This window comes from Amblyomma maculatum, chromosome 11, assembly GCF_055883805.1.
Source record: "Amblyomma maculatum isolate TAMU_Amacu chromosome 11, ASM5588380v1, whole genome shotgun sequence".
Lineage (NCBI taxonomy): Eukaryota > Metazoa > Arthropoda > Arachnida > Ixodida > Ixodidae > Amblyomma > Amblyomma maculatum.
In genome coordinates, this window is record NC_139354.1 from 70066705 (window position 1) to 70210883 (window position 144179).

Consider the following 144179-nt stretch of genomic DNA (forward strand, 5'->3'; position numbering starts at 1 on the left):
TGTAAATAATTTTCTTTAGCCCAAACGCCAGAAAGTACTGCGCAGCTTCCTCGATATAGCGTCGTACTTCCGACGTTTCATCCGAAACGTTGCTTCTATTTCGACACTTTACAAAACATCCTGAAGTCTGACGCGCTTTTCTTATGGCCCAATGAATGTGAATAGACCTTCTAATCCCTCAAGCAAGCACTCACTTCAACTCCTGTGCTTCGACAGTTTGATGAGACAGCTCCTATCATTCTTCATATTGACGCCAGTGGACAAGGCATCGGAGCCGTTCTTTTGCAACACAATGCTGCGTCCGAAGAGCTTGTTGTGGCATACGCTAGCCGTTCTCTCATAGCAGCTGTAGTGTAACTACAGCAATACGGAACAAGAATACCTTGCCCTTGTTTAGTCTGCCCAAAAATGTCGAGGAGAGGGCTTTGTCGGGCTGGTTCATTAAAAAACTTCGACCCTATTTGTATGGCCGCCACTTCACAATCGTAACCGACCATCATGCGCTGTTTTAGTTGTGGTCGCTAAAGAACTTATCAGGTCAGCTCGGCCGCTAGGTGCTACGTTTACAAGAGTATAACTTTACCATCACTTACAAATACGGCAGAAAACACCTCGATGCTGACGCCCTCTCTTGTTGCCCGCTGTCTTCTAGTCCAAACAACTCCCATGGGGCCACTACACTCTGCCCCTCACGTCAGCCTTCCGGTGATCGTCTAGATGTTGCACCCATCGAGGCCTCTTCGCTGGACCTAAGCAGTAACTTCCAGGCATTGCAGCTGGCTGATCCTTCCTGCAGCACAATTATCGCTCGCCTTCGTGGTCAATCACCAGCACCCAACAATCGCCTGCGTCGTCAGTTTCGCCTTTTCCGGAGCTTCGCCTTTACCGCTTTGTATACCACATGACTGGCCACTAGTGAGTTCCCGTTGTTTCTCGCTCTCTCCATCATCGAGTGTTGGAAGCTTACCATGACGATGCCACTGCCTGTCATTTAGGACACCACAAGACGTACGATTGTGTAAAAAACCGCTACTTTTGAACCGGACTTTCTACCAGCGTCGCCAAATACATATCATCATGTGCGCCTTGACAACACTGTAAGCGGTCAACATCCCTTCCTGCCAGCCCACTGCAACCTCTTCCTTGCCCATCCGTGCTTTTCAATACTGTCGCCATTGACTTATTCGGCCCCCCACCTCTCACCGCTGCCGGTCATCGATGGGTTGTTACCGCCATTGACCATCTGATGCGCTACTCTGAAACAGTCCCTCTTTGCTTCAGTGCCGCTTCTGAAGTAGCCGAGGTTTACCTGCGAGCGATCGTCTTGCGTCATGGTGCTCCCCTTATCTTAATTAGAGACCATGGGAAGACATTTCTTTCCCAAGTCTTGGCGGAATTCCTCCATGCTGCCAACACCGTCACAAAATATCTTCTGGTTATCATCCTCAGACAAATGCCCTCATCGAACGCTTTCACCGTACCTTGTCCGACATGATACTCGTGTACGTCAGTCCTGACCATAAGAACTGAGACACCATTTTGCCTTTTGTTACCTATGCCTATAATTCCGCCATTCAACGCACAACTCTCTACAGCCCATTCCATTCTTCTTAGTTTAAGGTCCTAAACCAACAACTCTATTGAGCACCACCTTCTTCTCTACTCCTGCCTCCCCCTCTGCATAGTTTGGCGACTAGTTTTCTACACGTATGGTCCATTACCGGCAAATTGCTCGCCGCAACACTGAAAACGCCTAGGAAGAACGGAAGCACCGCTATGACCAGCACCACCGCACTGCCTCTTCTCAACCGGTGATGAAGTGCTACTCTGGACGCCGACCCGCACGCCTGGATTCTGCGAGAAATTCCTCCATCACTATATCGGTCCTTACAACGTGCTACAGCAAACATCTCCCGTAAACTACCGCGTTGGGACATCGCATGCCGTAGCCGATAGGCTTCGGCGCTCAGTTTTTCATGTTGCGCGCATGAAGCTGTACACTCGCCGACCCGCTTCCATCTAAGCAGCGACCAGGATGGTCGCTTCCTTGCCGGGTGCGATGGGTGAGTGCGATGCCAGACCTTTCACCGCTTTCACCTGTACATACGCATATATATATATATATATATATATATATATATATATATATATATATATATATATATATATATATATATATATATATATATATATATATATATATATATATATATATATATATATATATAAGCTTCGGCCCCTCCTGAGTGAGCCAGTGAGTCGTTCAAGTGAGCCGGCTTACTTTAGTGAACGGAGCCGCTCCGAGCCGCTCACTAAAAAAGTGAGCCGCGTTGCCCATCTCTAGTACAACTGTCATCTATACAATCTTCCTTGGTGTTTTAACTTCCCGCTCCGCTTGGAAATGGCACAAGCCCTATGTCTTGAAGTCTGTCTAACTACTTTATGTCTACTCAGAAATTACGCTAAGCAACCATTACATCGCTGTCAGCTCAATGTAATATAGAAACATTACACTCCATTATTTTCCAGGTCACATCACCTCATTGGCTTGATGTGTCTGCTGTTATCCGAAATGCTACAAACGTTGACTACGTATCATATAAAGACTTTAAACCACAGAGTTAGAACACTGATTCGACAACGGCAAGAAGAATGGGACCATACATAGGAAAATAATTTTGAAAAGGAAGTAAAAATAATTACTAGTTATTTGCTAAATTAGGAGAAAAGTAATTTAATTACGTTACTCATTCCTGCTCCAAAAGTAATCAAATTACAATACAATTACTTTTACTAAGTAATTGAATTGCTTTCTAGTTTTCATTCATGCAAACACTAAATAAACCTAATAAACAAGCCATTAACGTGTTCTCGCAGACGCGAAGCTCACACGTTCTTTCGTGTTCCGCGAATTACGTCCCAGAGAGCCACTCGACACTTCCCTCTTTCCTACAGCGATTGTCATTACAAAAATAAAACAACCGCAAAAAACAACAAAAGCAGAAACATGGTTGAAGAGTCTTGAAATAGGCGCTTAACACATCGTCTTATTGGCCCGGAGCTGTCTCCGCTTTTTGAAGGTCCCGAAGAAGCTAGGTTATTTATTGCTTCCGCAGTCCCAAGAGTCGACGTCGGCGCCTTGCAGTCAGCAACACTCAATCCAGGGCCCTTTCGCCTGTCTTCCCCCGCGCCAACCCTCCATAGTCCCTCAGTGACAAGGGTCACCAGGCACCACTGTGCCCTAGCCGGCGGAACTGGGAGTGCCACAGCACCGCGCTACCAACTAGTTTTAAAACTCCGGCCTTCTTGCACCATCTGTCCCTTCGGAATTCCCTTGACGCCTGCTGCTTGGAGAATGTTTATACTATAAAATGCTTCACAATTTTCCTTATAACTGTCTTATTCAGCCTGCTTATCGTTCTTCAGCCCGAAAAAGCCACCGTAAGACCGTTTACTCTCCACCTGCTTGCACCGCCACCATCTTCACTCCTTTCTTCGAACAGCTCTTGACTAGAACAATCTTCCCACAAGTACCATCCTTCATACAAGCCCGGAACATTTCAAGAAAGCCATAGAGACATTATTTTATTAACACCAGGTTGTTTGCCCACGTCTCATGTAAAGCACTCACCCAAGGGCCTTTGAAATATCTGAAATACATAAATAAATAAATGGTTGCCATGGTATAGCCGCACTAAGAGACCCTTCTACACAGGAGGTCTCAGACGCACAGTGCTGCTCAGTTCTGTCTTCTTTTTACGATCTGTTACGCAGGCTTTAGATTGCCGCACATTGTTCCTTCATTCGTGGCACACTACTTTGTTGTTTATTGAAGGAGTAGTGGCGCACTTTAGTAAAAGTAATTTCGAAATGAATTTTTTACTTTTGCTGGGAAAAAACTACCAAAAAGTAATTCATTACATCACTAAATTACCAAGCCAACAATGTAGTTCATTCATTACAAATTACAAGGAAAAGTAATTACAATAAGGTATTTTCACTGCTGTAATTTAATTACTGCTGTGACTGAATGGGACAGAGCAATCAAAAATAGTTTATATAAAATAAAGCCAAAAATAGGTGGGTACACTACAAACGAATTAGATTTGAAGAACTAGCTCTATGCGCGCGGATCATAGGTCAAACATTTTCACCACATTCATATCTTTTAACAAGTTTTACAGCACCACACTGCTCGAGATGCGGTGACCGAATTACGATGATTTATGTTTTAATTACATACCCGAGGATTTCACAGGAAATCAGGCGTCATTTTCCATACTACCAAAATAAACACATCAATCCATCTTTCTACGTGGCAAACCTATGTTCTTCTTAGTAAGAGGTTTTAAATTTTGTATTCAAAGTAGATATTTTGTACGCAATTTCGTATTAAGCCTTTTCAAACATGTAAATGTCTTTTACTTTTTGCAGCCTACTGTACATTATTTTATGCCCTATATACCACTGTCCTGTACTGCAGCCCGTTGCTCTTTCCTAGTGGCTGAGCTTTCTTTGATTGCAGCATCAGGTGCCCGGCTTTTGCTTGAAAAGAAATGTTATTGAGATTTCTCAGCTTGTTGAAGCTTGTAAATTCACCATTTTAATTTTGGCAGCCTAATATATATAGCGAGTAAATGTTTATGTCATATGAACCAGAGTGTGTAGATATTATACACCGCCATTGAACATTTGGACCTTATACACAATTGTGTTAATCACATCAAACATCACATAGAGCACATTTTTGAACCTGTGCTTACCTTTTGCCTTATGTTTGGCGCTCGTCGGCCCCAACATGCCCTTACTCCAATAAAATCAATTCATCATCATGCAGCACTAAAAAATGAATCTTGTTATAAACCATTAGATTGGAACTATTTTAGTTTTACCATCATTTTGGTCCGCAGGACTGTAGTGGCAGGGTTTATTTTCGAGCAAGATTTCATTAGTTGACTCAGTAATGTACATATGTAATGAGATGGGCACTTTAAAATGGCATATAATTTTTGTGCAGAGGATAACTCTAAGGACATGAATTGTATTGTATTGTATTGGGGTTTTATGGCGCATAAGCAACTGAGGCTATCATGCGCCAAGAGCAAGGTTAAAATCTGTTCTTATTTGAAAAGGGGAAGAAGGTTCGTTTAAGTTTACAGTTTATTCAGAACGTCTGCTTCTTTTAAAAAACTAAGAACACATGTTAAGTTTATTATTGCTCTTTCTCCTAAAAGTAATTTGGGATGGAAAGGGATGGCATGATCATAAAAAATAGTGAAATGCTTTCTCCGTAGTGTCTCTAGTTTTGGGCATGCAATCAGGATGTGGTTGACTGTGAGTACTTCTCCGCATTCTCCACACGTAGGCTTATCTTGTTTCATTAGTAGAAAATTATGTGTGAGATGTGTGTGCCCGATACGCAGACGGCATACTGTAACCTCCATGAAGCGTTCCTGATGAGTGCTTGTTTCCCATTCTTCTATTATAGGCTTTACGAGGTGCAATTTATTACTTTCCTGGTTATTCCATATAGACTGCCATATATCCTTTTGTTTTCGTTTAATTAACTTTATGCAATCCTTATAAGGTATGTTTACTTTCTCTATTTCTTTCCCGCCTGCTTGAGCAGCACACGCGTCCGCTCTCTCATTTCCTTCAATGCCCATGTGGCTTGGAACCCAACAGAATATTATGTTATGTCCTTGGGCTGATATCTTTATTACACCGTGTATTATGTTACCGAGTAATGGCATGACTGCATTTCTGGAGTTTAGAGCTGTGAGCACACTCAGTGAATCTGTATAGATAACACTGTTCTCAGTACCCTCGTACACAATTTTTGCTACAGCTACCCGGACAGCATAACACTCGGCTGCAAATACTGATGCACATTGAGGAAGTCGAATAATTTTTTCGGAGTTCCGATCCACTACAGCGCAGCCCCCATAGAAGGCAGTTTTTGATCCGTCTGTGTAAAACTCTGTGCATTTGCTGTATTTCTCTTTTAGTGCGTGATATTCTTGTAATATATGTTCTGTAGGAGTTTCGCTCTTTTTGAACTGTGTAAGAGTGAGGTCACAGACTGTTGGAAAGTTGTACCATGGGGCCAGGGGCCTATTTTCTTGAGCGACATCAGGCAAGGTGTCCAGAATATGGAGCTCACGGCAAATGTCTTCAAATCGCATTATCAATGGTCTTGTTGTCTGAGGCTTATTTGAGAATATTGTTCGGGAGGGGCAAGTTGTGACAATCGGGTAACAGATGTGTTTTTTCCGTGTCCTTATTTTGAGGACATATGCGCATGTAAGTAAAGCTCGTCTATCTTTCAGAGAAGGCTCGTTAGTTTCAACATAGAGGCTATGCACAGGAGACGTTCTGTATGCACCACAAGCAAGGCGGAGGCCTAAGTTATGCACTGGGTCTAATTTCTTTAAATATGATTGCCTAGCTGATCCATAAACTATGCTTCCATAGTCCAAGGAGGAGCGCACAACGGAGCGATATATATGCAAAAGGCATGCCCTATCAGATCCCCAATGTTTGCGTGAAAGGACTTTTAGGATGTTTAGGGATTTGGAGGCTTTCTTCTTTAGTGCTTGTATGTGAGGGAGAAAAGTGAGTTTTTTGTCAAAAGTAATGCCCAAGAATTTATGGTTATTGTTTATGGGCAATTTGATTTCATTTAGGTGTAAGGTAGGATTGGGCTGTATGCCTCGTTTGAGCGAGAACATAACTGCCAATGTTTTCTGCGGAGAAAATTTAAACCCATTTTCACTGGCCCATTTTGTTAGCTTATTTATTGTTAATTGGATCTGTCTCTCACATGTGGACATGTTGCATGACGTGTAGGCTATTTGAAGGTCGTCCACATAGAGTGAATACATTATGGAATTTGGTATTACTTTACTAGTCGAATTCATTTTTACTACGAAAAGTGTGGTGCTTAAAATGCACCCTTGGGGCACACCATTCTCCTGCAGGAAGGTTCTTGATAAAGTGGTCCCAAGACGTACTTGAAACGACCGATTTGACAAAAAGTCACTTAAAACCTTTAGCATTCTGCCACATATGCCTAGATCTGCTAGGTCGCGCAATATCCCATACCTCCAAGCCGTATCATATGCTTTCTCAGGGTCAAAGAAAACGGCAAGGCAATGCTGTCGGTGTATAAAAGCCTCTCTGATAGTGTTTTCAAGACGTACGAGATGGTCAGTTGTTGAGCATCCTTTTTTAAAACCGCACTGATGAATGTTTAAAAGTTGATGAGATTCTAAAACAAAAGTTAGTCTGATGTTTAAAACACTTTCAAATGATTTTGCTAAACAGCTGGTGAGAGCAATGGGCCTATAACTACCAGGAGATGTCGGCTCCTTTCCGGGTTTTAAAAATGGTATGACAAACGCTTTTTTCCACGCCTCTGGCAATTTTCCTAGGACCCATATTTTGTTAAAAAAGTTTAATAGTGCCTCTATGGCAGGTTCGGATAAGTGGGCGAGCATTTTGTAGTGAATTTGGTCAGGACCAGGTGCAGTTTTTTTACCGGCAGCTAGGACATTTTTTATTTCTTGTAGTGTAATTAAGCTATTATAGGGTTCTTTTGTACCACTACTTGTAGGGAGTTTTTGTTTCTCTGCTGTGTTTTTGTGTTTTAGGAATGTTTGAGTGTAGTGTGATGAACTGGAAACTTCAGAAAAGTATTCACCTAAAATGTCGGCCTGTTCTGTTCTTGTCTGTACTCCGGGGGCTGTTAGAAGGGGAATGGTAAATGGAGAGTAGCTGCCATTTAGCTTTCTAACCTGTTCCCACATTTGTTTTGTTGTTGTTGAGCTATTTATAGAAGTTACATAGTTTTGCCAGGAGGCTTTTTCGGCGTGGCGGCGGATGTAGCGGGCTTTTGCTCTTGCTTTTTTAAACTTGACGAAATTGTCCTGTGTTGGGTATCTGCGAAAAATTCCCCATGCTTTGTTTTGTTCTTTTTTTGCTTGTTTACATTCTTTTGAATACCAGGTTTTGTGATTTTGTTTCACCACTCCTGAGGACTGAGGAATTGCTATATGTGCTGCAGTAAGGATACAATTTGTGTAAGCATCGTTTAGTTCATCTATATTATATTTATCTAGAGTAATTTTTTCTAGGCTGGCCTTCTCTCGGAACAGTGCCCAATCGGCTAAATGCAGCTTCCAGCGTCGCGGCTTGGATGGGATGATTTGTGGTGAAGATGTTAAGCTGATTAGTATAGGTAAGTGATCACTTCCGTGTGGATTATCTAAAACGTCCCATTTAAAATCTGTAAAAATTGATGGTGAGCTGAGGGATAAATCAATACAGCTCATTTTGCCTGAACTAGATGAACAGTAGGTTGGTTTTCCGGTGTTAAGAAGACAGATATTATTACATAGTATACAATCCTCGATGATTTCGCCTCTCGTATCTGTTTTTCTACTGCCCCAAAGGATGGAATGTGCATTAAAATCTCCTACTATTAAAAATGGCTCTGGAAGCTGCTTTAAAAGGTCTTCTAATTCATAACTACTAAATTTAAGGTGCGGCTCTAAGTATATGCAGCACACAGTTATAGTTTTAAAAGCCTGTAAGGTTACCGCTATAGCTTCAAACTTAGTTTTTAGTTTGTATTCTCGAACTGCTATTCCATTTTTTACTACTATGGCAACGCCACCTGAGAGCCTGAGAGCTTGCTCTCGGTCGCGACGGAAGACTGTATAGTTTTTGAGTATGTTCTTATGTTTGGGACCTAAATTTGTCTCTTGCAAACACAAGGCTAGTGGTGAGTGAGTGGCCAATAAGTGTTTTATGTCATTTATATTAGTTAAAAGTCCTCTGCAGTTCCATTGTAAGAAAGCCATTTTGTATTAAATGAGTAGAGCAAGTTAAGTTTTGTTTTCAGGCCCTCTGATTCGGGGCTTTTCTCGTTTTTGTCTATCCAAGGAGCTGTGCCGTCCGTCTGACGTCGACGGCACAGGACTGCCTTGGCTTGTGTCCATCGCGTCTTCTGACACGCTGGACGCCCGTGCGGACCGCACAGGTGCGTTTGTATTTCCCCTCACCGCATGGTGGGAGGCCTTGAGTCTAAGGACATGAATGATTTATTCTGACGAGATATATTTGCTGAGAAGCGTTGAGTACCAAGTTGTATATCGAAAGATTATTGGTCCCATTCCACAATTTTCGGAAGGCGTGCCCCGCAAATGGGGTAGTAGATTTCGTCAATATCTCGCGGGCAATTCTGTGCATACACTTGACTGCATCCTTCAGGAACTGGTAGATTCACTGTTCTACTTGTCTGGAGTAGCCGGCAAGCTATGACGGAAAGAAAAAAAAAATCAACATTTTGGATGACTGCATACAAGGTGTGCATACATTCAAATATTTTGGTCATGTTCAATGTCTGCGCAAATATTTTATCAACCAGGAACCTCCATCATGCGATAAATGTCCGTACTGTGCCGGAATGAGTTTTCATTATTATCTTATATTGCATTTGACATTCCTAAGCGCCACATATGATATAGGCCATTAATAACAAAAAGCTTTTGCTCAATGTCGACCACATTGGGTTCATGCACATGGTTATTTCTGTCGGAGGCCATACCAACTTATCAGTGCAAATGATGTCCCGACAGAAATCATATTTGTAAGTCATACTGACTTATAAATTCTGATGGCCGTATTCACTGCCGCTCTCAAGATGCAGGCGGTTGTGTTTGCTAAACCTCTATAAGGTTAGCAGTGAACTTAACATACACTCAACCAACATATGTGCACTTCTCCCCCGCCGGGGTGGCGCAGTGGTTACGGCACTCGACTACTGTTCCCAAGGACGCGGGATCGAATCCCGGCCTCGGCGGCCGCTTTTCGATGGAGGCGAAAAGCAAGGTGCCCGTGTGTTGTGCGATGTCAGTGCACGTTAAAGAACCCCCGGTGGTCTGAATTTCCGGAGTCCTCCACTACGGCGTCTCTCATAGCCTGAGTCGCTTTAAACCCCACAAACCAAACCAAACCATATGTGCACTTCTCATTACCCATTTTCTTATAATATTTATTGTTATATCATTATTATATATTTTATAATGAAGCGTATTAAGCAATTCGCAGTACAAGTTTTACTGACGCGTTGCTGCTGCCAAAGCAGGCATTTATATGAGCGGGAGAGCTTCTTCGTCTTCGCCACTTTGTCGTCTTCATCTTAGCGTTTTCCTCTTTTCGCAAATACAACTGTCCGTCCTACAATACCTCGCGTGAAAAGACGCCATCCTGCCGGCTTAAGGCGAAGACACGATCGCGGGGTCGTAGTAGCTTTTAAGGAGATCGATGAGGACGAGTTCACGTCCTCTTCGACGGAGATCCGTGGGAGGCGTGAGAGGCTCGACAAGATAATCAACGGGTGAAGTTTGAAGTACACGATAAGGGCCCTGATATCTACTAAGAAGATTGTTCGACTGGCATGAGCTTCAAGAGGAAACCCATAGTCGCACCAAGGAGTCTTGATGATAAGCAGGCGGTAGACATGCAGAAGCGGAGCGGTTGTCTTTCTGGTGGTGCTGGTGGCGAACTGTGAGCTAATGGGCGATCTGACGGCACTCTTCGCATAGGCAGCGGCGTCAGAAATGGGGATCATTTCAGAGGCGTTGGGGCGGTAGGGGAGGATAGTGTTCATCGTACAAGAAGGTTCTCGGCGGTAAAGAAGGAAATAAAGGGAGATCCGGAAGTCGTTGGCGTGGCAGAAATATAAGCATAGGTGATAAATGGAAGTACACTGTCCCAGTTCGAGTGGCTTGAAGATACATACATTGTCATTATGTCCCCAAAGGTGTGGTTAAAGCGCTCAACCATTCCGTTTGTGCATGGTAGGACAACCTTGTGCTGTGAGCCATAACATTTGTGAAGAAAGGCTTCAACGACGTCTGATAAAAACACGCGACCACGATCACGGAGCAATTCCTGGGGGAACCGTGACGTACGTAGTATGATAATCTGATGTATGAAACCAGCAACGTCATGAGCGGTCGCAACTGTTAAACCAGCAGTTTCTACATATCGGGAAGATGGTCGATGTCAACAATAATCCACCGATTTCCTTCTGAAGAGCAGGAACGAGGCCCGTAAAGGTAAATTACAACAGGTCTGAAAGGTCGTTCTGGGCACAGTAGAGACTGCAGAGGAGCTGAAGTGTGTGGTGTTTTCTTGCGGCGCTAACAGTCGATGCAAGAGCGTACGTACTGGTAAACAAAACCAAGCGTGCCTTGCCAATAGTAGCGATGGTGCGGACGAGTAAACGTTTCCAGAAATCCAGCGTAGCCGCACTGTGGATCGCCGTAATATCTGGCGCAAATGACGGAGCAGAGATGCCAGGGATTACGAGTGAACATTTGACGTCGGGAAGATAGTTTCGGCGATAGAGAATGTTTTCGCGCAAAACAAAGGGATGTGGTTGACGTCGGAGTGCTTGAGAGAGAGGGCACAGTAACTGGTTGGCCTGAATGTCCACTATGGAATTAATGCAGGGATCCTTGCTATGCTCATGTGCCATCTTTATGGTTTTAAAGGAAAAGGGAGTGAGGCCGGTGACAGAGGGTGGTTCATGATCAGAGGACACAGGGGAGCGGGAGAAAGGATCTGTGTTGGAATGCATGCGATCAGAGCGATAATACACCCGAATATCGTGACCTGTAAACGGAAAGCCCAGCGAGCGAGGCAACTTTAAGGATCTTTCAGAGACGACCGTTAGCAGACAGCATAGTGATCAGTGATGACATCGAATGGCTGTTCGTATAAGTAAGGGCGAAATTTAGTGTTGTCCCAAGTAATCGCCAAAAAGTTCTTTTCGGTGACTGAATTGTTAGTTTCTGCTTTTGTCAGTGCTCGACTCGCGTAAGCAGCATCTTACTTGGGGAAACCAGGTTTTTGTTGAGCGAAAACGGCACCGTTTCCGATGCCGCCTGCGTCTATGTACAATTCAGTTGGAGTGCAAGGGTGAAAATCACACAGTAATGAAGGGGACGTGAGGGGACGGCGGAGCGTGCTAAAAGCTTCATTGCATGCAGGTACCTAGGCAGACAAGTTCGGGCTCCCAGTAAGGAACTGGGTCACAGGGACAAAAATATCGGCAAAGTTTCGGACAAAGCGGTGGAAGTAGGAACAAAGTCGTATGAAGCTCTGCAGTTTTTTTCATTCAGCGAGGTCTGAGAAATTCCGTCACTACACGAAGCTTAGCAGGGTTGGCCAAAACACCGTCTTTGGACACAACGTGGCCTAGTAATGTTATTTGTCGAGCACTAAACCGACAGTTTTTAAATTGAGCGGCAGACCTGCATTGGACAGACCTCGAAGAACACTCTTGAGGCAAAGAAGAGGGGATGGAAAGTTCTTCGAGAAGATGACGACGTCGTCTACGTAGCAGAGAATTATCTGCCATTTTAGCCCCGTAGGACGTTGTCCATCATGCTCTCCAAAGTGGCTGAAGCGTTGCACAAACCGAATGACATGATACTGAACTCATGCGTGTCGACGAGCTCGCTACCACAGCACATGAACGACTCATAGCGACGAGCAATTCGCTTTGAAGGAGGTGCGTGCGGTAATCGACGACCATCTCCGGATGCAGCATCCCGACCAACGCATCGCAACAGGTGAGCGCATGCACACTGTCAGGGGCCGCTCGCTGACCCGGCTGCAAAACGTAATGATCCTCTGTGAACGCATTGGATGTGTGTGGCCTGGGAAACGACGGATGCGCCACGGACTTGCCACCAGTGACTCGTGTGACGGCTGTGGTGCGGTAGAACCTCTCGAACATCTTCTACTGCACTGCGCCACGTCAGCCGAACCGCGACGTGAGTTGCTTGCGGCTTACAGTGCGAAGGAGGTAATTCCAGACTGCGTAGCTGTGCTCCTGGGGTCACCGGTAGTGCGCGCGTCCGCGAGCGAGCACACAGGAGCCTGTGTGAATATATCGAACAGGCGGCCTTGACTACCCGCCTCTTTCACCTCTCCAGATAGTGCGCGCTTTGGCCGAACGCTCCTAAAATTGACTAACTTTGAAATTTGCGGCCGCCTTCCTTTAATATTAACAATGCGTCATATTAGAGGATGTCTCCTTACAAAAATACCCGAAGCATTATTAACTGAGTAAAACATAGCCTTTAAAAGTGCAAGTTCTTTTCATACTTGCTTTTTATTGGCATAATTACCTTCTTTATTGGTGTATTTAACGTATCTTTTCTGCATTTGAGGCGAAAGGAAGGCTACGAGCAGGCGTTTCCCATTTTCAATTCCCTCACATTGGTTCCATTTTAAATTTCCTAGGAGTAAAATTTGTTTTCCGTATTCGTTACTCAAACACTGTGTCTGCGCTTAAATTTAATTCAATATTAGCGCATTTTCCTTTAAGTATTCATCGCGCCAAACTACTATTCTAGTACTTGCTTACCTCTTCCCCTTCTTCCACGACGAGAAACTAAAATGAAGCAGCCGTGTCGTTTGTCAGCGTACATCAACTTGAATGCTGCAACTTGACCCCCTGAGAAAAGCAAATTCAGAAAAAAAAATTGTTCTTGAGAAATTGTTCTACTAACAATTGTGGCACTTTAGGTCTGCCGCCAGATTGAAGGAATATAATAGGCTAGAATTTAAATGTCGCCTATGGAAATATTGTACGCCAAATAACATCTTTTATGGTTACAAGGAAGTGCATAAGAGCAGGGAAAACATTTAAATTCTTGCCTCCCCTGTTAAGTTTAGAGCAGAGACCTGTTTGAAGCAAGGAGAATTTACCTAAAGCGAAGTAAACCGTTCTATGTTTTATCACATATTGGCTTGCTCTAGAAATTTATTTAAAAGAAAATACTGCTCTAATGTGCTATTTACAGATTATTCAACTGCAAGAAGGCATGCGTGCTTACAAATGTGTTGTCACTGACAATGGCAATCACGTTCCCGGCGATAGCTTTCTTGGCAATCGGCAGCACTACTTGTGGAAGGTTGCACTGAATACGACGCTGTTGTGTGAGGATATAGTTTCTTAGCAACACTCCTGACAGTTGGTGAGTAAAATATCCAAAACATAAAAAGGCCTTTAGGCGCGAGCGCCGGGTTAGCTTAGAATAGACAGAAAAGAATTTCTCCCAGACGGTCTACAAGCGCTCATTGGTCGTAAAAACCAGGTGTTTGGCGGTGCTGATGTCTTGGCGAATGCCTTTGTAACGGGTGGACACCCGGTTGCTGTCCCAGCTGCAAAACAACAATAGCAGGAAAGACGCAACATAGGAAGTACACTAAAAAAGCCATCCATCCATGCACGTACAGACACGCACACATGGCTGAGCTTTAATCACAACAGGCAAACTGCACTCCACCACGCGGCGAGCCTCCTCTTTATCGGCTCCGAAACTGTAACCACTATTATAGGGCTTAGGCACTATATTGTAAGGCAAATACTAACAAGACACTTTTGTTTAGCGATCTCAGTGTATGTTAATGAAGCTAATGTCGAAATTTTCGGTGCCCTCCACTATGTCGTCTCTCACTGCCTGATTCGCTACTCCATCTTAAACCCCACAATAGCACAATGAAACCAATATGTCGTCCGCCATTCAAGCGGCGTGACATTCGTTGCAGACGTGGTTGGAGAGGAACCACATTGTAGGAGACACCAAAAACATGTGGGAGCGTAGCGCCCTCCGTGATCGGTGTCTAGAGTACAGGTCAGAGCAATACGATGTTGACAACTGGCGTTATCTGGCGAGGCCACTCCAATTTTTGGCGGCAGCACACGCACTAGAATCTCTACAAGATGAACAATTTTCTGGCTTTGTAATAGTGCTATTGCAGGTACTAAATAAAGAAATCAGTCGCAGTAAGCAGTGCTTCCTTTCACAATATTTTGAAGTAATATGTATAACAGCACAATATTTTTCTAATGTCTTCTGGCAGTCGTTAGCGCACCTATGGACGCTCTGTAGACTTCCTCATGGAACCTTGACCGATATTTACGGTTGAAAAGGTAGCAGTTAAACGTATTCCAAGAAGTAGCGCAAACACGACGAGAGACAGAGAGAGGACACACACAGCGCTCGTTCTCAGTCGCTGGCCTTGTGTGCGCTACGGTTTGAAAGTATGAACAAACAAGCCAAAATTTCCACATCATTAAACGTATTCCTTCAAGCTGACAAGTGAACCCCCGACATTGCCTACGGCGTCCTCGTAGGTTGTGTTTATTGTTCAGCGCCACATCCTTATCGTGATTGATTGGGCTTTGGGCTCGTCATGCAGCGACCGTCGCCAGGCTAGACCCTTCAAATGCAGTGTTTCATCTTTACCGTGACGAAAGCATTTCCGCGGACACCCGCAGTTATATGTAACGAGGTTGTCGGAGTCGGTGTACCTGCCATACCTGAATCATCTAGTCTGTCGTGGCCGCCGTGTCCCCTTGTCGCAGGAGACCAGAAAGGTTGCGAAAGGCGTTCTGCGTTTCGGCCGCAAGGAGGTTCTACTGTAGCAGAGGAGCACACACCTTGTCTCTCATCTGCTTATGTGCCCTAATGACGGGACTCCCACGGCGCTCTCCTCATATAAGATCCGCTCAGGCTCAGAGGCGGCCTTCTAGTCCAGGGACTACAACCGAAACAGGACGCGGCTGGTGAATTTCAAAAGGACGCGTTCACACCCATCTTCCTCGATGATGATTAACACTCAAGTACTGAAGGAGCACGCATGTGTTCCAGGTGGGGTGTCGGGGCCAAATTCGGCGCTACGTGTCGAGCGCTGGATTATGGAAATGTATTTCGATTTAGTCGCTGGACTAGTTTGCTTATTGTATGCACGCCAAGCACGCGCGGGTTCAGCAACGAGTTATTCCTTCTTATCGCCCTGCATTTTATTTGACAACTTGCCTCATCTTTTACTCGTGATGTTTGATTATGTTTGACACACAGCGCGACAGCAGGGCGCTGGGAAGGGGACTTAAAATTGCCCGCCTTACGAGCTTGGTAAGGTCGGTCCTTATGGAGTTGACTTCGTAGCAAAGCCATTGCAGGGCGAAAGCGCGAACCGTTAACTCTCCCTCTGCTTTGGCACAAGCCTTTCTACAGTGTAGGTTACTGTCATTTCCATCCGACGTTAAAATTAGTGATAACTTGTCAGAGGTACTTACGCTACGAAGAACACGTTGCCTGGCCGGGCAAACAGCCAGATTGATTCCCCTGTGCCAGTAATGCGGAATGCTTCACCTGTACACGCTAATGGTTGTCCTCATCTGTGGCTAGTGTTAATGGCATAACTCTCTTCCTGAGGTGCGCCAAAAGAACCTGGAGTGACATTCTTGTGCGTGCGGGGAAGACGTGCCAATTCTGCTTTAAGGCCGCGCTGAACGATGTTCCGCGTCGCATGCATATTTATAGGATGAAGGTTTAGTTGCGGTCGCGTCATTACCATTTTGTCGAGGACAACTCGTACAGTTCATTATGGGCGAGAGCATCATTTGCTTCTTGAACATGCCGGTAATCTAGGCCACGATCGGGCTATGACCCAGCAAAGTGACAGGCGACAATGCGTGGAGAGAGTCGTGGTAGCGGGCTGAACCTTGTTTTTAGCTCCCGCTGACAATGAGAGATTTCGAGTCAGCATTTCGTAAATCTCTCTTCGCAGAATCTCAAGCCAGAGTAGGGCTTTCAGGAAGCTGTCAGGTCGTTATTCAAGGTCATTCCACAGCACCCCGAAGACGCATGCGCTGCATTCATGGGGCCAAAAACTTAAAACAATGTGCATGTTGCTGCCGGCGCCACTGAACCATCCAATCGCAGAGATCCAGAAGGCCCAGACGCCGACTTTTATTACATCCTTTTTTTTTAATGCTTTATCCTCTGCTGTTTGGGATATTAATTGTTTCCTCGAAAGCTGAGCCAAACCATCCCTGCTCAGTGTGAGGTCATCGTTCTTAATTCCGAAGCAGGGCATAGCACTGTCAAGACTCTCGTCGTGGTGACCGGTCACCTAGCTTAACACCAGTTACAAACTCTTCGCCGCATTACTGGCCAGGAGGTAGCGAGGCTATCTGCAAGAGTGCGTTCGTCGATACGAGTTCTCTGCTATGCGCGGATGGTCGGTGTTCGCTACACTGACACTGAACAGGGAAGTGTTAGAGTACGCATGCACCAAACCGTTCACCAGAGCTTTGTTGCCTCAGACCAGGAGAAGGCTTTCAAAAGCGTCGAGAATGGCTTTTGCTATGCTCCACTGTTTGTTTGCCAGTAACATGATTTTTGAGCTCCTGAACACCATGGCTTACAACATGGCTTAGTACCAAGCCTTAACTGAATGGCTGCGTTGCTCGCTCTTTTCCGGTTGGACGGGAGTACCCAGGGTATCCCGCTTTCACCTGCCACCTTCCCAGTGGCACTCGAGCCACTGCTCCGTAGCTATACAGCGGACAAGCGAACTCGAGTTTTCCCTGTTGTTGGACAGGAAGCAGTTTTCTCCTCCACATATGCGGATCACATTTCTCTTTACGTGCCCAAACATGACAGCCTAATTGCTTTTCTGAGCATTTTTGTTCAGCATATGCAGCTGTATTGAGAGCGCAGTTTGGTACAATTGAAAGCGAAGCGTTGCTTTGCGGTCAGTTCTTGGGCCCGTTAGCGGCGGCAGAGAAGTTCGTTGGCACCGTGCGGACGCTGGGCGTGAAGCATGAACAAAAGCGGCGTTTTCCCCGAGAGTGGAACGAAGGTCTTGCGCGGACAACACGTGTCTGTTCAGAAGGTACGCAGTTCAATCCCAAGTTCAGCACAAAGATCGATGTCGATGAGACTCATAGGGCGCGTGTCCGAATTTTAGGCGTAATCTCTCGCAGCAACCCCGCGCAGTATAGCAATCCGACTTGCGTTTATCATTGAGACTTTGCATGGGCCGGCGGGACATCGCCAGTTGCCCATCATCACCTACACCTTCCAAAAGCAGATGAGGTCTTGATGTGCCCTGCATCCGGAGAGTGGCTCAAGTGCTTGCGCTTAGGCTGGTGGATAGACTGGTTAGACGACGCGAGCTATTGTTGAGTAACGAAGTCAACGCCGTCATGATGGTGCGCTGGTGGTAAGGCCACCGTATGTGTACCGTGCGGTCACTTGGACCAGAATAATGCAGACGCACAGCTGGAGACCGCTGTGTCAACATTGCGAGAGCGGGCAGTATGTCGACTGCTCAACGAAGTGGGCTTCGATTCGTTGAGCCACTGGGGCATTCTCCGGACGTGACAGCGCCTTGTTAGTTGGGGTGTCGTACACAGTGACCAGTGTGCAGTGTGGTGCTCCCGAGGCTATGTTACGCGTTTTTTATTCAAATTTGTCACTATGTGAACTCAGTTCAGTTCACACGTTCAGTCGTGTCCGACTCTTCGTGACCCTATTGATCATGTCACGCCACGCTTTCCGGTCTCTCACTATCTTCCTAACATCACATAACTTCATCTACAGTGACTAGAGGATGCCATATAACCATCGCGTTCGCTGCCTACCCCTTCTCCGGCGACCCTCAACCTTTCCCAACATCAAATCTTTCTCCAGCGACTCCTCTCTTCTCATCAGATGACCAGAGTAGCTGAGCTTCAACTTTAGAATTTGACCCTCCAATGAGCAGTCAGGGTTTATGGTCGACAATGTTGACTGATTTGATCTTCTGGCAGTCCCAGGAACTCTCAAGAGTCTTCGCCAGCACCACAATGCAAACGCGTCAATTATTCGGCGGTCAGCCTTTTTCACAGTCCAACTCTCGCATCCATACATCACAACTGGAAAGACCATAGCACGACTAGTTATACGGATCTTGGTTGGCAGACTAATGTCTGTGCTCTTTACTAGGCGGTGAAGGGTAACCATTGCTCTCTTTCCCAGAAACAGGCGTCTCCTAATTTCATGGCTGCAGTCTCCTTCCGAGGTAATCTTGTAGCCCAAGAAGAGAAAATCTGTCACAGCTTCCACTTCTTGTCCCTTGATGCTCCAGGACTTGATAAGGCAAGATGCCATGATCTTTGTCTTTTTAATGTTCAGTTTAAGCCCAAACTTCTCACTCTCTTGTACGCGCATCAGAAGTCTCTTGCGTTCCGCTTCACTTTCGACCATTAAAGTGGTATCTTCCGCATATCTAAGGTTGTTGATACATTTTCTAGCAATATTCACTCCAGCTGAAGACTCGTTCAGACCGGCTTTCCTCATGATGCACTCTGCATATAGGTTAAATAGGCAGGGCGACAGTATGCAGCCTTTCCTCACTCCTTTCTCAATCGGAAACCAATCAGTAAGACCATGCCCAGTTCTGACTGTGGCCTCTTGCCCTTCATACAGGTTCCTGAGGAGACAGATGAGGTGAATTGGAACTCGCATCTCTTGGAGAGCTTGCCACAATCTGCTGTGATCTACGCAGTCAAACGCTTTCGCATAATCAATAAAGCAGAAGTAGATGGGTTTCTGGAACTCACTTGCTTTTTCCATGATCCAGCGAAGGTTGACAACTTGGTCTCTAGTTCCTCTGCCCTTGCGAAACCCAACTTGCACATCCGGAAGCTCGCGATAAACATACTGCTGCAGCCTACCTTGGAGGATTTTTAACATCACCTTGCTAGCATGCGAAATAAGCGCGATCGTGCGGTAGTTGGAACAATCTCTGGCACTGCCTTTCTTTGGAATGGGGATGTAAACTGACCTCCTCCAATCCTGTGGCCACTGCAGGGTTGTTCAAATCTTCTGACATAATGTATGCAGAATGTTAACAGCGTCATGGTTGAGGTTTTGAAGCAACTCAGCTGGAATGCCATCAATTCCGCTAGCTTTGTTCTTAGCAAGGCTGGCTAAGGCCCATTCAACTTCACTCTTCAGGATACCCGGCTCGAGGTCAGTGATCACAACCGTCTTATGTTGGGTTTGCACATTCCGGTCCTTCTTGTACAGTTCTGTGTATTCCTGCCACCTCTTCTTTATCTCTCCGGCTTCAATGAGGTCCTTGCCTCGTTTGTCCTTTATCGCGCCCAGCTTAGCACAGAAGCTTCCTTTGATATCTTTGATTGTCTTATACAGAGCTCTTGTGTTCCTTAATTGGCTGTTGTCCTCAACTGCTTGGCAATGTATGTTCAGGAAGGCATTCGTATCTCTCCTTGCTATTTTCTGAAAACCCGCATTGAGAACCTTGTATCTTTCTCTTTCCCCCATACCTTTTGCCATCCTCCTTTCCTCAGCTATTTGCAAAGCCTCTTCAGGTAACGAGATTGCTTTCTTGCACTTCTTTTGCTTTGGAACTACCTTAGTAGCAACTTCTTGTATTATATCACGAACATTAGTCCACATCTTTTCGCACTCTGCCTTCTAGATCTAATTCTTGAAATCGATTCTTCACTTCCGCAGCATATTCTAATGGAACTTGATCCAGATTATACCTGAAAGGCCTTCAAGTTTTCTGCGTTTTCCTCAATCGAAGCTTAATCTTGGCAACAAGAAGCTGATGATCGGTGCCACAATCGGCCCCAGGCCTTGTTTTTACTGCTTGTATGGCGCTTCTTCATCTCTGCCGGCAAATAATATAATCGATCTGATTCCTGTACAGACCGTCCGGTGAAGTCCATGTGTACAGGCGCCTCTTGTGCTGTTGAAAATGAGTATTCGCTATGGTAAGGTTGTTTTCTTGACAAAACTCTACTAGCCTCTGCCCAGCTTCATTTGGCTCACCAAGACCGAACTTGCCTGTAATTCCGGATATTTCTTCACTCCCTACCTTAGCATTCCAGTCTCCTATGAGAAAAACGACGTCTGATGATGGGGTGCGGTCTAAAAGGCATTGTAGGTCCGCATAAAATCTCTCAATGTCAGCTTCTTCACCAGTACTGGTCGGTGCATAGACTTCGATAACTGTTATGTTGAAAGGGTGACCTCGGATCCGAAGTGAAATCATTCGGTCGTTTTTGGGGTTGTACCCTAGCACTGTTTTGCCCATTCTTCTGTTTACTATGAGAGCGACCCCATTCCTTCTCTTGGATTCGTGCCCACAATAAAAGACATAATGGTCGCCGGAGTTCCGGTCCACTTGAGCTCGCTGATACCCAAGATATCAATGTTCAATCTGTCCAATTCTCGCTTGACGACATCCAGTTTACCTTGCGTCATAGATCTTACATTCCATCTTGCTATGTGATACATCTCCTTGCAACATCGGACTTTCCGGTCGCTTCCCGACACATCCACAACTGAGTGTCCTTTTGACTTTAGCCCAGCCGCTTCTTTTGTCCTGGAGCTACTAGGAATCGCCCTTTGTTCATCCCCAGTAACATGTGGGACGCCTTCCAACCTGGGGGGCTCATCTTCCGGCGCCATATCATTATTGGTATTGTGACTGGCCTTAGGGTTTTCTTGGCAGGAAATATTGGAGTGGGTTGCCATTACCTTCTCCAGTGAATCACATTTTGTCAGAACTCTCTGCCGTGACCCGTCTATCTTGGGTGGCCCTACACAGCAGAGCTCACGACTTCATCGAGTTTCGCAAGCCCCTCCGCCACGACAAGGCAGTGATCCATGAATTGGGAATGTGAACTATCTGGTGGCTGTTGTATAGTATGGTCGCAAGTCGGCGCGAGCCCTGAGACCAGGTTCAGCCATGAGTTCTTTGAGCACTTAATGTTTATGGCTGTTTTATGTTCTGACGTATAATACATTTTGATCGGTCATGCAGCAGTGTTGTCTATGAGATGCACCCGGTCGTGATGAATCCTTCCCTAGAAGTACCTGTCTGACCAGCAAAAATGAATTTAAGGCGCAGCTTAAGACGCTGGAACCCGCGCTTGTTTTTGGTACGTGGCCGCAAGTGCGAGACACCATTTTTTATTTTAGCTGGAATTTCAATACAATGTATTATTTCTTGTGTATAGGACACAGAGAAACTAATCTTTCATTTATAAATAGCTACGCGAAAGGTTTCATATATACTTTGTCCATCCCCGATTCGTTTCATGTCTCGAAGAGACATGCGGGCTAAAACATGCTCCTTTCATATTTATCACTGTCTGACAATTGCCAAGATGCGCGCTGTTCAAGCAATAGAGGGGGCATCTTCTTTTTTTTTGTGCAGCCCCTCTCGATATACATTGAAGTGTATCTTTGTTCACGTGAATTCTCTTTACAAAACCCAATTTTGTCTTATAAGGTATCAGAATGAAAACACAGGTAATCATTTAGTTGACTCGCACTGAAAATATGCTTTAGAATCTGAGGTGCATCAGAAAGGATTTATGTGTTTTAAGGAAATAGTTTTGCCCTGAGGCGAATATGTCTTCGTTCAAGCTCTTATAATTATTATATTTTGCTGCTGACTGCAGCGAGAAAATCCTTTAAAACCCTAGCTGAATAAAAGGTGAATAAATTTAAAAACAATTGAAGGGGTCTCTGGTGTATGCAGTAATGCAAGAGCATATATGGACGTTTTGCTTTGGTTCTGATCATTTTCTTATGGGGATTCCGGATCGCATTGCTGGTTACGACTTTGATTACATCTCTTACTATTGTCGCATAATGCATAAATATGCCTAATCAAAAAGGCGGTTGAGCCAACTGATCATCGCTCGATTTGGTGTTGGCTTGATATGTGAATTATATATTGGAGTTTTAACTATGACCTGAATTCGGGCTATGAACAGCGTGGATAGTATTTATGCAATGTCATTAGGTATTATAGCCAAGTAATCAAACTATATTCAGTACTTTGCTTCTCCTTTTGCTTCTTATAATTGTATAGGTTTGGCTTTGGGTCTGTCTTTTGGAGACGCATTGCGCGGACAGTCAATTTCTGTGTTCGCGAGTGATGAATAGAAAATGTTTTGTTTTCGTCTTAAGGATTGTAGCTTCGACTATATAAAGCTCTTTTTTTAAAGAAAATTATGTAATCTGCCATTCGTGCAAATATGGAGATTTCTGAAAATCAAAATACTTCAACCAGTCCGAATGTTACCTGTGATTTGTTAAGGTATCTCCATGCATTTCGAAAATTTGGATGCGGTTGACAAAACTATGTGAAGTTTTAAGAAATAAAAAACACATTCGAAGGCGAACAAAGTGTTTACAATTACATTGCTAATGATAAGGCAACATAGATATTAGCAGCGTTTTCTTGTAGACGGAAGCATGCACTCCTGCTAGCGAGGTGATTCTGGACATAGTGTGTTAGTTCACGCAGGCACATTATGAAGGTGTTAAATCTGATTACCTGCTACACGATATAAACAACCGATATACCTATAACTTTGTAACATGTCATTCTTCCTTGCAGTCCCATCAAATGTCTCAAATTGATCTCCTTTTTCCTTGTATATCCCATTTTTGCTTTACTTTCGCCACTCTCGCCTATCCTGATGGTCAGAAGTAAAATTTACTTGCTTCAACATTTGCTAGAAGAGGCGTCAGATGGATAGATTTAAAAAGCGCTCCTGGAATTTGTACATTCTAAAAATAAAAATCACAGCATGGAATAAGTATTGTATCTGCTCGAATTTCATTTATCCCTAAAGTCGACTAAACTTGGCATTTTCCAACGCTGCACAGCATATTTCATCGTGGATTAGAGAGAATGCTTAGCACAGGGAAACAATAGAGCAGATGTAGAGGTTGTACTGACAACGAACACAATTGTATTTAAAGACTGCACGCACTCCCACTGTTCAGCTCGCGAAGAATGGTAAAGGCATGCCGACGTGGGAGCTGCCCTCTACACCTGGCGCCTAGCCGAATGTCCTCTAGGACCCCTACTGTGGGAAATAAAGTTTTACCAAACCAAACCAATGACACGAAGAATTTTCTTCGCTCATTCCTTGTGTTCTCCACTTTAGCCCGTTGCTCTGGAAATTGTCAATGTAAGTACCAATGGAGTGAAAATATTTGGTGTGCTTTGATAAGCTTCTCTGATTGCCATTGTCGTAAAAGCGAACTGACATTTGCGGAGCTTCGCCTTTACGTATTATTGATCCTGAAGACGGTTGTATGAATGCTTACACGGATCGCCAGTTGCTTTACCTCTATTTCACTCCACAGTTTTTGTGGTAACTAGCATAATAAATCAATCTAGAATGCGGCACGACAGGAGAATAAAACACCGCCGATGACGTAAAATTGTGTATGAGGTGACGACACAGTGAAGGACCCATGACGTCACGGCTAGACATTTTACCAAAAGAACCAATGTGACTTAAAAAGAGACAGCCAAATACATTGCATTGTCTTATCGAAGCAAAGATTGCAAGAGATTATTTTTAATGAAAATTCGTGCCTCGTAGTTTGTAGTACTTATTTGTAGCAAAAGTTCGTAGCAATAAAAGGTGTAATATTAGATGCCAACTTTTATGTAATAACAAAAAATTGTAAAGAACGAAAAATTAATAAAGTTGCTTTTAGGCAATTCAAGCCTTGTTCCCAGTCGACAAGAGCGCGCTCTCGACCCAGTGCTGTTTTTATGTGTAACAATCATGCCTGTGTAAGATCATCTGATGAATCCAAAGCTTTTAATATTTTGATTCTTCAGTGGCCGCAGTTCAGTGCGGTTAGTTGCATTAAATGCTTTTCAGGTGTCTCTCCCTTACCACTGACCTTCAAAACGATGACAAGTCTATAAATTCAACTTCATCACATGAATGCGTAGTGGTTGAAAGTTGGTTGGGTAGTCTCCACGGTGAATATTCGCAAACCACCGTCGCACACCTAGGGAAGGGATTGCCGAGGAACGCCATTCGTTAAAACTATTCGTGCACGAGTCTTGAGGCGAATAAAAAGGTATCGTTTCAATCATAGTCTTGTCTGGCACAGCATCGTTTATGACACAACAATCTGCCTTGTATAAGCGACTTATCACCAAAAATGCTGCTTTACTGAAGTTAACCATGCTTCAATGATCTTGTTTCCTCCGGTGATCTGGGGAATAGTATCCACTTCACCTACAAACACGGGATTGTTTAAGTGCCCCACCTAACGGACACTTACGGATGGTTTTCTTTGTCCTATAGACGATATGCGAACCTTCATGGAACTGAGGAAGTCGGGAATGAGTTGCGACAATTTCTTGCGAGGATGTCCCTGTAGCAAGAGCTATGCATGTGTGTCCAGTCAAGATACTTGGAGTGTTGCGGTAGGAGTGTTGCCGTAGAAGGCAATTAGGGAAAGTGTCAAGACTCTCCTGGATGATACATAAACCCCAGAAACCTGACTTCGAGCGCATGCTTGAGCAATGCTTTTTAAAGTGTTTGGGCTATGTGCTCTGCTGCTCCGTTTGATGCTCCATAAAATGGTGAGAAACGAATGTGCTTAATTATATACTTAGGCGAGACTTTGATAAAAAGCAATGAAGTTAACTGCTGTCAGTAATCGCTCACTAGAACCTCAGTCAAGGCATAAGGTGCAAAGCTGTTGCGCAGTTTGTCGACCATTTTGGAGGTGGATGTCACATATTGAGTCATTTCGAAATTGAATCGACTATCACTATAAACACATGAGTACCATTGTAGGCTAAGTCTACCTGCACGCGTGACCAACACTTCACCGGACAGTTTCAAAGTCGCAGTGGTATAGACAGCCACTGGCTGAACAGCTTAGCAGATTTTGCACCTAGATACTTGTTGCTCAATTTCCAGATCAATGGCAAGCAAGCAAACAAATTTTTTAGCCAGCATCTTCATGCGAATGGTTCCTGGATGTTTGTCAGGCAGCACATTCAGTACCGTATCCCTCTTGTCTTCCGGAATTAGAAATATAACACCTCAGCTGACGCACCCCTGTTCCTGTGAAACCTCGTCGCAATACCTAAAATAGGCTCCGAGGTCTTCTGTATACTCACTAGGCCAGCCACTCAAAGCGATCTTGCACACACTAGAGATGGTCACGTTTCCCATCGCCCCCTTCGCAATATAATCTGCAGGTATCGATAGGCAATGGAACACCGCGCGTCATTTCTCTGGCACTTCCTCAGCAGTGACAGGTTGCAGTAATCTAAAAAATGGGGTTGCCCACTTGTTCATATTTTCCCAGGCTCTACCTGAGGCGGTACCGGTAAGCGGCCAGTATTATAACCCAACTCTGCTTTCGCACTGTGGCTAACGTGGGCGTTATATTCTCCTGCCCAAGAATGCGCGTTAGCGGATGATGGTCTGTGCAGATCGTCGAAATTCTGCTATACCGGTAGGAATGAAACTTCTACCGGCGACGTCGGCACAACCAAGGACTTCAAGACACCATATGCATATGGGCCTACGATGTTAAAAATACCGGCAACTTCTTTTCGTCACCTATGTTGTTTGCTACCCGAAACTGCCCAAATCGTTGAAGTTCGATTTAATGTTCTGTGATTAAGGGTGGAACTCTGTTATCCTTAGTAGGCACGACATTCCTTCGCAGAAACTGAAACGCAGTACTCATCCGCTAGGTGCCCTTCTGTTGTCCACTAGTTCATTGTAGCCAGAAGCGATCCTCGGGCCTTTTTTAGGTGTGCATTCCACGCTGCCATCGGTCGGTAATTCGGGTCGTCGGTCTCTGGGAGAATGTACTTATTGAACCGGCAACCCGACGCCGTTGCTGCTTACGCGGGACGGAGACATCCTCATCGCTATATGAGGCAACTTATCACAATGGCTTCTGGGAGCAAAAAGCTATTTATTCACGAGCATAGGACATATATATATATATATATATATATATATATATATATATATATATATATATATAGAGGACTGTACAGTTCATTTAAAGCAATATTTTACTCGACTCGACGTTTCTTTAAATGAGATGTACACATCGATCTGTAATTTTTAAAGCGGCCAAGTACATTAAATGCTCTCGCATCCTATATAAATATATATATATATATATATATATATATATATATATATATATATATATATATATATATATATATATATATATTCTAAAGGTGTAGCTGACTGGGGCTAGCTTGACAGAGCTCGTACAGGTGGAATTCCGCGGTCCGCGTTTTAGGTACGCCCTGCGAGTGCGGAGCCGATTCACTTCATTTCGCTCTGAGCGCCCCGTGGAATCTCCTCCCCCTCCTTAAGCGTAACGCACACAGTCACACGTGCACACATGCGGACAAAAGCAATCAAAAGAATGTTTGCAGATGCGGTTTGGCAGTTACCACGCAAAATACGGCTTCATTAGCAAGACGTGAACTGTCTCTGAACGAGTTAGCCGACGGCTTTTGTGCTCTGGTCCATCCAGGATCGTAGTTGACGTTGCTGAGGCACCGCAAGATTTTATGTGTGTTCGAAGTAGCGGCAAATTCGCTTTTCTGATAGGCCGCGACGTCGAACAGGAGTCCACACCCACACCTGGTCTCCGGTGTTGTAGGAAGCTTGCCTGTGGCGGTGGTTGTACCGGGCAGCCTCTTGGGCAATCTACGCAGCGTCAAAATATCGCTCTCTATCTGTTTCGCAAGGGAGCATTGCGTCCAGCATCGTCCCAATCTCCCTGCTATGAACGGGGCGAAATGGCGTTAAACGTGTCGTCTCTCCAACTGCCGTATGTACGCGAATCTCACATACGGTAGGATCGCATCCCAACTCTTGTGCTGGGCGTTGACGTGCATCGCCAGCATGTCCACGATGGTCTTATAAAGCCTTTCCGTCAGCCCGGTAATTAGCGGAGGGTAAGCAGTAGCTTTTTGGTGCGCCGTACCGCTGAGATGCAAAACTTCGGCCATCATTTTCGAAGTAAAGGTAATCCTCTATTAGAAATAATACAGATAGGAGCGCCGTGCCGCAGGAAGATTTGGTGTACAAAGAAATGGGCAACTTCAGATGATCTACCACTAGGCAAAGCTTTGGTCTCGGCATAGCGAGTCAGATAGCCCGTGGCGATGATTATCCAACGGTTGCCACTGGAAGACCGGGAAGGTCCAAGGCGACTTGATCAAACGTTGCGCGTGGTGATATTATGTGCATGGGGGGGAGGGGCTGCAGGCTTTGATTGCGAAACCTTCCTACGCTGACATTGCCGACAGCTCTTGATATAGTGCCTAAACACAGTGGCAAGGTTGGGCCAAATGAATGCCTGTCGTATTCTAGCAAGTGTGCGAGAATAGCCCAAGCGGCCAGAAGTTGATTCATCGTGGCACGCGGAAAGGATTTCGTCTCGCAGAGCTGTGGGTACCACGAGGAAGTAGGTTCTCGACTCGGATCTACAGTTGTGCTTGTAGAGCACAACACATCTCAGGCAGAAAAACGGCTGATTGGGCGAGTTGGTGAATCATGATGGATAGTAATATAAGTGCGGAACAAAGACGAGACAAAGAGGAGAAGTGGGCAACGACGTTGTCTCGTCTTTGTTGCGCACTTATATTACTGTCTTCAGGCAGAAAGATGAGAGGCTCTGAGAAAAGCACTTAGGTATAGTGGCTGGCTGACCTAAATAATCGACCAGTGCTCGCACTCTGGATCGGCAGGCTGCTGCTGAGACATGATCTGAGCATCAACAGCTCCGAGAAAACTGCCAGTTTTATTCGCGGAAAGGATTTCGTCTAGCAGAGCTGTGGGTACCAGGAGGAGGTAAGTTCTCAACTCGGATCTAGAGTTGTGCTTGGAGAGCACAACACATCTCAGGCAGAATATGAGAGGCTCCAAGAAAAGCACTTAGGCATAGTGGCCGGCTGACCTGAGTAATCGATCAGGGCTCGAACTCTGGATCGGCAGGCTGCTTATGAGATATAATCTGAGCATCAACAGCTCCGAGAAAACTGGCAGTTTCATTCGTGTCTGGTGAAACAAGCTCGACAGGCGCTTAAGTCCGGTTTTATGGATTAAAGTGAGCCCGAACTCGTATAGGCGAAGGCTCCATCGCGCCTATCGGCCGCATGGGTCCTGCAGGTTGGCCAGCCAACACAAGGATTGGTGATCAGTGACCACTTTAAAATGGCGACCATACATTTAGTGGCGAATTTTCGTAGCAGCCCAAATAATGGCGAGGCATTCCTTTTCAGTAGTTGAATAGTTCATCTCGGTGCGGGATAATGTACGGCTGGCATAGGCGATGACTCGTTCGACACCCACTTGACGTTGTACGAAAACTGCCACGAGGCCAATGTTACTGGCGTTGGTGTGTATTCCTATCTCACCCTGCTCATCAAAATGGGCTAGAACAGGCGGCGACTGGAGACGTAGACGCAACTCGGCAAAATAAGCTTCTTGCTTGTGAGTCCAAACAAAAGGGGTGTTTCCCCTGGTGAGCGGAGCCAGCGGTGCAGCGAGATCAACGAACCTATCAAGAAAACGCCGGTAGTAACTGCATAAGGCGAGAAATCGGCGAGCAGCTTTCTTGTCACGTGGAATCGGAAATTCCGCAGCAGCAGTAAACTTGTCAGGGTCGAGCTTCAGGCCAGCGGCGCTGACTACATGGCCGAGGAATGTAAGCTCTAGGTAGCCAAAGTGGCATTTATGTGGCTGTCAGCTGTTAATAATTAGATGATTATTAACGATGGGCCCTTAACCGTGCGCACACTCCCAGACACCCTTAGAGTGAGTGGAGGTAGCTATTCCGGTCGCAAAGCAGATGCCCTCGACTTGCGTGGCAGGCTCAGCCGGAATTCGATTACCTTGTAGTGACAGAAGGGTGTGGCCGTTTGGTGCCCGGCTTTCGCCGGTTCAAGCCAGAGTAAGGGTCGGAGTCAGAAGTAACATACAAAACAAACTTTATACACAGCATGAGACGATACAGAATACACAGGATCGCTTAAAATGTCCAGATGAGAGGCTCACAGAGAACCACGCTAAGCATGCAACTAAAGAGGTATTTAATAACACAGATGATTTTTAACAGAGAACAATACGCTACGGAGTCACAAAACCAACAGACCAGGCACTAATGCAGTCCGACGCCTCAAGATTCATGATGTGGTCGCCATGTAATACTAGCGCCGCTCCCTCGCAGGCCTGTAGGCTTGACAGCAGCGGGTGATCCCCGGGGGTCCAGCTGAAGAACTTGCGAATGCGTCGCAATCACTGACTGACAGTACAAGCGATGCGACCTCCATAAATAGGGCGCGCCGCGTCTGTCTGTTAAGACGCGCCAAGGCTAGCGCACACACACACTGAGCTTCTCTAGTTGAAGCGTTCCCTTTTCCTCCAGTCGGGCAGCGTGTCGTGTCGTCATTGGCTAGGCCGCGTTGAACCTTTTGGAGACGGCTCGCATCTTTTGCACTGATGAATCACCTTCATCCCCGGGTAATGAGAAAGACGGTGACACCGATACGCACAAGACTACGGACGTTCCTCGAGCGGGGAGGGAGGCGTTTCTCCAATGTCGTCGAACCTACGGTGCGGCGTCGCGCCGGCAGCACGCCGCGCCAGCTTAAAATAGTGCGCCGATTTTGTGACAGTGGCTTAAGTGTCAGGATAGCGGATCGTCGGGCTTCGAGTAATAACCGCAGGAGCTTAGGTTACTGTGCAAACGATTCTGCGAAGACCACCATGGCCTCTAGGTAGATTAGGCAACACTGCCATTTTGGCCGATTGGACAGTGTCCATCGTTCACTGGAATGTGGCCGGCGCTGAACACAGGGCGAAAGGTAGAACTTTAAATTCGCAAAAACCATCGGGTGTGACAAAGGCCGTCTTCTCACAATCTCGCTCATCGAACTCAATCTGCCAGTAGCCACATTTTTGATCAATGGACGAAAAATACCATGCACGCCTAAGGCGGTCTAGAGAGGCGTCAATCCGCGGCAAAGGGTAAAAATCCTCCTTGGTTAAGACGTTTAGCTTGCGGTAATCAACGAAAAAGCGTAGCCTGCTGTCTTTCGTTTTAACAAGAACGACCGAGGACGACCAATGCATATTTGAAGGCTGGATAACATCATCTTCGAGCATTTCTTCAACTTGTGATTTATTAACTTCGCGCTCGGTCAAAGAGACGCGGTTGGGGTGCTGTCAGATTGGGCGCACATCATCGAGCGTCATGATCTGGTGCTTGGCGATGGGAGTTATATTCACTTCTGACGACGATGCGAAACAATGAAAACAAGTATTCACGTTGACTGACCGATAGCTCTGAGCTGACATCGAGATTGTCGGGATGTGGACGGTGGCATGGTTTCTGTTGACAAGCAATCGGAGACATCAGCGATGCGTTCGGCGAAAGCTACGGAAGTGTCAAGAAAAAGGTGCCGACACTTTTGCGAAAAATTGGTAACAATTAGGCATATTTCACTGACCGCAGTGAAGATGAATCAAACTGCGGGCCACGCAGAATCCTAGAGTCAACAGCAGGGAGACGTTAGTTTCGGCTATTCAGTCACCAAAGTGAAGTGCATTGCTTTTGACATTACCGAAGGTGCTGGCTCGGGGTCCAAGCATGACACCGTCCGCATAAGCTCGAAGCATATTGGGCGGTCGCTTTGCACTGCTGAAGGCCACTGCTTTCTCAGTTGAAAATGGGACACTAAAATTCCGGTGGTCAATAATTGGGCCATATCCACGAAGAAAATCTACGCCCAGTATCAGGTCACGCGAACAGCATTTCAGAACAAGGCAGCTTACCACAAATATTGACTCTTATATTTGAACTGTGGCCGTGCAGATGCCCAGAGGAGTAATCAGATGACCCCCCACAATGCGAACGTGTGTGCGAGCCCACGAAGTCAAAACCTTCTTGAGAACAGCGGCAAACTGGCTGCTCAAAATAGAATAATCAGCGGCAGTATCCAACAAAGCTCGAACATGACGACCATCTAGTATTACGGGTATGTCCAACAAAAGATGCTAGCGAACGTCAGTATTTTGAGTGTTTCAGTGCTCGGCATAGGTGTACACGGTCCGCTTCCCATGCAACTCGTCCTCGTTGCAGGTACGTTGTTGCGGCATCCATGCCACCGGCAATTCGTCGCCGCTTCGATTGCGTTGTTGCGTCACCTGTCCTACCGGCACTTCGTCGTCGTTGCGGGTGCGTTGTGGCGTCATCGATTCCACCGGCAATTCGTCTGTGTAGAGATGCATTATGGTGGCGTCGAGGTGGAGTTATGATCGATAACCGCGGACTTTTACAATGTCGATGCGTAGTCTTTTCGTGTCCGCGTCCGCGTGAAGGGGGGAGTCTCCCACGCAGCCATGTCCAGTGAGCCTAACCCAAAGTTCGCTGGTTTCAGTTTTCTCGCCGGGAACTGGGCGACCGGACCTGCTCAGCCTACAAAGAACTCGCAGTAGAAGGCGAAGGGCGAGCACTCGACGACGGTGATCTAGGTTGCCGCAGATGAGACAGAACACTTCGGCGCTGGTCATTGATGAAATCTTGAACGGCTCGACGCCGTTAGCCGTAGCGAGGCCGCGGAAAGTCAGCGGTAAAACCTTCGAGGCCCAGTCGACGGTAGGGACAGCACAAATAGGTATGACCCGGTTCGCCGCATTGAAAGAATAACGGCCGTCGGTCGCGGGTACGCCGCTCGTCTGCTTTCCGTGTAGACGGTCGGAAATCTGTGATGTACTGGATCACGAGGGATGTTGTTTTTTGCACAGGTGCGTTCACAGGAATGAGAGACGGTAACAAGGGCGGCGAGGTTTGCACAACCTCGCGTATGTTGGGCGGTGACACGCCGTCGTGGCAGCCGATAGTCATGCTCGATGGGAAAACTCAGGTGGTAGGCCTCGTTGCCTGCGGCTGGTGCGGTAAACAGGTGTTTCCTAGAATATATGACTAGCACTCCTGCTGAGTGGAGGGTTAGGGGACATCAGACCTCACCTCCACCAGATTAGTCAAGGTGTTGGTGACTGGGGCTAGCCTGGCAGAGTCGGTACCGACCGAACCGTCGAAATAATTATGCTTTAAGTTTTTTAATGTCACCCTTTGAACATACTACTTTTAATCAGTTGCGTTGAAAACGTTTAATATCGCTAATATATATATATATATATATATATATATATATATATATATATATATATATATATATATATATATATATATATATATATATATATATATATATTTAAGGTTTATTTACAGAGCGGTTGTGCACCTTAGCCTGATGTGCTAACAGATGGTGAGCTTCCTCTTCTTTTACCTCTATTCCGGAGAGCCTCTTTTTGCACTTCCTTCTCCTCTTCTGTGCACATGCCTGACATTTCCCCCCTTCGCAGACGAAGCCCCTCTGCTGTCAGTCAGAGTCCCGAACGAGAGAGGCAGCGCTTCATTCTTGCGACATGAACTACCTGTGTTTTCCGAGAGGGGCAGCCGTGGGAACATTGGCGAGACACGACGTAATTCAACTCATTGATGCGTTTGAGCAGAATAAATGGGCCTGTGTAGTGCGACAACAGTTTCTGGGACAAACCACGCTTGCGGAGAGGTGTCCAGAGCCACACTAAGTCGCCGGGAAGGTAGGAGAGAGACATCCTGATGCCGACGATCGTAGCGCTGTTTAGGGTGATCCTGCGAGGCCAGAGTGCGTAATGGGCGAGCCGACGAGCCTCTTCAGAGCGGCAGAGGGTGATCGAAACAGACAGCTCGGTGTCGAGAGAGAACGGCAAAACGATGTCAAGAGAACGTCGAGGTGGACGGGCGTAGAGGAGGAAAAATGGACTATAAGAAATTGTCTCATGCTTCGAGGTGTTATAGGCGTAAGTAATGAAAGCAAGCACGTCGTCCCAGTTCTTGTGCCGCGAGTCAACATACATCGCAAGCATGTTCGTCAGTGTCCGGTTTGTACGTTCGACGAGGCCATTTGTCTGGGGATTGTACGGCGTAGTGACACAACTGGCAAGTACATTAGCGCAGAAGCTGTTCCACAACATCTGCCGTAACCTGGTGGCCTCGGTCACTGATAATTACACGAGGAGGCCCATGACGGAGGACGACAGCGTGAAGAAGAAAGAACGAGACGTCAGCGGCGGTGGCGGAAGGGATGGCAGCAGTTTTACAGTAACGCGTGAGATGATCAACGCACACGATGCCCCAGCGACTGCCTTTTGACTAGCGGGTAAACGGGCCTATGAGGTCAACACCCACTTGCTAATATGGTGTGGTCGGTGGTGTCACTGGATGTAAGTGGCCCGGCGGAGAAGTCGTGGGGAGCTTGAGCCGCTGGCACTGCACGCAGGAGTTCACGTAACGCTGAGTCGTTTGACGCATATTTGGCCAGTAGAACCGTTCCTTATTGCGCGTAAGAGTCCTGGCAAACCCCAAGTGCCCAGCTGTAACGTCATCGTGCATAGAATGTAGACCAGAGGAGTAGAGGGTAGCTGGAACGACTAGCAGAAAGCGTGCACCGCAAGACGAGTAATTTTTTCAATACAGCAAACCATCGCGAATGCAAAAAGGGTTCGCAGATGCCGGATCACGAGCTTTTTCAAAAAGTGATACCAAGTCTTGATCTTTTCTTTGTTCTCGCTGGAAAGTGCAAGATCCGGAAATTGTACGGAAACGGCGGCAAGCTAGTCGTCAAAGTTGTCATCGCAGAGGGTAGTTGCAAGAGGCAGCCGCGAGAGGCAGTCAGCGTCAGCGTGTTGGGGCCACTTTTGAACGACACTGTAAAGTTGAACACCTGAAGGCATATGCCCAGCGGGCCAACCGACCGCAGGGGTCGCAGATTCACCAGCCAGCAAAGCGAATGATAATTGGTGATGACTGTATATGAACGTCCATAAAGGTACGACCGAAACCGCTGTACGCCAAAAGCGACAGCAAGGCACTCTTGCTCCATCACGGTATAGTTGCGTCCAGACTTGCTAAGGGTGCGACTTGCGTAAGCGACAACGTGTTGGTTTCCGTCATGCCGTTGTATGAGCACAACACCCACGCGGATGCCGCTTGTGTCAGTGTGGAGTTCAGCGGCAGCTGTCGGGCTGAAATGACGCAGTATGGGCCGCGAGGTAAGAAGAAACTTGAGCTGGCGAAACGCAGAATCACATTCAGGAGTACATTTGAAAGGAATATCTTTCTTCAAGAGGCATGTGAGGGGGTAGGCTACGTCAGCAAACTTAGGGATGAAGCGTCGAAAGTAAGAGCAAAGTCCCAGGAAGCTCACGAGTTCTTTCACAGACTTGGGCCCTTTAACGCAGTTGACAGCTTCAATCTTCTGTGGGTCAGGCCTCACACCGTCTTTGTCAACCAAATGCCCAAGCACAATGATCTGGCGTTCACCGAAGGAGCACTTCTTAGAGTTCAGCACGAGACCCGCTTTCTCCATGCAGTTAAAGACCACACCTAAACGGCTATTATGCTCGGCGAAGGTCCTCCCGAAAATCACTACGTCATCTAGGTAACACATGCAAATTTGCCACTTCAGTCCACGTAAAAGAGTGTCCATAAATCTTTCAAAGTTAGCCGGAGCGTTGCATAGGCCGAAAGGCATCACGTTAAGTTCGTATAACCCATCGGGAGTCATGAATGCCGTCTTCTCCTTGTCTTTCGGATGCATCGGTATCTGCCAGTATCCTGACCATAAATCAAAAGATGAAAAGTAGGAAGCTGAATGGAGGCAGTCAATGGCATCATCAACACGTGGGACCGGGTAAACATCCTTCTTGGTGACAGTATAGAGGCGGCGGTAGTCGACACAAACTCGCCAGGTGTCATCTTTCTTTTTCACGAGAATCACAGGGGCGGCCCATGGGCTAGATGACTCCTGAATGATGCCTCTTTGCATCATATCACGGACCTGTTCGTCAATTATCTTACGTTCTGAAGGTGAAACACGGTATGGTGCATGTCTAATCGGGTGTGCAGATCCAGTGTCGATCATGAGATGAAAGCGCGAAGGCGCAATCGGTGGTGGCTTATCTCGAGCAAAGTGGAACACGTCGGCATGTTTCATAAGAACCTCCATGAATATTCGGCGGTCGTTGGTGGCTAGCGATTCATTTATCACAGACTGAAACTGGGAATCAGCATGATCGTGACGTCTAGTTGAACTAGCAACGCCGTTACTGAACGCGGCAATGGGCATAGAAAGGCGTTCTTCAAAGTCGGCGAATTTCAAACCACGCAGCAATACGGCTGGTTCATTGGTATGGTTGACAGTCCAAAGCGTGGCACGGCCCTCGTTCACTCGAACAACGCCGCGAGGCACCAACACACTCTTTGTGGGACCGGAAGGGGAAGCGGGTTCTACTTGAGCGTCGAAGGCATTGGAAACCGCACCTGAAGACACAACTGGGACGAAGTTGGCGGACATCGCCGGAACGACGGTATCCTCGAAGACAGGAAACACTTGGACCGGCCGCGGCGATTCTTCTATGAGGGCCAATCGGAGGCTGGGGCTTATTGATATCTCGCCACTGTTGAAGTGAGAGTTGCGCCACACTGCTGTAAAAAGTCAACTCCTAGAATTACGTCGTGCGTAGGGGAGGGAGCACCGTAAATTCAGTTTTAAACTCGTGTCCAGCCATCGCTGCATTGACATAACAAATACCAAGCGGAACCAACGATTCTCCCCTATACCTCGAAATATGACAGTTCTATCCCAACCAAACATAATTTTGCGGCTGAGACGGTTCTTAAAATCTAAGCTCATCACGGAAACCGTAGCACCCAAATCCACTAAGGCCATAACACAAACACCATTCACTCACACTTCCAAGCGGTTCTTCAGCATAGCGACCGGAACAGGAATTGCCAATATCGATGACCTGGCGACCGCACCTGCATCGGCCGCACACACTAGTTTTCCGGTGGCGATGAAGAACGGCGGGGAGAAGGCGGATTAGGGAGCGGCGAGCAGGAGGAGTCAGGCTGCGATCAGAAACTGGTGAGTCGTTGCGTGGTGGTACGTAGCGGTGGAGCCCGAAGGAGGGGATAGGTCGGGTCACGGATTTCTGGACTCACGGAAGTACGGCGATTTGACCATTGGCGCTGGTAGTGTGGTGCCGGGTTCCGGCGGCGGCAGAATCTGGATATGTGGCCAAGCATACCACAGCCGTAATAGACGGGTGGTTCACGAGCATGGTCCAAATAATAGTCCTCGGTAACAGGATCGAAGCGATCAGCAAAGTCCAATCGCTGGGGTTGTTGCGGAGGAGGTGGCGCTCTGTAGTGGGTATGAGCTAGGGTAGCAAGGCCATATGAGTCGTTTCGGTGGTCACGGACGGGAGGAGGAGCGGTAGAACCCCAAGAAGAGCGCTGGATGGGAGCTGCCTGCAGGGAGCAGCTATCACAGGGGGTTGCACTGCGGTTCACATCTTGATGGCGGGAGAGCTCATCACGGACAATTTGGCGAATCATGTCGGCCAAATGCGGAGGCTCATGTGAATGCTCGTGAGAATCCACGCTTCCAACAGTGGTGACGTTAGACAGACGGTCAAATTTCGGGGTTATGCAACGCAGCTTTAAAGTTTCGAACGTATGACAGCGCTTGATCACGGCCGTGAGAGAATCTATGTTTTCCTTTGTAATTAAAAAGTTATATACGTCCACCGCGATGCCCTTTAAGAGGTGGCCAACTCTGTCTTCGTCAGACATGCTCGGATTCACCGCTTTGCAGAGTTGTAGGACCTCTTTTATGTACATTGTGCATGTTTCACCAAGGCCTTGGACTCGTTGGAATAAAGTCTGCTCAGCGCATTTCCGTTTTGCAATGGTATCCACGCAAAAATTTCGAATCTCCTCTTGAAAACGATCTCAGCCCGTTAGGGACGCTTCATGGTTCTCAAACCATGTCAGGGCTGTGGAGTCCAAGAAAAAAACAACGTTTTCCAGCGTTACAGTGGCATCCCAGCGATTGTACTTGCTCACCCACTGAGCCACTCACCCACGTCTTCGCCAGCCTTGCCAGAAAAGGTCCGCGGCTCACGTTAATGCTGCCATGCAGGTGCCGCTGGACCTGGCTGCCATGCGCCGCCGTCTTGGATCCTTGCGGTGGTCAAAGGGGGAAGCCCAGCGAGTCGTCGGCTCGAACGAGGTAGAGAGAAATCCGTGGTGATCGTTGCAGCACCTTCCACCACACTGTTAAGGTTTATTTACAGAGTGGTTCTGCACCATAGCCTGATGTGCAACCGATGGTGAGCTTCCTCTTCTTTTATCTCTTTTCCGGAGAGCCTCTTTTTGCACTTCCTTCTCCTCTTCTGTGCACATGCCTCACAATATATATATATATATATATATATATATATATATATATATATATATATATAGGGAGCAAAAAGTTACGTCACGCGATCACGTGCTGTAACAAGCCGCAGCATCCAGTCACCATGCTGCTTCATTCGAGCAGTCCAGTCGCGTCGCCGGCATGCCGCCGTCAGCTAGTCGGGCTTTTTTTACACCGGGGAACATGTCAGGAATATCTTGACAAGAAGTTTAAGAGCATGTTTTAGCCGCACCGCTGTTGTAGCGATCATCTTTTGCACAAAATGTAGGTCTTTTCCTGCCCTTTGATGAGCGCTAACACGGTATAGACCAAGCCTTTTTTTCTCGTTGACGATGGCATAAATCAGCACGATCTTTGTCCAGAAAGTATCTTTGTCCCATTGTCACTTTATAGCGCGCATTTAGACAGTAGATCAATATTCGCGGGACACCATCACTGTTTACTCGCAAGGTGATGATTGGCGTTCTGGTAACGTGGTGAGTGGTTATTATAAGCTCCGTGTACATATATCGGCCAGAGCAAACGTTTTTCACTGCATTGCAGTAGTTCACTAGCCTCGGTCAGCTAAATAAACCTAGTACCTCTTTAAGTACAACGATCGGTAAAAATCGGCTTCTTAGCGTTACAATTCAGACAACGGGGAGTTTCTTGTGTTGGTTAGCGATATTTATTGTATTTCTAGGGCAAAGTGAATATTATTTACAGTAATTATTTCTGTCTTGAGATTGCGGTGGCCTTCTGTACTACTACAGAAAGCATGCTTAACAAGCTAACTCATGACAATTGCTGTTTAGGACAAACCGTGTTTGCATGTTTAGGTCGGCATGATTCGTCGCTTTCTACACATAACTTTTTGACTACCAGAGCTGTACAAATCGGGAATGGATTTATACGGTTCAGGCTGTTGTTGTTTCCAGCAACCACAATACACTTGACAGCTTGAAGCGGTTTCAGCGTAGTACTTGGATACACGCTTCTTGAGTCAGGTTGGAAAAAATGCGAAATTACAATTTTTCACTGCAATCGGGTGAATGGCTATAGCAGCAACCCTCAAAAATGAAACACCGCGCATCAGCATTTTGCACTACATATGTAGCGCTGAAACATGAATCGGGGAGTTGTGAAGAGTACACTTGATGGCATGCTGCATGACCGGTATATATTTGTGGGTGGAGAGCACTGAAATCGCATTTGCCCGATTGGGCAGTAAATTAATGCACACATTTCTTTGAGGCCGGAGATCAATCTTAAGCAGCTCCAGCGCACGCCGGCTAATATAAGAAAGCATATCAGTCTGTTGACAGCTCACCGGGCAAATTTGCTCTGTCGGAAAGAAAGAAAACATGAAATTGGCTCCTGTTTGACGCGACCAACCTACAAAAGTATGTAGAAATCAGCGCAGGAAGCAAACATTCGGCATTGAATGGCATGTTTACACGGCATAGCTGGTATGTGGAAACCAGCGCAGGATGTAAACACTCTGTATGGGATGTCGTGTTTACACCTTATAGCTGGCAATGCGATTGGTGAGCATACGTGCTTAGTACTAAAATATTACACACATGTTTTATACGCGTCTGGCACCAAGACACATCGTAGCATTCTCACAATGTGCATAGCGCAAAGCAACCGCGTTATCTGCACTTCGTTTACACGCTAAGCATGGCAGTGTTTACCCTTGCGCAGGACAGCGGTCTCGTTTTGGTAACCGAGCCGACATGGCGGGCGCAGTCTTCGGTGCGCTAGCAGATGGCGACCCACATTTCGCAAAAATGTGGACAGCTGCCGACTACAGAATGAATTTAATCATGCAAACAGAAAGGATCTCGTAAAAACGTTATTCATTTAAAACGATCGCAATAATGTCAGTTACGTACAGCCTAGCAATACAGGCAAAGTAGAATGTAAGAATCTGCTTGTTCACAAGTGTTAGGCGCCTATATGATTGCATCTTCATCATAACTAAATGCATAGATATAGCCAAGCAGCAAACCAGCTTTATTTAGCCTTTCTGCATATAATTGATGCACATGAAAGCGTAAATTGGGAACATCTGCGCGACATTCTTCAATCCGAAGGCATGGGTAAAGAGATACATGAAATGCTAAATTTAAGAAATATGTCTGCTGTCAAGGTATACAAAACATAAAGGCAAGAATGCCCGCTATCACTGCTGTCGTTCATGATTTATATGAAGAATGCGGAAATGAGTCAGCAATATACATTCTTGGTTTTAATCTCTCATATAAGCTAGGTGAACGGATCTACAACAAACTCTTCCAGGATTAATGTGCGCGTACGACACTGTTCTAGAAGCCAGTACAGAGGAAGTATTACAAGCATTGGTTAATGCATGTGGATAAGAGGGAGATGCAGTCGGCTTTAAACTCAGCGCAATTATGTTGGGGTTGATGGTATTGAAAGAGTTCACATGTAAAAAGCTTTTAATACGCTTCCTCTCCATTAATGTTAGCCCTTCCGTTTTATGTTCCATAGCTCTCAGTGTAGTCCGTAACTGAAGTAGAACACATTTTGTTTCCCTGCATGTTTCAGCTCCATATGTGAGTACAGGTAAGATGCAAGAGTTGCATACTTTCCTCTTAGTCGATGTGGGTGCGCTGATAGTCGTATTTTTCAAGTTATCTCTAAATAGGCTGTATTTTATTCTACCTCCAGTTATTTTCTTTTCATGGTCAGGATCTACAGTTATTATAAGCGTTTTTTAGCCTAATAGACATATTCGCCTACCATTTCCAGTGCTTCGCCAGCTATTGTAAACTATTGTTCCTTGCCAAGGCTTTCAAATACTGTGTCTTCTGCAAATTATTGCTTTTTCTCTTTAGGTCATCATGTATTCTTTCCCATTCGTCCCCTGAGTTTCTCAGCAAAGCAACTTCATGAACAAATTGCAGGATATAGATTTGTCCTCAGCCTATATCCCGAACTCTCCCGTTACAACTATCTGAATACTTCCTCTAAGCAAGCTGGCAACAGTACTATGCAGATTACACCTCATTGCCTTATAGAAAATTCCCCATAGGAATTTTATTACTTTCTTTAAGAAGAAACATTTTGCTGTTCAGCCACTATAGATATCTTCCCGTACTTCGACCTTTGGCTCATCTACATTCTGAATTCGCAAAAAGCTTCATGGCTTCCGAGGTTTCCCCTGAGTCATAGGTTTTATAGTAAAACAAAGAATGCTATGTACAGAGGGTTGTTATGTTCCCAACATTTTGCTTTCATCTCGTTGATAGCATAGAGATGATCGATTGTGGAGTATCCTTTCTGAAACCCTTTTTGATCTTTTCAATGACTGATGTCTAATATTTTTTTCATATCGGTAATGTTGACCTTAGTAAATACCTTGAACGTATTCGATATAAACTTAATTGGGCTGCCATTTTGACATCGTTTTGGGCAACTTTCTTATATTAGATAACATTACGGTTCTTTCATAATTCTGGTACTGTCGGTATCAAAAGGCATTGTGTATACAGAGGGCAAGATATTCATGCACAATATACCCCTGTTCTTCAAGAAATATGTATTTACCTGATCCTCGAAAACTGCTTGCCCTCTCTTCATAGCTCCTAAGCTTTCCTAACTTCGTGCTTCGTCCTAGCGGAACATCTGGCTGATCTTCACTACTGCCAATCTTATCAATTTCGTGACTACGTTGATGATTGTACAAGTCAGCACATATATCCTAGGCCAGGCTGCTTTGCCTATCTTGCTCGTAATAGTGATGACATTGCCCATCTCATCCCGTTCGAATACACCTGATTTTTGCCTCGGCACAATGTGCTTCTCGCCGCTTGAAGGATTAAACTGTTCTTTAGAGCGTTAGAGCGCTTTTCTGCATATTACACATTCATATGTCGGACACATCATCATCATCAGCCTGACTATACCCACTGCAGGGCTAAGGCCTCTCCCATATTTCTACACTTAACCCGGTTCTGTGCTAGCTGCATCCACTTGACCCCTGCGAACTTCTTAATCTCATCCGCCCACCTAATTTTTTGCCACCCCTTGCTATGCTTTCCTTCTCTTGAAATCCAGTTTGTTACCCTAAGCGACCATCGGTTATCCTTTCTTCGCAGTACATGTCCTGCCCATGTCCATTTCTTCTTCTTAATTTCCACTAGAATGTCGGTAACTTGAGCTATTTCTCTGACCCACTCTGCACGCTTCCTATCTCTTAATGTTACACCTACCATTTTTCGTTCCATAGCCCTCTGGGTTGTCCTCCACTTTAGTAGAACTCTCTTGGTTAGCCGCCACGTTTCAGCGCCATAAGTGAGTACAGGTAAGATGCAACTGTTCTATACTTTCCTCTTTAGCGATACCGGTAAGCTGCTAGTCATAATCTGCGAGTGCTTGCCAAATGCGCTCCATCCTAATCTTATGCCATTGTCGGACACGTTGCACCTATTTAGTAGCTTCGATTGCGCTTTCATTTCTCTCCTCTGTGCTGCACTGAAGGCTTTAATATTTTATTATCTACTTATCTTCGCCTTTCTTAACCAAATAATTTCTGACAAGATAACTAATCTCAATGCTCTTCAACTATCATATTGCCTAATACTGTAGTGCACTCAGTAACGGTATAAATGAAATTATGGATGTTTCTACACTGAGGAGGTCTTACTAAGTAAAAGTAAATATTATCTGTAGCAAGACCGTGAATTTTCTTGCCATCGCTCTCACTGGTAATTCATTTTGGACTTCTTTTTTTGCCACTCAGATTTTATTCCTCATCAAATCCACACTAATTCGAGTCATTACCATCCTATGCTCGCTGCACCGCTCCTTTCCAATTACCTCTAAATCTCGCATTATAGCAGGTTAATACGCAGTATGACGTAAATTTCATTTAAGACTCTTTTTTAGGTTTTTTTCAATATCCGCTTATGGGTATTTCATTTGCTAAATTAGATATTCATGATTCCTAAGGTATTGCGTTGTGCTTACCCTACTAATAAATTCCCCTGGTATTCCTAGGGCCAAGGCCTTAGTTACTAACTGCCTGTTCTCCACCTTGGTTTTGCCAATCTTGGCATTGAAATACATAATATTGCAGCATACTGCAATTTTTATTTTCTGATGCCATTTCTACACCTTTGTACTAGCTTCAACTGTCTGGTCATCATGACTTCATGCAATTGTGTAGGCCTGAACAGCATTCAAAATTTTGGACATATTCAAATTTTCGCGGACCAGTCGCATGGAGGGGGAAAGCTTGGAATTATTTGCTACTTGGCAATGAAGGGAGTGATCCTTCATGGATCACTGCTTTGCCGTGGCGGAGGCGCTTGCAAACCTCGATGAAGTTGTGAGCTCTGCTGTGTAAGGCCACCAAAGATAAACAGCTCACGGCAGAGCGTTCTGACAAAATATGATTCACTGGAGAAGTTGATGGCAATCCACTCCAGTATTTCCTGCCAAAAAATCCCTATCGCCAGTCAAAATAGCATTATATAGCGCCGGAAGATGAGCCCCTAAGGTTGGATGGCGTCCCACATGTCACTAGGGATGAACAAAGGGCGATTCCTAGTAGCTTCAGGGCGAAAGAAGCGGCTGGGCTAAAGCCAAAAGAACGCTAAGTTGTGGATGTGTCGGGAAGCGACCGGAATGTCCGATGTTGCAAGGAGATATACCACATAGCAACATGGAACGTAAGATCTATGACGAGAGGTAAACTAGATGTCGTCAAGCGAGAAATGGGCATATCGAACATTGATATCTTGGGTATCAGCGAGCTCAAGTGGGCCGGAATGGGAGAATTTAATTCCGGTGACCATTATGTCTTTTATTGTGGGCACGAATCCAGGAGAAGGAATGGGGTCGCTATCATAGCGAACTGAAGAATGGGCAAAGCAGTGCTAGGGTAGAACCCCAAAAACGACCGAATGATTTCACTTCAGATCCAAGCTCACCCTTTCAACATAATAGTCATCCAAGTCTATGCACCAGCCACTGCTGCTGAAGAAGCTGACATGGAGAGATTTTATGCTGAACTGCAATGCCTTTTAGACCGCACTCCATCATCAGACATCCCCAGGCAGCACAAAGCATTGGGCCAATGTTGTAAGTACGACGGCAAGCAGTGGCCCTACATTGGGCCAGCCTAACCAGCATGCTCCCAACATAGGACATGCCAGTCAACACAATGTCCAACAATGGCCCAGTCTAGCCAGTGCTCTCCCAGTGTTGGCGCTGCCAGTAGCCAACACTGGCTAGCTTGGGCCACGATGTACAGTGAGTTCCCGATATTGGCACTGCCGTACATACAGAATGTCTATGTTGGACCGAGATTGCCGTTGTTCCTCCAATAATGGTCGCACGGGTTTTAAAACTGGCTATAATGGGCCAAGCTGTCCTGCCTTCCTCCGTCATTGGGTTTTCCGTTTTTTAAAACTGGCTACAATGGACCAAGTTGTCCTGTGTTCTTCCGGCATTGGATGTTCCGGTTTTTAAACATGGCTACAATGGACAATGTTATCCTCTGTTCTTGCAGTATTGGATGTTCAGTTTTTTAAAGATGGCTACAATGGGGCAAGTTGTCCTGTGTTCCGCCGTCGTTGGCCGTTCCTTTTTTAAAACTGGCTACAATGGACCATGTTGTCCAGTGTTCTTCCGGCGTTGCCCGTTCAGTTTTTAAAACTGGCTACAATGGACAAAGGTGTCCTGTGTTCTTCCGACGTTGACCGTTTCGTTGTTTTAAACTGGCTGTAATGGACCATTGCAATTTGTCTTGTGTTTTTCCAGTATTAGCTATCCCTGTATGAAAACTGCCCACGATGGGCCACTTTTTCCCCTGATCTCGCAAATGTCATTGCCATCCTAAAAACGCAGCTTTAATGGGCTGCCGAAGTGAATATTTTCCGTTGACCATTCAATCAAAACAAATTCTCAATTTTTATGGTTGAATACACGTGCGCTGGACGCCAAACCGCGGCATTTAATTCCGACAACATTTCAGCCGATCGTTCGGACCTCACCAAGTACCACGTACGGGACGACAATTACTATAACGCATTCAAGCACGTACCGCTGCAACTGTCTGGATTCGTCTTTTCGGTGCGCTCATATATGCGGCGCACCTTTGGGGGTCAGCTATATGTGTTTATGGTTTTAGCCTATTAGCATGTATGCAGATTTCGTCGCAGGCGCATACATTTGTCGCACAATTATATCTAATGATAGCACGACCGTGCGACCACATATGTATACCCCAGACCGGCCAGCACTCACGACCCAATATGCCTGTATTGGATGCCGATTACATCCCTGCATCTATACTTAACCTAAAGTACAAATCCAGTTGTCAGTGAGAACGCGCATAAAAACGAAATCGTGTCGCCATAGCATGTTCATGTGACATTAAATTAGTGATTAGAAGGTAGCTTTTTCATTGCCGAGAAGGAAAACGTTGCCTCAAGTTGAAGGAACAAATGACCATTTTCTCAGCGATGTTTTTGTTCTAGTGCTTTTGTATTATCCATAAGGAACTACGCGCAGCATCGTCTGTTTACCTGGAGAAAGGACCGAATACGATGTGTGTACTTTCTAGACGCAATCACTGGAAAATGAAAAGCCGAAAGACTCGCGAGGTTACCATTTTAGTTTTGGGCATTCACACGGTGGTAAAAAAAAATGTCAGTTTTTCGTGCAGACTGCGAGCATGAAGGCCCCGGTACATTTATATGGCGCGCAACATATATATCGCCAATAAAGAAAAAAATAGTTTTTTCCGCCTATTAGTTTAGAGTTTGACCATTCCAACCGCGCTAGGCGGTGGCAAAGGAATAAAAAAAACTGTACAGGAATGAAAATAATGTGCGCTGTCGAGTCATTCGAAAAAACGAATGCAGCCTACAAACACTGTTTTAATGAGGCAGTTTTCCATGCCCTTTCCAATTCTTTCATTCTACTAAAATGATTTGGAATTCGTTGCTTGCTCATTGAACGTTATCGTCTTTTTGTGCAATCCTGTTAAGGTGAAGGTGATTGCGAAAAACGTCTGTGTATTGCCTGATGCCACAGCGCTTCAGGACCTCGACGCGCACAAAATTGATTCTGAATCATTCATTGCTGTGTCTGTCGCCGTCGATTTGCGAAGTCGAGACAAAACATGCGCGAAGAAATATTGTTACAGCTGGAGAATGATGAGGACGAAGTGACGCGCTCGTTTGTGGAAGATTAAGAAAAAGAAGTGCGTCGAATGGGCGGCCCTCGTAGCCTGGCTCCTTGGCTGTTCCTCAATGTATATATCTTTAATCCTCTTTTGTAAATATATTTCTCCCTGTTACAAAATTATATGCCAAAATTTAAAAAACCTTGAACAATTCACAAATTCCGTAGAATGTTCAGAACAGCGCGGTGCGCTATAATTGGACAAAGGCTTTATCGATGTGGGCATAATTACTTGCGCAACAAAATTATGCAAGGTGTTTTAATGGTTTGGAAAGCTGAGGTAGTGTAGAAAAGGTGGAAAAAGCGAACATTAACTGAATACAAATAAAAACATGTATATATTTAGTCGGATAATTTTCAGCTAGCTAACTTGAGCATAATTTGTATAATCTATAGCCAAAGTTGGCCAGAATAGAAGAGAAGCTCGGAACATTATTAACATTATTAATCAGTCATCACGCAACAGTATATAATATTTTGAAGTAAATATAAAAGGTTGAACGACCATCCTTTGTTCGATCATAGGTGGCGAAAGGGAGGGGACGCGCGCATTTGTCGATGCACCAGCTGTATGGATTTACGCAAGAATGTGGATGGTAGATGGGGAGGATTTCTATTTTTTTAGAAAATGTTTGTCCGTGGTTGGCTTGAAGAAACAATGCGTTTGCGAACACACAAAACAAAACTATTTATTTGAAGTCGACTCGAGCGGTGTGCGCGGCGGCCGCTCATCGACACGGTCCGAAGTCACGGCTGGCCGGTGCAAGCAGAAGAGGGCTGGGTAAAGGAGGAATGGAATGTTGAGAGGGTCGTTGGTCCTTCGTTCCCACGCGCAGCCCTTGCGAACACAACACCGCGGCGGGAATCACGCGCTGGTTGAGCGGGTCGTTGTTCCCCCTCGCCTACGCGTCTACGTGCAAGACACAACAGACAGCATCCCCAGCTGCGCTGCTGTGCGGCCTCCTCCCGAAGCGTTCATTTCAGAGCTTGTTGGAGACGCTACAAGACTTGTGACAGCTTCTTAAACCTTTCTTTAATTTCTTCCCTCATTAATTTTCTTTTTCATTGTGCTGTGCATAATGTTCTCTTGCGCCTATACATGTCCATGTGCTCCGGTTGGTGCTTGCTACATATCAGTGAATAGCTGAGCTGTGAAATGTCGCCGGAGTACGGATTACAGCAACGGCGGGATACCATCGGCATTATCGGACTCAGTGAACGCCGTCATATTAGACCGTGAGTATATATCTTTGCAGCATGCCATTGCTTCATAATTGGTTCTATATAATCTCCTACCAGTCCCAAATGTTCTCTTTCCTTATTCTCCTCGAAACAACTGCGCGAAGCATGACTTCAAGAACTAAGCGAATTTTCGTCCGGGTTACATGCAAGCAAGTGCGTGGACTTATTTGCTGGCTGCGATATGAATAGCATTTGCGCCGAAAATAGAGGAGCCGTGCGTAACAGGTGTGTATGCCACCAACACGTGACAGAACACTGCAGGCAGCCATTTGCGCAGTTTTTTTACTGTGCAGCGCGCCGCAATCAATTAGTAACCAGATACTATGCGCCCGGCATTGTACATATATTTTGGACAGCCTCTCTTCTGCGCGCAAGAAGCCATGTTCACACAGTTTTTGGATTTTGTGAAGAGTTAAGGGCAGTTTTTTGTTTTCAGATGTACAGACGAAGTTTTGAAAACTGTTCGTGCCGTCTGTGCAAGCGAATTTTACAGTGGGGCAGACATGTGCGTGATGCTGCTTGATGACTAGGCTATAATTAAGTCATAATGAACCTCCTCTTTTATAATGGTTAATATCATATTCAGGAATTGAAAGCCGTGAACAGCGCAAGTGAGCCCCTTTTCAAAATTTTCTTAATCGACGCCCCCCTTCTGAGCACGTGCCTTCAGGTGAGAGCGTTATCAGAAAGCGGCCACAATAGGAGAGCGATTTCGCAGACGCGCTTCGAGGGCGGCGGAAAATAACAATACAAGCAAAAAGGTACATCAGCCGTGTGTGCATTGCGTCCCTGTCACTGCAAAGTAAACCACGTGCACGCGGGACACAATGTACAAAACATTGACGGCCGCTATGAGGCAACCATATCGTCCGAAATATATTGCTCGCGAAGCGCTCGATGACGGCGCGCACTTTCAGGCGAAATGGGACAGGACGTCAGGTCCGCCTGTTCGGCAATTACAGCTCTTTGTACCTCACGTGCCGTACCGTATGCATGAAGTGCACGCCATAGCCATCGTGCAAGAATGTTGAAACCGAAGCAGCGATCCACGTATTCTAATTCTATAGGAAATCATTTGGGAGTAGAAAAGAGCAACTTAATATGATGTGCATGGTTCTTTAATGAACGATATGTATAAATGGACGGTTGAATAGTTACAGTAATGGAGTGTTCCGCTAGAATTGTTTACGGCCGTGACTGCAATAAACATTACTCATATTGCTCTTAGCTTTAAGCTCTGGCATTGATAAGCATATCTAAAGAACCGACTGGCAGTGACAGGTTGTTTACAGCTGTTGATCAAAAGGTAGGCCATCATGCTATTATTGCAGGCATATTTGCTTCTTTTTGTACCTCTGTTTACTAAAACTTAATTTTGTTCCCCATTCTTAGGGACGCGGCACCTCTTACAACACTCACTGTTCAGTCGCTTTTATTCAAGTATACAAAAAGGAGGAAATGCGCATGCACTCATAGGATAGCCTGTCTTTCCGTTAACAGCTGCAAATAACACGCCACTGCTCCTCGGTACCTTGGATGAAGTTTTCAAAGGGGTTACCTGAGATGCCTAGCAATTGCTGTAATATTTATACCAATCACTGCAGTGAAACAGAAAGGTAACACTGCATCACTTTAACTGCTGCATGCACCTATAAACGTGCATTAATTTATTGCCAATTTTATAGACGCAGGACCTCTTACTATAGGCTTTGTTCAGTAAGCAACCGTCTTTCATTGCTTCAATTTCTATCTCTCCACCACTTTCTTGTTACTTCGAGTGTGATCCTTTGATTTTATTGTTCAAATCATATTGTTTTATCATGTGTGAATGATTTAGCCTGCACATACATGCTTTCATTTTTTTAGATGCGCATCGGGAGCGTTTTCTACGTAGAAGTGGATCGATTGAGTTGTATCACTGGTGCGAAAACCGACAACCTCCAGAAGATATGTGTCCTGTGGTTGGAAGGGCAATAAAGAAGAAGAAAATCAGCGGAAAAGCCTGCCTAAAAAAAGGTAGCACTGCATCACTGTAACTGCTGCATTAACCTTTAAATATGCCTTATTTTTATTGCCTATTTTTATAGAGGGTGGACCTCTTGCTATTGGCTTTTTGCAGAAAGCAACCGCCTTTCATTGCTTCAATTCCTATCTCTCCCCCACTTTTTTGTTACTTCGAGTGTGATCCTTTGATTTTATTGTTCAAATCATATTATTAAATCGCCGGTAAATGATCTCGCCTACACATACATGCTTTCATTTTTTTTAGGTGCGCAACGAGAGTGTTTTTTACGTAGAAATGGTTCGATTAATTTGTATCACTGGTGCGAAAACCAACAGTTCGATACCCCCAGAAGATCTGTGTCCTGTGGGTGGCAAGGGTATATAGAAGAGGATAATCCGTGGAAAAGCCTGCCTAAAAACTTACAAAGATGACGCAAAAGCGAAATGCTGATCAGGGTGAGTGTCTGATTAGTTCTGTTATCCCACTTCACTTGCTAGGTGATGTGACTATATATGAAGCACCTTAGTATATTTTGTGGTATACTCGCTGAAAATTGTGTAGACATTAAATTTTTCCTCGTTCAATTATTTTCAGTAACGCACGAATTGGAATAAAGCGAAGTCATCCAAGCATCTAATGCCCATAGACATTAGATGCGTGGATGAGCTCATTAATTGTGTTCCTATGTGAGCATGCAATAGTTTGTCGAATATATTAATATGTTAAAAGTTGATTTTTTTACTGTTAACCGGAGTAATACATATGCTCCATATCATAGTATTATTCGCCTGTAGTTTGTATCTGCTCTTTCCTAAATTGTATTCTACAAAGTATACGTGTGTCATCTCGTACGTCTATTTAACTAGCGAACAATTTGCAATCGAATCCCTTTTGTGATGTTTCAGCTACAAATAATGTATGACAGTTGTGACAATATAGGTAGCTTTAGGTATAACATATAGCGCGAAAATCTTTAATATATGCGATGATATTTTTATTCACCGCATTGGCTAAACCAGCCTGTTGAAGAGACGAAATGAAAACAAATATGGATGTCTTCGAACAGGAACAGTAATCGTGGTGCCATGACCATTTTTTAAATTAAATTTTCATATGTCGTGGGCTAATGTCTTGACACAAAGGAATGACCCTTAGGTTTGCCAGATGCGGCGTATTATTCTCGAAAAAAAAAAAAACGCCTATCACTAAAGCTGGAAAACGCCGTTTTTGTCGTTTCAAAAAGTTGCACGTTTGGAGGCCGGCTGGTTGCGTAAAATTTTGTCATCCACTGTTTTTTACTCACCGCATTTGGGTAACGTTTACTTGTATAAGAAGTATTAAAAGTGTGTTTCATTGATGCAGTTGATTTAGTAAAAAATCGCAAACTTTGCTTCAAGAACAACGCGCTACAAAAATGTTAATGTTCAACCTTACATACTGGCGTGACGCATTGCGTTGTTTGCACTAAAATATTCTGTGTTTATTACGCAGGTCATATTGTTAATTTAAGGCAGAATTTGGAGCTCTAAGCTGCTATGTGTGTTCTCTGTAACGCCACCAAAAGTATTATGCTGGAAAGCGATTTGCTTAAGATTGTAATTATAAAAATTACACATTGAAAAATCATCTTCAAAAATATAGTATTGTTAGTGGTGGTCAAAGCTGACAAATGGAATAATATATTAATAACCTAGATTGAATACTATTGCACCTAGCAATAAAAAAAGAATGCAGGACAGAGAAAAAGTTCAGCCTTCACTTGCGTTCTGCCATGAAATTGACAGAAATAGTGAATTAATACCATTTTAAGCTATATTAAGTATTTGTCCCAGAAGCAGAAAAACGGTGTTAAGCGCTGACAATGTTTTAAATTTTACTTAAGGTAAAATTGTAACTAAATTAAGCAAATACTAAATTGAAGTTTTGATGCCTATTCCATAAGGGGGAGCGATATAAGCACATCTATAGAACAAAAACAAGCATTTTTATATTTCTAATATTACATTTTGCAGAATTCAATATATTTACTGACTCAAATTAACAAAGTACTTTGCATTGTTTCCACAGATTTTGATAAAAATTGATGTTGCGGCCGTTTCTTCAATTCTAATCAGTTTTCCTTATTTTACCATTTTCTTACTTTTGTTCAATTTCAAAATAATATGCAGATACACACACAAATCTAGAGCTTCAAATTTTTTCAGAAATAAAGAATGGAACCTAGATAATGTAGAAAAATAGTTTCTGTGCCAAGATATTATTGGATCTTGCAAGAACGCAGGCTGAGTTTGGCCATTATCAGCACAAGCACTCGGTTTAATATTTAATGTTATAATTTTAAACAGTATAACGCAACACTTTTTAGTCCGTGATATTTTTGAGGTACTGAAGATTTTGGGAGGGATTTGAATGAAAATCGAAGATGATCTTTTTTTAATTGCAGCAAATTTGCCCTTTACTGCTGTTTTCGAATTCTGAGCAATTTTGATGCGTTGTGGAGAACACACCTAGTGGTCTGGAGCTCCAGATACTGCCTGGAATTAAGAACATGCGTCAGGAAGTGAAAACATATTTAGTGTAACCAACCTAATGCATCATATGCCTGTACATAAGGTTAAAAATGAATATTTTTGCAGCGTATCGCTCCTGAAGAAAAGTTTGCGATTTTTTAATAACACAACTGCAAAAACAAAATAGGTTTCTAATAGTGTTTGTAAATATAAAACCTGCATATATTTAGTGAGTAAAAAAGAGCAGATGACAAAATCATGGCATCCAAACTTGCAACATTTTGAAATGGCAAAAACAGCGTTTTCTACCTCTAGAGATATACCATACAATTGTTTTTTTTCGAGGAAACTACGCGTATCTTGAAAAACTAAGGTTAATTCTTTTGTGTCTAGATACTTGCCCACCACATATAAGAATTTCATTGGAAACGAAAGATGGCCATGGGACCTCGATTATGTTTCTTATCTAAGGCACCCATATTACGCTGTGAGAAAGCGAATATCAAGGGCTTTTTTTAATATTCCATATTTCGAACGGTTGTGCCATCTAAGAAAATTAGAAAGCTAGGCACACCTTAAGTGTAGCCACCCCTCACTTTCTGTTACAGCTGCATTTGCTAAGCTGAATTAATGCGTTGATTACTTTATTTTAGCCACGAATATAGCGCTATTACGTGTCAATTTTAAAGAAAGGCCGCAGTGACGCGATTCCTGTAGAATTTGTAAGTGAAATCTGTAAACCTTACAAATCTACCCATATATATGATCTCTTGCAGGTTTTATTCAAGCTACATTACATCTGCTGCGCCCCATAGCTTGAGCCAAGGGTTATAAATAAACCATTAGAAACAGACGATGGAAACCGGTGGTGCATTGCTGGCAGCCACTTAGGACAGCGCAGAAAATTTTTATTTTGTACGTGGGGAAGTGAGGTTATTCGCCTCAAGTACTAAATATTCACTTTAGACAATAAATAGGACTTACAGAGTCGGTGAGCACGTTCGGAAACCCCTGTTTCAATATTTGCGGTTAGAAACCTCATGTGTACCTTTTTTTCCAGCTGTAGATAAATTCCGGGTTATGTAGATACCGAAACCGTTACGAGCCCATTCGCGCACCTCAACTGTGCTGCTCACAACATGATTTTGAGCGGACAAAACAACCTGCCGCTAAGATTGCTAGCCCCATGCATGAGTAAGGGTGATATGCTGGCGATGGTTGCTTCGCGTCGGCCCTTTGGCGCACATGAAGGCTCGAGTTACAATGAGCGCGCCGAACTTTGCATTGCGGATAATGACTACAAAGCGGTAAGGATATAAATGAGTTTAACAGTATTTTTCAGCTGTAAAATACAAATACAGTCTTGTTGGACGATGTGTTGGCGCGGACGAAGAAACCATAGGCAACTTGTAGGTCTAACGCTACACAGGGCTGTCGAGCCAAGCCAAGTCCTCAATTGTATTGTCCGGGAATCAGATTTCTGTATTTTCGTGGTTTCCTATTGTATCTGGCGTTCAAAATGCAGACGTGCGGGTTCTTTATCACAAATAATCAAACGTGGATTGTGCCGGTACTCTTCAAAGTAGCAACGCCATTTATTGTGTAAGTCATTAATCAGTAATTTAGGTAAATAATGTCAATAAGGATTCCAAACAAAAAATTTTCTGTGGCGCTCAAGGTAGCTTCCAGCAATATATATCTGGTTTCCTTTGCCTGCCTCCGAAATGTTTTTTTTTTATCCCTTGGATCAAATTTGCTTGGACAAGCAGTATATGTGTAAAAATGATGCACCTGTGAGCTACCCGTTTAAGTGAGCTCCCGTTTAAGTGAACTACCCACAAAACCAGTAAAAAGCGTATATCAGCTAACCAGCGGCCAGTGCAGCAGTCGTGGGCTTAGATCGCTTGTGTATATTATATCTAGCCATTTAAAAAAAATGAAAATGGTCGCCGAACATTCTCTTGGTAACGATTATTAGTATAAACTGTTTGCACATCGCAGAAATCGTAGGAGCGGCAAAAAACTAGCGCGCCAGTCATATGCGGAGACAGCCGATAATCAAGCACTAATTCCTAGTGTGGGATGAAACACTGGCTGTCTCAGCCGCATTGCTGTGGAGGCGATCAAAATGCAACAGGGCACATGCTATGCAATGTATGTGCGTCTTTCATCCTAATAAACCCAAGGCAGCTGAAACTAGTCTGGAACTCATCAGTATAGTGTTTCTCATTGACCATAAATTTCGGTACATGAATCCTGGAATTTTCTACATCTTCCTAAAATAATGCGCGCGATTTTATATGCCTCGTAATAGTGTTGTAAATTTTGTTTCCTCATTGTTTTTGTGCAGGTGCCATTTGCGAAAAAGTTGGGGTGGACGATTTGGAGGCACACGCATTTATTCGCAGGTGGCTGCCTGGTTCCTGTGACAGGGGGGGTGGAAGAAAAAGGCGTTATGCTGAAACCTCCCCTGGTGAACCAGGCATGCCACCTGTGAATGCAATTGCAGGGTCAGCCCCCTCACTACGCCTATGAGTGTGCCCTCCAGCTCCCTGGCCCCTTCCACTTCCCGAGAGCCCGCCCTGCCCGGACCAACCCTGGCACTGCCCCGCTAACTGCTGCTGTGTGTGCCCTCAGCGCTGGCTAGTAACAACTGCCGTCTATAGTAACAATTGCAATAAATATTATCTTTTTGTGAACCATGCCCTTGTTTTGTGAATATCTACTGGTTGCTCATGAGCAACAATTTGAATTTATATGGCCACTCCTATTTGAAAGGCCATTATTGTCCCAGCAAGTTCGATGTGCTGTCACGAATATGGCTAAAATGAAAAAGGCTGCATTTTATGGCCTGCACAGGCAGTGCCACAAAATGTGTAATCTTGACATCATCAATGGCACATGAATGGAGTAGCCGGTGTACCCATAAACCATTGGATTAATATTGGTATCGACAATATGCGGCATGAATGGAGTAGCCAGTGCACCTGTAATGGCTAACCATTGGTATGATATTGGCATTGACAATGGGCCATCAATGGAATAGCTGGTATTAAACAAATATTGATAATACAATGATGGTATAATGCTGGACAGTATTGGCAAGAATCATGGTGCATGAATGGAAAGTCTAATATTGTGCCTACATTGGTGGCTCCAGCTTGGTTGAACACTGGACCAATCTTGGAACGAAAGATGGGCCAAGAATGGAGAATGTAGTAAAATGCCCAAATGCCAATATCAGTCCAATATTGATGCCATTCTTTTCCAGTGATGAACCATTGTTGGACCAATGCTGGTGTGCTGCTTGGGTCCTTTTTCTCATAGGAGACCGGAATGCTAAGGTGGGGAGTGAAGAAATATCTGGAATTACAGGCAATTTCGGTCTTGGTGAGCCAAATGAAGCTGGGCAGAGGCTAGTAGAGTTTTGTCAAGAACACAAACTGACCATAGCGAATACTCACTTTCAACTTCACAAGAGGCGCCTGTACACATGGGCTTCACCGGACGGTCTGTACAGGAATCAGATCGATTATAATATTTGCCGGCAGAGATGGAGAAGCGCTATACAAGCAGTAAAAACAAGGCATGGGGCCGATTGTGGCACCGATCTTCAGCTTCTTGTTGACAAATTTAAGCTTCGATTGAGGAAAATGCAGAAAACTAGAAGGCCTTCCAGGTATGATCTGGATCAAATTCCATCAGAATATGCCGTGGAAGTGAAAGAAAATTCAAGAATTAGATCTAGACGACACAGAGCGCCGGAAGAGATCTGGACTGATGTTCGTGATATAATACAAGAAGTTGCTACTAAGGTAGTTCCAAAGCAAAATAAATGCAAGAAAGCAAACTTGTTATCCGAAGAGGCTTTGCAAATAGCTGAGGAAAGGTTGATGGGAAAAGGTATGGGGAAACGAGAAAGATACAAAGTTCTCAATATGAATTTTCAGAAAATAGCAAGAATTGATAAGAATGCCTTCCAGAACATACAGTGCCAAGCAGTTGAGGACATCAACCAATTGAGGAACACAAGAGCTCTGTATAAGGCAATCAAAGATATCAAAGAATGCTTCTGTGGTAAGATGGGCGTGATAAAGAACAAACAAGGCAGGGACCTCACTGAAGCCTCAGATATAAAGAAGAGGTGGCAGGAATACACAGAAGAACTGTACAAGAAGGAAGAAAAGATACAAGGTTCCCAAGGCGGATTTTCAGAAAAAAACAAGTAGAGATAAGAATGCCTTCCTGAACATACAGTGCCAAGCAGTTGAAGACTACAGCCAATTGAGGAGCAAAAAAGGTCTGTATAAGGCAATCAAACATATCAAAGGGAGCTTCTGTGCTAACAGGATAGCTTACCTGGCGAGGTGGTGATACATCAGCCAAAAAACAGCGCGAACAAACGGGGACGACAGAAAGAAACCAAAGAAACCACATGCTTGTTCCTGTGGTTTCTTTCTGTCGTCCCCGCTTGTTCGTGCTGAATTGATAGCATTCCAGCTGAATTGCTTCAAAACCTCAACCATGACGCTGTTAACGTTCTGTATAGATTATGTCAGCAGATTTGGACAACCCTGCTGTGGCCACAGGATTGGAAGAGGTCCGTTTGCATCCACATTTCAAAGAAAGGCTGTGCCAGAGATTGTTCCAACTACTGCACGATCGCGCTTATTTCACATGCTTGCAAATTGATGTTGAAAATCCTTCAATGTATGCTGCAGCAATACGTTGATCGGGAGCTTCTGGATGTGCAAGCTGGGCTTCGCAAGGGCAGAGGAATAAGAGACCAGATTGCCAACCTTCGTTGGATCATGGAAAAAGCAAGAGAGTTCGAGAAACTCATTTACTTCTGCTTTACTGATTAGGCGAAAGCGTTTGACTGCGTAGATCACAGCAGACTGGCAAGCACTCCAAGAGATGGGAGTTCCAATTCAACTCATCTGTCTCCTCAGGAACCTGTATGAAGGGCAAGAGGTTCCAGTCAGAATTGGGCATGGTCTTACTGATTGGTTTTCGATTGAGAAAGGAGTGAGACAAGGCTCCATACCGTCTACCTGCCTATTTAACCTATATGCTGAGTGCATCATGAGGAAGACCGGTCTGGAAGAGTCTTCAGCTGGAAGATTGCTGGAAAACGTGTCAACAACCTTAGATATGCGGATGATTCCACTTTAATGGCAGAAAGTGAAGTGGAACTCAAGAGACTTCTGATGCGCGTCCGAGAAGCGATGGAGAAGTTTGGGCTTAAACTGAGCAATAAAAAGAGAAAGATCATGGCGTCTTGCCCTGTCAAGTACTGAAGCATCAAGGGACAAAAAGTGAAAGCTGAGACAAATTTTCTCTTTTTGGGCTCCAAGATTACCCCGGTAGGAGACTGCATCCATAAAATTAGGAGACACCTGCTTCTGGGAAAGAGAGCCATGGCTAGCCTTGACTGCCTAATAAAGAGCAGAGACATTAGTCTGCCAACCAAGATCCGTATAACTCGTGCTATGGTCTTTCCAGATGTGATGTATGGATACGAGAGTTGGACTGTGAAGAAGGCTAACCGCCGAAAAATTGACGCTTTTGAATTGTGGTGCTGGCGGAGACTCTTGAGAGTTCCTCGGACTGCCAGAAGATCAAATCAGTTGATATTGTCGACGATAAACCCTGACTGCTTATATGAGGGTCAAATTCTAAAGTTAAAGCTCAGCTACTTTGGTCATCTGATGAGAAGAGAGGAGTCGCTGTAGAAAGATTTGATGTTGAGAAAGGTTGAGGGTCACTGGAGAAGGGGTAGGCAGCTAAAGCGATGGTTAAACGGCATCCTCGACGCGCTGCAGGTGCAGTTATGTGATATTAGGAAGATAGTGAGAGACCGGAAGGTGTGGCGTGATATGGTCCATAGGGTCACGAAGAGTCGGAGATGAATGTATGACTGAACTGAACTGAACGTAGAAACGTTATATTAATCCAACTCGGCATGCCATATTCTATTCTAGAGAACATGCAATAAGAAAATACAAACATGCATTATGAACGTACAACTGGCTTTGAATTCAGGGTATCTTTAAATAACGTCAGTTCCGTATAGCCCTTTTTGAAATAACAACAAAGTGCACTTTGCAGGAAGTGCGGTATTTGTCTTGTAACCCTTGACTTCCTCAATATTTCCAATATTGAAAGCTGTGTTCAGAATATTGCAACTGTCATTCCCCTTAATTTCACGCCGTGGTCTCAAACATTGCAAATATACTGACATTTTGCCGTGGTTTAAATACTTACCTTGCATTGCTTTGTAGGAGACTGTATTGTGAATCCGACGGTTACCAGTCATGCCTGTAGTCAGCGTAGTAACGAATGCAGAACTGTGTGCAACCAGGAAAATAATAACTATGACAGCTCCCATTAAAAACGAAACTGGCTGAAAGGTAAACAATTATAGGAAGAAGAACAGTGGCAGCTCTTCAGCACTTACAGACGTCTATGCGAGTAGCGAGGTGTGACGTAAATAATGTATTGAAATCTGTTTCCACCATTATATCGTAACTTCAACATTGCCTGGCAGGGAGTGCCAGGGACGTTGGCGACTTCCTTGGTCTGCTTAGTTACCCACAGCATTTCTTCAATGGATGTAAACTGAAAATAACGGTAGGTAAGGCAATGCAATACAAAACGTTGTGTCAGCAGTGATAACATCTACATCCGATAGGCAAAAACGCAGGACGTCAGAAACGAGGTAATACTTCTACGATGTAGCGCAATTCACAGACAATACTGCTGCAGATGTGGCTCATTTACAGAAAGGATACCAAACATCAAAATTCAGCTGACAAAAAAAAGATGGAACTTGGTATGCCTGATTATTGAGAAATTGCAGGCATAATATGCCATACATATTCTTCGTAATAATAAAAGCTTACATGACCTGCATTATTTAAAACGACTTGAATGGGATGACAAGAAAATCAACTTGTTTACCCTTGAATGCCGAGCTGGGCAACTTCCTGCTAGGTCACACTCGCACGTTGATATACCTTTTTGACAGGTGTTTGTTCCACCTCTGTCGGGTGATTTAGCACAATATGCACTAAGTCTTAAAGTTCTGATCAATACTAAATATGAAAACATAAAGGTACCATTGAAGATATTACCGCTATCGAAAGTAGCTGAATGCATGGAGGCATACATAAAGCAGCAAGGGATCAGTTTGATATTGCTATGACAGTCACCGTTGGGTCGGTGTTAAACACAAAGACCACTATACCATAACACATTGAGTTCTTTTGTGTACTCGTAAACGCATTACACATGAGATGCGTATCTAGAGAAATCCGTGAAAACCTACATTCATACAGAATGCAATAGGAAGAGCAGGAGGAGGAGAGGCAAGGAGGTTAACAGGAAGAAGAAGCTGATTCGATACTTTGCACTGGAGGAGGACGTGATTGGATGTAAATGTGAAGGATGAAAGTGAGTTACTTACTATAGTATAGTCAGTAAATCAGTAAAGTCCATATAGTAAATTACCACAGCCTATCGTGCAGGATCCTGGTTTTAAAGAAGCGGATCAGAGCGTAGGATTTCTTTCCCGCCTACGACCGCCGCGGCGAGTGGCCTATAATCTTCATCTTTGTCAGCTTGCGTGCATCAAGACGCTCCAACGCTCAGGAGCGAGACTGTTATTCGTTTGTAACAGGTATGGCTAATATCACTGCATGTGCAACCGGCGTGTGCGACGAGAATATAGCCTACATTCTTTGTGAGTGCCCCACATGCAGTGTCGAAAGACAGACTGCAATAAAATGCTAGCGAAAATGTTATACCTCATAAGATCTGGACGAGCTAAATATAGCACAAACGTGCATTCAGTAAATGATGTGGGCTTCATTTTCTCCAGCTATCAAGAAATTGTTAAGCAGCTGCGTAATATAGGTAATAAAGAGTCCTTCACTCAAAATGGCAGAAACCATTTTGCTAAACTGCATAGGCTCTATCTGGCAAGATATCATCATAACTTTGCATTACAATTAAGATTGTGTTTCACTTATCTTCATGCAGCACTTGCCTGTTTGATTGCTTATTTGCGGCTGAAAAACCTAATATTTGACGAAGTTGTCACTACGCTGTCCCTTTCGCGCTTCTGTTGAGCTTTTCAGCGTTAAGCAGCAAAAAAGAAACCAAACGAGCAAATGAAACGCCTACTGTTAAAATCACATGAAACAGATATTCTACTCACATCACTTGCACGCTGATGGTCAAGATTCAGTACGTCATCTTCGTACCAGATACCCACCCCGATGCCCGCTGTAGCTAAAATAATTATAATAAAAAAGAGTGCCATAACCTTATTTATATCATTAAAAGTTGACTGGGCACACAATGGACACCTCGGTGTCTTTACGGGGAGGTATTGTGAGGATGCTAACTGTATACTTTTTTTCAGTAGTTCAGGCCGCTCGTAGTATTCCGGCATATAAATAGCAATAAATGCTAATGCAAAATGCCGGCTGCTTCCTCTTATCTTTTGGAAGTCATTATTTTAGGAATTTATTCAAATTCAGCCAACAACAAACATCGCATGCCCAATTTGGTGACAAATTTTATTGCTGCAGAATATTTCATTATGCCAAATGTGCCAAAATCTGGATCATTTACAAGTTTTACAGCTCGTAATATTTTGCTCACAAGATGCGAAGAAGCTAAGAAATTCGTTTGTGTCATAAAACAGAAATCGATGATGCAACGTGTTGTGACAGCCTCTGCTTGTTTCCTGAATTGGATGCTGAACTGTTGATTCCCTGAATACGTTCGTGGATGATTTGTTATGTTTCATAAGGAAAGCAATATTACAATTAAAAGATGACTTCGTTACAATTTATTATAAAAAGCAATGTGATTTTTCGCTGTAGAAATTGAATTTATGTATATGGTTTTAGCGCTGGTTAAGTTTGTCCTAATATTGAAACCATCTTTCTACTTCTAGTTTTACCATTCGTCTTGGCACCAGCACCAGCCCAGTGAAACCAATTTAGAGCAGCTGCGTTAAGCCTGTGCTTACCTCCAGTTTTTCCGTTCGCCAAAGTAACTAATTAGCAAGGAGTATTTAGCCAATATTTAAATATTGTATTAAGTGAAAAAGTGCGAACGCAAAAGTTCTAGATGTCAACAAACGGCTAGGTACGTTCTCAGTTACACTATGACTTCCGCCGCTCTATTTCCAGGTCATCAAAAATGTTTTCATGTGACCGGCTCTTATTTAAAAAAATTCGCAAAGTGCGTACAGCTAGCTTTATCATATAGAGGGCGGCCCACAGAAGCGAATTTGTTATTAAAGCATGCGTTTTGTGGTTTTTAGGGTGACGCCGCCGTCACAAGAAAGTTTATAGGTCCTAGTGCCGTTTTAGGCCAGTAAAAATATCACTACGTAAACGCTTGTTTTATGGAAACAGCAATAGCTTCCCGTTTTTCAAGAATATCTACAGCTTTTGCTAGGACATTTTTTTCTGTCAAGCTAATAAACAAAATATCAACTATAGGTCTAATACGCAACTTTAGTGAACTAAAAAAACAAACTGCAGGTGAGTATAAGTCTGTTAGCAGCTCAGAATTGGTTTCACTGTGGCAGGGCTAACTGTATCTTTTAAAGTTATTGTTACAAGAATTCGACGACGAAGTGTTTCCTTCTCTTCCATCGTGAAAGGGACAAGTAAATGACGACGAAGTGGGACTGATGGCGTGTTGCTGTTCGTTGATATTCCAGTTGAGGCTGTGCTGTAAATATACTGTAAATACATTGAGCTTCCACGTAACATTTTGGTGGAGGTGCGGCCAATGATTCCGTAGTCAGCCTCCACACGATGGAAATCCTAATTTTCTGCCCAACGGTGCCTGAAGATACTTTCCCCGAACCGACGGGAGCCTTGTCATCTGTTCTTCTCTCCAACTTACACGATCCTGCCTGTTTGACTGGTACAGACACTGCGACGTAGATGAATGGATACGCAAGTACAAACGTGTCAGCATATATAACCGCTGGGACCCCACCTTCATGCTAGCCAATGTTGTTTTTACCTCGGGGGCTCTGCGCTATCCTGGTACTAGACTCATTAGGACCAGTTTACCAGTTGGGATACTTCGCAAAGCGAATCCACGAGACCCGCGTCGAGACACTAATGTATAACACGCAGCCTACATTCAGGACGTCCTCGCCCTTTGGCACAAAGTGGATCACAGAATATCTGAGTCCTGCAAAGTTGGTCATGTCTTGAAAGGCATCGCAGACGATGCATTCAGTCTGCTTGTGTACAAAGAGTGCAACACATCTGAAACCATTATCAAGAAATGCCGCCGTTTTTAAGATGCCAAAAAACGTTGCATATCACCGTGATTGCACAAGATTCCTTATGCGGCTCCGACATCTTCGTGTCATGTTTTGCCGCCACAACACCAGTCAACGTCGACTGAGTGTCTGACCTGTATGGTCCGACACAAACTCGAGGCCATCTCGCTCGCTAACTCGTCACCGCATTTTGCCGACAGCCACCACCCGGACGGTCCCTAATTAAGGCCGTTGTCCGTCAGGAGCTCGCTACTTTATGAGTCCACTCCATTGTGCCATCAGCCCACCCACTCCCGCCGACGTTCGCGCAGTTTATCCTGGCTGACTTGCTTACGACACCGACGTTCGCACTGTGTATCCTGGCCGCCATGCCTATGTTGCTCCGCGTCAACGTAATTGAGACGAATGGCGTAAATCCAACAATCGGCCTGTTTGTCTTACTTGCTCCGGCATATGATATACCACCTATTATGGCTGAACATACGGATGTCAACAGTAGACAATGTGATCATGTCACGAATGTTCCGTGCACGACTGTACACAACGTGCGGTGAAGTGAGGAGCACTTCCTTCATCCTTTCGCTCTGCAGGAGAATGTTGGGGTGTTTTTTATGTTTTTGAGAAGCGCGTTAATGTTGAGAACGGGGTACTCAGAAGGCCCCACAGCATTCCCCTGCAGAGCGAAAGGATGAAGGAAGTGCTCCGGACTCCACCGCGCGTCTTGTACAAACGTGCACAGACCATTCGTAATGTGATCACATCGTCTACCGTTCGTAACCACATGTTCAGCGGATTCGCGCCATGCAACAAACCAAGATGCAAACTCTGTCCCATGAGGGCTACAGTTACCTCTGCTAAAAGCACAGCATCAGCCTTCACATATCGAATAAGAGGCAATTTCTCGTGTGACAGCGCTAATGTTATTTACCTTCTAGAAAAATGAGGCACTTGCAGGGCTCCGTACGTAGGACAAATAGCGACGCCATTCAGAATTCGAATTAACAACCACAGGTCGCTTCCACAAACGTAGCCGAATCTCCCTCTTTCAAAACATATCAAAATATTTGGAAATCAGTTCGATAACTTCACAGCTCCTGTACTCCAATCAGGGTTCAAAACACACTATGACGGCGAAAGTTGTGAACTGTACTCACTTCCATAAATTCAACACCGTCGCAGGCGGTATCACCGAATCAGTACGAACGCTGTCCTGCCTTCGTATTTGAGCCCTGTCGGGTAGGTCTAACATGCCTACAATAACGGACAAATAATTACTTTAAACATATCCGGATGTTGAGGGTAACAGACAAGATGTCCTGCAATAAATGTCATGTTCATATCTTGCTTGGTGACTGGCCTTTATATACGCATGATGCTGTTCATGAATCTACCACAAAAAGATGGCTGTTTGCAATAAATTTTTGAGCTATGGGGGGTGGGGGGGCTTCCCTCTATTTTTTTGGTGTTGTCAACCACTATATCGATGTGTGGCGCTAAATTTGAGATTGATCTCTGTTTAACTTTGTAATGTGACCGAATACTGTTCGACTGAGTAACATTTGTGCTTTAATTCTACATTGTCCATTTTTATCCAGGTCTTAGTTATTAATTTTATGCGACTCTTTGCAATCCTCTAGAGCTTGCTGTGCATTTCTCCTCTTCCAAGCTTTTCCAGCCCCCGTTAGTAATACTTCATTTGCTGTAATAGTGGCATGCTCACTTATCCGTGTTTTTTGCTCTGACATTTCCTTGTATAACGAACCTTACCATGTGGTTTTATTCCGTGAACCACCCCTATTTCGTGCGTCACGTGTGACAGTATTTGGAACTACTTTGGATTCTTTTACCCTGATGCTTTTGTCTTCCCGCAGCGACGGACCACACCGGCGACGGGGCCGGCGGCGGCGCGGTCGCTCCATGGTCACTTACAAGTAGCGCATCCATTCTTCATTCTTTGCAGAGTGCTGAAACACCGCCCTCCGTCCCTTTACTTGTTATCTTTTCCTTTTCTCCTTTTCGCCATCCCCATTTTTTAAAGGGGAAATGTGCTACGCCGGGCGTTCCCCTCTCTTCCCCCTTTCCTGGTGCGTACACTGTTTGTTGTCGCCGTGGCAGGTAAACACCTCGGTCTCACCCGTTTCCTTTCCCCTTTCACCCTCGCTGTGAACGACTTTTAAGAAGATGCTTATAACATCCTGTGCTTTCAGTCTTGAAAAAGACCGGACCCCGGTCGAAACGTCTAAATAAATCCACCTATATGTTTTTAAACTCTTGGTGATTCCTTTCACACACACACACACACACACACACACACACACACACACACACACACACACACACACACACACACACACACACACACACACACACACACACACACACACACACACACACACACACACACACACACACACACACACACACACACACACACACACACACACACACACACATATATGTATATTCTTTCGTATAAAACTGACTAATATCATTTTTGCTGGAAATTCGTATGTAGCCGATGCCCCTCATGGGTATGTGTCATTATCCAAGGACACAACACGAACGACCAACATTGTTTTGGCCATCAGTAAAGATGAGCTAGAATTGCCTATTGTGTGCCATCCTTCTTCTAGAAAGAGATTGAATTCTCTTTGCGGCTACCACTCTACCAAGGGCGTTTACGGAAAGTGATGCCGTGCGCCATTATGTCTAGCAGATGGTGTGAAATGGTATCATACAGCCCCCAAAACTCTATGAGCGCTTTTCTTTTTGTTACTAAGGAGAAAAGACTGGTCTCTCTGGTTCTGTGCCCACAAAAGAGAATTGAGCAGCTTTACAACAAATATTGTACCCCTTTTCTCGAGTTGACGATGGTTTGTATCATGACACACAGCACTGTTGATGCGAAAGTCTTTAATGCGCCATCGTTGTCGACAGAGGGTTTTCGACAGACGGTTATCAGCAGAGGTGTCACGCTTTAGACAGTGACAGCTGAAAAAAACTAATAAACCTTGTCTACACCGGGAATCGAACCTCCATACCTTGGATTCCCAGCCCAGCGCTTTACCACTGCGCAACGCCCCGTTTTTTTTGCTTGCCTGGCTTTTCACACGATATAACACGAAACGAAACTCCGATCAAAACATGAAAAAGACACACAAGGCAATGTACATGAATTAATGTCATGTTCAGCCAGTGTAAGATTGGCCTCATGCCTTTAAAACTCCCGCATAGACAACTAGGGCACTCTTGAAAGCCATTTGGGAGGTTCTAGTCACTTTTTAAATGGCAATCAACAACTCCATACTCTCGAAGACAAATTCGATCAGTTCAGGTATTCCTGTCGCAGTGATAGCCTGCCATTCTATAGCGCCATTATAGAGTGGAGGCCCATCAGCATAATTACGTCAAATGAAACCCCCATCCTCATTCTCTATGCTTAAATATCGAATGTCATGCAAGTCTATTGGACAAGCGCTCCTTATGGTCCGCTGTAACACATCCCAAAATATACCCCTTCCCAACAATGTAAAAACACGTAATCTATTGTTTCCGGCTGCTTACAGATTACACAATGTGATCCCCACGGTAACAAAAGCCCCTTCCCTCGAAAGATTTCCTTACTAATAATGATTCGGTATGTAATTTAAAAAAAAAAAGGTCTTAGCTTCTGGCGGAACTTGATTTTTTTTACTGATGAAAACAATGGTGAGAGATACTCTCTGATTATCTAGAAAAACAAGCGCTTCGCTGACTCGATGTATCACTTCAGGCCAAATAAACCGGCTCAGGACGTTCTGCTATAGCTTAGCAGAGAGATACTGAATCCGATAGAACATCCGAATGGGGATAAGATAGTGCTGGCTCTAGATCTGAAGGGAGCCTTCGATAATGTGACGCACGAGGCGACCCTGATACACCTTTCGGAGGCGGGGTGTGGAAGGAACGCGTTCGAGTATACAAAACGCTTCCTCTCCGACAGACAGGCCTACGTGAAAATGCAGAATGCAGAACACAGTTCTTTTCTATTAGGTACGGGAGGAACACCACAGGTAGCGGTGCTATCCCCACTGCTTTTCAACATTGCAATGAAGAATCTCCCAGTCAACCTGGAAAAAATCTCGGATTTGCAGTACACAGACACGTTCTAGCGCATATGAACAACGACGAGAGAGATGTAGACAACACGAGCGCTATGCGTAGCACTCGTGTTGTCTAGCGCTCGTGTTGTCTACATCTCTCTCGTCCTTGTTCATATGCGCTAGAACGTGTCTGCGATGCCCCAACTCGCCCTAGAATCTGGGCTATTGTGGAGTACGCGCTGTACGCAGACGACATCTCCATATGAGCCAGGCAGGGCTCTCTGGGAGAAATGGAGGCCAGCTTGCAGGAGGCAGCCACCGCTGTAAATGAGTACACGAGCAAATGCGGCCTTCATTGCTCACCAAAAAAATTGAAATTCGTCCATATTCGTCCCTCCAAAAAATGCACAGACAAGATAGAATTGGGAACTGGATCAAAACCAATAGCTGAGAGACGGGAAATTAGAGTCCTTGATCTTTTCCTTTACCAGCGTAAGCTAGTGGCGACCACGCTCGACAAGCTAAAAAAGGTGGGAGACCAGGTGGGCCGAATGGTCCGCAGAGTCTCAAACAAGAAAGGGGGACTGAGGAGCAAAGATGCTCTACGACTGGCCAATGCCTTTGTAACAAGCAGAATGCTGTACTCGACCCCCTAGCTCAACCTCAAGAAACACGTCGAGAACATCCTCGGGGTAATCCGGCGCAAAATAGCGAAGAAGGCCCTCCACCTCCATATAACCATGTCGAACCTGTAGTACGTAGACAAAATATGGGAGCACTGAACAAGGTTTTGCCGGGAGCTTCAGTTCGCAAGCAGAGCCAGCATTTCTACAGGAAGACGTCTTCATCTGCACCCAGACAAAGACAAGTCCTCTTGTCAAAACATTGGCTCGGCTTGCAACTGAGGCTTCTCCTCAACCCCTGCTCGGTGCTTTTCTATACTGTGTGGTCACCTTCTTTCTCTCGGTCTGCTCAGTATGTAAACACAGTATCATAGACACCTCCCTTTGAGTGTTATTTGCTTTAGGTCACTTCCTGATAGTAGAAAGCTCTCTGCTACAGCAGCGAAAAGGTTCGCAGGATACCTGGCTTCTTTAAAACAGCGCAGTTGGCTCTGAAATGCATCTTCCTGTTGGCGTGCGCATGATGTTTCATGAGCGCTTATGAAGCAACAACTTACTATAGGTCTCTTTACTTGTTCCGAATGTGCCGAGGCATGCACATGAACTAGTTTGTAGCCCCTTGGCTCCCAGGCTCAGGATACATATTTAGGGTTGAAATACAAGCACAAATCTAGACAAGTAATATGGCCATCAGCAGAATACTGAATGGTTACCTTAACATTTGAAAGCAGACACTGACGATTGTTACAACTTGGGGCACTTATGTTTCAAAAGACACCTGACATTATTCAGATCTTTAAAGGTGGCATCTGTAAACCTAAAGATCATGACTTGCATCGCGCTCGGTGCATTGATCCTGAAACTGGAAGTCTTCGAGAGACATATATATCACTCAAAACTGGCGCAACACATGGACCAATACAAATTCCACTTCGTTGAGAGACAATATGACCTTCAAATTGTATGAACAAAGATTGAGATCAAGTTTTTTGGATTCGTTTTCAACATACTTGAACTTCACCTTTAAGAAATGAGGTCTTGGAGAGCAGGATATATATTACTCAAGAAAACTGAAACACAGATTGTAGCTCGGGTGAGGTAAGCAAACACTGCAGCAAGTGTAAGAACTTCAAACCTGTCTTTAAAAGAACAGCTGTTCCGCACAAATGCTGTGATACCTGCACAAGGCTGATGGCAGAGGTTAAGGCCATTTAAAAATTTTTGAAGTGTGTTACCATGCAGTCCATGCACTTGAGTGGAAAAGGGTTCTTAAATGTCCATGAACATGGTAAACACATTAGAGGGAAGGACTGGAGCAACAAAGTAATCATGTACAGTTGCATGACGTGTTTGTTGTTTTTTGGAACTGGTGGCTCTATAAGCCAGTTCAAGTCTGTAAACAGCGTTTTTAGTTCTTGTATTTGCATCATTCTTCCTGGCCCCTATCACTACTGCACTGGATTAATCTTTTTTAAGCAATATTTTAGGAAAAAGAGAAAGGTAACTCAACATTTTATATGACCCATAAAACAAAGGTAGAACACGAGAAATAAGATCTCTACGGCATGAAAGAGCACTGAGCAAGGGTTGTATGGGAGCCTGAGTTCGCGAGCCGAGCCAACATTTTGATAACGGGAGTTGCTCTGTCTGGGCAGCACGATCATTGTGCTGAGGAAAATCTGTGAATGCCTGTCCAAAATACTAGTAAGCACAAAACCGATAACCAATCCAGCGCAATCAAAATGGCAGAACCTACAGCATTCTTTAAATACAAAACGGCCGGGTTTATAATCATGCTGCAGCCTTTCTACACCACTCCATCTCATAACAAATTGCCAAGACTTTAACCTACGGCTGCCTTGACCCTCGACGGCAGTTGAAAGGAAGCACCTAAAGCACTATTTAGAGGCTGTAAAGACATACTGCAGCAGTACGATATAATACGTCGTCTCTCTAACTTGTCTTACTTCGCAATATGCACACGTACTTCAAATTCAGATTGTAAACATTTCTTAACTATAAAGACAACTGTGCAGTCATGCAGACAGCTGTTCGCCTTTATCCAGGTTCAACAAAAGTACTGCTGCATATTTGGCAGCTCCAGATTGTAGTCGCATTGAATACAACTGTCCAGGCCTCCTTCTTCCGATCCTTTGAAACTGGACACAGAGCACCCATCCTTGAGACAGAGCACAGCACAATGAAGCACGCACACTGAGAAGTTAGCAAGACTCCAAATGGCCCTTTGCGTGGAATATCACATTGAGAGCACTACACGGGTGAACGCCCTACTACAGTTGTATTCACATGCTGAACACAGCACACTTCATGACGGTTCACAATTGAAGAAGCGCTTCGAACAAACTTTGAAGTTTGCCGCCGTCCGGCGTAGCGAGCTATGACAAAGACGAGGCAATGACTAATGCGACGGGTTCCAGATTTTTAACAACGGCGTTAAGAAATGAAAAGCACAATGTGTATTTCGTTTTCGTACCTATTTAACTAGGATAAAACACATCCAGACATTTTGCGTTACATTTTACTTTTGCACTAGGTACAATGTCGCATTAATGCATATAAAAACTACGCTGATTACAACCTATGTTGACCCTAATCATCAGTGCACGTCATTTTTTGCAGTACGCCGTAGTAGCAGGGGTGCCTCTTCGCAAATAGCCCCTTCACACCTTGCGAATGCTTCACTGCAGCAATTATGCAGTTACGACCGTGCGGTGAAGCTTCCTAAAAACGCAACGGTTCAGCGTAAGCGCAAATGAATAGGTTAACGACCTATTGTTTTCCCTGTTGGTGAAAATTGGGCGGAAATGGCCCCTTCTCGATGTTTGAAAGGTTATGTATACTTGCGCAAAAAACGGGACACAAAAAGGCACATAAACGACATATACGGTGCGCCGTTGTGTCCCGTTTTTTGCGCAAGTATACATAACCTTTCAAAGATGAACCAACTCGCCCAAACAAGAGTATTAGTTGAACATATCTCAATGTTGCGGTGCATATTTGCATGATGACATGTCTACCTGTTTTTTTATACCTGCAATCTTGTTCTATTAAACTTGCAATGTTTTAACAAATATACAACTGATGGAAGAAAGTCCTGCTTCGGGTGATGTACCTAAAGGGAAATTTTGGGATATCTGTCAGATTTTGTAATAATGCTTCGACCTGTAGGACGTAATGGGAAAGAAGAGCGAACCTCGTTTGGCGTAATCTGTCTTTATACAGCATGAAATCATAGTTACTGAATCTACAAGATATGCTTGTAAAATGTTTTTTAGTATGTCCGACGCACTTACGGCCAGCTTTTGTTGCCCACAACCTATGCCACAGTTTTCTTGTTTGTGGCTCTCATAACATAAATTGAATAAGAAATTTAAGCGGGCCCGCATCGAAATGAGTGATCGCGAGATGAATCCAATTAAGAATGAAAGAACCGTGGGCCTGACACTAGCGCATTTGTAAAGTGAACCAGTTCGAAAAAGAGAAGACAGTTTAGAGAGAATAGAGGGAAGTCACGGTAGACATTTTAATAGCCCGCTTTATGCGCAGCGTTAGTTGGATTACAGATCGAGAAGCGCACTACAAACAAAAATATTTATTATGAAATTCGCGCCGAGATCGTCAAACCATAGAGAAAAGGTGTTATGCTGCAGGAATCCGACAGTCTACCCGGCAAAAGAGATGTCACGTAAAGTCGATCGACTCAACTTTTGGTTCCCTTTTTCTTTGGCCACGGATTTCGGTTTGTGCTCTATATACGCCTGTACTAATGCTTGCGTATCACGCTCATGCGTTTCTTCTGTATCAGTTGTACGCTTTTTGAAGCAAGCGCCGATACCGACTTTTTGTGCGAAGCAATGGTGAGGCCTGCGCATAGTCCAAACAAATGTTCCGTACCGCTGCTGGCTTTGAGAAACGCACGGAAACTTCGATAACTCAACGATGAATTGACATACATTCCGCTGGCTAATGTCGCACTCGCAAGGGTAAGAGAGGCTGCGCAAAGATCGCTATAGGTTATCTCATTGAACGAATTAGTTACAGCTTTGGTTCGAATTCCTTTAACGGTAAGACTCTCTTAAGGGGCTGAATGGGACAATGACTGTGGTCAACGGAAGGAACCATCATCGCGCACATCCAGCACCATAATGAAGAAAGAACGAAATCTTTCTCACCTGCTCGCAAAAAACGAAGTCTTCTTTTTCGCAATCTGCGTTGATCAGTTAGATCAGCATCACAATCACCGTACCACCACAGCAACCACAGTTGCATAGCCCTAATTTTTCAAAATCCGAAACGGGAACAATGGCTAACTACGTAAAAAGGAGGACATATGAAGGCAGATACGGCTGCGTATCTGCACTTATGGGAGGTATGTAGCGCCGCCACGACTCGTATGCATCGCATTTGTGAATTTGGGGCTTATCAAAAGCAGATCTACATTAGTTCGTGAATGAAAACAACAGCGCAACAAAACCCAGCATTTGGTTTGCAGCGTTTTGGTCTGAAGTTACTTTTGTCGATATCCTAGCAACCCCCCCTCCCCAATATTACCATTCTGTCCGTTTTATGTATGAACACAGCAGCTGTATGCTCTTTTATTGAGGGTTCCTACGTATGATTTAAAGATTTTTTTAAGTCTGCCTTGGTATTTGCGGAGCCTGTGGGAGTGACCTCTGTGCTTGTGACCGTAGAGCCTGGAAAGCATATTGGCGGACTTTTTTTCTTTCTCTGTTCTTTTTTTTTATTTTTGGCTCCTCCGCACCAGAAGGTAGCGGCGACCCGCGACAAAGGGCAAAGCCACCATCACCATCATCACAGCAAGCAGACGCTCCATCGCGACAGCATCGTATTTATGTGAGTAGCCCCATCTTTACAAGCACTCCACGATCACACCCGATATAAAACACGATTTATTCGTTTTCAGCATAGTAACTTGCAGAACGTTCAATGTAACAAAATCTAAAGTGCGTGCCCAACCAATCAGCGAAGCAGCACCCCCGAGAAGGAAACATCATATCCGTTAATGAACTTCGCCGTCCTGTGTCGTGGACCGCACATCCGTGCCAAAACGCTGATTACCGGAGGGGAATAAAATATTGCGGGCTACGATTTCGCCTTTAAGATTGGGCTCTGGGAAGGTGTAAAGAACTATAGCGGACGGCTTGAATTAGTGGTCTGGCGAACGTTATGGTGCCCTTTTAATATGGCAGCCCTCAAGGATATGCTTAAAGCAATGTCTGTGTCTGCCCTGCTGGAAAATATTGTCGTGAGTTTTTTCCCCTGTGTCCATCTCGGCGAAATTATCCGCGTAAATATTTTTCCGCCTTGCGTTTTTATAATGTTAGGCCGGCAGTCAAAGCGCTTTAGAATGCAGAAGAAAGTGCCATGTTAGGGCAGGTATACTGATTTATATATGCATTGCTTTTGCCATTTATTTATTATACGCCTGCGTTCGCATGGCGTATCGTTAGTGCATTGCCTGTCAATTAGGTGCTGAAAAATTTTACTAGCGCTAGTGGAATGCTATGCATAATATTCTGGTATGATTGCACTAATTTGCGCGGTCTATAGTCAAGAAAGCTTTCCGGGATCAGTAATCAAGTGCTCTCAGGAGTAATACTCATTTTAGTTTCCGTGCATATATCGAACCACCGCAGCCATTCTCGATCTTTTTGTCTAATCCCATACCTTTTTGCACGCATTTGCTGGAACTTATTGTTTACAACTGATCGTTTTTGTAAAGGGTAAGTTCCAGAGAGCAAAAACTTTAATATTTTTTACCGTGCGCGTTACACCAAATGCTTTCTGTCTTGCTGGAAGTTTCCCATGCGCTTAATTTGTAGCCTTCGAGTAAAAACTGTTGCTCATACTGGTGGTCAGAAATTCAACTGCCGTTTATGTGAATTAAACCTATCTTCACAGAAAATGATTAATTCCTGGTAATTCTGTAAAACGAAAAATGCATGCTTACGGTTCTGACTCTCCTTCAGGTGTTTGCCTTTTCCGTGTTCACTCATTGTGTTTGCGCGTTAGGTATTGTATGTTAGCGAAATCCGAGCCCTCGATCCCGCGAAAAGCGCTTTAACTATCAATGAGTTGTTACGCTTTACCGAACGAGAATTAGTACCACTTCATACATTTACTACCACATGCCGATGGTGGATTTTCGCCTCAAAACTAAAAGGTGTTTTTTTTTATTGACTGCGTGAGAAAATCTCAAACTCCATAGCGTGCTGCCTAAACGTTTCTCCACACATGTTCATGTTTTTGAGTACGTTCAGCCTGTTTTTTTTTTCTTCAGTTTCAGTATTGTTATTGTTTAATCCTAATATGAATGCTGCTGTTTGTAATAAAGACAGCCCCGCTTGGAATGGGTGACAAATGAATATATTTCTGTCCCGAAACTTTATGCTGAGAAGGGAACTGTAATTATTATGCGGTAAGCTTTGTTTCACGGCATTTTTTGAATGCTCGTTATAATAAAAGCACTTATTACATGGCTTGGCTAATTAATGTTCTGTTCCTAGTATGGTTTGTGCAATTTTTACAGCAATGCAGTACACACGATGAGCGGGGTCAAAGAGTACTATGAGCGGTTTTGAGGACAGCTACTGCAATTGTTAGGTTCGACTAAATGTGGGAAGTACGTAGTGTAGACTGCCATCGTGGGTCTCGTTTTTTTTTTGCGCTGGATTCGCGGTATGCTGCGCGTGGCTGCAACATCGGGTGAATATATGGAACTACGAGTCACAAGGACGGCATCCAGAAGAATGTAAATTCAGCGATCTGATGCGCCTTTGTTTATGTTTGTGCCTTGTTCGTTGCACCACTACGTCTTAAAGATGTAGGAAAGATATTCCAAGCTGATATATCACACTATCTAATGCCTTTTGCGCTTTCACAAAGTTTCGCCTATACTTAACGGTCAGAGAAAGAACGCGAAATTTAAAGCCTCTCGGAGTGCTGCATTTAACTGTTTCCGACCGTGGGGCGGCGGAGGCTGGCAATGTGCTACATTCGCAAACAGGAAGCCGCTATATTGCCATGTACAGCACATCAGCTTAATTGGCAGAAACAAACTGTGGCACGTGGGTGAAGTTTAAGCTTTTAATTGCGAAATTGAGCGAATATTATAGCATTGGTAAAGGCTGCTACAGAAACGTCGCATAATAAATGCAAATAGACCATTATTATAAATAAGCATCTGCTTCTTTTGTCAACCGTAAGGAATCCGCAATTTTTGGTCTCATAATCTAACAAATATCACCTCCCGCTGCATATCGTAATTGCACCTTTTCTGGAGAGTCAAACTCTACCCCAAGTGAACTCCCGCTGCCACCCCCATATGTTCCGTTTTTCTTAGGGTATACTTCAACCCCAAATTCATGTTTCTCTATCGAACCTCGTTTAGGGAGGACGTTAGAGGACATGCCAATAAGTTCGGTTTGTGTGGATTGATGATTAGTGTGTAATGCAAATGCCATGAAAATAGTGTAGAAACATGCCTTTAGTTAATACCATCGACGCTGATTCGGTTTCATTGTTACCGCCAAAGGAGAAGGCAGCTCTAGATCACGAAACAGGTGGCCTGAGCTACGGGCCATACTCTTCGGCAAGGGCAAATTTAGCGCGTTTTGTAACGTGAGCTACACTGGTCGCATTTTCGCTGGATTCGCGTGGTTCTGGGACAACCATCCTGTGCATGCTCGAAAAGAGAGTGACGTCACTGCTCCCAGCTGGCGAGATATGCCGTCGCTGCCGTCGTGACCGCTCGCCGCAGCTGCGAGGAGCCGGGTGACGTCAAGAGTTGGGTGACATCCTTCCGTCGGCGCCACCGCTCCTGAAGCAGAAGCAGCGCACGCTACTGCACATGTGCGAGGATATAGCGTTGCGCATGTAAATGTGGGGCGGTGAATGCAGCCGAGCACGGAGATCACCACCGAGAGCGATGCTAAAGAAAGTGCTGCTGTTAAGCAGCGTAAGATATTGCAAAACATCAACTCGTCGGACGCCGAGGTTGTCGCCGGGCAGTTGGCCGTTCAACGTACGAAAAACGAATAGAAGAAGGTGTGAGCGTGAGGAGGAGACAAAGGAGTAAAGATAGGAATTCTTAGCCAAGAGACGTCCTCAGGAAGCGGAGCGGAGTACCATGGCCTCGCAGCGGGTCGAAGATGATAAGAGCGATGACAACGTGAAGAAACACATTAAGAAGAAAGCCTTGCCAAGTAGACGGGAAAGGCAATAAAAATAACATTGGTTAAAATAATAAATTGGTATAATAATAATGTCACAAGCTCTGTGGACATCCGACCAGTGCTGTAGTGAAAGGGAGGAAGGTGGGAGAGAAAGTGGAAAGAGAGAAAGATTAGCCGTAAAGGAGACCTACGGAGTAATGTAAACCACCTGGGAATTTTTAACGTGCACTGATATCGCATAGCACATGAACGTCTCTCCATTTCGCCTTCATCAATACGCAGTCGCCGGCAGAGCGTAAAAAGCGGCGCATAGTAGCATCAAAGCTAGAATGAGAGTAAGAATGCGAAGAAAGCAGCGGAGACGAACAAAGAAAAGAACGGCTTGCCAAACAGTTATAGACGAAGGTAGCCGCCGATGTGGGGCCTGTGAAACTCTTCAGTCCACGGGAATTAACAGAAGAGGATCTGATTCCCATTTCTCAACATAGATGGCCACAACAAGCCCAGCCAGAGAGATATACTTCTCGCTGCGTATATCCTAGCATAGCTGAGCTATGCCATTACCAATTTTTTTTTCGCTAGCTGACTAGTTGACCGCGGTAACATAATCAATAACGCAAATGTTCGCCTCGTATTTCGATTATTTCAGTATAGGATGAATATGACTCCCCATTTGGTATTTTTGAATGCATTTACCTCCTCTTGCGTATGGACTATAGATAATACCAGCATTTTTCATTCATTCCGTAATTCTTTAGGTAATGAAACCATGTGAATGCTGGATGGCGATTAGTTCGAATACGATCGCGCAGGTGCCCTTGAACAGTTTTAGAGACACATCCCACTATCCGGCTCAATTTCTGCTTTTCATTGCTGTGATTCTTTCCTCTGCCTTTTCTCTAGAGCTTCTACATTTTTCTTGCAACGTGCTGTACTTTTTACGTCGGTGTCAATACATTTCTTTTTCGATTTAGCTTTCATATGCTAGCAAAGGTGGAGTCTAGTTTGCGACATTTATTCGAAATGACGACATATGCAAATTGGCAAAGCACAATGTCTGCACTCATCTTCTGCCCGCGATGTTTTCAGTAGGCATAGTGAAAAGGGCAGAGCGACTGCGCACACCAATTTCGCTATTCATCTCTCGCTACTTATTCAAATGGAGTGACACTCCGCCTGTATGACTTGTGGTTTAAAGCTTTCTCTGTAACCTGACGGAGCTTTCCAGATTTGTTTTTATTAAGTTGCTGTGTCTGCTCGTCACGCGAACTTCAGGCATGCTCACCATTGTCTTTCCAAACACGACTACATCGCCTCTTTCTCTGGCCTGCCAAGGCCTTTCTCCCCGCTATCAGCAGCAAAGGAGGTCCTTGTAGCTCTTTGTTCTAAATGTTTCACAACTCACCGGATCTGTGGGCTCTTTGGGCCAATCAAGCTGTTGTTCGGGGGCGCGATTCCTTCCAGAGGGCTGCCGTGCGAAAACGTCCCCTGCTTCTTCTGGTTGCTAGTACGAATCCAGCTTGGATTGCAGTGGCGTACCATAAAATATATTAAGTGGATGTTATATGCTGCCGATCGCAAACAAAGGCCCAAAAATTTGGGGGATGGAGTGGTCAGAAAATTTTTAGAGCGCAGGGGAAGAGTTTTGACGACAAAACCCAGCTTCTGCCAGACCCATGACAGACTATTATTTTCAAAACACTGATATGTGCCTTATTGTTAAATATGTTACTGTTATCATGTACTCATAAAATACTTGTTATATTATATTATAACCCATATATTCTAAAAGACGACACTGAGGATGCCCCCGCGGCCAGACCCACCCGATAATAAAAGGGTTAATAATGGTGAAAAATATTTTATATATTTATATATACCGTGTAAATCACCGATCTAATAAAGAGAGCTAAATACCTATATTAAAAAAAGAAAGTATCTCACCTGAATTAAGTTTATATTTATATATTATAAAGGACGCTGTAAAACCGACCTACCTGAAACTACCTCATTTTTAGGTGCTTAGTCAATTAGGCAAAGACATCCTTTAACGGTAACACAGCCACTAATGTGTATTAAAACTTATAAGTTCTTCTTTTCTCCAAGAACGGTGACTGACTGGTGTAACCCGAGTGTTTTTGAAACTTTGCGATCTTCACTGATATCATTTCCTTGCAGCCTGTTTTAACATTACATTGTCTGGTACATTATTGTTCCCTACTCTGGTTAAATACAAAATGTGGCAATGCAGCATTTATAATGAAATAATGAAGTAATGAAGTAATGGTTTCGCAAGGGCAGAGGAACTATGACCAAATTGCCAAACTTCGCTGGATCATAGAAAAAGCAAGAGAGTACCAGAAACCCATCCACTTCTGGTTTATTGATTATGCGAAAGCGTTCGACTGCGTAGATCACAGCAGATTGTGGCAAGCTCTCCAAGAGATGGAAGTTCCAATTCACCTCATCTGTCTCCTCAGGAACCTGTATGAAGGACAAGATTCCACAGTCAGAACTGGGCATGGTCTTACTGATTGGTTTCCGATTGAGAAAGGAGTGAGGCAAGGCTGCATACTGTCGCCCTGCCTATTTACCCTATATGCAGAGTGCATCATGTAGAATGCCGGTCTGGACGAGTCTTCAGCTGGAGTGAAGATTGCTGGAAAACGTATCAACAATCTTGGATATGCGAATGATACCACTTTAATGGCAGAAAGTGAAGTGGAACTCATGAGACTTCTGATGCGCGTACAAGAAGAGAGTGAGAAGTTTGGGCTTAAACTATACATTAAAAAGACAAAGATCATGGCGTCTTGCCCTATCATGTCCTGGAGCATCAATGGACAAGAAGTGGAAGCTGTGACAGATTTTCTCTTCTTGGGCTCCAAGATTACCTCGGAAGGAGACTGCAGCCATAAAATTAGGAGACGCCTGCTTCTGGGAAAGAGAGCAATTGTTTGCCTTGACCCCCTAGTAAAGAGCAGAGACATTAATCTGCCAACCAAGATCCGTATAACTCGTACTATGGTCTTTCCAGTTGTGATGTATGGATGCGAGAGTTGGACTGTGAAAAAGGCTGACCGCCGAAGAATTGACGCGTTTGAATTGTGGGGCTGGCGAAGACTCTTGAGAGTTCCTTGGACTGCAAGAAGATCAAATCAGTCAATATTGTCGACCATAAACCCTGACTGCTAATTGGAAGGTCGAATTCTAAATGTAAAGCTCAGCTACTTTGGTCATCTGATGAGAAGACAGGAGTCGCTGGAGAAATATTTGATGTTGGGAAAGGTTGAGGGTCGCCGGAGAAGGGGTAGGCAGTGAACGCGATGGTTAGATGGCATCCTCGAGGCACTGCAGATGAAGTTATGTGATATTAGGAAGATAGTGAGAGACCGGAAAGCGTGGCGTGATATGATCCATAGGGTCACGAAGAGTCGGACACGACTGAATGACTGAACTGAACTAATGAAGTAATAAACTCGCGATTACTCCAGCTAAACACGTGGCATCACCAAAACAAAACAAACGAAGCAGTACGATACTATGTAAAAAATGATTTCACCACATTTGACGACTGTCATCGCTTCTCAACGACCTAAGCACAAAAACAATGTAGGAAAGTCTGGGTTCTTTAACCGCTCAACGCGTCTTTAGAGTGTTCTGCTTATTGTATTCCTTAATTTGCGAGATCTGTTCTCCGCAAAGCTTCTCATAAATTTTTATGTCGTCCACTGGGAAGTTGGCCAGGTACAGGCGCCCAAATCTTTAACTAGTGTGCGTAACGTCTTTGCTTATGCGCCTTAGGGCGGATAAAACTTGCCGGAAGTTCAGCATTAAGAAAGAGCTTGGTGAGCATTCTTTTATACTTCGACCTTTCGCAGATTATCTCGTCTGTGACTCTCAGAATCACAGAAAATGCGGCCGTCACGCAGGCCAGCTAAATAATTGGCCGTTGTAAATATGACAGCAAGCTTGTGGAGCAGGTTTCGATGTTCTTCTGATATTCTGAAGAAGCAGGTAGCCTGCATAAAGAGAGAACTCTTGACTAGGTCCATTTTCTTGTCTCGGGGAAGGTGACTGATGAGGGTACTATATGTACAAATGCAAAAATAAAACACGTGTGATTTCTTGAAAACCTTTGCTTTTGAAATCACGGCTCTTAGGCACGTGTTCCAGGCTCAGACAGCATTGCCGTTGCCACGAACGTCGGAATAACCAGTGCGCAGCTATAATGTGGTCTACATGCTCACATTATCAGAGTTGACACTCCCCACCTCGAGGCAAAAGTTTACTGAAAAACTAAAAGTTCTACATGGCAATAACCTCACAAAATTTCCCCAAATCGCATACTCTCATACAGTGAACATCATTATCATAAAATATTTCGCATAATACGTATGATACTGTACAAGAAACTATGAGATATAATGCAATTATATGCGATTTTATGTGATTTCTTATGCGAGTTGAGTGAGATTCTGTGAGAAAATGTGAGGTTATTGCCGCATACAATTTTTTCAGTAGGGCAGCCCTGCGCACAACCCTCTATGGTGTGCAGTTGTAATGTGCGAATGGCAACTGAGGCAAAAAGCGCAGAACAAATTGTATTTGACAAAAATGCCTTGATATGATAGGTCTACGGAACCGCTTGCAAATTGATGGTGTCTAAACCCTAAGAATTGGTAAAAAGGCTGCACTATTTTTTCGGCGACTATTACTGTGAAGAGTAAACAACGAGAACATTTCAGCAAAGCACCTATTTTCAAAGATAACTGAACACTTGTTCTCAAGGGCAATTGGTCGTTTTAGATACCTAAAAGAAATTCTGGAATGACATGAAACTTGTTTGTTATCATTCAGCAAAATCATATCTTCTAGTTTCTTCTAACTATTAGGATATAAAGAGCGGATAACGAACCATCAAACCTCAGCTATGTAGTGCTTGAGCATGGTTAAAATGACGTATTTGTTGCATATCAGATATCAACTCTTAAAAGAGATAGAGCTGCAAGCTTGAATCTCACCCTTATTTTAGCAGTATGCATTCTAATTGTTGAATTTATCGAGTGCAAAATTTTCTCACGTACTGATCTACTTTCTTTGCTGTTGTTTTAGATTTGAGGTCCTGATGTGGGATTTAGATTCTGAGTACGATATTGTGTCAAACTTTGCAGAATTTTTGGGGGAAGCTGATATAGATAGTCATTGAGCAGCATTCTCATCTCCTATGTAAGATTGACTCCAGGCGAGGAGGCGACATTGTTACGCGCGGCTCGTTTTGCTGAGGTGAGCGAAGTGACCAAACTTTGGGAATCGGACACTATGATGGGGTGGAATACAGACCTCTGAGGCAGTTCTTTGATTGACAGCTTTCTAATACTGAGCAACCCCTTAACGTTATCTTGTAATTTTATAAAGAAGAATCTTACACGTTTCTTGCAAAGGGTGCGCCTGCGTCCACCCGGTTACAATTCCCATGGGAAACTCATGCCCAAAATTCTGTTCTACCTGAAGCAGCGTTCATGACATGATACATTCACGTAGCGGGCTCCTTTGTCGTAGGCAGCTTAGGGATTTTCGGGATTCCTTGAATCTATAATATTATACCCTTTAAAGCGAAGCTGATTTGTCCCGTTATAATTTTCTCACGTTCTGAAGAATATCCGACATAGTACGAAAGAATAAAGAAAAAAACAAACCAGAACACATCCATTCGAACTATAGCATTTCTGGTTAAAAACGCACCGATAATACGCCGTGACAGAACCAACTGGAAGCATAACAAGTATTTCGCTACAATCGATTTCAAATAATAATTGTGAATTGCCAGTAGCTCACACTGCTAACCTAGACGCGGTCATGATTAGCTATGATTCACCTCCACGAAATTTTGCGATGAATTACTTGGTGATGCTGGTCAACCGATTACTTTGACATGGGAAACGTTCCTTTAACAGAATGGATGGATTATTAACGCTCACGATGCTGAGAAACAGGCATCGTGTTTGCTGGGATTAGAGAGCGCAGACTGTTGCTTTATTGAGTATTGTAATCGTCGGGGATTTTTTGACATGACTTTCAAAGCATGAGCAGTAACCGATCATGCACTTTTTCTTTATGAAGCTCTGAAGGTGACAATAACATGATCTACCTCACGTCGCGCGGTAGTTTGTGTACAAAAAATACGTAGCGAAGACATCCCTGCATGCCGGTCTGATTCTGTTCCTACAGCGGGATTCTGAACAAGATTTGTTCAAACGCGAAAATTCATAATAACCACAATTTTTTCTGCTACTGTAATATCTGTTAATACGAAGATCACTTCTTTTGCAGCATTTGCGAGTGGGTTCTCGAGTGATTCGGACAACGCAGGTATGCAGTGAGAGCTTTGATTACTCGGTGTCATCGCAAAGCAGTGCCTTATTAATATATTGTCTAGAGAGCGAACGATTTTGTTGTCTAAATGAAAATACACAGGACTGTAACTTACCATGCTGGTGTCCGAGAAAGCTGAGCTTGCACAGAATTTTACCTTTTTATACAATCGCAGGCAGTTTGATCTGTCTTCTCTGAGATGATCAATAACGACTCATCCAACTATTGCAAGGTATATAATGGCGGCGGATACGCTGAACACGAAAAAGTAATGTCTTCTTTATTTCGCAAATTTTGTTGTTTTGACTGCGACTTAGTGGATTCAAAAACAGGTACTCGCTAACAATAAACGATCGTTAAATCACAGAGCTAAAGCGACGGGTACTTGCGTTCTTTATTACCAGATTTAAGAGGTGTTAAACCAAGCCATCATTTTAGATAAAAACTCTAGAAATTCATCGCAATGCTGTTAACGTGGGTGGACGTCAGGAATACGACGAGACCGTGCATACATCTAATTATTATCGAAGTACCGAATACCTTTCGTGCTCCAGTAACGGGCTGAATTATTTTTAAAACTGCGCATCTTTAATAAAAATTAGTTGTTTAAGAGTTAAAGAACTCCCCACTGTTAAACAAAAATACTTCCGGCATCTTCTAGATTCCGCTACGAGTAGGCTTAGCGCGAGTACGTGGTGTTAGGGTCTGAAATTTTGGCGATTACGAAGCTCACATCCACAAACTTTGTAGTGTAGTGTAGTGTGACCCCAAATCGACGACTACTTACATCACAGAGCATGCGCACACTAAATTCTAAATTGTGTACATTCATGTTAAAGCCCTTAGTAGTGATTGGTTGGACAGGCACTAGAAAAACGCTTGAAGTGAGGCTTGAGAGTCGCATTACAGTCGCGCATGCGGCTGCAGGGGGAGTCGAGACAGACACGGCAGCGGATGGGAGGTTCTTGTTCGGTGCAGGCCATGAAGAACATTCTAATCGCGTTGCGTTTTGCCATGATGAGACTGAAGCCGCGGCGGCGCATGCTATCGTGCGCTGGCCGTGGCCAGACTTAACATAGTTTTGGAAAACATTTTTACCAGCGGAAAATAATCAAGTCTGACTAACATCATCTCAATAGGTGTCGCTTCGTTCAAAAGGTTTTTGGGCTCTTCTATCACAGGGGGTACCATGGCGTCAACGTGTGCTTGCTTGGGACTTGCTCTATAGTTTTTGCAATAAGAGTAACGGGCAACAGCCCAACAATCAGAAACACAACACTAACGCCTCCTCCCTTTCGCGGTGCACACGGTGGAAGGAAACATTAGACGTGGTTTTTATATGCACGATCGAGTACTTGTTGCTAAAACAAGCTAACTCTTATATAACACAAGAATGATATATTTCTGAATTATGCCTAAATAGAGCATGAGCACATCTATCCTGGCCTTTTCAATCTAGACGGAAGACGAAAATAAGTCCATTTCTCCGATGATCACTAAGGTCATACATTATTGTGAATGCTTCTGAAAGAAAAAAAAAGAGAATATGCAAATAAGATATTTTCAATGAAGAAATAAAACCACGGCGAGCACCGTCTATGGCGTGCAAGCCACTGTACATCTGACACCGTGCGAAGCACTGCGAACCAGGCCTGGGAAAATACTTGAAAAGTGTATCTTCAATAACGATACCAGATACCCTGAAAATTTGTATTTTCACTGCAGATTCAGGGTACAAAATTGAAATCGCGATTCGATACATTATGCTCGGTACTGTATCGTGGATACTTCGATACATCACACGGGGGGGGGGGGGAGGCAGCGGCCTTTTTTATTGTTTCAAAGCGCTACTTGCGAGTGCCCAGGTAGCACAAAGTGGGCTATGAAAGGGGGCTCCTGGTGGGTCCTATGTAGGCAATGCAGGACCGGTGGGCTCAGTGTGGGTGCTGCAAGAGGGGCCGACGTAGGCCTCAAGGGGGCCGTCGACAAAGTCCCGATGAGCTCCCCACTAGCGACCGATGCAGGCAGCCCTTGCGGGTCTGCCCACATTTTTCCCGCATTGCCAAAGGGCACATCCCGTCAACTTCCCAAGATGGTCCTACTTTGGACAGATTCGGGCAGCCGCTTTGGATAAACATTCATTTTTTTTTTGTATTTTGGTTAGCCACTCAGATAATGACATAGGAACGATGCGGGCTCTATAGCGCAAGCCGCACTTGGGCTTGCCCACATTATTCTCATAGGGGTCCGACGTAGAAAATTGATGGGAAGCCCTTGTCCAAGTTTTCCAAATCAGTATTTATGCACATAAGTAACTATTTTAAGCTTGTCTGTCCTTCTTAAACAGCCACAGTAATAAATTTTACAATAATTTTTACCATTAATCTCGTGTGTACATCTTATTCAGACTACGGAGGTGTGTGTTCTTAACGGTAATTTTCTGTTGAATGTTCAGGCTATCCACAGCAACCACATTAGGAGCAACAGTTAGCAATCAGTATGTTTTAATATTTTAGCGCAACTTCCATGAGAGCGAGAACTAAAGCCACTTAATATTTCTAACCGACTAAACATGTCAACAACTGTTATACAAATCATCTATAATAGTAGTATAGGGCAGCATGTAATACAAATAAAGGTTGAAAAGAATCATTACACAATTGCACGCACGTCTTCTAGCCCCATTGCGGCCAATGTGGGACCTATAGCGGGTTTGTATGGGCAGCCCCAGTTGGGCTGGCTGTAGTTTTTGAACCTAAAGCCTACTTGCTGTTGCACGTGCCTTCCAATTCCCCACAAGGGACCGATTGTGGTATCATGCAGGCCTGCCCGCCTTCCAGCCCCATTACGGCCCATGTAGGATATAAAGCAGTTTTGTGCGGGCAGCCCCAATTGGGCTAGGTGTTGTTTTTGAACCTAGAGCCCACCTGCGGTTGCACCTGCCTTCAAGTTTCCCACAAAGTACCAATTTTAGTACCATGAGGGCACGCCTGCCTTCAAGCTCTATTACAGCCTATGTGGGACCTAAAGCGGTTTAGCTAAGGCTGCCTCATTTGGGCTTCACGAGGGCTTGCCAAAGTGAGCTCTTATTCATATTTCACCTGCCCTCAAGTAACTTAAAAGGGACCGATTGGGGCAGCATGTGGGCATGTCCATTTTTTTGCCCCACTACGGCCGATGTAGGTCCCACAAAGATTTTATGGGGGCGGCCTCACTTCGGTTCTATGAGGGCTTTCCCATAAAGAGCCCACATTTAGGTTGGATTGCCCTTAAATATCTGACAAAGGACCCTTGCGCTCTGTATGCAGGAATGTGCCCTGCATTAGCCCGAGCAACGCCGCTATGGGACCCATGCAGGAGGAACAGGGGCAAGCCCAAATGGGGCTTGCCCACATTTGCCCCATCGGGGACCGATGCAGGTTTTATGATGGTTGCCCCAGCCCCACTTGCCTACATCGGACCTACTGGAGCACAACATTTTGTGCTACCTGGGTGGTCACTCACCGTTTCTTTAAATGGGTAGAATTAGACCGGCTGCGTAAGCAGGACTCTAAGGTAATCTGGGATAAGCTCCTAGACACATTTACACAGTTTGGCTTCCCGGCACGGCTAATCACCAAACACTGGCAGGATATTTTCTGACCCCTCAAAAGCTCTTGGCGTGCCGCACAAAAGATTATTATGCCTACCAACGTGTGGCCAACATCACGAAGCGGGTCAACAGAAGCCTGAAAAACATGCTCGTGGCTTTCACGGAGTGTCACAAATACTGTGTTCCGTCTTAAGAAGATGGCCTTCGCCACAAGGACTGCGGTAAACAGGTCGTCGAGCATTACGGCTGCGACTGTTCGCCTCGGTCGTGAGCTCCGGTTTTCTATTGAGAGTGCCTTTGCAGATGCCTCTGAATTACAGACTCCGAGTTATTCCAGGTTTACCCAAGATATCTCCAATCGCCTCGCTGGAACCCTAACGAAGCCAGGGAGAGTTTAGACCTCACCCGCCTGGAGCACAGTGGCCAGTACAAGAAGGGTAGTCGAGGTTGGGGATAAAGCACTCCGTTACTCGAACCAACTAGTTGATGCACCAAAACAATTCACCGCTTCTCTCGCTCCACGGTGGACTGGCCCTTTTGTGGTAATAATGCGTCTATCTCAGCTCTCTTACATGCTTCGTCATGAGCAGGGTGGTCGAGAGACCAGACCAGTCAACGTCGCTGACCTCTGAAAGTACTATGAGCGGGCACAAAGTACGTAGCCACCTGGCCCTTCCTCTGACTGAAATTTCCCCAACCCGTCGGATGCCTCCACTGCATCAGCAGCAACAACACGTTTAGTACTCCTCGCCCCTCCTCTTTTTTTTTTCTTGTTTGACGTCTCGGGAGGTGTCCCGTCTTGAGAGAGGGGAGTGTGGGGCCCTGCGGGCCTTTCTGTTGTTTCAATCCGCACGCGCTTTTTTTCTGTTTGCGTCGGCCCGGCCAGTGCCAGTATGAATCATCGAGTTGGCAATGGTGGGGCCGGAATGTTATCGGTGGTGAAAAGAAGGTAGATAACCGCGTCACAAGCAAGGCTCATGGCTTTTTGCCCGGCGGCAGGCCAGCATCTAGCGGCCAGCGTGCGTCAAAGGCAAGCGTAATGTGCACGGACGACGATACGAAGGTCTGCGAGAAGACAAAAGCAGTGTCTGGAAGGATGATTTAGGCGAATTTTCGTGAGTGTCTGCCACGCGCGGAGGAATGTCTCTTCTGCCGCCGTTAGCGCTTTGGGTCGACTGCTCTCTCTACTCGCTCCGCTGTTTGTTTTGCCTCGCCGCGCTAAAACCCTGACCCTCTTTCTGCTTTATCTTTGGTGTTCTATTATCGCGCGCATTTACCGCATGTTTATAGTGCAGTAGCACCTGATGTTGTTCCTTTTTATTGAATGCTTTTTCATTTATACGGAATAAACCGATGTTTTTAAAATACTGAATTTTTCACTCGTCGGGCGAGACCACAGCTCGCGCAGCTGTTTTTTGAAAGCGAGGGCATAAACTTAAATCACAACATAATAAAGGTGGTAATACGACTAGCGACATCAGGAAACTGTAACGTGATTTAAAGAGCTTGACGAATGCGCCAGAACGAAGTTGTTGAAGGTATTCAGTTTGTTTAGCTGTCCTTGTCAGAATTTCATATTCAATTGAAGCCATGGTTGCAATGAAGCAATTGCTTCCACATGCAACCGAGACAAATATTTCTTTAAATGAATGCTGTTTATGCGAACCACCCTGTGAGCACTTGGCTATGCATACAAATATATCTGAATTTTTTCTCTTTAATATGGTGCTTTTCATTTCATACTACATACAACTTACCCAGTGAAACCTGTGTAAATTTCTACATGCTTAAACGTCAACCTTCCTGCGTCTGGACAACTGAGCAGTTATATTGCCATTAGTGCGAGAACAAACTTTTGAAGCTCTGCATATTGTTAAAACTAGAGGGAAAAAAGAAACAAAAACTGCTGAACTTTACTTAGCATGGGAAGAGCGCGATGTGGGTTTGCTAAAAGTGACGTAAATGAGAAAAAGTTCTCTATATACGCACACGAGAACACTACAGTGTTGTATTAGATGAAGATGCCTTTTATCAGCGTGTAAAAGTGAACCATAGCCGCATTGACGCTAGCCTCCTACACGTAGTTACGAAACTCTAGGTTCGCTACCGACGTTGGAAAACTACTGCTGGTTGTAGATCAAAGGTAGAAGTCTATTTTAACAGAATGTGGCTAATATGGTGTCAATCAATTCGCATATTTCAAAAAGTGAAGTTTTTTTTAAGGTAGAGATATCTTTAAAAGTTTTGTTCAAGGTTTAACTAAATGTTTTTCGAAAGATATTACGTTTGACCACATGCCATTTGTTATTCGAACTGTGCTAGTAAATTTAATTCATCGCTTTCATGTCGCTCATTTCAAAAACGTTTAGACGTAATATTTTTTTAGAACAAAAATCTAGTGGAAGCTTATTCCCTGTGCAGTTCCAAAGAATTAATTTTTTTTCAATCAAATGTAGTAACGTTAAGAATGGCAGTTGGCCAACTACATCGTGGCGGTCTGAGGCCTTAGAAGCTTGTGTTCTTGCCACCAAGCAGAGGCGGCACGCGGAGCCCAGCGGTTTGGGGAAAGGTCGTGCATAAGAGACTGCGTTCGACAACACGCTGAGGACGCTGTATGACGAGAGTCAGATGCCGCAGAGATTAACGAATGGACGTGGGTTGTGATGGCAAAGGGTGGGAAGAGCGGCTAGGAATACAGCAGAGTGTATGACCCCTACTGCATGTTCGCCTTGCGTTTCCGCTTTGTTCATATCTTTTTTTGTGTGTCCGTTAACGGCTTAGCAGCTTCGCGGTACGCACTCGGTAATCAAAAGTAAAGCACCTCGTTAGCACCTACTTACCAATGCCTCCTTCAGTTTTAAACGGAATCTTGAAATATGGTAAACGTTGAGGGACAAGGCATTTGTAAGGAACTCACACAGTACTACAAGCCGAGGTGTTTTAGGGCCGGTACTACGGCCTGAGCAAACGCCGTGAACCCAAAGCCTCACAACAGTTTCATTATTTGAAATATTCTATATTTATTATACCCAATATTTAATAATGTGTTTTCGATATCGACACTGCGATATTTTCGTTTTCGGCAAAATGCAAAAAATGTAAATACAGTATCGAAGATGCCCATGACTACAGGGAACGACATGTGCATGATATGTCGTTTTGACGACAGCGGCCAATTGTTGCCATACAAGGAAGCCGCTTTCACAATGGTACGGTACGAGAAAAATGGCGTAGGTACGAGGAGAAGTTCAAAGGAGAGCCGATGATGTATTCCTTCCCACACCCCTCCTACCTGAATCGAACCGTCCGCCTGGGTGTGCAAGCATGCGTCACGTCGACCATTTAGTGCCATTTGTCTGGCTCGTTGGCAGTTCCTTGCCACCGGACACTAGGCTGTGCCCTGGAGAGGCAGGCTCTGCATCTGGGACCGCGGTCGCTTCTGCCGAGGTGAAGGCGCGAAGTTCGCAATCTGGAATCGTGGTGCGCCGCTCGCTTCAGACAACGTCGATGCCCTGGGATTGTCAACCAGGGTAGGAGGCAGGGCTCGTTCATCTTCTACAGCGAGGGTTGAACTGGCGTACTTGAGTCCGGGAAAACCCAGACGGCGGTGGTAGATGTCAGAGGGCGCTGGTATCTCCTTGCCCTTCTGTTCGTTATTGACTCGACCTCGAATTCAATCTGCTCCAAGAGCGAGCTGAGATTCGAGCTATTCCGGGGACCACTGTATGCCTGCGCAGCCATTGGGCTGGTAGGCTAAACATCACATTCGCCGCTCTCCGCCGCCTGTACGCAGACAGAGTGGCCCGTGCGCCCGGAGTGCCGGTGTCGTAAATAAGGCCGGTCGGCGGGCTAGGTCCATCTGAACGTGCTCAGAACAGGCTCCGCTTACAGGAACGTCGCTGGCTTATGTATCGATGTCACCCGTTAATAATTAGGGGGTATTATTAACGATGCGCCGTTAACGGGCGCACATTCCCAGACACCCTTAGAGTGAGTGGGGGTAGCTGTTCCGGTCGCAAAAGAGATGCCCTCGACTTGCGTGGCAAGCTCAGCCGAAATTCAACTACCTTGTAGTGACAGAAGGGGGTGGTCGTTTGGTGCCCAGCGGTCGCCGGTTCAAGTCAGAGTAAGGGTCGGAGTCAGAAGTAACAAACAAAACACAATTTATGTACAGCAAGAGACGGTACAAAGGAATACACAAGATCACTTGAAATACGACAGACGAGAGGTTCACAGAATACCAACGCTAAGCATGCAACTACAGAATGATTCAATAACACAGGCTTTACAACTGATCAAACACGAGAGAGTTACATAAACAAACACCAAATTGTTCACCGGGCACTGTTGCAGTCCGACGCCTCAAGAGTCACGATGTGGCCGCCATACGAGACGAGCGCCGCTCCCTTGAAAGTCCGTGGGCTTGCCAGCAGCGGGTGATCCCCGGGAGTCCAGCCGAAGCAGAGGCGAATACGTTGCAAAACACGGACGAACTGACTGACTGACCCAACAAGCGGCGCGGTCGCTTTAAATAGGGCGCGCCGCGTCTGTTTGTTAACACGCGCCAAAGCTAGTGCGCACACACACATAGCTTCGCTGGTTATAGCTCCCTCTTCTCCTCCCGTCGAGCCGCGCGTCGTCATTGGCTAGGTCCCATAGAGGATGCTAGAATTTTCTGGCTGATTCCAGTCCGATGAATCACCGTCCTCCCCGGGCAATGGAAAAGAGGGTGACGGCAACGCGTACAAAGCTACGCGCTCTCCCGCGCGGGGAAGGGGGCTTTCTCTACATGCTTTCCACGCGACGCCGCGCGGGCCTCGCGCCGTGCCGGCTTGATGAAAATGGGCGCCGATTTCGTGACAATCGACACGTGTCAGATAACTTTACATGCGACCTCTCGTGTCTTTGAAAAGGACCATCGGTGACTTCGCAACGTTTCGTAATGTAACATCGCGGAAATGACTGCCTTCTCTGGTTTGCGCTCGCGCGAACTCACGCGTCGGGCATTCCTACATCAACAGCTCGGATTCGAGCCCTGCAGGCAAGAACAGCGTTTTCGTCCTGCTTATGCGCTCTCACGCATGAAGCGTGAACGACATCGCTGGCTGGGGGTTTGTAAAGATGCCGGTAGAGACTGCACTCAGCATTGCCAGCCTCTGCACTCTCCTGAACGATGGGCGTTTCGACGTCCGCAGCATCCCTCCGGAAATACTGTTTGAGCTCTCCTACGTGAACATTCTGCTTATTCGTCCCAGCTTCGAGTCTTTCTGTCGGCAAATCAGCCGCGAATGTCTCTCTCTAATAACAAGGGTCCCGACTCATTGTGGCGCAAGACCAGCTGCGAATTCCGCAGATGCATCGCTGAGAACATGATTTCGCCTCAGAACCATGACTCCCAACAAGAACTCAAGGTCCCTGTGGGCTTTGTCGTAGCTCGCTTTCTGGCTTTTCTTGTCTTTCTCACGACTGCGGCTCGCCTCCTTAATGGTACTAGCCAAACTCAGTCGCAATCGCCATGCGTAGTAGTTGACATTTTGTCTTGACCTTGCGGACATCGTTTGACTTATGGGTGAGGGTCATGCCCGTTGGCGTGTTCAGCTCCCTGCCAAACATGCGAAAAGGCGGCGTGAAGCCTGTCTAGCTTTAGATTCGAGCGGAGAGCTAAGGATATGATGTCGAAGTGCTCATCCCAATATTATGCGACCGCGCATATGAGCCCAGGAGCGGCTTCATGTCCCAATTTTGGCGCTTGCTCACGTTGGACTGGGGATGATTGGACGTGGATTTCTGCTGCTGTACGTCCATTGCCGCGCACGTATCATGAACATCTAGGACGTGAAATGCGTGGCGTTGTGGGTTATCAGTCGCCCCAGAAAACCAAAACGACAAAACACCTCCGACAGCTTTCCCAAGATCTCCCGGGCAGTAGCTCTCCGCAGCGGCTACAGTTAAGTAAAAGCGCTGAAATGGCACGTAACGACGTGCTCGTATTTGTACCCCTTGTTGTGCGGCAGAGGCCACGTGAAAGCGCAAGCCAGGATTTCCTATGGTTCGTGCTTATGTTGGGCTGAATTAAGCCAGGTGGATTTCCACCGTGCGGCTTTATTTCTTTGGCAAATGTGGCATGTTCGCATGTATCGACATACGTCAGCCTTCATTCCGGGCCAGGTAGTAAACCGACAAATTTTCCGCCATGTATTTGGGGCCCTCGCGTGACCGTCGGTGTCGTGATAGCGCCGCATAGCGGCCCGGCGCTATTTCCGCGGGATCACGACTTTAAAGCACTCACTGGAGCCTTCTTTGTCTGGCACTTATTTTAGCAAAGCTTCTTCACGCTCCAGCAGCAAGTTCTCCAATTCACTCGTTGCATTATCAGCTGCACTAGAATTAGCGCCAACCACACTTCCAGTGGCTTCATAGCGCAAGTTGGCCTAGTTATCGAAGCATACGTCTCTTGACAGTACGAGTATTCCTGCTCAGCCCTGAGAAGCTCCTTCGCTGAACGCAACTTAAAGGGCGTCCTTGCTCCCTCAAAGCGCACGAACAGCGCAGACATCTGTAGGCGTAGGAAACTCCAGGATAGTCCGAAGTTTCTCTGGATCAGGAGACACCTGCTCCCGTTCAACTCGATATCCGAGTAATTTAACCTGAGCCTGGCATATCTGCGCCATTGCGTGACTGGGCGTGAGGCCAGTGGACCTGAGCTTTCCCAGAACGCCTATAAGGTGATCGAGGTGCTCCTCGAATGTTTGGGAATGGACGATAACATTGTCCAGGTAGGCGAGGGTGTGATGTCATCGGGCGTTGCCGAGTACATGGTCCATCAACCTCTGGAATGTGGTCGGAGAGCCGAACCACCCAAAGGGCATTCTCTTGAAGTGCAAAAGTCCTTTGTGACATGACAACTTCATTTTGTACTCATCGCCTGGTCGCATTACGACTTGCAGGTGCCCCTTGCTTGCGTCAAGTATCGAAAAGAACAGTGCCTCCGAAATTGAAAACAATCTCGTCTATTTTACGGGAAGGCGTACGCATCTTTCTCCGTGACCTCATTCAGATGCCGATAGTCCACGCACAAAAGCCAAGAGAGATTTTTCTTTGGCACGAGAACCGAAAGTTATTCTGGTTTCATCGATTTAGACACCCGGATGTTCATATTTCGGTGCTATTGAATGCGAACCAGGAAAATAGAACAGATAAGCAGGGAAATCAGTACCGGGATGGAGAAGTGCTCTCGGACGTTCGCTTTCGGTATTCTCTCGACATAAGCTTAATCTCCCACACAACTCCAGATAAAAGGTTTTCTTTCCAAAAAGAACATCGAGTCAGGTAATATTTGGAAATACTACCATGTAGAACCGGTGCGAATATGGTTATTCTTCATACTCCGCTGCTCATCATAGGCCAAAAGTGTTTGTGGCATGATCAACAATCTCAGAGAAATGGCCATACTTGCTATTTCTCCAATGATGGATACTGTATTTTTCACATATTGCTGCCTCGGTGAAGTTAATACAAAGCGGCTTACAGTGCACAACAAAAACATGGCAAGTAATAAGAAACAATATAAACCAGCTTCGAAGAAATCCTGTAATAATATTGAGCAAATGTTGCCTGTTATATATTTCCAGGCTTCAATGTAACAAGAGAAAAGCTTTAATGAAGTTTGCATGCACAAAAAAAGTGTAAACGTTCAAGACATGTTGCTCCTCGTAGATGAAGGATTGGTAAGATAATTATGTTGCGAGGAAAAGCGATTCGACAAAGTTAACATGAATTTAAGACTCATTGTGACGACGTGCAATGAATGTGCTGGTACCCAGTTCTGGAAGAAAAGCAGATGGGGAAAAATTCATATCATACCTCATGCTAATAAAATCCACAGACTTATTTGTACAGATTGTAGCTTGTTGACGTCACATTGTTTATATTGATTCTAAAAACAAGCATATTCATGGATGAAGCGAACGAGCGTTTTATATGTCAAGAGCTTAGTTTCTTTACGAGCAGCGCGCAAGATGCTGTGTAAGTATCCTAGACTTTTGAGGGTCTTACTACAGAAGACAACAATTTTTTTTTACCAAGACGTGTCGTGCGTTAGCAGGAAACCGACAGCACCATACCAATTCCCTGTCGTGCTGCATATTCCAGATCTCGGTGTTGCGGTGGCCAGAGCTGTACAATATCCATAAAAAACAATTTCTCTTGGGGAAATGTATGCTGTTTCTTGACCTATGGTTCCATGAAGTGGGAAAACAAGTATTCTCTATTCCAATATGGCGAGCCTTCCTCAGTGCACGCAAAGTACACATGAAATAAGTACTATACATTGATGGTTCAATGTGCATTATTCTCCTGTGCAGCATGTAAACCGAACTTATACACATTTACAGCTGAATTTCAGGCTACCAAAGCTGTGAGATTCGTTATAGGAAGCAAAATATGTACAACTGTCATTTATACAAATTTCTTGAGTGTTTTAACATCCCTGCTTCGCTTGGAAATGTCACAAAAATTAAGTCTTGAATTCAGTATGCAACAATGTTATGTATGCTCAGAAATTGTGATAAAAACACATTGCCCCATTGTCTGCTCAGTTTAATTGAGACAAATTACACTCTATTATTTGCCAGGTAACATTTGCATAAATGGCAATGAGGCAGCTTATAAACTTGGTGTGTCAGCTGCTCTCCAAAATATTACAGACGTTGAAAAGATATTGTTACGACGGAGGTTTGACTTCGGAGGGCTGCACAAGTCGAGGAGGCAGATAGCTCAGCTGGTCAACGGCTGCGATTCCGGCACGTGCACGACAGACTCCACGTTTTTCTCAATGTCTTTTTCCCTGTCTTCTTCTGATTGGCTTCTTCACAATTTCTACATTTCCCCCGGGACAGCTGAATCCCCTCTGGGCGAAGCAGTTAGTGATTCCCGCAGGAGTGGCACGGCTTCATTCAGGCGACATGAGCGACTTCTGTAGTGGCTGAGCGATGACCACTTGCAGTGATGCACGCAATTTTGTAATTCAGGTCACTGACGCGGTCCACGAATATGTAAGAGCCAGCGTAATGCGCTAACAATTTCTGGGCTAAACCACGTTTCCGGAAAAGTCGCCGAAGTCACACTTTCTCCAGGTGCGTAAGACACAAGCGATGCTGTCTGTCGTACCGAGCTTTGAAACGCTCTTGCGAAGCTAGATTCCGCAAACGGGAGAGGCGGCGAGATTATACGGCCCGACAAAGAGTTTCGACGATGTAAGATTCGTCATGGACGTAATTCGGGAACAATGGTACCGAGAGAATACCGAGGATCACGGCCATAGAGAGGAAAAACGCGGTGTAACCAGTGTTCGCATGTGCTGCAGTGTTGAAGGCAAACGTTATAAATGGCAGATGATATCCCAGTCCTTGTGGTCTGATGCAATGTACACAGAAAGCATATTGGCGAGTGTGCGGTTGGTGCGCTCCGTCAAACCGTTGCTTTGAGGGTGGTATGGTGTGGAGTGTCAAAAATGTGACGAGCACAAACGGGAAAACTCTTCCACAACATCTACCGTCACTCGGCCTCTGTCACTGGTGATAACTCGCGGAGGTGCACTGCGCAAGATGGCGGAACGGAGCAAGAACACGGAAACGTGGTGAGCGGTGGCTGAAGGAAGAGCGGCCGATTCGTAGTAGCGGGTGAGGTAATGGGCAAAAACCACGATCCAGCAACTTTCGTTGAAACTTCGGGAAGAGGCCCATAAGCTCGAATCAAAATTTCTCGATTGCTCCCTGTGGTCGAGTCAGTGGATGCAGCAGGCCCTCTGGCGTGGACATAGTACGTTTATGTCGTTGGCACTCAGTGAAGCTCACCACATATCGCTGAGTCATCTGGCGCATTTTCGGCCAATAAAACCAGTCGCGGGCATGGTGGATCAGTCGCGCAGAGCCCAGGTAACCTGAAGTCGTGTCGTTCTGCATGACACGCACGATGCGCGCACGGTAGCTCTTGGGTACCTATAAAATTTGTGCCGTTGCTTGAGTAAGCCTTCTTGTACAGAAGTCTATCACGGAGACAAAATTGGCTGGGATATGGGGAATCCCACAGCTGTGGAGTTGTAGATTGGGTCAGAGAAATAACTCAAGTTACTGACATTCTTGTGGAAATCAAGAAGAAATGGGCATGGGCGGGACACATAGAGCGAAGAGAGGATAATCGATGGTCGCTTAGGGTAACAAACTGTATTCCAAAAGAAGGAAAGCGTAGCAGGGGCGGCAGAAAGTTAGGTGGGCGGATAAGGTCAAGAAGTTCACAGGGATGCAGCTAGCACACAACCGGGTTAATTGGAGAAATATGGGACAGGCATTCGCCCTGCAGTGGGTATAGTCACGCTGACGATGACGATGATGATGATGTAGAATTCCGCGCCGCCGCAAGCAGTGGCTAGAGGCTTATGCCGGTTTCTTGCGCAGGCCGCAGGGCCGAGGCGTCTGGAAACTTGGGCACTAGGAACGCGATGTAGTCATCGAGGTCAGCAGAGTCAGATTTTGTCGCAGGAAGGGAAAGACGTGAAGCACGATGCATCGGCGAGTTTGCGGCCACCCTTGTACGAAACAGTGAAGTCGTACTGCTTTAGACGAAGGGGTCAGCGTGCAAGACGACCAGATGAATCACGAAGGTTACAGGCCAATACAAGGCATGATGGTCCGTCACAACCATGAAATGGCGTCGATATAAGTAGCAGCGATACTGCTGAACAGCAAAAACTACAGCGCGGCACTCCTACTCCATCACAGTGCAGTTACGCTTAGGTTTGCTGAGGAAATGGCTTGCATACGCAATTGCATGCTCGCCCGCTGCCGGACGCTGCACAAGCACAGCGCCGACACCAATCCCACTTGCACTCATGTGGACCTCAGTCGAAGCAGAGGGGTTTTAGTGACGTAAAATGGGTTGTGACGTAAGCAGAAACTTTATCTGGTAGAAAGACACGTCGCAATCTGAGGTCCTGTCGAGAGGAACGTCCTTTTGTAGAAGAGACGTCTGAGGGCAAGCGACGTCGGCAAATCTTGACATGAATGGTCACATTAAATTCAAATAATCCGTCGGGCGTAACAAATGCAATATTTTTCCTTGTAAGCAGGATCCATCGGAATCTGCCAATACCCCGATCGCAAATCAATCGAAGAGAAATAAGCCGCAGATGAAAGGCAATCTAAGGCATCGTCGATGGCCGTGAGAGGATACACATCCTTTTAGTGAGGGAGTTCAGGTGATGGTAGTCGATGCAAAACCTGCATGTTTTGTCCTTTTTTTTTTTACTAATATCACGGTGGCAGCCCAAGGCCTAAAGCACTCCTAAATTAAGCGCCTGTTCAGTATGTCTTCAACTTGCTCGGTGACGACCTTGCGCTTTGAAAGCGACACACGGTGCGGCTTTTGGCGGAGCGGATGGACAGGTCCCGTGTCTATCCTGTGGCGTGCGCGCGAAAACAGAAAACGTTGCGAGCCGTCGGACTGGACGAAATCAAAGACTGACATGGGCTGGGACAAGAAGTGCTTCAATATCTGTCGTCGTGAGGTGTTAAACGATGAGCAGATCATCGGAAAAAGCTTCTGGTCCGCAGGTAAATTAGTAGCGGGTTTGTTGATTGAAGGAGTGCCGAGAGGTACATATTTCGGCAGATCTGCACTACATGAAGTTATTTAGAGCCCGTTGGGACAACTGCTCGTTCCAGATAAAAATTTACTCCACAATCCGGTACGGCCCTCTTTCACGCATACCAAACAATGCGGCACTAACACATTTTTCTTTACACACTGTAAATTAAGATGCGGCAAGTAGCCTAAGAAGAGTGGTTAATAGCACGGCAGCAGGACACCTGAACGCACACTGCAGAATGTGGCGTTACGACCACTTCATCACACACACACAAAACGTCTTCATAATTTGACGTCTCTTCTAAATGTTCACGACGAGAACCACTAACACTTAGCGCTCCAGTTCGAAAATCAACTGTTGCGCCGCACATACGCAGCAAGTCAATTCCCAAGATTACGGCAATTGTAGATTAGGCCAGTATTGCAAACTCCGCCGGGAATACTGTGTCCCCCCAATGGACATTTGACGCCGCATACCCCAACCAGATACAATAACTCTCCACGCACTCCATAAACATTAGCTGCATTGTGGCAATGAAATGTCAGGTTGCTCTTCAAAAGATTCTTAAAATCTAAGCTGAGAACCGAACAGTAGCACCAATGTCTACCATCGCCATCGTAGGCAAACCGTCAACAAGCACTATAAGCTTGTTTTTTAACCTGTACACAGACGGAGGAATAATAGGTAGCAGCGCACATTGTCCAGTGACCTCACCTCCATTGGCCACGCTGGCAAGTTTTCGTGCAAAGGTGACGGAGATCGGCGTCATGTTGACAGGGAACGGAGCTCACGGAATGAGAGAGGTGGTCTCACACTGCGGTAAGACGCTGGACAATGGCTGCGGAGCCCTTCGTTTTGAAAACGGCCCCTCCGGGTAGGATGTTCTGGCCGATAGGTGCCGGTGTAGCACTGCACCGCGCCTTGGTTCGATGCCGTCGGAGGATACCTAAATGGTGCGCGCCGATTGCAGTAGCGAGAAGTGTGACCCGCGACACCACACCGGTAGCACACGGGAATAATCCGATCAAAAAGCGGCGCTTCAATAGACTATGGCAAGATTCAGTTCAGTCGTTCAGTCGTGTCCGACTCTTCGTGACACTATGGACCATATCATGCCACGCTTTCCGCTCTCTCACTATCTTCCTAACATCACATAACTTCATCTGCAGCGCCTAGAGGATACCATCTAACCATTGCGTTCGCTCCCTACCCCTTCTCCGATGACCCTCAACATTTTTCAACATCAAATCTTTATCCAGCGACTCATCTCTTCTCATCAGATAAGCAAAGTAGCTGAACTTTTCTTTAGAATTTGACCCTCCAATGAGCAGTCAGGGCTTATGTTCGACAATATCGACTGATTAGATCTTCTGGCAGTCAAAAGAACTCTCAGGAGTCTCCGCCAGCACCACAATTCAAACGCGTCAATTCTTCGGCGGTCAGCATTTTTCACAGTCCAACTCTCGCTTCCATACATCACAACTAGAAAGACCACAGCACGAGTTATACGGATCTTGGTTGGCAGACTAATGTCTCTGCTCTTTATTAGGCGGTCACGGCTATTCATGGCTCTTTCCCAGCAGCAGGCGTCTCCTAATTTATGGCTTTAGTCTCCTTCCGGAGTAATCTTGGAGCCCAAGAAGAGAAAATCTGTTAAGCCCAAACTTCACACTCTCTTCTTGTACGCGCATCAGAAGTCTCTTGAGTTCCATTTCACTTTCTGCGATTAAAGTGGTATCATCCGCATATCTAAGGTGCTTGATGCGTTTTCCAGCAATCTTCACTCCAGCTGAGGGCTCGTCAAGACCGGCCTTCCTCATTATGTACTCAGCATATAGGTTGAATAGGCAGGGCGACAGTATGCAGCCCTGTCTCACTCCTTTCGCAATCAGTAAGATCAGTAAGACCATGCCCTGTTCTGACACTGGCCTCTTGCCCTTGATATAAGTTCCTGAGGATACAGATGAGGTGAATTGGAACTCTCATCTCTTGGAGAGCTATGGCAAGGTAGGATACGACAAATATTCAAAGGTAGGTTCCAGGTCGACGTAGCTTCCTGCGGTAGGCGCGGTGTATGGTTCGAGTAGGACGAAGGGTTTCTGCGCTGATGATAAGAGAACGGCCGGTAAATCTGGTTGGGCCTTGGTCGCGGGGAGGCCAGGCCTTTGCGGCAGGCAAATTCTGTGTCAATGGCTGGTGTGTAGCTGCACATTGGTGGCCACGTACGTGCATGGGCTGGAAATCCGTATGCTTCATTCGCACAGCCAGTGGGCCGGCCAAGCAGCTCATATCCTGATATTTCATCTCTAACGGTTTCACGAATGGCGCACAGAAAACGTTGGTATTGAGATCTTTCGATGTTGGCCTTGGTAGTCAGATTTGCAAGCCACACAACTTCGGTGTAATGCAGGTTGTCTTGAAGACCTCGATTGTCCAGCAGCATCGAATAACATTGGTGACCGAACTCAAGCTGTCCTTGGCAATGAGGAAGCGGTAAACGTCATCCGCAATGCCCTTGAGCAGATGGCCTACCTTGTCTTCCTCGTTAATCCGGCTGTTGGCGGTATAGCACAATTTCAGTACTGCATTCAAGTATGGTTGACAGTCTCACCTGCTGTCTGAACTCTGTAAGCAAATTACCGCTCGGCCTGCCTCTTCTTTGCAATTAGGTCGCCACAGCATTCTTTGATAGCTTCTGCAAAACCTTCCCAAGTGGTGAGAGTCTGCGTGGTTTTCAGACCACATCAAGGTGGTCTGTGTCAAGAATACGACATTTGCATAACCAAATTCCAGCCGTTGAAGCGGCTCACAAAATCAAAATAAATGAGCCTCTCATTAACATCTTCCCCTGATTGACCGGCAAAATACCGAGGTTCTCGAAATAGTAGCGTCGCGTTTGAGGCGGTGGGTGGTACATCACCAGATCGGGACCGAATGCTTCGAGTTGATGTTCGGGACTGCTCAGTTGTCTGTTGTATTCTCAGAGGAACGGGAGGAAGACCAGCGAGACGACGGCTCCGGCGAGTTCGCAGCGTTAGAAGATGCGTCATGAGGGTGTTCTTACCCGGCACCTCCACAAAGTTGTTACGACAGGGGTTTAACGTCAGAGCGCTGCACAGGTCGAAGAGGCAGAGAACTCAGCTGGTCAACGGCTGCGAGTCCCTCATGAGCTCGAGAGTCTCCACGGCTTTCTCAACGTCTTTTTTCTTGTCTTGGTCAATGTTCTGCCTCTTCCTCAGGATTGCTACAACATCATATCAAGAATTCAAATCACACAGTTCGAACACTGATTCGACAACAATGGGAAAGAGAATGGGAAACTGTAATCGAAAATAGCCTATATGAAATAAAGCCAAGAATAGGTGGGTAAACTACAAACCAATGAGACAAATTTGTGCGCTAAGCATAGGTCAAATATTTTTCAGACATTCGTATCATTTAACAATTTTTACAGCAACAAGCTTCTCGAGATGCGACGACCGGCTTACGGTTATTCCTCTTTTCATTGCATACCTGACACTTTAAAAGGAAAGCAGAAGTCATGTTCAGACTGCCAAAATAATCAAAACCCCAAAATTCATCTTTCATCCTATGGGGCAATCCAATGTTCCTTTTAAAAAAGGGTTTAAATTTTTATCCAAAGCAAATATTTTGTACTTAATTTCTTAGCCTTTTCAAGCATGTTAATTTTTTCTTTACATTTTTCCAGCCTACTGTACACAGTGAGGCAATTTTATGTCTTATACAGCACTGTCCTATACTGCAGCTTGTTGCTCGTTCCTAGATGGTGAGCTTTCTTTTTTTTTTTTCAACATCAGGTGCCTTGCGCTTACTTGGGAAAAATATTACTGAGATTTGTCACCTTCTTGAAGCTTGTAAATGTCCCATTTACAAGCTACAATGTCCCATTTAAAATCAATCCATCATCATGCAGCCCTGAAAAATTGAATCCAGCTACAAGCCATTACTATGAGAACTATTTTTGTTTTACCTTTATTGTAGTTAGCGGGAATGTAGTTGCCGGATTTATTTTCAAGTAAGTTTCAGGTTGATTCAGTAATGATATACATATTTATTGAGAAGGGAACATTTATTTTGGACATAATTTTTGCGCAAGGATAACTGGAATGATTCATTCTCATGAGATATATTTGTAGAGAAGCGCTGAGTGCCAAGTTATAAGCCATCAGTGTGGGAAATATTTTTGTTTTACCATCATTGTGGTCCGCGGTACTGTAGGGGCAGTGTTTATTTTCGAGCAAGATTTCATTGGTTGACTCAGTAATGTACATATGTAATGAGATGGGCACATTTAAAATGACATAGTTTTTGTGCAGAGGATAACTATAAGGACTTGAATGATTTATTCTGACGAGATATATTTGTAGAGAAGCGTTGAGTACCAAGTTGTATATCGATATATTATTAGCTCCATTCGACAATTTTCGGAAGGCTTGCTCCGCAGGAGGGGTGGTATATTTGTGAAATATCCCTTGGGCAATTCTCTGCGTAAACTCGACTGCAGTCTTCAGGAATCGGTAAATTCACTGTTCTACTTGTCTGGAGTAGCCGGCAAGCTATTATGGAAAAGAAAAAAATCAAGATATTTTTTGACTGTGGATAATAGGTATGCATGAATTCAAATATTTGAATTATGTTCAATGTCTGCGCAAAATATTCTATCAACAAGGAACCTGAAGTATGCTCTAAATGTCCGTACTGTACAGGATTTAGTTTTCATCAATATCTTATATTACATTTGACAACACTAAGCTCAACTTATGATATAGGCCATTAATATTAAAATGTTTGCAATCAATCATATTGGCTTCACACACGTTAATATTTCTGTCTTATGCCATACCAACATATCAGCGCAAATGATGTCCCTACACAAATCCTATTTATAAGTCATATTGACTTCGTGAATATCAGTATTCGATTCTGATGGTCGTATTCAGAACCGACCTCAAGATTCAGGCAGCTGTGTTTAGGAAAGCTCGATACAGATCGCAGTGAACTTAACATACACTCAAACAAAATATTTTCACTTCTCATTACCTATTTTATTATATTATATATTGGTATATTATTATTATATATTTGGTTTTCTTATACAGAGTGCCCACAGTGCCCCCATAGGGGTATTATTGTAGATAAATTTCACATGAATAGAAACAGACATATAGCACAGAACAAGTTGATGTGCTGCGATGGCTATGTACCCCTGCGGACAAATATGAACGGAGCACGCCATTTGTTTGAAACATTTTTCATGTGTCGCATAATTGAAATTGGAAGTTGAGGTATGTGCGAACCGGTAGTGTACACCAGTGTCCTGTTACTTGGACAATTATTGTTTGCTTAACTCCACTTCAGAAGGCGTGATTCTAATTTGAACGAAAAGTGTTCTCCGTTTACTTATTTTCGCATTTTTACAATGTACTCCAAGACACCAAGAAAACCGATACACTTGGGTAAACAAAAGAAAACAGAAGAATGAAAAGGAATATTGCAGGCAGACAAATATGGCCAAAACATACCCAAAACAAGAAAATTTACAACACAACACCGACTTAACTACAAAGCTTTCAGAATACTCAACTTCAAGAAAAATAGTAATGTGCCACAAACCACGTTTCCTTGCACATTACGTTTGGCATAGTTCCATCTTGATGGCTTTTGTTGGGGCCACACAGTAGTTCTTAAACGCTTTGGATAGTTAGGCGCCGATAACTAAAGATAAGCGCTAATGGCTACAGATACGCTGAAGTCATCAGAAATAGAAGACCGTGATGGAATTGAATTCAACATAGATGAATGTGAGGATGCGGCAATTGTGAACATACGCAGGGGACAATGACAAAGGTAGATCAGCATGCTTTACCGAGACATAACTACTTTGGTCGGCATATTTAAATTCTCTGTCTACTGGCACTGGTCCGGCGTCTTTCCAAGGGCTCTATATGAGGACTTTTCCACTGGCTCTACAGGAGATCCCTTTATTTTGAGCTTCGTTATGTATACCTTATAAGGGATGCCTGCGTGTGACAGGATTGCAGTGCTAAATGATTATTCTTTAGCAATAGCATGCCTCAAGGCATTATGTAGTTTGGCTTGCCTTCGTGAAAAACAACATATGTACTGCTCAATCAGCAGCAAATGACAACTAAGTTCCGAAAAGAATATTTTGCAAGCTTTTTTGTTAGACGAGTGGAGAAGGTCGATTGGAGAGAAATAGCTGCAAATTGAGGCTGAACGTTTAACATCTAGTTGCATCTGCATTGCTCAGTTTTCCCTGCAGCACAGATTTCTTTAAAGACAGTGAAGAAATTTCGGCTAACCAGAGTGCCATTCCCTAAACCGCTAGGTGTAGGCTAGGTCGCATGGAACATAAAGGTTTGAGTATGTCGCACTACCCTGGAAACAGTCAAGGTATCTAGTACGAAAATACTGTGATATCAGAATAACCTGATATACGTTGCAGACTAGACGGATGAAGAAGACGAGTTTAGTGTAGGAGGACGAAGAAGTGTGTGGGCGTTCAGGTGCCATCTGGCTCGGGTGCACTCGTTTTGCTTGAGTAACGTTGGTTTATGCAGTAACATCAATAATGTTACATTTGGTGGAGGTGCTGCATTTCGATTCTCGTACCTCTCAGTACCAAGTACTGCAATGAGAGGTCTGTATGTGCTATCTGGACGGCATAGTCATCTTTGGCCGGACATTTAAAGAGCACCATGACCGTCTAGTACTCGTGCTTAAATGCTTACGCTAAGCTGGCCTCGTGATGAATTCAAAGAAGTGCCGTTTTGGTGAGCGACACGAGTTGGTGCTTGGTCACCTCGTCGATGATGATGGCGTCCGGCCTGATGCTCAGAAGACCGTAGCTGTTGCTGCGTTTCAACAACATCCTAACGTGCAGGAGCTCCGCACTTTTTGGGGGCTTTGCTCCTATTTCCGACGCTTCATCTCCTGTTCTGCAGACGTCGCCTTCCCGCTCAAGTGCCTACGACATAAAGACGCTCCATTCGAGTGGACATCTGAGTGTGACTCGTCTTTCCGGTAACTTAAGGTCCTCTTAACATCGCAACCTATTTAACGGCACTTCAACCTTTCGGCTCCAACGGAAGTGCATGCTGATGCAAATGGTACACGCATTGAGGCTGTCCTCTTTCAGCACTATGACGACCGCGAACATGTAATTGCTTATGCCTGTCGAACTCTAAGTAAGACTGAGCGCAACTACACCATCACCGATGAAGAGTAACTCGCGACTGTTTAGATGTGCTGCGGTTTCGCTGCTTCGATTACAAGAATACGACTATACTATTTCATACAAGAGTGGCCGATTGCATGCAGATGCGGACTGCCTGTCGCGGTTGCCACTTGCCACAACAGAATGTGACGCGGAAAACTTCGAGCATTACATCGCTGCTTTATTTACGAGCTTTCCCTATATTCGCACCTTCCGAACAGAGCAACACAGCGACCAGCACCTGAAGCCATTCTGAATGCTGCGCAGGATCCAGCCTCGAACAGCCAGTTTTGTGTCCGTGATGGGCCGCTATAAAAGAAAGTTTACTGAGACAATGGCCGTCGGTTCCTGCTGGTAGTAGCTGAAATCCTCTTCTGTCTTTTACGCGCCATGCATGACAATGCTGCTTCCGGACACCTGGGATCGGCGAGAACTTTGCTCCGCACTCAAGGGCAATTCTACTGGCCCCGGATGCGCAACATGGTTCACCATTAGGGGTGTGCGAATATTCGAAATTTTCGAATATCGAATCGAATACCATAATATTCGATTCGTTAAACGAATGAAATAGTGGAAATTGAAAATTATTCGAAACTGTTCGAATATCTTCACAAATTTTCGAATAATTTTCGAATACTTTTCGAATAACTGGCACGAGTTAACGTCTCGGTTACCTCCGACCATTCTCGCGAAGGCAGCGTTAGCTCCGAGCAGGCACAGCTTGCTGCCGCAATAAACCTACGCGAGAAGCAGAGATCACCGTTTTAGGGAGCCTACATGCTTCAGCGTGGCCGCGACACGGTCCATTCGCATGGAAACATTCTTAAATATTGGACATATCACGAATCGCGGAGGCAACTTCTCGTAGTCGTCTCTAATCTGCCGAGATGTAACGCTACCATGTTTATTCCCTGAAAATTTAATTCACTTTCATCGTCAATAGTTGAGGTTAAGTTTATTATGCGAGTGGCGCATGACATGAGAGTTGCATGAATGTGGTCAGCTCATGCTCATACATCTCTCCACTATATATCTCAGGTCGCCTAGCGCCAGTTGTAATCGCCGAGCGCCAGCTAGAGGGAAGCACGCGAGCTAATTGAGAAAGAACGAAAGTAACGAAAGTCACTGAAAAGAAGAGGACGATGAGGAGTTCCCGCGCTCGGCGATAACTAGTTCGAAGAGCCAACAGCAGGGGAAGCGCAACTCTATGGCCTCGGGTTACGCGGACGCAAGTCGGACGAAAGCGTTGCTCAGCCATTCGTTATCTCTAATATATTGTATCATGCAATCTAGTTCACTAAATAAACTCGTTGAAACGTAAGTGTTGTAGATAAAAACAACCAGCAACTGAAAATGTGCGTAGAGGTTAATAGTTGCGCCCCCTGGAGGAGATCAGCGTTTTCGCGTCAGATCTATTACTCCACGAGTTATAGCGTTCTACCGCAGCGCTATAACAGTGCTATAACGAATAGTAGAGCGCTGTATAGCGCTCTACTGTTCGATTCGTATTCGATTCGCTGCTTTCATTATTCAATTCGTATTCGATTCGCTTTTTAGCTACATTATTCGTATTCGATTCGATAACAAGAGTGCATTATTCGTATTCGATTCGGTTTGGAAAAAGTACTATTCGCACACCCCTATCCACCATATGTGGCCAGCTGTTTTAAGTGTCAAAGTCACAAAAGTCCTAATGGTGAAGCTCCCGCAATGCTTCACCCTGTAGTGCCACCCAAGGCTCCTTTTGGGAAAGTCAGAGTTGACCTTTTGGGTCCTTACTCAAATTCACAAAAAGGCAATCATTGGATTGTTGTATGCATGGATCATCTTACTCGCTACCGTGATACGGCCGCTCTTACCGCCGCTACAGCCTACCAAGTGTCGATTTTTATGCTGCATTCAGTCTTCTTACAACATGGTCCCCCGAGAGTTGTGATAAGGGACAGAGGCCGTTAGTTTAATGCGAATGTAATAGAATAACTTCACGGTTTATGCGCATCTGATTTCAGGCATTCGATCCTTACCATCCTTCGAGAAATGGTTAAAAAAATTGCACCATCAGAACATTAACCAATGTGCTTGCAATGTGCGTCGCTTCAGACCATAAAAACTTGGATTGTGTTCTCCCGTTCACCACATACGCATTCACTACAGCCAGGCATGAGACCACAGAATACAGTCCGTCCTTCCTCCTGTACGCCCGCTCCCCACGACACACCTTCGATACCATCCTCTCATTTTCGTCTGACGACAACCCATGCTCAGCGGAAACTCTCTGCCTGGCTTAAGAAGCGCGGCGGATGGCCCGATTGCGGATTCAGCATCACAAGACAGATCAAAAGCTCGCTATAACGACCACCATCGCCAGATCACCTGTCACCCAGGTGACCTAGTCTGGCTTTGGAAACCTATGAGGAAGCTCGGCTTGCACCAGAAAATGCTGGCCCGCTACACCGGCCCGTGTTAGATCTTAGAGTGACTCGGAGAACTAAACTACCAGATTGCACGCCTTATGGCCAGTGGACGACGTTCGGCGAACACCGAGAATACGCATGTCGCCCGCCTGAAGAAGTGTCATGGTCATGAGAACACCTGACTGGTCCGGAGGGCTTCGTTTGCGAAAGGGGGTGAATGTTACAGACTAGATGAATGAAGAAGACGAGTTTAGTGTGGGTGTTCAGGAGCCATTTGGCTCGCGTGCACTTGTTTTGTGTGAGTTAGGTTTGTTTGGTTTGTGGAGATCAACGTCCCAAAGCGACTCAGGCTATGAGAGACGCCGTAGTGGAGGCCTCCGGAAATTTCGACCACCTGGGGTTCTTTAACGTGCACTGACATCGCACAGCACACGGGCACCTTGCGTTTCGCCTCCATTGAAAAGCGGCCACCGAGGCCGGGATTCGATCCCACGTCCTTGGGCACAGTAGTCGAGCGCCTTAACCACTGCACCACCCCGGCGTGGCGTTTTGTGTGAGGAGCGTGGGTTTAAGCAGTAACATCAATAGTGTTACAGTATATTTTGAAAAATCCCTGCATATTTATTGGCTGGTATAAATACTGCGGCCTCATTATGTTGGGTTCTAGTTGATTGCTTTCTTTGAAAACTACAACATTTTTCCATCAAGCTGTTTTTAATGTGTTTATGAAGTTTGATAATCGCACTTACAATTTTTTGATATGCAGTGTTGTACACTTTCTGCTGCTCTGTTTTTATTAGTCTGTAGTACAATAAAACACAACATTTTTGTTTCTATTGTGAAAATGTGTATCCAGATATCTACGTATCGACGGTTGCGGTGCGCCACCTCGAAGGTGAGACTAGCGATTTCACAAGGATGTAACATAAATGCAAGATATTGATTGCAAATCAGAACGGCCATTTGCTCAACTGCAGTAGCAGAATGACTCAAGGCGTTGCTTAATCTACAGCGCAGATGTTTCAATAGATGGTGAAAAGAGATAATCTTAAATCAATATTTATATCTGCACAATGTCGACAACCATAATGCAGCGACGATACCTGAATATCTATTCAGGGATCTCAGTCTAACCTTCAGATCTCCCCACCAGTGCGTTGTAAGCACAGTGAGAATTTCTATATTTATGTTATTTTAGAGTTTTATTTTTTTTTTGTTCCAAGCTATGGGAGAAGGGGGAGGGGGGGATTATCGCCCCGAAACCAACACGAAAACCAATATTTACACTCATACAGCTGTAGAAAAAAGATAAGTGCGCATGAAATTGAGGCGCAGGTTGGGGAGAGAAAGAAGAGGAGTGAAGAGTAGTTTTAGGTAAAGCACAGGAATTGCTAAAAAGCCTGCAAAATACGACCACTCAATATTGAGATCCGATGTATTACCGTCTATTATCGATCATTCCTGAAGCAAGAGAGTTGGGCTAGTGCAGCGGCCGGGAGCAAGATGCTCGAAGTACAGTTGAACCATGGATACATTTAAAGGACTGCCTAAAGAGCTGGCCTTCCGCTGACTTTCATAGCCTCAGAGACACAATTCCTAGTGTCATAGGTAATTTATTACGATTTAGGGTTATCAGTGTTTACAAATATTCGTTGTAAGATCGGATTATGGCGAGTAAGGGCGCATCTGCGAAAATGCATTTTCTAAAAACACAATTTGAAAAACTGAGTTTCTAGCTAAATTGTGAACCAAAGTCTTGAGAGGTGAAATTCTCCATTTTTGAAGAGGTTGCTCTGTTATTCTTTCCTTACATTGTAGAAGTTGTTAATCAGAAGCGTAGAATGCAGATGCGAAATTGTACATCGAGATACCGCAGCATCTGAACGAGTTCGCCGATAATGGGCCCACACCTCAACCTCCTCTACTCCTACAGCATAGGCTATTTCTTTTACATATAAAACACGTATTAGGTCTCACTAATCCTTACTACCTGCACAATTGGAAGGTTCTTCCAAATTGAAAGGCGGAGAAAAAGAGCGCAAAAAAGATGGAACACTAGTGTGTCATCTCGTAAAGGACTGTAGCCAGCCACAAAGTGAATCGGTATGTGGTCGTAATAACGATTCATTCGTACATCGCGCAAAAATTGGCGGCGATTGCTGTACCAAAATGAGCGGGATGGTTAGGCTGATGTATCGTGGTCTGTTACGTCACTGAGGCGGCGGACAAGTTACGGAGCGTTGGCGTGGCGCTGTGAATTTTCCGACAGCCCATGACAACGAACGTACGTCACGGCTCACGTATTTAAAAAGATTTGTTGCTTGGCTAGTTGGGAACACATATTTAGAATAAAAAGATAGCGCAAAACTACGAGGACAGACGAAGAGACAACAAACACGAATTCTCATGTTTGTGGTCTCCTAATTTGTTCTCGTCTTTTTGCGCTACCTTTTTATTCTGAGCTCTCATATTGTCGCCTAGGGAGTAGTAAGGAAGTGACGCCCCAGGTTGTAGCGGTTAGCATCAATCTCCTGCTTACAGTGGATTCTTCGCGTGGCTCGTTGGTGCCCTGTTGTGCGCGTTGAAAAAAGTTCAACTTCGAGAGGTAACTTGGGGACAAAAGATAAGTTGTAAGGGAGTAAGTTCGATCGTCTCTTGCTGGGCCATAATACAAGCGAATGTTCAATATGGAAGGATCTGATATCACATTTTATCTTTTCATCAACGCACATGGAACAGGTAGGCCAAAGTCCTGACAAGTCGGTACACTGAGCTTTTTGTGAAGGAGTGGTAGGCCGTTGTGCATTTGTGACGTACGGGCGTAAGCTTCAGCACAGCATAAATGAATCGGGGCGAGAGCACAGGTCCTTTGTCGGTAATAGCCGCAGGACCGCCATGACGTAGGGCGACGTTATGCACAAACCTAACGCCTTCATGACAGTATTGTTTGCAAGCGACGTGGTCTCAACGTACCTAAGTAATCTGTCATAACCACACACCACCAACTCACAGTGAGCGACTTCTGAGAAGGGCCAAGGAGACCCATGGTAACTTGCTGGAAAAGGGTATTAATGGCCCCAAGGGATGCAGATGACTGGCTGGTGTCAGAGGAAGAAGCATGCGCCATTTATCATCCGCGGCACGTATTATCGTAAATATACTCTGATGGTTGTAATCTGGGTTAATAATACATAAGCAATTCTTTACCAGCGTTCAACCGATCCCCAACCGGTAGGCGGATGGTCCACCATGAAAAAAGCTCAGGATTTGCTATCATAACTGGATTGAGCAAATATAAACATTGCCTTCTTGTTGTCCAAGTTGATCTTGCAGGGGCCTACGCGTCTTATAATTATGGACTAGATACCACTAACACATAATTATAACCTTTCAGGTACGCATTGTGTGGTACCAACTGGTAGTTCGTATTTTGAATCTTCGTCATGCGCGATGAACTATTCACAAGTGGATCTTCCGTGATGGCTTGAGCAGCCAGTTCTGCAGATTCTTTAATAAACAGTCCTTATTATGGGTTGCCGGTCAGTCTGCTAGGTCAGCATCACGCCTCACTCACAGATTCGTAGGTTCAGCCTTGCCAACCGGCGGGAAGGGCCTTTGAATATCGGCCAGACAGCATAACCCGTGGTGACCGCGGGCAATGCGGGACAGACGTCTGCAGATGTATGGTCGGAACTTACTTAGAGCCGAGATGACGGTAGGACATTCATTTCGTAGTCGAATATTTTCTTTCTGATCGAGAACTCATACGGCTCGCATAGAAAACGACACGTCCTTTATTGACCTGTCACTGTGTAAGAAGAGCCCAGAGGTCAATATTCGTCGCATTAGTTTGGATATCAGTTTCTGTGTTCTCGTCGAAATGGGCTAGTATTCTTAAAGTTCAAGGTTGCAACAGACCTTCTTTAAAGCTTCTTCTGTGGCCGTACCCTACAACATGGCATTGTCATTTTGTGACAAGGCTCTTAAAGGTTCTGTTATGCGAGATAAATTTTGAACAAAGCACAGGAATTAACGGTTGCGACAAAGCGTTGAAGGTTTTTCTAGTCTGTTGGTCTTGGAAAATAGGCGGAATGCAGTCATTTTGGGATCTAAAAGAAAACCTTGAGCGCTGAAAGGTCCATTGAAACACAGCTGCTCAAACACGAAACGCTTTTCTGTCTTGATGGTTAGCTGAGGACATTGAGGATTAAAGAACAAGCCACAATTGAAGCGTTGCTTGAATCTAGAAGATAAAATGACCACATCAGACAGGTACGCAAGGCACGGCTCTTAATTGAAACCAAATAAAGCGGTGTCTATCGATCAATTGAATGCCGCCAGAGCGAGACAGAGTGCACACTGGGTCACCTTAAATTTGTATGTACCGTAGCGTTTTAAGAATACTGCCTTCTCTCGATTCCGCTCATCCACCTCTATCTGCTCTATCTGCCATTATCTCTTAGAGATCTAAGAAGAGCAATACAATTTGTGAGTATTGGCAGGCGGCTTATGGTATACAGTTTCTTGTACTCAACCGCGAACAGCAGCGTTGTCTTTCTTCTCGCTAGGATCAACCGTGATGCCTACGCGCTTCTTCACGGCTTAATAGCTTTGTCCGCAATCATTGCGTCGACTTGCTTTCCAGTGACATCCCGTTCAATAGTCAAAAGGCGGTAAGGATGCTGGCAAACGGTTTGTGTGGCCGCATCGATGATGACGCGGTGTTCGACTGCAGGAATGTGGCCGAGTTTTGAGCTAGTTGGAAAGGAATCTTCAGTTCAGACAGCGAGAACGACATAACGTTTTTCTGATCAAATGAAAAGACCCCAATTCATATACCCTCAGAATGTTGATCTTACAATACAATACAATGCTGCAGAATATGTAGAGCATTGACTCCAGGACATTCGTTTTGTGCGCTCTGGCCTTCCTCGTCGAGAACATAACTCGCGTTTCGTGTTCGATAACAGTACCACTGCACTGCAGAATGTCAAGGCTAGGAAATAAAACCCTCAAACACTTCCACTGGACTGCGAATAATCCTCCGCATACGAAAACATCACTGTCATTTCGGGCCGAGCTTCTTCCGGACGGTATAATCAGGTGACCACAATCCATGCGAATTCTAGGTCCTAACCATATCATCAAGTTATTGCTCCAACCTTTCTAGAGGGCTTGGTTCACCATTGAGGTGTATCGCCGGTATCAAGTAAAGTGATAACGTTAGTTCCCACAATTGGAGCACAAAAATCAGATATAGCGGGTCACATGCTATCAGTATCCTACCCCCGCGAGAATTCATCGATTGCCGCATCGGTGGTGGGGGATCTTCAGTTTTTCTAATGACAGCGTCCATGCGCACAGGGACTTGTCTCCAGAGAGTGTTTTGGAGGTGTGGACTGGGAAAACGCCGCTTAGGATAGCCGCCATCTCGAGGAGGACTCACGGGACAGCAACGCGAGGAGAAAACTACCGCAAATTGTGGCGCAAGCAGTAATAGGCTTCTATTGCTTCTGACAGACTGAGAGGTGAGTTTCGATAAGGAGTGGCTGCGCACCTTTCCGTGCACAATAATTCGGACGAGAAACCACGCAGACCCTCTGGGTGGTACAGGAATGCCCGGTAAAGATGTACCCGCCTCTCCACAGTGGTAGCAAATGTGCCGACGGCCCACTGCCTGTTATAGTTCACACTTCAAGGACCGCAGTTCGCCTAAGCCCCTGGGCAAGACAAGTGGCCTCACTGCTTGAGCCGTAGCTTTCACGTCTTAGGCTGGTACGTGTGCCAGGCAGAGTACAGGTGCATACGTAGGTTTCATATGAAACTGGTGAGGAAGCTCAGAAACTTGCTGTGGGTGCACTGCCTGGTGCACCTCGTCCCGGATGATTTCAGACAGCGATTTCAAAGAAGGCGCACTCTAATGGAATCTTGAGGCCTTGTATCCCTCCCTGGCAATTGACCCTCTCCGGTCACGTAAATGGTCCGTATCGCTCTTAGCGCATGGAAACGTGATATGCTTTCTGGTGTTAGTCGGTTCGTACCAATGACGAGAAAACAAAGGCAGGACGGTCAGAGCATCTCGTGTGATCGTTCTTGTTGTATTTGTTTGCCTTATATAACTACGAGCATCGACATAAGAGCAAATTCAAGAATGCTTTATCCATATTATACTGACAGGCTAATTGTAGGAGCACTGTATTCATGGTGGTCGTCTCGGTGAGATATATCCTGCAACAGTTAATTTTGCACTGCTGATAGCGACCGCGAACAGCTCTTGCTTTATCCCAGCATGAGGTTGCAAAGCTTCTCCTCCCCCGTGGAAGCGTCGGCACATGTAAGAGACGTCTATAGAGCTCCGCGTACACGCGGACAGTTTCGTTTGTCCGCTGGGTACAGGCGTGCAATGCATGTTCAGTCCTTTGTTTCAGTGGCAAAAGATATCTATTACCTGCAAACGCTAATGCAAAAACAATAATTTCATTAAAATATTACGTTTACTGTTTTTGGTAGTTTTATTATCTTTAGCCCTTGCTCTTTCATATACAACCGGATCCCCGAATATAAAACAAGAAGTGATAAAAAAACTTGTGCTCCAAAGGTGATTGATCAGATGCAGAACTGAGCTGCTTTATTTCATAGTTAATGAATTTAAAACACGGCATCCATTCAATTTGTGACGATAGATCCAGTTCGAAACAGCCGCTGGCATTTTGTGAGCCCTCCAGCAGTATTCAAAAGACATTATGAGCAAGTTATATGCTGTCCCTATAGCTGCACCGCAATCTCGAAGATGCTTTTGCTGTTGGCTCGTAGCTGCTTTGCCAGGTGTTGTTGGGACGGAGTGCTCTAGTTGAACAAGAGACAAGCAGGTTACGAGAACTTTTGGAGAGGCTAGGCATACTTCCTACCGGGAAATGAGTTTATTCAATAACCTGCGTCTCAAGGATGTCTGGTAATGAGCCTGCTTGTGCCAAATATCATCGTCGCCACATTGCGAAAGAAGCTTACACAGAGAACACTTTTCGGAGCAACGCGAGCCACCTACATATGCTGAAGAATTCTAAATAAACGTGTTATTTGCAGCCCTTTGGCATCCGTGTCACAAGTATGCTTAAAAAAGTGTAGTAATTAGTCCAATATATGGTTCAATCAATTTCAAAACTCACCTTTCTTTATTTGTTATATTGAAGCTGCTTCCGCAGGATATTATATTACGTCTAAATTATGTATCACTAGGAAATTTTGCATGGACGTTATCTTTCTGTTTAAACCACAGGAATTATTTAGCGTTGGAATATGTTGTTTGAAACATACATTTTGAAATGCCTTATTGTTCTACTGATAAAATGTGGAAGACTAATACAATTTTAGCCTTAAAACAATTATAGTTATATCCCTTTATCATCATTGCGCACAGTGTGCCGCAATGAAAGAATCATTATATTGCTCACGGCTTTGTGATATATAGGCGCACAAACACATACATTTGTTTCCAATGCGGCACTTACAGAAATTCAGCAAAACTAGATAGGCAGGAAATACACCAGATATGAGACATTTAATAAAATTAACCAAATTTGAAACTTTGCGGCCGTCTTGCTTAAATATTAACAATGTTTCGTTCTAGAGTATATGGTCCATCAATAAAATACCTCAAACATCATAGAGTAAAACAGAACTATTAGGAATCAGACTCAGAGCATTGAAACCTTCAAGTTGTAATCAAGTTTTCTTTTTTGATCACATAATTGCCTTCTTTATTGAAGGCATTAACCTATCTTTCCTGCACGTTGAGGTGAAGGAAACGCTAAAAGCAGACGTTTCCCACTACCAATACTCACACATTGGCTCCCATCTAAATGTACTAAGTGTAAAAGCAGTTTTCTCTTTTTGTTACCCAAACAGCATGTCTTCACTGAATTTAATTAAATATTAACAAATTTTACCTAAAATATTCATCGCCCTAAATTACTATTCTAGAACTTGCTTACCTCTTCCCTGTCTGCCACGAGGAGAAACTAAAATGAAGCAGCCGTGTCGTCTGTCAGCGTACATTAACTTGAATACCGCAACTTGACCCCCTGAGAAAAGCAAATTAGGAAAAAAAGTTCGTTCTTTAGAAATTGTTCCACTAACGATTCTTGCAGTTTTGTCTGCCACCAGACTGCAGGAATATAATAGGCTAGGAAAATGTCCCCTACGGCAGTAGTGTTGGCAAGAGGACATCTTTAATCGTTACACAGAAGTGCTCTTAAGAGCGGTGAAAAGACTGAAACTATTGCCTCCTCTGCGAACATTGGAGCAGAGTCCTATTTGAAGCAAGGCGACTTTACCTACAGTGAAGTAAAATATTGCATGTTTGCCCACGTTTCCACCTGCTATAGCAATCCATTCAGGAGCAAATAGTGCTCTAATCTGCTATTTACAGATTATTCTGCTGCAAGAAGGCATGCGTGCGCACAGATTTTGTGCTACCATTAACATGGCGATCGCGTTCTCATCGACAGCATTTTTGGGATTCGGCAGCCTTACTTTTGGAAGGGTTCATTGAATACGGTGTCATTGTATGATCATATAGTTTCTTAGCAACACTCCTGGCAGTTAGCGAGTAAGATATCCAAAACGAGAGACTTTTAAAGCACAAGCGTCTTGACATTTTATGAGCGAGAAAAGAATTTTTACCAGCCGGACTACATGCGATCATTGATCGCGAGATACCGAATTTTCGGCCGTGCTGAGGATAGTGCAAACTGCAAAACAATAATAGCGAGAAAGGCGCAACTCAGCAAGTACACTCAGAAAGTCATCCATCCATGCACATGTAGACGCACACACCACCACTCGACGATCCTCCTCTTTATCAACCCCGGAGCTCTACCCACTATTATAGTGGCGAGGCACTATATTTTAAGGCCATACTAATAAGAAACCCGTTTTCTTGGCGATATCAGTGTATGTTAACGGACCCAAAGTTGTCAAAATTTGCTGTGCCCTCCACTTCAGCGTCTCTCACTATGAAGCACAATCAAATCAATGTATCGTCCGCCATTCTAGCGGCGTGCCAATTGTTGCAGATGTGGTTGACTGGAAACCACATTCTAGGCGGCACAAAAAAATTGAAGCATGGCACCCTCATTGACCGGTGTCCACAGTCCACAGTCGAGGGCATAGAAATACGATCTTGACAACCGGCGTTATCTCGCACGGCCATGGCAATTCTTGGCGGCAGCGCACGCACTAGAATCTCTACAAGATTAGTAATTTTCTGTCTCCGCAATGGCGCTATAGCAAGCAGTAAATAAAAGAAACCATTTGCGGCAAGCAGCGCTTCATTTGACGATATTTTGAATAAATATGTATAAAAGCACGATAATTTTCTAATGTATTCTGACAGTCCTTAGCGCACCTATGGACGCCCGGTAGATTTTGTTGATGAACAGTTGGCCGAAAATTACGGTTGGAAATGTAGCAGTTGAAGCGGCCAGTATCACAGCCCACGTCTTCATTCGCACTGAAGCTAACGTGGGTGTTATTTTCTCCTGCCCTAAAATGCCCGGTAGCGGCTGATGCCTGTGTAGATCGTGAAAATTTTGCTATGAAGGTAGCGATGAAATATCTCTATCGGTGACGTCGGCAATATCAAGCTCTTCAAGACCTCATACGCTTATGGGCCTATCAATGCTCAGAACAAGGGTAACTTCTCTGCGTCGCTTATTTCGTTCGCCACCAGAAACTACTCAAATCTTGCAAAGTTCGATTCGATGTTTTGTGATTTGGGGCCGAACTCTGTTAACCTTAATAGGCGAAACATTCTGTCGCAGAAATGAAAACGCGCAACTCATCCGCTTGGTTCCTTTGCCTCCCACTCATTTGTCTTGTTCGAAGCGATCGATAGGCCTTTTTCAGTGTGCGTTCCACGCTGGAATCCATTGTTAACTCCTGCCGTCGGTCTCCGGGAGAACGTGCCTACGAACCGCGACCCGACGCGGCTGCTGTCCACGCGGTACGTAGACATCCTCATCGTCATGTCAGGTCACTCATCACGATTGCATCCTGTGAACCAAAATATATTTATTCACGATCATTGAATATATATATATAGACAGAGAGAGAGAGCAGAAAATGACATCACTCGATGACGCGTTGTAACAGGCGACACCACGGCACAGCAACCAGTCACGATGCTGCTTCGGTCGGGCGGTACGGATGCGTCGTATGCATGCCGCCATCAGCTAGTTTTGCCTTTCGTTACCGGGGAACCTGTCATGAATATCTTGACAATAATTGTAAGATCCACGTTTGAGCCGCAGCCCTGCGGTAATGATCGTCTTTTTCCCATTGTATATGCCCTTTTCAATCCTTTAATGAGGGCTAGCAAGGGATCCACGTACGCCTTCGTTTCACATTGACTATGGCATATATCGACATAATCTGTGTCTATTAAATATAAATCTGTGCCGTCGTCGCGGTAATGAGCGCATTTACGAACTGGTCAGTACTCGCTAATTACCATCACTGTTTAATCTCAAGGGGATAATTGACATTTTGGTAACGTAGTTAGTGGTTAGTTTAAGCTGCTTGTACCTATATTGGCCAGTGCAAAATTTGAGCACTACATAATCGCCGCGTGCACTGCGTTACGACAGTTTGCAGGCCTCGGTGAGGTAAAAAAAATTATATCTCTAAGAACAATATTCGGTTCACATCGGATTTTCAGCGTCACAGTCACTGATACCGGCGTGTTTCTTATGCTGGTTTGCTCTGTTCATTTTATTTCTAGGGTAAACTGAACAATATTTACAACAATAATTTTGTGTTGTGAGATTGCAGTAATCTTCCGTACTGCCATGAAAAGCATGCTTAACAAGTCAGCTCACGTCACTTGCGGTTTGGGACAAACCGTGTGTGTATGGATAAACTGTGTGTCGGCAAGTTTTCGTGGCTCCCTACATTTATCTTGTTGACTACCTAGAGTTGTACAAATCGGGAAAGCCTTTGATATAGTGGAAGTTGTCATTATTTTCAGCAAAAATAATAAATTTGACAGATTGAAGCGTTTTCAGCATCAAACTTTGATAAGCGTTTCTCGATTCCGAATGGATACATTAAGTAATTAACATTTTTAACTCGAACCTTGCAAATAGGTACAGCAGCACTGAATATGTAGCGAAAAAACATCGATCGAGGAATCATTAAAAGGGAAATTAATGGCTCGCTGCATAACCGATCTAGGTTTGTGGATGGAGAGCACTGAGATCGCATGTGCTCCTGTCTTGCTTAGAATAATTTGTATCGTATTTTTTTAACGCGAACAACCTACAATGGTATTCGGGAATCAGCTCAGCAAGTAAATACTGTGTATTGGATGGCGTGTTTAACCATGATAGCTGATAAGGCGCTTGATGAGCATTCGTGCTCAGTACAAAGTTATTATGCGCATGGTTAGTATGCATCTGGTACCAACACACATTGTAGCAATCTCACATTGTGCATAGCGCAAAGAAACGTGTTACCCGGACTTCATTTTTCATACAAAGCATGGCTGTGTTTACGTAGAGCAGGATAATGGTTTCGTTTTAATAAAGCTGAGACTGCATGGGGGGTGTTAAGAAGTACCTCTGCTGTCGAGGTATAAAAAGGACAAATGCAAGAATGCCCACTATAATTGCTCTTGTTCATGATTTATATAACAAAATATGGGACAAAGTCGACAAGAAACATTCTTGGTGGTAATCTCTCATGTAAGGGAGGCAAACGGATGCAAAAAAAAATGATTCCTAAATAATGTGCGTGGACAACATTTTTCTATTAACGTATAAACAGGAAAATTTACAAGCATTGGTTAATGTATGTGAAAATGACAGAGATGCAGTCTGCTTTAACCTATCTGGTTTGAAGGCAATAATCGATTCAATAATAAAAAGCTTGTATTACAAGAGAGTGATATATAAAGACTGGCAGAATTCAGATATCTTGGGCTTTGGATGAACGAAGGACAGGTATAAATGCAACATAATGAGACCACCAGGGCGAAGGGACAAATATGCCGCGATAATGAAGCACAGGGTACTCCGTGGTGTTACGTTTGGGTTTTGCGCGCCCCTTGGTAGCGTTGGCCTGGCGGCTCCATGGACGGCGGACGGCATCAAAGGTGCCAGCAAAGACGAGGCGTCTTTTAACGAAACAACCTTTACTGCAACATCATGAAGAAACGGGCAGTGAAGCTGACCCGGAGAGATTACAGACTCTCTCACACAGCTGGTGTCTAGCGTCGTCTCAACGGCGCGTCAAAGTAGTCTCTCTCTCAGCGGAGTCGGCCGCTGCTTTCTATAGTTTTTCCAGTTCACAGGGAAAGGGTAAACCTTCACAGGAAAGGGATAGCCAAACATGTTGGTTCACGACGAATGACTCAATCGCAGATGGTCCGACCTCATCTCCTCCACCTCCTGCAGACGGGCGAGGGCGGCGCCCTCTCTCACGAGCTCCAGGCTTGCCCGGCGTTTGCCCACACACACGCCCGCACACACATTTGGCGCGTGGCAGGATCACGTTGAGACTTGTCTGCGGGAGGAAGCGTTGCGCGGCCGATGAACGGCGTCGAAATGGCCGATCCACTCGCGGTTCTGCCTGTTGCTATGCGGTGGCCGCGTCAGTTGTCCCACTTCTCGGTGGAGAAACGTAACAGACTGCCCCGCCGGGGAAGGGAGATCCCGAAGGGCAGGGGACTGCATCCACTGTCCGGAGGGATCGGGATGTTGCTGCTAGCCGGGGTCGTCCGTCTCAGCTTCTCTTGAGCCAGTCAGCCTGAAGAATTCCTTGGCAAGTCCGGGTTTCCAAGGCACTCTGCAACTTGTCTTCAGGAGAGTTTTCTGACAACCTACAACGTCACAACCACGCTAAAAACTCAACCGGTCAGCCAGCAAGCACGGCACAAACTTCACTAAGTTTTGCCAGACTATTTCCCTCTTATGCCCCCATCTATATTAAAGGGCAGCTTAGCAGCACTTGGAACGCGCCCACAAATTTGCAAATCGCATTTTCAAAAACAGCGCTTCAAACAAAAATAATGCAATGCAATCTGTTCAAAATCCTATGCCAGGAAGAAAAACACCAACTAGTGAATACAGGCTTCTTCTCACGTTATGGGCTTCGACTTAAGCCATCGGCGTTACCGTTGAGATCACCCCTTTCACTAAACCTTCGGCTGTCCGTTTCACGGAACAACCGTACCTTCCTGTTTCTGTTCAAATACCTACATGAGGATGAATCACTCACTTTCATGAACAACCTATCCCTCTTCTTACGGGTTGCGCACCAGTCACGCATTTTCTCGGCACGGGCGCATTTGTGCTGTTGGGATAGTCGCTTTCTTTTTCGCGATAGCTTCAATTTGTTCCATTCTTTCTTGCGCCTGCCTTTCCGCTCTTTTCCGCGACAGCACTGGAACACATGCTTTCTGCTTTCTTTTCGCAATCGTTTGAGTGTCCTCTCCTTACGATGGCAGCAATCTTTCTCGCGCCTGCCTTTCCGCGTTTTTTGTCAGCAGCACTGGAATACTATCTTTCTGCTTTCTTTTCGCAACCGTATGCGTTTGGTGTCCTTACGATGGCAGCATTCTTTCTCGCGCCTGCCCTTCCGCGTTTTTCGATGGCAGCACTTGAATACTCTAGTCCTACTTTCTTTCGGCGCGAGCTCTGGCAAGCTAGCGGTTACCGGAGCTAGTAGGACACAGGTGTCGTCTGAGTGGTCAAAGCAGTCAAAGTGCGGCGCCGCGTCTGCATCGCGGCCAGCAGCGCATGACTCACTTTCCGTCAAGTCCGAACGACAACTGCTCACGCCAGCCCTCAAGCTAGGCATTTGCTCTGGCGGCGCCGCGGCTGCATCGCTTGACTCACTATCAGTCAAACCCGAACAACCGCTTATGCCAGCCCTCAAGCTAGGCATTTCCTCTGGCTCGCCACTCACGTTACACGGGTCCTCCGATGAGCCGCATCGCTCAGCGTTAACCGGCGCACGATCAAGCTCCTTCGACAGCTGGGGCGCTTCGGATTGCGTGAGGGTCATGTGTGCCACGTCCGCGTTCGCACTGGGGTTGCTTTCGCGAATACAACCTAGCGTGGTTTCGGAGCACGAACTATTCTGACTCTGCTCTGGTCGTTCGCTGTCGCCTTCGCAAGTCTCGCTCTCTACAGCGGACGCGCACTCCTCGTCGGTCTGCCCTGGCTGATCACAACTGGAGGGCTGCGCAGTTTCCCTGATCGGCACTTCGTTTTTCGGCGTGCCCTGCTCTACGACACAGCTGATTTCGGAAACCGAAATTTTCTCATCTCCGTCGCGCTCTCCACAAGCTTCTGCTTTCGACTCGAGAGACGGTTCAGTTACTACCAGTTCCCCACTCTCATTTGATGGAACTGTATCTCCTACAGCTACTTGGGTCGGCATGCAGTTCACCTCGCTTAACGGCGTCACTTCGGACTTCCCGCCGATTAAGCATGTGCTAACCGTCTCAGCTAGTGGCTCGACCAAGGTAACACGATGCTGTTCTGTTAGAGGCTCGGTCGGCTCGCTACTGCGGTCACCTTGCTCGGCCGCTTCCCCAAGCTGTTTCTCACACTCCGGTGCAAGTTCGATTTGCTCCGGAACTTCCGCACTGCCTAGCCATTCGCTTACAGCGGCTTTCAACTGATAGGCCAAATCAAAGTATGCGTCGTTACAATGTTTCTCGCTCTCATATCTCTTCCGAAGATCCTGAGGCGTTATCGAATATCGTATCAGCAATGACTCTTTTAGTTCATCGTAATTTTTCAAGCGGTCGCCAACCAATCGCTTGATTTCTTCAGACGCTTCAGCGGGGAGAAGAGCTACCAACTTGTTCTCCCAACTATCTCGCTCGAAACGTTTACTTCTGCAGACATTCTCGAAGTCTGCCAAATACTTTGCCATATTCTCGGCGATGAAGAACGGGGGTAGACCATCTCGCGGTATTGAACCGTTACACTGAGTGGCATTGCAAGCTTTAATCCTTTCCACGCTCATTCTATGTGCTGATATCTCCAGCTGCATCAGTTTCCTTACGCGGGCGTCCTCTTTCTCGAAACGTTCCCTACGTTCACGCATCTCTTTCTCGTGACGTTCTTCACGTTCACGCATCTCTTTCTCATGACGTTCTCTACGTTCACGAATCTCTTGACGTTCGTCAATGATCTCAAGGCATTCCAGAAGCTCGTCATCTTCAGCTTCCAACGCAAGAATAGCCTTTAACACTTCTGGTTTTCTGAGTTTGTCTGACAAATCCAGACCCAGCTCCTCCGCAAGCTCCAGCAATTTCGGTTTGCGCAACGACTTCAAATCCAAACCCATGGCTGTTCCGAGTGCTGCCTTCTCTACTGCACACTATTGCCTTGCTGCACTTAACCCAGCAACAACGACAACACAATTACCAGCTCTGTTCTCTACTTAACAAAAGCCTGGCAAAACCCAGTAGAAGAAAGTCCCGCACTCACCAAACCTCGCAGCCAAGAATCCAACGCAGTCGTTCCGCTGCAGGCAACCAGTCATCACACAGGGCTCGTTGCACTGCTCCCGCCTTTCCGCTGAGCTGCTTTGGTTCACGGGTCAGGCCTCGGACATTTCCGCTCTTCCCACCAGATGTTGCACCTCGGTCAGGCCTGGCTCGTTTCACCGACCACGGTCACTGCTTGGTCGTCCTCGTCTCTCCGCTGTTCACCAGTTGTTGGACGACGGTATCGCCTGGCTCGTCCCTCCAACCACGGTTACGGTTTGGTCGTCGTCGTCCCACCGACCACGATTACGGCTTGGTCGTCGTCATCCCACCGCTGTTCAACAATTGTTAAGTTTGGGTTTTGCGCGCCCCTTGGTAGCGCGCCCTGGCGGCTCCATCGACGGCGGACGGCATCAAAGGTGCCAGCAAAGACGAGGCGTCTTTTAACGAAACAACCTTTACTGCAACATCATGAAGAAACGGGCAGTGAAGCTGACCCGGAGGGATTACAGACACTCTCACACAGCTGGTGTCTAGCGTCGTCTCAACGGCGCGTCAAAGTAGTCTCTCTCTCAGCGGAGTCGGCCGCTGCTTTTTATAGTTTTTCCAGTTCACAGGGAAAGGGTAAACCTTCACAGGAAAGGGAGAGCCAAACATGTTGGTTCCCGACGAATGACTCAATCGCAGATGGTCCGACCTCATCTCCTCCACCTCCTGCAGACGGGCGAGGGCGGCGCCCTCTCTCACGAGCTCCAGGCTTGCCCGGCGTTTGCCCACACACACGCACGCACACACATTTGGCGCGTGGCAGGATCACGTTGAGACTTGTCGGCGGGAGGAAGCGTTGCGCGGCCGATGAACGGCGTCGAAATGGCCGATCCGCTCGCGGTTCTGCCTGTTGCTATGCGGTGGCCGCGTCAGCTGTTCCACTTCTCGGTGGAGAAACGTAACAGTGGGTACAAGAGGTAAGAAATTCTAAAGGTATCTAGAAAGAAGAACTGGACTCAAGGCTTACCTTCGGGACCGCAGTTTTGTGCTTAAGGCCAGAGGTTCATTCAGGGTTAGAGATAAATAAGTGGAAGCTACTACTTGGAGCTCAAGGCAAAACAACGAAGCAGCACAGTGAGACATGGGCTGGTTGTCCTTCCAGGTACGAAAGGCTCAAAGGAAAATATTATATGAAGATTGCCTCAGGAAATTGGACGACAATAGGTGGGCAGCTAATGTATTTAAATATTTATACCGACTATGCATTGACTCAAAGAAGAGAGCGAAAACGGACCAGAAAGCTACTAGTAAACATTTAGGATGGCAGGGCTGAGAAACAAAGAGCATGAAACGACTGCTAAAGAAGAGAGGGGTTAAAAATGGAATGATTGAAAAAAAAAGAAGCCGAACCTACAAACGTACAGATAAAGGGGCACTCAATTTAGGAAGGAAACCTTTTATGATGACTCAAGAGGCAGCGGCCTTTCTCTTTGAAGATAAATCAGGGTGTTTTAGAACCAGAAGCTACAAAATAAAGTTTCATGAGGAAGAGGACACATGTGCTATATGCAGTAGTTGCCCGGAAACAACTTAACATATCTCACTGTGTCATACATCAAGACATCGCAGAAGACGTAATCACCCTAGCCGAGGCCCTCTGGGTTGCAGATAAAGAAAGCGTGAGTGAATCGGTCGTAGAGGCTGGCAACAGACATTTTGAAGATTGGTGAAAAATAGCAGTCAAGGGCCACTTGGAAGCTAAATCGAAAATAAACACAGGTATTTAAAGATACCACTGTCTAAATATAAAAGCATTAAAGTTCAAGGGCTCTTTAAACTAAAATGCATAAAAAGAACGGTTGAGCATGGTGATGACTATCACATCTTCTCAAAGTTGGCGCAATGACATCAATGAATCCATCCATCCTCGTTTGCCACTGCGTTGTCAAGCGATAAGCTTCCATGCGAAAAACTCCAAGCGCACAGCCCTACCGATGACCAAAAGCAGAGTTTTGTGAATGTGAGGGAGTTTTTCAACTAATTCGGCAAAACACACTGCAAAGTATCCTTTTTCGAGCTACAACTGTGTCAGAACTCTGACCACAAATTATTCAAGTCTCATTAATCATCGCTATTGCCATCTCTTTAGACCCCTGTGAAGAAAGAAAATTAAGTTTTGTATGAAACACGTCTCATGATCATATGTAGGACGTAAATGCCATTTCGAAGTCTCTTTTTTGGCTTACTTTTGACTTCATGCAACGTAACCTCATCACGATCATCATCAGCAGAAAGATTCCCACTACAGGGCGTAGCCTCTGCCTACTGCTCCAGTCAACACGGTCTTGTGCTAACACCATACGCTTGGTCTCTGCAAACTAAAACACATCCGTTTATCGCTCTTTCGCCGCCATATGCTTGCTTTGCTTGCCTTAGTCTCCAGTTCGGTACTCTTGGCGACTCTAAGTTATCTTCTTTTTGAACTACATGCCCTGCCCTTGCCCATTTATTCTTCATAAATTCCACTAAAATATTATTCACTCAAGTTATTTCTCTGACCAACAATGAACTCTTCATTTCCCTGAATATTACACCTTCCGTTTTAGGTTCCATAGTTGTTTATGTAGTCCGCAACTGTAGTAGAACCCATTTCGTTTACCTGCACGTTTCAGCCCTATAGGTGAGTACAGGTAAGATGTAAGACTTCACTATCCTCTTAATAGATGCGGGTGCGCTGGTAGTCGTTTTTTGAAATTTCTCTCCAAATATGCTTTAGTTTATTCTTCTTCCAGTTATTTCCCTTTCATGGTCAGGATCTACAGCTTTTATATGCGCTTAGTAGCCTAGTAGAAATATTCGTCTACCATTTCCATTGCGTCGCTAGCTATTTTAAACTACTGTTCCTTGCCTAGGCTTTAGAATACTATTTGTCTTCTGCAAATCATTGTTAGGCTTATATTTTGGCTTTTTCTCTCTAGGGAATCATGCATTCTTTGCAATTCGTCCCCTTGTTGCACAGCAAAGCAACTTCATAAAAAAATTGCAGGATAAAGAGGTGTCCTCAGCCTATACAACGAACAGCTCCCATTTCAACTATCTGAATACTTCTTCTAAGCAAGCTGGGAACAGCGCTATGAAGATTGTTCCTCCTTGCCTTATTGAAAATTCCTTATAGTAAATTTATTACTTCCTTTAAGCACAACCATGTTTGCAGTGCAGCCACTATAGGTATCTTGCAGCACTTCGAGCTTTGGCTCATCTACACCCTGAATTCGCAAAAAGCTTCATGACTGCCGACGTTTCCCCTGAGTCATAGGTTTTATAGTAGAACAAAAAATGCTATGTACAGAGGGTTGTTATGTTCGCAACATTTTTCTTTCATCTGGTTGATAGCATAGAGATGATCGATTGGGGAGTATCCTTTCTGAAATCCTTTTTGATCTTTTCAATGACTAATGCCTAATATTTTTTTTATGTCGTTAGTGATGACCTTAGTAAATACCTTGAACGTATTCGATATAAACCTTATTTGTCTACCATTTTGACATAACTCGGGCCACTTTGTTAGATTAGATAACCTTAGGGTTCTTTCATAATTCTTGTACTGTCTGTATCAGAGGCATTGTGTATACAGTTGGCGAGGTATTCATGCACGACATACCCCTGTTCTTCAATAAATATGTATTTACCTGATCCTCCGAAGATGCTTGCCCTCTCTTCATAACTCCTAAACTTTCCTAACTACGTGCTTCGTCCTGGCGAAACATCTGATCTACACTTGCCAATCTCATTATTTTCGTTACTACTTTGGCTATTGTACAGGTCAGCATAGATCTCCTAGGTCAGGCTACGTTACCTTTCTTGGTTGTTTTGGGAAGTTTTGTGTCACAAGGCGACTCAGGCTACGAGAGACGCCGTAGAGGAGGACTCCGGAAATTTCGTCTACCTGGGGTACTTTAAAGTTGCGCTGACATCGCACAGCAGACGGGCGCGTTGCTTTTCGCCTCCATCGAAAAGCGGCCGCGGAGGCCGGGATTTGATCCCGCATCCTTGGAAATAGTAGTCGAGCGCCATAACCACTGCGCCACCTGGCGGGTACTACTGTGCCTATATTGCTCGTAATAGTGATGATATTGCCCATCTCATCTCTTTCGAATATACCTGATTTTTGCCTCTGCGCAATGTCCTTTTCGCCGCTTCAAGGCTTACACTGTTCTTTAGAGCTCTTTTCTGCATGTTACACATCCACATGTAGGGCACGTTGCACCTATTTAGTATTTTCGATTGCTCTTTCAGTTCTGTCCCCTATGCTGCATTACGTATCTTGGCCTTCATTAACCAAATATTTTCTGACAATATAATTAACCTCAATGCTCTTTAACTATCATATTGGCTAATTCTGTCGAGTACTCAGAAATGATAAAACTGACATTCTGAATGTTTCTACAATAGGGAGGTCTTCCTCGGTTAAAGGTATTTTCTGCAGCGAGACCACGAATTCCTTCCCCTTCGCTCTCACTGGTAATTCATTATGGACTCCTTCCTTGCCAATCAGTTTTTATTCCTCATCAAATCTAGACAAATTCGAGTCGTTACCATCCTATGCTCACTGCACCACTCATTTACAATTACCCCTAAATCTCGCATAATGACAGGTTTTCATTTTAGCCTCTTTTGAAGGTCTTTTCAATATCCGCTTCCGGTTATTTCGTTTGCTAAATTAGATATTCATGATTCCTAAGTTATTGCGTTTTGCTAACTCAAGTAATAAATTCCCCTTGTATTCCTGGGACCCATGCCATATTTACTCAATGCCTGTTCTCGAACTTGCTTTTGCCCACTATGGCATTTAAGTACATATCAGTGTAGTATACTGCAATTTATTTTTCGTTGGCAATTCTACATCTTCGTACTAGCTTCAACTGTCTGGTCATCATGACTTCATGTAATCGTGTAGGCCTGAACAGCGTTCAGAAATTTCGCCATATTGAAATTTTCGCTCACCAATGGCATGGAGAGGGAGGGCTTGCAATTATTTGCTTTTGCCCACTATGGCATTTAAGTACATATCAGTGTAGTATACTGCAATTTATTTTCCGTTGGCAATTCTACATCTTCGTACTAGCTTCAACTGTCTGGTCATCATGACTTCATGTAATCGTATAGGCCTGAACAGCGTTCAGAAATTTCGCCATATTTAAATTTTCGCTCACCAATGGCATGGAGAGGGAGGGTTTGCAATTATTTGCTACTAACGTAAAAACATCATAATAATCCACCTCGGCATGCCATATTCTAATCCAGAAAACATGCAATAAGAAAACACAAATATGCAATATGAAAGTACAACTGGCTTTGAATTCAAGATATCTTTAAATTAGGTGAGCTTCTTATAGCCCTTTTTGAGAAAGTAACAAATAGCACTTTTGCTGGAAGTGCGGTAATGATTTCGTATCCATTCACGTCCTCAATATTTTTAATATGGAAAACTGTTCACAATAATGCAACTATAATTCCTCTTAATTTCACGCCGTGGTCTACAACAATTTTCTCGCAATAAAATAAAACGTTGCAAATAAACTGAAAGTTTGCAGTGGGTTAAATACTTACATTGCATTGCTTTGTAGGAGACAGTATGGTGAGTGTGACGGTTACCAGTCACGCCTGTAGTCAACGTAGTAACGAATGCAGATCTGTGTGCAACCAGTGAAATAATAACTATAACAGCTCCTATTTAAAAGAAACCGGCGGAAAGGTAATCAGAAACGAGAACAGTGGCAGCTCTTCGGCACTTACAGACGTCTAGGTTCGTAGCGAGTTTGGACGTAAATAATGTATTGAAATCTGTATCCACCATTATATCGCAACTTCAACATTGCCTGGCAGAGAGTTCCAGGGACGTTGGCGACTGCCGTGGTCTGCTGCTTTACCCACAGCATCTCCTCAATGGATGTAAACTGAAAATAACGGTAGGTAAGGCAATTCAGTGCATAACGTTGTGTAAGCAGGAACATTCTCAACTACACAGCAGTGGTAACGTTTACTTTAGATAGGCAAAAAAGACAGGACGTCGGCTAAGAGGTAATACTTATACGATGTAGCACCAGTAGCACAGAAACTACAGCTACAGATGTGGCCCATTTACAGAAAGGATACCAAACATCAAAGTTTAGATGACTGAAAAAGAGGAAATTAGGCACATCTCGATATCGAGAAATTGCAGGCATACAATGTCATACATACTGTTTGTAATTATAAAAGGTGATAGGACCTGTAATATTTAAAATAACTTGGATGTAATAACAAGGAAATCAACTTGTCTACCCTTGAATGCCGAGATGGACAGCTTCCCGATAGGTCATGATGGCATGTTGATACAGCTTTTTGAAAGGGGATTGTTACGCCTCTATCAGGTGGTTTAGCAGGTTATGCACTAAGTCTAAAATTTGTGATCAATGATAAGCATGAAAACACAGAGGTACCGTTGAGAACATTAGCGGTATCGCAAGTAGCCGAATTCATAAGGCGTACATAAAATCGCAAGGGATCACTTTGATATTCTTATGCCAGTCACCGTTGAGTAGGTGTCAAACACAAAAACCACTATATCGTAACAGATCAAGTTCTTTAGTGTACTCGTGAATGCCTTCACAGGAGATGCATTATCGATGGCATGCACCCAAAACTTACCTTTACACAGAATGCAATAGCAGAATCAAGAGGAGGAAATGCATGGAGGTTAACCGTAAGAAGAAACTGGTACGGTACCCAGCAGTGGAAGAAGGACGTGAGTGGATATAAATGTGAAGGATGAAAGGAGGTTACAGGAATGTGAAGTTAGTATAGTATAGTCACTAAATCAGTAAAGCCAGTATAGTAAGTAAACCACCTTCTATCGTGCAGGGCCCTAGTTCTAAAGAAGAGGATAAGAGCCTAGGATTCCGTCAACGCCTAGGACCGCCGCGGCCAGTAGCCTATAACCTTCATTTTTGTCAGCTTACATGCATCAAGACGCTTGAACGCACGACAGCGAGGCTATTATTTGTTTGTAACAGGTATGGCTAATTAATAACACTGCATGTACAACACTGTGTGTGCGACGAGAATATAGCCTACATTCTTTGTGAGTGCCCCGCATACAGTGCAAAAAGACAGAATGTAATAAAATGCTAGCGAACGTGTTATACCTGATAAGATATGGATGAGTCAAATATAGCACAAACGTTCGTTCAATGCATTGTGCGCGCTTCATTTTTTCCAGCGATCAAGAAATCGTTAAGCAGCCGCGTAATATATGTAATAAAGAGTCTTGCACGCAACACGGCAGAAATTAATTTGCTGACCTCCATATCCTCTATCTGACAAGATATCATCATAACTATGTATTACAATTAAGATTGTGTTTTGCTTATCTTCATGCTACACTTGCTTGTCTTGAGTGCACATCTGCGGCTGCAAACGTATTTGACAATGTTTTCGCTACTGTGTCCCTTTCGCGCTTCTGTAGAATTTTTCGGTGTTAAGCAAGACAAAAGAACCCAATCGCGCAAATGAAACGTCTTCGGTTAAAATGACATGATTCAGATATTCTACTCACATCACTTGCACGCTGATGGTCAAGGTGCAGTATGTCATCTTCGTACCGGATGCCCACCCCTATACCCGCTGTAGCTAACATAATGATAATAAAAAAGAGGGCCATGAGTTTATTTATATCTTTAAAAGTTAACTGGGCAAAATGGAACTAGAAGGTACTGTGACAATGCTAACTGTATACTTTTGCAGTAGTTCCGGCGGCGCGTAGAATTCCGGCGATTAAATAGTAATTCATGGTTATGCAAAATGTGGGATGCTTCCTCTTGTCTTTTTACAGCCATTATTCTAGTAATTTATTCAAATCCAGCCAATAACGAACGTGGCATGAATACGTTGGTGACAAATGTTAATGCAGCAGATTATTTTATTACGCCTAGTGAGCTGAAATCTGGATCATTTACAAGTTTTCGAGCTCGTAATATTTGCTCACAAGACGCGGAAAAACTGAAAACATCGTTTGCGCCATAAAACAGAAAGAGATCTAGCAATGTTTTGTGAAAGCCTCTGCTGGTTTCCTGGATTGGATGCTGAACATTTGATTCCCTCAAATGATTCGTGGATGATTTTTGCATGTTACATGTGTGAAGCGATACTTCAAGTAAAACAATACTCCCGTCAACTCCAGATTTCGCTATATTTTAATAAAAAGCCAAAGTGAATTTTTTATGTAAAAGTCGAATTTAGATATATGTTTCAAGCGCTGGTTAAGTTTTTTCTAATACTGAAACCGTCTTTCGACTTTTAGTTTAACCAATTATCTTGGCACCAGCACCAGCACAGTTAAACCAGTTTAGCGCAGTTAAAAGTCACCTGTACTTACCTCCAGTTTTTCGTTCGCCAAAGTAACCTATTAGCAAAACGTTTTTAGGTACTATTTAAATATAGTCTTGAGAGAAAAAGTGCCAGCGCTATAGTTGTAGATCTCAAAAAAATGGCTAGTTACTTTCTCTACTACGCTATGACTAAAGCTGCATTACATCCAGGTCATCAAAAATGTTTTCATGTGACCAGGGGCCCTATTCTGGACGCACAAGGCTGCCGTTCGGCGCCTTTTTTTTTCTCTGATTGGTTCTCAGAACAGTCACGTGTTTCATATTTGAGGTGCGAAATTTCGGTGTGTTGAAATGGCTTTTTGCGGTGACGTATAAAGGACGTGAGCGTGAAAAAGCATTTTTAGCATCGGTATTCATGATGCATGGAGAGTATATACAAGTCACTGTGGAGGGAAAACAGAGGTATATATGATATAAAGGGAAGCACTTACGCTTGCATAACGAATGGGCTGAAATGAACCACCTAGTGTCAAGAGCCGACTCCTGAAATCTGATTGGCTGACGTTGTGCGGCGGGAAATACGTCATGCATAAACATTTAATAATAACGTCAAAATGACGTTTCATTACATAAAGGATGTTCTGCCGTTGCTGTAAATTGCCTACGTTGGGCACCGCATTTTTAACAACTTGAGGCGGCCGATAAATAAACGTGGCAAATTCGACGTGCAGTGTTGGCGGCTGTTAGCTCGCCGCAGTTTGGTACAGACTTTGGTGGATGGTGAAGTAAGCTGACACATCTTGTTGTAGTTCCAAAAGCACTGAAGCCACGTTATAAGGGACCTTGTCAGCTTCGTCATCTTTTAGAGGAATAATAATGAAGACGCAGATTTACAGCCGCACGAGGGTCGTACCTACCCTCCCGTTCCAAATGCTTTGCTCTCATAGAGAAACCATCAATCCGTGCCGTCGTTGCCAAGCACAGCAATGCGGCCCGCTAACTCAGGCTTTTGATCTGCGTGAGACGAGTTATTTTAGAGAGCAACAGAAGGGGAAGTTGGGCGAGTTGTATGTTGTTCATCATGGTTTCGTAGGCGCTCTTTAACACAGACACAAAAAAAAAGATAAATAAAGGCACCAGTTCTGTGCTTTCTTCTCTTTGTGTCTGTGTTAAGCAGTGTCCACCAAACCATCGTGAACTTCAGAGCGCACCGCGATGCTTTCTAATTTTCTGTCTCATCGGTTCGTGAGTACAACCTGAGGGGTCATATGTTTCGATGGTTGTGCAGGAACTTCGCGCGGCAGGCAGCGGGGGATCACCAGAGACCTTTTTAAACGTCGGCCCTAAACACTGCCTTTTTTGCTGTGCACTATGCACTCACGCAATGTTAATGAATTGAACAGCCTTTCCACGATGGGCAAAGCAAGCAAAAACACTCACAGCTTCTATTTTATTAAAGGCTTGTATGTTTCATGTACATGGCACATGTTTGCTTGCCATATGTGATGTGTTTCATCTATAAAGTTTTCTTTTAATATGCATGCAGGCTCACCATTTCCTTTTTTTTTAGGAAAAAATAGGTTGAGTGACATTGTGTGTTGGTTCCTTTTTAATATAGCCTGAAAATGATCTCCCTTTATTGATTTGCATTTTACCGGTTCGACCGTAAGGAATGCGCTCTCAGAACCGCCCTAGCTTTATACCATGATTTCCTCAGCCATTTTTCGCTTCTTTTTCTTATTGTCGGTTTATCACCCTCTGCACGTGTACAGTAAGCTGATAATCACCTAATTAACCTTCCTGCTATTCTGTTCTTTTGTATCGTTCTCTTTCTCGGGCATCTTTAGCGTTTCGCAAGAGCTTATCGCACCCCAGCGCATGGAAATTTAACAGATTTGGTATGAGCCGAGCGTATGCCTCCTACTTTCTTGTGTGTGTGGAACACTCTCTTTTTCCCGCTGATCTGCTTTCCGCGCTCTACACAACTCAAGCCGACAGAATATTGTGACGATGAAATAGCAAAGGGGTGTTTACAGTGATATGGCAGTGGGATAAGGTGAAGCCTACTAGACCCCAGGCACCAACGCTTTCTCTTCTTCTCCCAGACCATCACAATCCTTCATCGTCGTCAGTGGCGTGACATTTCCCCCCTACTCAGTCTAAGCCCTCTGGGCGTGTTCGTGAGTCGTGCGAGGCTGACAAGGCTTCAAGCGGGCAACATGACTTAGTTCGGTTTTGGTAGACCGACCACCCTATGCTGTCAGGCGGGCTATTGCATAAGTTAAGTCACTGATGCGTTTGACAAACACATATGGTCCGTCATAGTGGGCCAAGAGTTTTTGATGTAAGCCACGGCGCCGAATTGGACGCCACAGGTAGACTAAATCACCTACAGAGTACGCGACCCGCCGGTGACTAGCATCGTATCGCACTTTAGAACGTTCTTGTGAAGCACCAGACCGTAATCGGGCGATTCTCCGAGCTCCTTCGGCGAGACAGAGGGTCTTAGCCAGGCAGGGGTCTTCACGGCTTGTGAATGACAAGATAGTATCCAGGGGGTAGCGTGGCTTTCTGGCATAGAGCAGGAAAAATGGACTGTACCCAGTCGTCTCATGCGTGGCGGTAATAAACGCATACGTGATGAAGGGTAGTATGGTGTCCCAGTTCTTATGACCTGCGTCCACATATATGGCTAGCATGTTGATAAGCGTTCTGTTGATGCGCTCAGTCAAGACATTTGTCTGGGGATGGTATGGCGCCGAGTGTCGGAAAGTTACGGAACATAAACTCATGAGTTCTTCAATAACATCAGCAGTGAATTGTCGGCCCCGATCAGTGATGACAATTCGTGGTGGCCCGTGTCGTAAGATGACGGAGGGCAGCAAGAAAAGCGACACCTGATGCGCCGTAGCAGATGTAAGAGTGGCGCTTTCCCAGTAACGTGTGAGATAGTCCACGCAGATTACAATCCAGCGATTTCCATCCACGGACTTCGGAAACGGACCTACGAGGTCAATGCCTGCTTGATCAAACGGAGCTGTCGGGGTCTTCACAGGGTGCAGCATGCCAGATGGAGTTGCAGTTAGACGTTTGTGGCGTTGACATTGCTTGCAACTGGCAACGTATTGTTCAATCGTCGAGTGCATTCTGGGCCAGTAAAATCTTTCTTGAGCACGGTGGAGTGTTCGAACCGATCCCAAATGCCCAGAAGTTGGATCATCATGCATGACACGCAGTACGTCCATGCACAGCGTCTTGGGAACTACAAGTAGGCGTCGCTAGCCGACAGGCTAATAACTCTTTTACCATAGGAGGCCATAACGCACGCAAAAACGGCTTGTAGGTACGCTGGCTTGGGCGGCGGTAAAGAGAGGCTGCAGACTGCTATCATTGTGCTGTTCCGTTTTGAAAACATTCGTGTCGGGGAACGCTGGCTCGAGGGTCGATATATAATTGTCGAAATCGTCACTGTCGTGGCCATTTGCATCCTAGAAAGACAATCTGCGTCTGCATGACGCCTCCCGCTTTTGTACACCACGGCAAAGTCATATTCCTGTAACCGGAGGGCCTAACGTGCGAGACGATCACATGGGTCTCTAAGGTGCCGCAGCCAACAGAGTCAATGATGGTCAGTTACGATAGTAAACTACCGTCCGTACAAATATGAACGGAAACGCTGCACAGCGAAAATTACAGCCAGGCATTAATGTTCAGTGACTGTGTAGTTTCGCTCCGGCTTGCTCAGGGTACGACTTGCGTACGCGATAACATGCTCTCGTTCATTGTGCCGTTGGACAAGGACTGCCCCGAGACCGATTCCACTAGCGTCCGTGTGAACATCTGTCACTGCAGCAGGATCGAAGTGACGTAGGATGGGTTTCGATATTAAGAGAAACTTCAGTTGACTAAATGACGCGTCGCAGTTTGGTGTCCAGTCATAAGTGGAGTTTTTGTTGAGAAGGCACGTCAATGGGTTAGCAACGCCAGCAAAGCGATGTGTAAAGCGTCTAAAATACGAACACAACCCTAGAAAACTGCGCAACTCCTTCACTCTCTGCGGGGGTTTAAAACACTCAACAGCGGCAGTTTTCTGGGGACCCGGCATTACACCATCACCATTGACAAGGTGTTTTAGCACCAGCGCTTGGCGTTCTCCAAAGCGGCACTTCTTCCAGTTTAGAATTAGGGCGGCGTTGTGCAGACAATTCAAGGCGCGTACTAGACGGTCATTGTGTTCTTGGAAGGATTTCCCAAATATGACGACATCGTCCAGATAGCAAAGACAAATGTCCCATTTTAAGCCGCGCAAAACTCTGTCCATAAAGCGTTCAAATGTGGCTGGTACATTACACAGCCCGAATGGCATAACATTAAACACATAAAGGCCATCTGGCGTTAGGAAGGCTGTTTTTTTCTTATCCGCAGAGTCCATTGGAATTTGCCAATAGCCAGATCTGAGATCAAGACAAGAAAAATAGGACGCACCAGAGAGGCAGTCGAGGGCATCGTCTATGCGAGTAAGAGGATAGACGTCATTTTTTTAAACAGAATTTAGACGCCGATAATCGACGCAGAATCGCCATGAACCGTCTTTCTTGCGTACAAGAATAACAGGGGCAGCCCAGGGGCTAGATGACTCATCTATCACCTTCTTCCGTAGCACGTCCTCCACTTGCTCATGAATGACTTTGCGCTCAGATGGGGACACGCGACATGGCTTTTGACGAATGGGACGAGCCCAACCAGTGTCGATAGTATGATGGGTCCGATGTCCAGGGCGAGAGGTCGGTCTATCTGTTTGAGAAAAGTCAAACATAGGCGAAAAGGGTAGAAAAATATCCACAAGAGTACGGCGTTGAGGTGAGCTGAGATCGGCGCTCATCATGCGGAAGATCAAAGTTTCATAAGCAGGCAGGGGTACGGTGGAACACGTAGCATCTGTGACCAAAGCAACGATGTGGGGCGCATCGGGTCCACAGGAGGCAAGCTTCAATCCCGTTGGTAAATCTGCGGGCTCGGACGATGGATTGATTGTCCATAACGAGGCACTACCGTGATGCACGGAGATCATACAGTGAGGGATAATAACATTTTTTTCAGACATGCTGAGTGAACAGGGTGCACCACGGCCTGAAGTGAAACCTGGTCAAGAAGTGGAGCGGACACGGGGACGAACATGGCAGACAAAGGTGGAACTACTGTGTCTTCGGTGATACTAAAAACTGTTTCTTCATTGCGGCCACTTTCAAAAAGAGTCGGCAGATGCGAGCCGTCAAAATGAACCTCTTGACTTCAGCAGTCCACGGTAGCGCCACAAAACTTCAAGAAGTCCATTCTTAAAATGATGTCATGCGTAGAGTGGGGTAAGACTACGAATTCGGCTTGAGAAATTGCACCACCCACAGACACTTGCGCACTACATACACGCAGTGGCCGCAACGCCTCTCCACTCACACCACAAAACGTTGAAGCACGGTCATATTCAAACATTACTTTGTGTCCCAACAAGTGCCGAAACTGATTACTCATCACAGACACAGTCGCACCCGTATCCACCAAAGCTAATGTACACACACCATCAATGAACACACGAATTTTGTTTTTGAGCATTATGGTTGGAGGGATGTTGGCACACAGCACATTTCCAGCGGCCTCACCCCCATTGGTCGCGCTGGTTAGTTTTCCTGCTGAGGATGCTGAGGCGACATGGAGTGCAGTCGCGGTGATGGAGAACGACGCGCACGGAAGGCGGGTAGTGGAGTAACACTTCTATCAGATGCAGGGGAGTGGTCGCGGAGATTCTGGTTATGGATGTTGCGGTAATATCCATGCTGAGTATTTGAATGTTGAAAAACGGGACTGTATTGCCGATTGTTGGGTACTGTTGGAAGCGCCGGACGGTTATAGCGAGGTGGGAAACTACTGCGGCAGTATCTGACGCACATGTCATACGTACGTCACAATTTGAACAAAATGGCGAATTGTCGAAAATAGGGCCCCATCTCTTATTTGAAAAGATTCAACAAGTGCGTACAACCAGCTTTATCGCAGAGAGCACGGCCCACAGAAGCGAATTGTTTATCTAGGAAGCGTCTCGTGATTTCTAAAGTGACGTCTCAGTCACTAGAAAGTTTATAGGTCCTAGAACCGGTTTCGGTTGGTAAAAATGTCACTACGTAAACGCTTCTTTTACGGAAACAACAACAGCTTCCTACATTTAGAGAATATCTACAGTATTTGGTGGAATTATTTTTTCTCTCAAGCCAATAAATAAAAAATCTGCTATTGGTTTAATACTTAACTTTAGTGACTCTCAACAGCTCAGAATTCGTTTCACTGTGTTTGGGCTAACTGTATCTTTTAAAGATATTGTTAAGAGAAGTCGACGACGAAGTCTTTCCTTCTCTTCCATCGCTAAAGGGATAATTAGATGACGACGAAGTGGGACTGGTTACGCCTTGCTGCTTGCTGATATGCCAGTTGAGACTGTTGCTAACATACTGTAAATACACTGAGCTTCCACGTAAGATCTTGGTGAAGGTGCGGCCATTGATCCCGGCGCCAGCCTCCACATGAACGTCTACAGCGGCCGCCTGATCTTCTGCCCAATGTTGCCCAAAAATACCGTCCACGCACCAACGGGAGCCTTGTGAACGGTTATCCTCACCGACCCACACGATCCTGCCTGTTTTACTGGTACGGACACTGCGAACGTGGTCGCATGAATACGCAATTACGAACATGTAGGCGCATATAATCGCTGGCACCCACCTTCATTCTAGCCAATGTTATTTTTTACCGCGATGGCATTGCGCGAGCCTGCCACTAGACTCATGAAGACCTGTTGACCCCTTGGGATATTTCGCAAAGGGAACCCTCGAGACCTGTGTCAAGACACTACCGAATATAACGTAGTCTACATTCACTACGTACTCGCCCTTTGCTACAAATTGGATCACAGAATGTCCGAGTCCGGCAAAGTTGTTCATGTCTTAAAAGGCATCGCAGACGATGCATTCAGTCTGCTTGAGTACAAAGACTGCAACACATTTGAAACCGTCATCGAGGAAAGCCGTAGTTTTGAACATGCCAAAAACCGCGGCATAGCACTGTGATTAGACCACCTTCCTAATACAACTCCGACATCCTCGTGTCAAGTTTTGCCACCATAGCACGAGCCAACGTCGACTTAGTATCCGACCCGTATGGTACATCATGAACTCGAGGCCATCTTACCCGCGACCTTGCCACCACATTGTGCCGATGGCCACCACACGGACGTTCCAATATCAGGCCGTTTTCCCTCAAGAGCTCCCCACCTTGGGACTCAACTCCCTTGTACCATCAGCCCACCCACTGCCGCCGACGTTCGCGGAGTTTATCCTGGTCGACCTGCTTATGACACTGACGTTCGCATAGTTTATCTTGGCCGACATGTTTATGAAAGCGACGTTCGCACTGTATATCATGGCCAACCTGCCTATGTTGCACCGCGACGACGTAATCCAGACGAATGTCGCTCATCCCACAACCGGCCTGTTTAATTTACGTTGCTCCTGCGTAGGCTATATCGCCCGTCATGGCCGAAAACTGGGTGTATATATATATGAAGGAAAAAAGCCAACAGTCGGTGAGGCCAAGGAAAGCGTTGGGGATGGTACTTTGTCTTTCTCTCTTTTTTTAATGTTTACTTGGATAATCACAGAAATTAGTAATGTAATCTGTTTAGGGGAAAGATAATTAAACACAAAGTAGAAGAAAAAAGCAGGGGGGACCGCGGCCGATGTAGCTCAGTTGGAAGAGCACCGGACGCGATATTCAGAGGTCGTGGGTTCGGTTCCCACCATCGGCACGTTGTTTTTTCTTCTACTTTGTATTTAATTATATTTCCCCTAAACAGATTACATTACTAATTTCTGTGATTATCCAAATAAACCTTAAAAAAAAGACATAAAGTACCATCCCCAACGATTTCCTTGGCCTCGCCGACTGTTGGCTTCTTTCCTTCATGTATTATAACGAGCACCCTCATTTCCCCTTAATATATATATATATATATATATATATATATATATATATATATATATATATATATACACATAAAATTAGGTTTTCACATAAGCATATCCTTTTTTGCGTCTGTTCAAGCATGAGAGGTTTATAGGCATAACCTTGATGTCCTAAGGCACAAGCGAGTTTGACACCTTTGTAGCTACCGGCTATCATGTTTTCGTTTATGCAGGGAAAGGCCAAAGAACGTTCAAAGGAAGGGTGTTAAAAATGTTCCCCACGGCCCGAAAAATTCCTTAAGATGTGTTGTGGCCTAGTTGGTGCAATCCTTCAGACATCTTATAGTTGCGCGAAAGAAGACACATGACCGGGTACAGGACGCAACCAAAAATCGAGCAAGAAGATCGTAGCATCCATTTGCCGTGACAAAGATGGTCTTGGCTTGGCGGACTACTGAACTCATTACTGTAGTATTAGCTTAGGGTAGTATGCCGGCTCCACGACAAGCTAGAAGAGGAAACTAAGACAGAGAGCTCCGAAAACTGTCCGAAGGGACCATTATTTTTGCAGAAAAAGTGACTGCGCAAACGTCCAACGTTGCGACTGCCCTAAGTGAAGACACCATTTTTAATATTTTGACCTTGCCATCTATTCACCTTACCTGGTCGTTTCTAACATCCAACCCAGGTAGACGTTAAGCTCGCGATTCCAATCATATTCATCTTACTGATTCCACGAAAGCCTACATAGATGCAACACGAACTAACGTCGGGGTGGCTGCCTACTGAATTGAGAGCTGCTGCGAGGTAGTTACGCCTACTCTCGAATATTACACAGATTATCCTCCTAAAGTGATTCTCGCGACCTTACCAATGGCCGCCATTATTCAAGACCCCTCACAATTATCCCCTAAGCTATCTGGATATACCATATATACTGTTCAATACAGGCTATAAGCGGCATTCATACGGGTCGCCTTCCCGAAGAATTGCAAGATAATTAACGCAGCGCTCTCACCAAACTGTCTCTCGACCCTGCCACACTGAGGCGGATTCCAGATCTCGCTGTAATCCCAGTCAATGACATACCGCATCGCCTCACCCGCGAACTTCAGCACCGGGAACCTGGATTTCCCTGGCCTTATCAACCCACGTGGGATGCTACTCTTCACAACAAGAAAAAATTACGCTCATTATTACAACAATAAGGAAACCCTTCGAATACTTACTCATAGAGAGAAATCTATCGCTACCATTCAAATACGTATTTTTCGAAGCATCAACTAAAAACACTCCTTACTCCTGTCCGATCGTTTCAAGACCTCATCAGACAATCTGGCGCATGCGCGAATTTATCTGAGCGCTATCAAAGCTTAAAGTACTGCATATTTTCCTCCATTGCTGCTAATCAATCACCCCACTTTGCACACCCTCCTCCCTCCACGTGGCGGGCTTGGTAAGATTCTGACGAGCTGCAAGACCAATTGGCCTTAGTGATTCTTGACTCAAAAGAAAAGTATACAACAGCTGCGTCTTACCTGTACTCACCTATGGGGCTGAAACGTGGAGGCTAACCAAGAAGGTTCTACTTAATTTGAGGACAACGCAGAGGGCTATGGAACGAAATATGGTAGGTGTAACATTAAGAGATAGGAAGCGTGCAGAGTGGTTGAGAGTAATAACTCAAGTTACTAGTATTCCAGTGGAAATCAAGAAGCAATCGGCATGGCCAGGACATGTAGTGCAAAGAGAAGATAACCGATGGTCGCTTAGGTTAATGAACTGGATTCAGACTAGAGTCGAGCTCAACAGGGTCTTCTTTCCCCTCTGATTTTGCCAAGCCCGTTTCCTTGGCAGTGGTTTAACTAGATAGTAGATAGGGACAGCGGGAACCTTATTATTCCATCCGTGTCCGTCACTAATTAGTCGTCGAGGCATTTGGCTAGTAACTAAAATGTCCCTGAATTGGTCAGAGTAAGGTAACCCCCCGAGAATGTGCCTAAAGAAATAGGGTTTACATGGCCAAGTGGTCGAATTAGAGCTTCGCCATAATTGGTCATTGAGCCCACTTCACAGCACTGCATGCCCCCGCTAGCGTGTGCCGCAGTGCAGGAAAGAAAAAAAGTGTTTTCATCGATGTACAGACCAAGAGTGGTAAGTCTGGGGGCAACAGGTAAAAAGTTAAGCAACGCGCCGGAAAAGCCGGTAAAATAAGAAACATTAGAGGGGACTTAAAGAACGAAAGCAAGTAATGATAACTGAGCACAAACGCGAAACGCTAAGGTTAAAATGGCTGACCGAGCAGCAAAATAAAAAACATCGCTAAACAACTAAGCTGCGGAATCTGCTGGTCACAATAGTGCTGCCCAGCAGTGCCTTAGTAGAGAGCCAACCAAGGTAAGCTCTCATAAGGCCCAGCGCTTGACTGGCAGCTATGGATGATGTTGCACAGCATGGAGCGGGCTCCGAATGCCATTCCCCAAACGGAGATACTCTTCCCGTTCTCTTCAAGCATTCGTACTTTTGCCTTTTATGTTCGCACATGCTCTTCAGGATTGCTACATTCGTATCCCATGCCACAGCAAAGTCTACATTGAGGACCTCATCGCCATCCTGGACAATCATGTCCGCCTTACCTGGGCACAGTGGGTGCAGGATATGTTTTCTCTCTTGGAATGATTCAATTGAGCTTTTTCTCACATACCATCCGCTCAACTTGCTGAGCCAGGTAGTTATGTCGGGCTGTCCTCGGTTGGTCCATTATCCTGCACTCCTGAAGGATATGGAAAAGCGTTTCATGGGCTCTTTTACTGTGCCTGCAGATACGATCTGTAGGGTCAGTTGTATGACGGTTGTGTAGAGTGCTTGTTTGATAGAGCTTCCATTCATGCGTAGGCGGAGGGCCTTGATCCAATCCCCGTCGCGTAGAAGTTTACAATCATGGGAAAGCCACGCATTACCTGTGAACTGCGTTTTGGGAGCAAAGAGGTTCTTTTCATTGTAGCCTCCTTGCAGCTTCTTCCACCACTGCAGGGAGCCTTTCTTTATTGCACGTGCGATGTCGTGCTGCGCAGTCGTGTCTTCAGGCACCTCGAAAGCCTCAGAGATGCGTCTGCAATTCTTGTTGAGAACTAGATCAAGTAGCTCATCGACTGCGGCATTACCGAGCCTCAATAGCCTGGCGAGGGCTTTCAGCTCGACAGCCTGCGCCACACGTCTTAGCTGGATCAGGCCGAGGCCACCGCAGCGCGATGGCATCCACGGATGGGTGTTGGGAAAGCTGTGGGATAGATGCAAAGCCTTGTCGACAGCCTGTCCGAGGAGGCGGTCCAATTTACCAGCTTCCGATTCCACCTACAAAGAATTTGAGGCTGTATAAAGGAAGACCGGCATGATTAGTTGTCACATGCAGTGCAGTTTCTGGAACCATTTCAGTGCAGCACTAGCAATTAGCTCCATCAACTTCAGCGTTTTCTCACCCGCCACCCTTGGGGCCTTGTTGACAAAAAGATCTAAGCCAAGGTACCGAATGGGTCCACTACGCCCGATTGGAAAGACGAGATACCGCCCACACTGACGGGAGGCAGTTCATAGTTGAAAGATTTTACTGAATGGTACTCCAACCAAAGTACTGGGTCTTCTGCGGATTCAAGGCTAACTCCATGTTTTTGAGAAGGTCCGCGGTCTGGTGCAGTAAGGCCTTGATCCCCTCCAAAGTGTCGGACACTAGGAGTAGCTCGTCGGCAAACCCGAGGGATGACAATTATGAGCTGCCGAGGGAGAGGCCAAGAGTAGAGCCAGTGAGCCCCTGGAGAAAGAAATCCAACACACAATTAAAAAGGAAGGTTGACAAGGGGTCACTCTCCTTGAATCCTCTCCTCACAGGACCCTGATGTCATCAGTCCTCCCGTTTGACCAGAACGTAGTTGTGGAGGGACAGTACATTTCTATGAGAACTTCTGTGTATCTGGTAGGCACCCTCATTCTTTCAAGGCAGAAAATAAAGAGAGGTGAGAAAGAGTAAAAACTTTTCGCACGTACAAGCTGGCTGCAAACAATGGGCGCCGCTTTTTTTTTTTGAAGGCGCCCATGATTGCCTGGAGGAGCAGCAGGTTAGACGAAGTGCTGTTCCCATCCGCAAAACCAGACTGGAAGCGATGGAACTTGTTTGCTGCGAGCCATTGCGGAAAGACTTTCGCAAAGAGCCTCTACAATATAGGCGAGACCGTAATAGGCCTGAAATCGCCTGGGTCGCTAGGATTCGCACATTTTGGAATTAAGAGGTTAAATTATGGGAAGTGCATCAGACCCATCCCAGCTCGATGTGACGCATAGAAATTTTAATTTTTCTTTCAGCTATTGAAGAATGAAATAGGCTGCCACATGAATTTATGGACGATATCTGCCTTGATATTTTGCTTAAAAACGTCGAGTCATATTTTGAGAGGCAAATGGTCGTAAACAAAAAATCGTTTCCAAAATGTCTTTCGTTAATTACTGCTAGTGTTCAGTTTAGGATTTTAACTTATTAGTGCCTATTGTCCAACGTGTTCTTTTATTGTGTCGCTTCGCGCTTCTTTTTAGTGCTTCATATGCGACAAATTGAATGTCCGTTATAGTGTTGCAGTGTGTATGTTTTCCATTTTTTGTGTGTTTCTGATGTTTTTTATTTTGTATTATCATCATCATCATCATCAGCCTGATTATACCCACTGCAGGGCGAAGGCCTCTCCCATATTTCTCCACTTAACCCGGTTCTGTGCTAGCTGCATCCATTTGACCCCTGCGAACTTCTTAATCTCATCCGCCCACCTAACTTTCTGCCGCCCCCTGCTACGCTTTCCTTCCCTTGGAATCCAGTTTGTTACCCTCAGCGACCATCGGTTATCCTCTCTTCGCACTACATGTCCTGCCCATGTATGTATATTTCTTTTTCTTAATTTCTACTAGAATGTCGGTAACTTGAGTTATTTCTCTGACCCACTCTGCACGCTTTCTATCTCTTAATGTTACCCCTACCATTTTTCGTTCCATAGCTCTCTGGGTTGTCCTCAAGTTAAGTAGATCTCTCTTGGTTAGCCTCCACGTTTATGCCCCATAGATGAGTACAGGCAAGATGGAACTGCTGTATAATTTCCTCTTGAGCGATACCGGTAAGCTGCTACTCATAATCTGCGAGTGCTTGCCAAATGCGCTCCATCCCAATCTTATTCTTCTTGTTATTTCCTTTTCGTGGTCCGGATCTTCGGTTACTACCTGTCCTAAGTAGACATATTCGCCTACTACTTCCAGTATTTCGCTACCTAATGTAAACTGCTGTTCCTTCCCGAGGCCGTTGAACATCACCTTAGTCTTCTGCATATTGATTTTCAAGCCTACCTTTCTACTTTTCCTGTCTAGGTCATCAATCATTATTTGCAGTTCATCCCCCGAGTTGCTTAGCAAGGCAATGTCGTCAGCAAATCGCAGATTACTGAGGTATTCTCCATCTACCCTTATCCCTAACTGCTCCCATTCCAAGTCTCTGAATACTTCCTCTAAACAAGCTGTGAATAGTACTGGGGAGATTGTGTCTCCTTGCCTAACACCTTTCTTTCTGGGAATTTTATTACTTTCTTTATGCAGAACTATCGTTGCTGTGCAGCCACTATATATACCTTCCAGCACTTTCACATACGGCTCGTCTACCCCCTGATTTCGCAATGCCTGCATCACCGCCGA

General features: G+C 45.0%; 2 protein-coding genes and 1 long non-coding RNA gene across 6 annotated transcripts; 1 reads left to right on the forward strand and 2 right to left on the reverse strand.

Moving 5' to 3' along the window:
- Positions 1-9092: 9092 nt before the first annotated feature.
- Positions 9093-71650, reverse strand: LOC146174114 (uncharacterized). The gene is made up of 5 exons (XM_084583378.1): positions 71285-71650; positions 58523-58683; positions 58330-58412; positions 13448-13537; positions 9093-9318 (listed from the first exon to the last, which is right to left on the reverse strand). The coding sequence occupies exons 2-5, from the start codon at positions 58663-58665 to the stop codon at positions 9164-9166; spliced, it is 471 nt and encodes a 156-aa protein (XP_084439504.1). The 5' UTR covers positions 58666-58683; positions 71285-71650; the 3' UTR covers positions 9093-9163.
- LOC146174115 (uncharacterized) lies at positions 37824-54688 on the forward strand. 2 transcript variants are annotated; one of them, XR_014701735.1, is made up of 6 exons: positions 37824-37914; positions 37979-38014; positions 47443-47541; positions 49414-49563; positions 49817-50007; positions 54413-54688. It is a non-coding gene; the product is annotated as an uncharacterized LOC146174115 (long non-coding RNA). The 2 variants fall into 2 exon arrangements; XR_014701734.1 differs by having other exon boundaries at positions 37830-38014.
- Positions 71651-100989: 29339 nt separating the features above from the next.
- Positions 100990-129895, reverse strand: LOC146174116 (uncharacterized). Of its 3 annotated transcripts, none has more exons than XM_084583414.1 (5): positions 129678-129890; positions 127877-128037; positions 127691-127773; positions 114582-114671; positions 100990-101495 (listed from the first exon to the last, which is right to left on the reverse strand). In XM_084583414.1, the coding sequence occupies exons 1-5, from the start codon at positions 129780-129782 to the stop codon at positions 101344-101346; spliced, it is 591 nt and encodes a 196-aa protein (XP_084439540.1). In that variant the 5' UTR covers positions 129783-129890; the 3' UTR covers positions 100990-101343. The 3 variants fall into 3 exon arrangements, with proteins under 3 accessions (XP_084439540.1, XP_084439541.1, XP_084439539.1); XM_084583413.1 differs by lacking the exon at positions 100990-101495 and adding an exon at positions 113192-113436 and having other exon boundaries at positions 129678-129895; XM_084583415.1 differs by lacking the exon at positions 114582-114671 and having other exon boundaries at positions 129678-129892.
- Between the last annotated feature and the right edge of the window lie 14284 nt (positions 129896-144179).

Bases quoted from the DNA above. Each gene is read 5' to 3' on its own strand.
- LOC146174114 (XM_084583378.1), bottom strand. From the start codon at position 58,665: ATGCTGTGGGTAACTAAGCAGACCAAGGAAGTCGCCAACGTCCCTGGC. The intron at 58,413-58,522 runs GTAAGTGCTGAA...GGTTGCACACAG, and splicing joins CGCTACTCGCATAGACGTCT to TTCTGCATTCGTTACTACGC. The intron at 13,538-58,329 runs GTAAGTATTTAA...TGCTTTTCTCAG, and splicing joins CTCCTACAAAGCAATGCAAG to GGGGTCAAGTTGCAGCATTC.
- LOC146174116 (XM_084583413.1), bottom strand. From the start codon at position 129,782: ATGGCCCTCTTTTTTATTATCATTATGTTAGCTACAGCGGGTATAGGG. The intron at 128,038-129,677 runs GTGAGTAGAATA...CGTTATTTTCAG, and splicing joins ACCATCAGCGTGCAAGTGAT to TTTACATCCATTGAGGAGAT. The intron at 114,672-127,690 runs GTAAGTATTTAA...TGCTTTTCTCAG, and splicing joins CTCCTACAAAGCAATGCAAT to GGGGTCAAGTTGCGGTATTC.